General features: G+C 44.3%; 7 protein-coding genes across 13 annotated transcripts; 4 read left to right on the top strand and 3 right to left on the bottom strand.

The window, feature by feature from the left end:
* The first annotated feature begins 799 nt into the window (after window positions 1–799).
* Window positions 800–41,265, top strand: LOC115389709 (adenylate cyclase 9). The gene is made up of 11 exons (XM_030093234.1): window positions 800–3,315; window positions 24,711–24,910; window positions 25,817–25,924; window positions 26,131–26,429; window positions 26,946–27,048; window positions 27,580–27,797; window positions 29,276–29,435; window positions 32,091–32,233; window positions 33,398–33,427; window positions 35,182–35,458; window positions 35,616–41,265. Exons 1-11 carry the CDS (start codon window positions 1,416–1,418, stop codon window positions 36,654–36,656), a joined length of 4,479 nt encoding a protein of 1,492 aa, XP_029949094.1. The 5' UTR covers window positions 800–1,415; the 3' UTR covers window positions 36,657–41,265.
* Window positions 41,266–42,283: 1,018 nt separating this feature from the next.
* On the top strand, window positions 42,284–86,361 carry crebbpa (CREB binding lysine acetyltransferase a). 6 transcript variants are annotated; one of them, XM_030095281.1, is made up of 31 exons: window positions 42,284–43,161; window positions 57,273–58,003; window positions 65,373–65,552; window positions 65,805–66,060; window positions 70,318–70,431; window positions 71,656–71,928; window positions 72,172–72,271; window positions 72,442–72,579; window positions 72,681–72,798; window positions 72,925–73,096; window positions 73,390–73,452; window positions 73,768–73,889; window positions 74,493–74,705; window positions 74,989–75,303; window positions 75,599–75,778; window positions 76,311–76,482; window positions 77,209–77,327; window positions 77,435–77,674; window positions 77,923–78,011; window positions 78,957–79,037; window positions 79,243–79,299; window positions 79,917–79,994; window positions 80,081–80,148; window positions 80,311–80,461; window positions 80,936–81,082; window positions 81,318–81,431; window positions 81,528–81,693; window positions 81,878–82,045; window positions 82,309–82,470; window positions 82,577–82,858; window positions 83,137–86,361. In XM_030095281.1, exons 1-31 carry the CDS (start codon window positions 43,074–43,076, stop codon window positions 85,393–85,395), a joined length of 7,416 nt encoding a protein of 2,471 aa, XP_029951141.1. In that variant the 5' UTR covers window positions 42,284–43,073; the 3' UTR covers window positions 85,396–86,361. The 6 variants fall into 6 exon arrangements, with proteins under 6 accessions (XP_029951141.1, XP_029951140.1, XP_029951139.1 ...); XM_030095280.1 differs by having other exon boundaries at window positions 74,986–75,303; XM_030095279.1 differs by having other exon boundaries at window positions 65,796–66,060; window positions 74,986–75,303.
* A 1,764-nt stretch (window positions 86,362–88,125) lies between these two features.
* On the top strand, window positions 88,126–97,006 carry slx4 (SLX4 structure-specific endonuclease subunit homolog (S. cerevisiae)). Its single transcript, XM_030093381.1, has 14 exons — window positions 88,126–88,291; window positions 88,443–88,917; window positions 89,590–89,797; window positions 90,580–90,807; window positions 90,923–91,149; window positions 91,262–91,557; window positions 91,649–91,856; window positions 92,756–92,943; window positions 93,267–93,413; window positions 93,526–93,695; window positions 93,815–95,766; window positions 96,017–96,116; window positions 96,304–96,573; window positions 96,655–97,006. Exons 2-14 carry the CDS (start codon window positions 88,512–88,514, stop codon window positions 97,004–97,006), a joined length of 4,752 nt encoding a protein of 1,583 aa, XP_029949241.1. The 5' UTR covers window positions 88,126–88,291; window positions 88,443–88,511.
* Window positions 97,007–97,246: 240 nt separating this feature from the next.
* On the bottom strand, window positions 97,247–103,479 carry mcrip2 (MAPK regulated corepressor interacting protein 2). 2 transcript variants are annotated; one of them, XM_030095284.1, is made up of 5 exons: window positions 102,937–103,479; window positions 102,749–102,815; window positions 101,045–101,181; window positions 98,210–98,317; window positions 97,247–97,640 (listed from the first exon to the last, which is right to left on the bottom strand). In XM_030095284.1, exons 1-5 carry the CDS (start codon window positions 102,989–102,991, stop codon window positions 97,570–97,572), a joined length of 438 nt encoding a protein of 145 aa, XP_029951144.1. In that variant the 5' UTR covers window positions 102,992–103,479; the 3' UTR covers window positions 97,247–97,569. The 2 variants fall into 2 exon arrangements, with proteins under 2 accessions (XP_029951144.1, XP_029951143.1); XM_030095283.1 differs by having other exon boundaries at window positions 97,248–97,640; window positions 101,045–101,178; window positions 102,746–102,815.
* An 832-nt stretch (window positions 103,480–104,311) lies between these two features.
* On the bottom strand, window positions 104,312–110,023 carry gde1 (glycerophosphodiester phosphodiesterase 1). The gene is made up of 6 exons (XM_030094522.1): window positions 109,509–110,023; window positions 108,365–108,540; window positions 108,049–108,154; window positions 107,104–107,196; window positions 106,692–106,903; window positions 104,312–105,855 (listed from the first exon to the last, which is right to left on the bottom strand). Exons 1-6 carry the CDS (start codon window positions 109,767–109,769, stop codon window positions 105,708–105,710), a joined length of 996 nt encoding a protein of 331 aa, XP_029950382.1. The 5' UTR covers window positions 109,770–110,023; the 3' UTR covers window positions 104,312–105,707.
* A 191-nt stretch (window positions 110,024–110,214) lies between these two features.
* Window positions 110,215–111,716, top strand: tmem186 (transmembrane protein 186). Its single transcript, XM_030094524.1, has 2 exons — window positions 110,215–110,335; window positions 111,032–111,716. Exons 1-2 carry the CDS (start codon window positions 110,333–110,335, stop codon window positions 111,698–111,700), a joined length of 672 nt encoding a protein of 223 aa, XP_029950384.1. The 5' UTR covers window positions 110,215–110,332; the 3' UTR covers window positions 111,701–111,716.
* A 987-nt stretch (window positions 111,717–112,703) lies between these two features.
* On the bottom strand, window positions 112,704–117,176 carry hmox2a (heme oxygenase 2a). The gene is made up of 7 exons (XM_030094523.1): window positions 117,133–117,176; window positions 115,882–116,010; window positions 115,692–115,809; window positions 114,419–114,586; window positions 113,912–114,235; window positions 113,694–113,826; window positions 112,704–113,206 (listed from the first exon to the last, which is right to left on the bottom strand). Exons 2-7 carry the CDS (start codon window positions 115,962–115,964, stop codon window positions 113,079–113,081), a joined length of 954 nt encoding a protein of 317 aa, XP_029950383.1. The 5' UTR covers window positions 115,965–116,010; window positions 117,133–117,176; the 3' UTR covers window positions 112,704–113,078.
* Window positions 117,177–121,896: the final 4,720 nt, after the last annotated feature.

Below are 121,896 nucleotides of genomic sequence, written 5' to 3'. Positions count from 1 at the left end.
AATTCGGGCCAGCGGATGGTATTTTCTGCCATTCTTTTTTCTGATCATGCGTCTCTGAATAGCACATACCCCTCCCCGAGCCCCTCTTTGGAAAGCGGAGGGGGAATAAACGGTGGAGATCCGGAGAGGGAGTTCAGGAAAGGACGGGGCTGGATCCGTGGGAATAGGCCTGCCTGTCAGGCCTCTCATGATCCGGGTCTGGGACTGGACAGGGATCCCGAATAACTCACTCTGGAATATTTGCAGAAAGGCACGCCGGAATAAAGATGGAAGGAGAACGTGTGGGGGACAGAAAAGGCAAATCCTTAGCGCGCTGAGCCATGCAGGAGTGGATGTTGTGGAAGGTAAAGCTGCCTTAATTAAAACTACCTTATTTTGTACTTAATTGAATTGACAGTCTACATGGCTACATTTGAATTTTAATGTGAGACGTGAACACAAACAGGGCTGAATAAAAATCGCCTTTCTGAATTATTATTATTATTATTATTATTATTATTATTGTTATCACTTTTCATCCTTAATAATGAGAGGATTCATCACTTCCACACAGTTGAGTCGGAGCAGCAGAGCTTCCAGTGGAGGCTCCTCTGTGGGCGTTGTGGACAGACTACAGGGAGTGTAGATGGTCCGTTTGTCGCGCGTGTTGTGGAGATAAGAGGAACAGTAACTTTTGCTGCCGCTCGTGCGCAACGCCAACTGTTGACAGCCTCATATTTGTATTTTTTTCATAATGATGAAACGCTGGACTTGAAGGCTGTTTTTTTTTTTTTTTTTAATGGAAGAAATAAGAGAAAGCTTGGCATTTCTCTCTTGACGGTATCTAACTTTTCGATAAGAAACATCGCGCACGTCCAGTGGAGGTAATTTCCAGTCATGTAACGTCAGGACCGACTTGATGAAGGCGTAAAATTCCCGTTGCATCACCGACCAGTCCCTTTTCCGAGAAGGATGTTCGGTTCGGGAGGCAGAAAGAGTGATGACAGTGTTTTTACCGCAGCTGGGGAGAAAGCCGGGCTCGGACCCAGAGCCTCTTTGGAGAAGCGTACATGTAATGTGAGCACTGACGCAAACCCGGGCTCGGATAATGGACTGCTCAAGGAACTGGAACGGTGCGTCTTGTGTGAGTGAGCGTGCAGGCTGCTGCGTGCGTAGGAAATACGTCTGTGCCGTGCTCACCATTCATGCAGTGTGATTATTCCTGCGAACACCTTTGCTCTCTGCACCCTCCCTGTCTGCCTGTGTCGCCGCTCCATCACCGCCGCCACCCCCCCCCCTCCTCCTCTGCGTGCCACATGTGCACGCGCGCGGCGCCCACGCACCGTGTCTAATTGCCTGAGCGCCTTCTGAAGACACCATTAATATTTAACACCTCTCTCTCGCACCCCCTCGTCTTCCCCGTCACTCCAGTCAATATGGCCACTCTACAGCATCACCGGCAGCTTCTCATGCACGGCACGGAAGTGAGCTGCGACTCCAGCGGGGACGGCACCGTGACCGTGCGGATTACCAACAGTGCGCCACACGTGCATCAACATGAGCCCCAGAGGGCTGCCAACAGTGGAGCTGGAGGAGGAGGAGGAGGAGGAAGCTGTGGGGCTGTGAATAAAGTGAACCCTAACCTCCACAAATACAGCATCTCCTCCAGCTGCAGCTCGGCTGACTCCAGACCAGCTGTGACCTCCTCCTCCAGGGCGCACAGGAAGGCACCGCCGCTGTTCGAGCGCTCCGCCGCGCAGTGCTGGGACCCCAAGTTCGACTCCTCCATCCTGGAGGAGGCGTGCCAGGAGCGGTGCTTCCCTCAGACGCAGCGGCGGTTCCGTTACGTGCTCTTCTACCTGGCGGTGGCGGCCGCGCTCTGGGGGATTTACTTTGGGGTCAACAGCGACCGCTGCAGCCCGCTGACCTTCATCGCCCCCACGGCTGCGTTTTTGGTCTTGTTAGGGTTACTCTTCTTCTTCACCTTCACTCAGCCGTACACTTGGCTGTACAACCAAACCTCTCTGTTCCTGATTGCAGTCACCTTCGCCATCACGTTGGCCCCACAGATACAAACCGCCGGCTACGCCGAGCTGGAGTGGACCGGTGGCGGGAACGCTTCGTATCTCTCACTGGACAAAGTGGCACCACCCCCGGTCCCTTGCATCTCCCCCGTTGGCACGTTTTCCCTGTGCATGGAGGTTCTCCTGCTGCTGTACAGCGTGCTTCACGTCCGCCTGTACGCCTCTGTGATGCTGGGATTCCTATATTCCATATTATTCGAGGCGCTGGGATGGCTACCGCTGCTCCAAAAGAGTTCTGACACCACTGGACCGGCGTCGGGGGTGGTGGGCGTAGGTTCGGACTGGGACGGGGACACGCTCCGCTGGCTGGGTCCGTCCAAAGCTCTGCTCCACCTGTGTGCCCACGTCATCGGCATCCACCTGTTCATCATGTCGGAGGTGCGCTCGCGCAGCACTTTCCTCAAAGTGGGCCAGGCCATCATGCACGGGAAAGACTTGGAGGTGGAGAAGGCTTTGAAAGAGCGCATGATCCACTCGGTCATGCCGCGGCGCGTCGCGGACGAGCTGATGAAGCAAGGCGACGACGAGGGCGTTGGGGAAAACTCTGGAAAGCGATATTCCTCGGGCGCCTGCTCCGCCTCGGCTATTTCAGTCGGAGGAGGAAGTGGCGGGGCTTTGCAATCCCAAAGTGTCACGGGCCCCAAGAATAACCCGCACAACAATCACAAGCGCAAAAAGACCTCAATCCCCCGCGGTCAGATCATATTCAGGCCGTTCAACATGAAGCGCATGGAGCCCGTCAGCATCCTCTTCGCAGACATTGTGGGCTTCACCAAAATGTCGGCCAATAAGTCTGCGCCGGCCCTGGTGGGCCTTCTCAACGACCTGTTCGGACGCTTCGACCGACTCTGTGAGCTGACCTGCTGCGAGAAGATCAGCACTCTGGGAGACTGCTACTACTGCGTGGCCGGCTGCCCGGAGCCCCGGCCGGACCACGCCTACTGCTGCGTGGAGATGGGCCTGGGCATGATCCAGGCCATCGAGCAGTTCTGCCACGAGACGTGCGAGACGGTCAGCATGCGGGTCGGGGTCCATACGGGCACCGTCCTCTGCGGGATTCTGGGAATCAAGCGCTTCAAGTTCGACGTGTGGTCGAACGACGTCAACCTGGCCAACCTGATGGAGCAGCTGGGCGTGGCGGGCAAAGTCCACCTGTCGGAAGCCACGGCTCGATTCCTGGACGAGCGCTACCAGAGGGAGGACGGACGGGTGGCCGAGAGGGCCGGGCAGAGCGTGATGGAGAAACTGAAGGGTGAGTGGCTGTTTACTGTTGTCTTAACTGATGTTGCAGGAGTCCATTGCAATAGAACCCGTCTTGTGGAAATTTAAAGCAGTCGGACAGAAACCACAGAGTTTATAGTCAAAGGTCATTGAGGTTGTGATTGCATACTGAGGACTCGGCCTGGGTTAGAGGGTTAGAGGGGCGGATTTACCAACAGAAGCTAAAATTATGTAACAGTGAGTGGCAGGACCTATTCCTAATAATTCACAACCTGACAAGACAACAAATGCAGTCCTCTATACTGGGTCACCAGGCCAGAGTGGGGTCACGGCATGTCGAGGCAGCACTGAAATATGTCACCTGACCGGTTTCCCAGTTACCAACAGACATCAGACTACAAAGCTCAAATCTGAGCACCAAGAAGAAATACTTGCTGTGGTTTACATCAATGTGGCATTCCCATTTAATACCTTATAATTAATATATATATATATCTACTACCTGCAGAGCTGTTTACCAGACATATATTCTTTAATATATCTGACACAGGCAGCATTAGGTGCTTTCATTTGACTAGTTGATGCTTTTCCAGGACATCTTCCCTACAGGAAACAAAACTGTAACTATGGCACTTGTGATTTTGTGGGAATTTGTATTATTTATGAATGTGTTATTTTGGAGCAGCACTCTACAGATTTATCTTGGATACCAGAGGCTTGTGTCATGGAGATTAGAGCCTTTAATCTTCAAATACAACAAACGGGATTTGAAACGCTGGCTACAGACAAACGCTGAAAAAAAAAAAAAAAAACGGTGCCATAACAAATATTAATGCATACTTACAGTTCAGTTACTTATCCTCTGAGTATATGTTTGTGGCATAAAAGGCTCAGATGTTTGATAACAGTTGTTTTTGATGCAGAGATCAACCCGCTGCTGAGCTTTATTCAGTTTTCACCATGAGAAACGTCTGTCTAATCTACCGTTAATGAAATTGCTGGTTGTCCTTAGTTACTTTTAATCATCGCAGTGTTTGGCTCATTTATCTGTCGGTGGTCGTGTGTTGTTGTTGTTGAGGTTGAGGTTGGCATCGTGAGCCGCAGATATCGGAGGACTGACTGGTTTTGGCGCTCTGTGGTGATATTTCTACAGGATATAACAGGTGTTTGTCGTATTGCACAAAGACTGCTCAGATTACACGGCCATCAAACGCCGAGTGAAGAAGTACGGATGGAGATCGAACCTGCATGTGTGCAAACTGATCAGCATTTACAAGATATTGAGCGCGTCCATCCGTCTTCTGAGCCACTTTATCTAATACAGGGTGACAAATTATCAACGCTACGCCTGCACTGCACCAAATTAATATTTAGCAAATTCTCAATGAGGTAAATCACTGGACCTTATCAAGATTGCACATTTACTCAGAAGCCAGAGCACCGGCGGTGTTCATAGATGACACACAAGATAACGTGGTTATTCTTAGATACTGATGTCAGTCGTTAGCGACGGTAGCCTCTGTCAGTGAAGGCACCACATCCAACATTCACACTTAAACTTGCGCCCAAGTTTCTGAAAGTGCAGCAGCTAATAAACTTTTAAGAGCGCATCGATCACACGTTCTGCTGCAGCTTTTAGTTTGTCTTCAGTTGCAGGAGAATTTTTTTTTTTTTTAAACTATCATAGCTCTGCATGGACTTAAAAGGCATACACAGCGGGACATTTCGTTTTGTGCAAGGAGGGTAACCGATCACTCGGCTATTTATCAGGTAAAAATAAACATTTTGATGGTTTCAGCCTTTCATGTGCCAAGTTTCAGTCGCTCCTCTCCGCCGCCGGTCAGAATAATTCGGTCCTCTCGACGAGACATCACATGCAGCTAAATAAGAAAATGGACCTGTTCCATACGTTTGGCGTCCTTTACCCTTTATAGGACACAAATTACTGAACACATGGAAGAATATTAAAGCATTTAAACACCATTTTATGGTGTGTTTATGTAGCCGAACCTGTTGTGAAGTGAGAAAAAAAAATCAAACATTTTCCATTATTTCTAAGTGAGAGGCTTCCTTAACATGACTGGATCCTCCACCTACCATTTTCTATGTTCTAATTACAAGATTCATATATAAAATTACCCAAATTATATTTGGATTTTGTTACTGCCATGATCATGCTATAATTAGTTTTAGAAGTCGAGTTGAAGTTACAGAATATGATCTCTTGCTTGATAAAGGATTAACAATGTAATTGTGCCAACATGTTGAATAGTCACTGGAGATATATTTACTTGTAAATATCAGCGCACACTCACACACACACACACACAGGGAGTGTGTCTCTATACTTTGTGGAAAGCAGCATCAATGGAACTAATCTCTTCAGCAGGGGATTCCTCGTGGGCCGTCTAATCTTAGGTCGCTTGTGAAAAGAGACTGTCTGTTCTATTGTCAGGCCTTGTGTCAGAGTGTATTCACACTTGGCTCTAAATGGTGCCATCACACTCTATTTCCAGACCGGCGAGCGGTGACAGAGTAGGATATTGACATGCGGCTTTTGTTGGGGGAAGAGAAAGGGAGTGAAAGGCGCCGAGCTCCCCGCTGCTGCACGGAGACACAGTTTTCAGCTCAGGGAAGTGAGACGACGTGCACCGTTTGCCTCTGTGGCACAGAAAGAGAGAGAGAGAGAGAGAGAGAGAGAAAGGAGTGAACATGGCTGAATTCACAAGAAGAAAGGACATGAGAGTCAACAACAACAGGAAAAAATGTAGCATGTCGTAAAAAAGATGCATGTAGTCTTATATTATTCAGGCTGGTTCGGCCATTGGTGCTAACATAACTTTCTGCTGCATTTCTGTTGTTTGTCAGTAGCTACAGATCATAGCAGCATTTTGGTGACTTGCCAGTATTGTGTTTTCTTATTTTTTGCATCATTAACACCTGTCAGAGGATGCCAGCTCAACTTATCTTGGTCAATTTTCCCACCGCGGCCTCACGTCAACGCTTTCTGACACCGCACACACTCACTTTAACGGTGAAATGCAAACTTAAAATGGCCTTTTGTGTTTTCTGTTTGCATGCATTTCAGTTCAAACTCGGTAACAAAGGTGTTTACGTCGTCAGCTGTGTGCTGTGTGTGACAGGAAGGCGCACAGTGGGTAATAATCTCTGGCACATTTAATCTCAGAGCGCTGGAAAGCCGGGGTTTTATAAGTCATTGTGCTGGTTTGCTGCGTGTAACCAGTCCTCTTTCAGGCTGCCACTGCTGTCACAAGTGACAGACATTTATTTGTAACTCTGTGCTTTCCTTCGTGTCCCTCTTTAAGTCTTCCATGACAAGCACATCTCTCCCACTGCTTTTGCTCGTCCTCACTGTGTGATCGCATTCATTGCCTCGGCCGCCCACCTGTCACACAGCAACACACAGACATGTGGTCCGTTGTGTAACACTCGGTGCCGTCTGTAGTCCGAGCTTAGCTGTGAATCCCCTCAACAGACTGGATGAGTCTGGCCGGTCTGATGAGCCACTTTCTTGCATTTGCAAATGATCAGATGATCAGCGTTTACGTAATGATGAACTCAGGAGCCGTGTCAGAAACTCACTGTGTCACAGACGGTGAGGGACGAAGCATCTGGAAACAGGTCTGTCAAAAACGTGCATTTAGTCAAAAAAGAGATTATAAAAGATATCATTGTCACACCATCAGTAATTGTTGATATTACTTTCAGAATGAATGAAAATGTGAAACTGGCTCTGATGCAGGATGGGTTCATACAACAACTATAACAGTTAGATTTGCTGGATTGAGTATGTTCACATTTTGTTATAAATGGAAATGATGACTAAGTTTTGCTGACAAATTTGGTATATATGTAAAAATATATATTTTCTTCTTGTAAAAGAAATATAAATTAAATTCATTCATTTCCACATATTAGCATTCATTCCATTTCAGTTCAGTTTAGAAAAGATGTATAGATTGGAAGACAAATAACATCAGTTGATGACTGTTGAAAGAAGTGTTTTGTCAAGTGACAATTTTTTTTTTTGAATTTCAAAATTCTTTAAAATAACATTTGAACTGGAGAATTTGTGCAAACTTCTGAAATGTTCACATGTCGGAACTACCAAGATGATGCAAAAAAGCTGAAAAAGTCAAAAGGTTTGTGTCATTAGGTTTTTCCCATTTCTTTTAAATTCTTTTATATTTCTAAGCAGTGATTCAGTCCTTTTCTTAGTCCACATTTTTCAGGTGTCTGGGGTCAAATGTTGCACACACATGCGTTTGCTTGTCAGTGCGGTGAATCTTTGTGTTGCTTGTGTGTTTTGTGGCACCGGTCGCTCCTGGTCCGGCTGCATGGCGGCTGGTGTCTCCTCTGTCCTCTAATCCGGCGCTGCCGGGTCTCTTTTAGCTTCCGGCACACAGACAGACTCATGTTTCACTGCAGGTGGTGAGGACGGCATTTTCCTCTCCCGGATTCTTCTTTAGCTGGTCTCCATATCCTCCCGTTATCTTCTTTGCAAACGCTGTATTTCATTAACACTGCTAGTTGCTGAGTTTTCACTTGTGTGTGTGTGTGTGTGTGTGTGTGTGTGTGTGTGTGTGTGTGTGTGTGTGTGTGTGTGGGGAATTGGCCTGTTTCGACTTCGCATGCAAGCGTGTTACATGTCTGCAAGACTCAAGGTTTGGACCTTGAACTGCTCTCATGGTATCATGGCGTCGCTCCGGCACCTTTTCAGCTCCAATCTGTGTCATCTGAGGAAGATCCGTGCACGTGGCGCGTTCGTGCACGCACTTGCACACGTGCGAGGCGCGTGCACACGTCTGCGTTTCCCTCTGCGTCTTTGTACGTCTACGCTGGTGTGTACAAACAAGTCCGTCCTACCCCCGCAGTGAGCTGCGGTGGGAAGTCCGTGGCCTCAGGCTGGTTAGTCTGTGTTAAATCAAACATGTCACCTAAATATGCCGTTGCAAATGGCAGATCCTTAACCATAACCAGGCCGGGCTGAGTGTGTCTGTAGGCTTAGCTATTCTCCACTCTGCGTTTGGCTCCCGCCACTCTGCTTTCTTTAGGTAAAAGGGAAGAACTCATTTCTTTTTTCTTTTTTTTTTTTTTTTTCCCAAACATCATCAGTGTTTTTCAGATCTTACAAATTTGCCTCATCATTGGTGTTTTATGAAAGTGCATGATGGATGCTTTCTTACATACTTGCACCAAGGGTTGTGGTGTAGGTCCACACAAGTGGAGCGTGGGCCTCTGTCCTGTTTAAAATTTCATGTGGACAAGCTGATAAACAGTTTTCCAAGAGTAAAATTCAGTTGATGTGCTTTCGACAATGCAAAGATCATTTTGTCAGGTCTCCACGTCCCAATTCCTCTCAGTTTAAAGGCACGCTTAAGTTTAAAGTGCACCAGAAAATGAAAGATACTGTTTTTTCCAGTATTTATCTTGTGTTTATGCACTAGTTGAAGATCTTGTTTTTGTTTTTTTCCCCAACGAAGCAGAGTCAGATCTTTGATCCGTCGCCTGACTGATTCAGCGTCCAATAGAAATGCAAAGTTTGCAGTGTTTCCTTTGCAACAATGGCAGTGCTGGGCTCAGATAACTGACGATTGGCTTTTCACTGGGCATTTTAAAGCCCCATGTTACTCCAGCTACTCCCCACAATCCATCCTGTGTCAAAGGCTTATTGTTCATTTTTCTTAAGCATTCCAAATAACTGTCTTTTTTTTTTTTTTAATAGAATTTCCACATGAAATTGTCAACTTTTCTTTTCCTGTAACGTCGGATAATTTTGTGATGATTCATCCTGCACTCTAGGGTGTTTCTTGTTTCTTCAGCCAATAGAAATGCAGCAAAGAAACGTGTGTGTGCGTGAATCAAACCACACATTTATGATGAATGATGACCTTATAAGTTGGAAACAAGCAGTCACTCCAACTGCACGAGTGAGGCGGCGACCTCGGCCGTGATCAGGTTCGACGCGTCTCGATAGATTCAACGTGACTTTAGTCAACAAGAAGAAAGAGGAGTCTATGCAGATAGCTCTGCTTGCCTGGCGTTACATCACTCCCCTGCATCTGCAGATGACAAAAGCCTTTCAGTTCTGGGTAACACTCTTGATCCTTTTGAAAATCTGTAGAACAAACAGGCTCAAAAACACATCATAATTTCCTGCTAGTTGCCCAATGGTGGACAAAGGATGGTTTCACAAATGTCAGATTTAGTTGGATTAAAGCAAATCCTAATGCAATTGCTGTTGGTGTGTGTCTCTCTGTGAGTATGCGGCCCGTTTGTGGAGGCATGAACGAAGCCATTAAAACCGAAACGCACACTCAACAAGCAGGTTGGGTCCACTTTTAGGAAATCTCTGGTGTATTTATACACACACACACACACACACACACACACACACACACACACACACACACACACACACACACACACACACAAAGAGAACAAGGAGGAGGAGCCGGAGACCAGAAGCACCGCCGCCTTGCAGCAGATGATCCTTGTTAGTGTTGGTTTGTGCAGTGGCGGGGCGCTTGCTGATTTTCTGAGTGCTTTATACATAATATAAGATAAACTAGCAGCGCCTTGTGCATTACTGTGTGTCAAACCAAGCCCAACACTGTGCTGCTAATTCCTGCAGCTGGTGATAATGACTTTAGTTTACATCTTTTGGTTACATGTTAAACTTAACCCTAACAGTGTGAGCACAGAGCTACATTTTTAAGAAACTATACCAGGGAACCAAACCACAAGTGTGAACCTTTCCTGAGGGTCAGATTTCATGGTGAGCCAGTTTATTTGATGTTGTCCACACAGTGCCAGTGACTGCAGTCATTTCAGGGAACTGAAAATAGTCAGTTCAAGTCATTCTAGCAGCAGATTTAGAAAACCAACCAATTCAGAGTGGATCACTCTCAAAGGAGAGGAAGAAAAACTTGTGTTTAAGAGTGATGAGCGTTCAGTAGAACCAGACGTGATGTTTGGTGGCGTTCCACGCTAAACAGACTCATACAATCGTGTACAGCGCTGTTGGAGCGGGAAATGTCAAACAGATGAAAACAAAGATTCCCAGACTTATTTTGGTACCTTTAAAGGTTGTATTGAGGGCGTCGTGGAGGGTTTTCACCACTGCTGATCCTGCATTCATTGTCACATACATCATACAGTTTCAATTTGTTTCTGCTTCTGTTTGTCTGTGTTGAGAAACTGAGGTCCTCTTTATGAAAGATTGATCTGCTGCAAATGTTTTTCTGATTTTTGCTTCAGACACATGTGAAGACGTTTTGATAGCAGTTGCCTCTCGTTAGAGTTTCAATTAGTTGACAGTGCAAGTGTCACTCTGTGCCGTCCACCATTGTTTACTGTTGTTGATCTGCTTGCACATATGCAGAAAAACTGCCCTTCATTCTGGAAACAGCGCCTAGTAAAAAAAAACATCCAAGTTTGACTTTCTTACGACTTTCTTACTTAATAACTTTGCTGTGTAACCGGGGGGGGGGGGGGGGGGGGGGGGGGGGGGAGTGGGGAAGACAAAAGACTGTCAGTGTGAAATTAAACAAGATTAACATGTATGATGTTGTTCTCTTTTCAAGTTAGTACCAAACATGACGACGGCTGGTTGAGTATTTTCCACATCAGCCTGTAGCTCCATATAAGTTAAGTAGGTTAAGCTGGGATAAAGCACATTTTAGTTTATGCGGCCCAATCTCATCTGGAGTGAAATAAGCGTCATAATAACCTTTAAATGTAAACTTTGCTCTGGTGTGACGCGAATCCAATGAGGAAAAAAAATGTACATATTTTCACAAAACCAAACAACTGTTCCCAAAATTCACTACAATCTTAACATAACGCTAATTTCAATGAACCCTTGTGGTGCAAAAAATACAGTGAAATTTTTCAAAAAGCTTCTCCTGCAGCGGTTGCATCATGCATGTTTTTACAAGCTCGCCCCGGCGGCTCGGCTTTGAGGATAATGTGATCCCAGCGAGGCAGCTCTCTCTCACAGCAGCATCACCGATGTCTCAGCCCGGGTCTCTGCATTGTGTGGCGTCCCCACAAATGGTGGATCAGGTTGGACTGGAGACCCTCGTGGGCCGGTTTTGGTCCACGGGCCTTATGTTTGACACCCCCGGATTGAGGTCTATTATCCAGAAAGGAGCTTGATTCTGCCTTGTTGTCTCAGTCTCCTGTGACAACGGCGTTTCTGCACAAAGGGTTTTTTTTTTTTTTTGTGGTTAATTGCAAAAATTCCTCACTGGCATCTTTGATTGATACCGTCCATTTAACCATTTAGGCCAATTCCATCCATCAACTATCGCTGTCTTTCTACATAATCTGACACAAATCACAGAAAGAAATGAAGTGATTAACTTTATGGTCTGAAATTTGTCAAATTGACCACACTTGTTTCTGTTTCTGATGCTATTTCCCCGTTTCGGTTCAGTTCGTATTAGAGAACCTGTGAAGACGAGGAGGCAGAGACAGACCGACAGCAGTGTGTTTGCTCTCTTTCTGTGCCGCATGGTAATTACGTCTCTTCCTCAAATCCTGGGCTTCCAGCGCGAGCTGCCGTGCTGCACCGACTTGTTAAGCAAAGCGTGTGTGTTTGTATATTTTATAATAAAGATAAGACAACCAGGAAGTAAAACACAATGACTGATCCAAGTCTCTGTGCCTTAGATACACACTGACACACGTGTAGTGTCAACACACAGATTTGTGACTGAGTGGCGATCATAGACTGCAGGCGCTGATTTAAAGCTTTTAGCCGTGTCTCTGTGCAGCGATCTGTCACTTCGCTCTTTTTTTTTCTCTTCTTGTTTCTGCTTTGAAATACCACACACACACACACTACTTTATGTGCAACCTATTTGTTGCAGACAGCTTATCTTTTTGTGTGCGTGTTCAATCTATGTTTGTGTGAGGCAGATGCATTTTATACAGTTGCGAGCTGATGCCCATCAAGCATAGAGGCCGATCCGGGATCCGCAGATCCCGCCGCAGCCACTGCAGATCAGCTCTTCGCAGTGTGGCAGGGATGTCAACGGTCTCCGCTGTCGGCGGAGTCTGTTCTCCTCCCAGAGGGTGTCGGTTCTCTCCTCCGCTGTTCTGACGACGTCCTGGGTGGTGGTCCGCCAATCGGAGCGGTCGGAGGGGTTGAAGCCTCCAGCCTTTAGGTCTCGCTTGCAGACATGCTTGAACCTGAGAGCCGGGCGTCCCTTTGACCTGCTTCCAGTAGCCAGCTCCCCGTACAGTAAGTCTTTTGGGATGCGGCCGTCGTCCGTTCGGGTGACGTGGCCAAGCCTTCGCGAGCGTCTCTGGGTCAGGATGGCAAACATGCTGGGCACATCCGCTTCAAACCAAACAATTATTACAATCTCAGCATAAAGCCAATTTTGATGACACATTCGGTCAAAAAGACAGTGAAATGTCCAAAAAAACATCTCCTCTAGCTGTTCTTATGCATAATTTTTTTTGCAAACGCACCCTGACAGCATGGCTTTTAGGGTTGTTTAGAAGCAACAGGAACTGATTGACGTACATTTCATCCTTTAGTTTAATCTAGATGACAGAAAATTATTTATTTTTTGCTATACAAACTTAGATATCTTAAAAAGTCAGTTTATTTGATTGTCAATGACATTTCGGAGATAAGAAAGCATTATTAGTATTATTATTGCTACTCTCTCTGACCTTCCAGCGCTGCACATACTGATGGCAGAGTGGACCCATAAAATGTTCTACTACAATATCATATTAAATGCATCCTAATTCTATTAACAGTAATGCTCTCTGTATCTTCCAAACAGAGAATGAACGGCGTATAGGTCCGACAGTAAATCTTAATTTAACAGTTACAGTCAGTAGTTAATGAACAAGCAGGAACAAACAGGAGGTCAGAAGTTCTGTGACCATAAATCCTCTTTCCTTGTGACTTTATCAATCCTTACTTTATATTTCTCAACCTCTCTCCACATAGATGTGCTATGACTTTTTTTTTTTTTTTTTTTTTTACTTTTTATAATGTCTTTCAATGTAGTCAAGCCCATCAGGTAACAACCGTGTAATGAGACATTTGATCCATAATCATAACATTTCGCTAATAATGTCATAAGTTACTTGTATGATTGAAGTAGTACGAAAAAAAATCTTCCATAATGTAAAAACTCCAGCCATTAATGTAATAATATGTAATTAAGCTTGATTTTTTGGGGAAATAAATGCTTTTTTTGCAGGTTTTCTGTAGTTTGCTTTTGAGAAATAGGCCCAGTAGCTGTTATTACAGTAATGGCTATAACACCTGTTTTGTTTTGTTTTCTTAAATTAGTTTAAAAAATATTTGCTTTCTGACTTGAAGTAATAATGAAAGTTGAATCAAGTAGAAAAAAATGGACTGTTGTAATTTTTCTGTCCATTTAAGAACCTACTCTTACCATCGGTTGAGCAAAGTGTGTGTATGTGTCTGTATTTCTACTTAAGTAAAGAATGTGAAAACTTCTCCCACATCAGATCTCCAGTCATATTTACTCTCTCTCTCTCTCTCTCTCTCTCTTTCTCTCTCTCTCTCTCTCTCTCTCTCTCTCTCTCTCTCTCTCTCTCTCTCTCTCTCTCTCTCTCTCTCTCTCTCTCTCTCTCTCTCTCTCTCTCTCCCCCACACAGCTGTCTAATCCAGTTCCCTTTATTCACACATCCCACATATTTTACCAGAGGTTTGTCGTTTCTATTGCTCAGGAATGTGCTGAGTCAAAAGTGTTTGTGTGTGTGTGTGTGTGTTGTGTGTGTGTGGTGTTGATAAGCGTGCCCAGCCCTGTCTCAGCCTGATTGCAGGCGTGCAGCACACACACACACACACACACACACACACACACACACACACACACACACACACACACACACACACACACACACACCTTTCACGTGTCTTTTGGGGCAGTTTTCTCTCTGTAATACACGAGGCTATTTTTGGTCGTAGTTAATTTCTGTAATTATAATTGAATGGTGTGAGTCACCGGCTTGTGTTATGCCAGTGGCAGGTTTGTCCAGTATATCTTATTCCTGTGTGTATGTTTGTGTGTGTTAAAAAAAAACAAAAAAAAAAAACTGAAGGTCAGTCAGAGGTCATGCATATTGAATTGTCAAGCTTTGTCTTTGCTTTTGATGTGCACCATAGTATGATCTGGAAATATGATCGCAGTAGGAAACATGCATGAGTTTATTGGAGTGTTATAGCTCAGGAGAAGGACTCACTATCAGTTTCTTCTGTATTTGTTGAACTCGGTACTGTGGCAGCCGGCCTACTGTGGTTTTGGGCCTTGCAACGAAACAGCTTGTGCATGTCAAACTGTGCGTCATGATTGCTTTTTGAGAAGTTGAACTGAGCTGAAGACAGTAGCGGAGGCTCCTCCGTTAGACATACTGATGAAGATCTACTGCAAGGTCATTGTGATGCAGACGCAGAGGATGGTGGTGTGTGTGTGTGTGTGTGTTCGCTCTGCGTTGGTCTGGAGACTGTTCCATACGTTCAACCTAATTTTTGCTCAGTATCAGTCTTCTGATTAAAAGTTGCGTGCTGCATAATTTTGAGAAGTTAATTTTCCTGCTCTACATCGGTCAAGTTCTTGCATCTTTCAGCAAGTTTTTTTTTTCTAATAATGACGATTCAAAGTGAACTCCAAGAACACGGCGATTTGTATTCTTCACAATCTAAGCACACATCTTCACTCAAGGTTCCAAATGTTAACAAAACTGTGCTTTCAACATGAATATTTGGTGTTTATTGAAAGCCTGCCTTTTTTTGTGTGTGGTAAAAGCATCATTTAACATGAGCAACGTCAGCCATGTAGACTGAGAAAAATACAGCTTCCACCTTCAGTAGAAACACCAGCAGGCTGTGCGGGGAAAGACAATTACAAGAAGCTGTTTTAATCAAACCAAACATGCCAAGTGTGGACGCACAGTAAATATTTCAACGGTAAGACTGATAAAGCTGGGTTGCATAAACTCTAAATCCATGTGGAAATTCACTGTAAAACCCAAGTTTCGCAGGCAGGATCCTTTTAATTCAGAACGGCGCAGTTTAGACGAGATAGCAGGTTTGGAGATAGCATTCATCGTCAGACGTGACCGAGGTCGAACCACAGGCGCCCGGTTCGTTCGGTGGGCGGCAGTATTTATTTTTGCTTTTGCGACGCCGTTGTTCCAGAGAAGTGGCGTCTCGCTGTCGCCGTGTCGGTCTGCTGCTGCTAATCAAACCGCCGGAGTGTCAGAATAATTCACCTCCCGGGGACAAAGGCCCGCCGCGGTGTTACTGATTGACCAGGTTAGGCAGCGTGTGTGAGCGTCTGAATGGCAGAGCTCAGCTTCTCAATCTGCGTGTGTGATTGTGCGGTTGAATAAAGGTTATTTATAGATTGTCGCGCAAGATATTAAAAAAAACACTCTGTTTAATTGTTTTAAATTCAACTTGTGTAACGGCTGCATTGATCCTTTTGGTAATGTTGAATTTTCACGTGCGTGCGTCTGTGTGCGTAGGACTACAGTTTGCTGGAGCGGCGCTGCGTTAAACGGCCGGTCTGAATAATAGATATGGTGCGCGGCCTCAAGCCTGCTGAAAAATCCATGAGCTTCCTTTGCGCACGTTTATATAGCCGAGGCGCTCGAAGGAGAGACGGAGAGAGAGAGAAACTGAGTTTATAGTCTGTGTGAGGATGAGAATGAGATTTAGACAATCACAAGCCTGACATGTTTAGGTTTTAAAAGAAGTGAGAATATGTTGGACTGGCACGGTGTGAAGTAAGGAAGCAGGAAGAAGTGTCTTTACTGTCTCTATCACCACATGCCTGGTTTCCACAGAGACGGGTGTCAGACGCACAAAAATCAAGAAGAAATGACTTTATGGAATTGATACATTTGGCACACGATATGTAAAAACTCCTCCAGCCAGTTTTAGAAAGTCCCTGGATGACTTTTATCCAGGTGGTGGGTGAAGGAAGGCAGGGGCAGTTCACCAGGTCCATTAAAGTCACTGGTTAGCCTGAAAAGCATGTTAATTTGACTGTTTGAGGAAAAACCAGAGTACCCAGAGAAAAGACGCAACATCGCAGAGAGAACATGCAAACCACATCCTCCTACTGAAAACAGCATCTGCATTTCTGTTACTCGGTGGTCCGTGGAAGAGAGGGTTGTTTTTTGAGGAAAGAAGGAAAGAGGGAGAGAGAAAGAAGAAGAAGAAGAAGCACATTTTCTGGTCATGACCCTTTCCCAAGGATTTCCCACAGTCTGGCTCTGGGCGGTGAAGGAGGTGTGTTTGTGTTTTGTGTGTGTGTGTATGTGTGCATTAAGTGAATGCATGATTGATGAAAGCATGCTGAATTCATTGCCTGCAGCGTAATGATTCGCTCCTCGCAACAAATGCTTCAGTCAGACGAGATGATGCAGTTCAAGAACAGTTTACACTGAGATGCTTCGTGAAGATAAGGATGATGTTCAGTAAATGTGCTTGAAGTTGAATTTCACTACTTCAAACTGTCAGAAAGTCATCGTAGAGACCGAGATCAGTCCCTTTCCACCGCCGTCCCGAGAGAAACGTAGAGTTGGTGAAGTGAAACACTAAAATGTCTTTTAACAGCTGTGTGTGCGTGTGTGTGTGTGTGTGTGTGTGTGTTTATCGGAGTGACGCAGTGGCAGTCGGAGTGCGTCACTGTTCCTGTCAGCCCCCCGCCTCAGAGAGACACTCGCTTACAGGACCACACTGAGGAGAGAGTCGTCCATAAACATGTGAGGAATGGCTGAACAGCGACAGAAGTATTCGTCAACGTATTTCACAAAGTAGAATTTTTGGCGGCTGCTTTCACACATGGGACACGTTTATCAGCAGTGACATTTTTTTTGTATTTAAGATGGGAGTTTTGGCAGCACATCAGTAAGACCAGGGCTCATGTCAGAACAGCAGTGGTAGTGCTCTTGAAAGTTTGGGTTTCCGCTTCTTCAGACAGTTGCGTCTTAAAAACACGACACTTTCTCTTTGAAACTCTTCTGGATTACAGTTACTCTCCTGAAGTGTGCCAAAAAAAAGATTTTTGTTTTCCTATTTTGACATTTAGGAATCCTTGCAGGTCGATCATGTTCATGATAATAACCCATGCATATTGCATAAAACATCCGGATGCTGTGGCAGAGGAAGCAGTCCTGCTCTCTGATGCATCAAGCCGCCTGTAGATGTTTCTAAATCCCTGCAGTGCAGCCAGTTAAAAACTGACAAGTGAAGAAAGATATTAAGTGAGGACGAAGGAACTCCGAGGACTCAGCTGATGGCACAAAAAGAGAGAAGGGAGGAGGGATGGATGGATGGGAGGGAGGAATGGGAGGGTATTTGAAGGAGGACCGTGTGGGAGCCTCATCCCTCGGTTCCATCGGCGTGTCCAAATATGGAGGCTTCTGCTATTGTCGAGGCCCGTTCTCAAGACCCGCCACCGACCAGGGAGAAAACTGGAGGGTAGAAGAGGGAGGGGGTGGCGGGGGGTAGAGAGAGGAAAAAAAAAAGACAGAGAGAGAGAGAGAGAGAGTGGTGGGAGAAAGTTTAAGTGAAAGACAGATGGTTGAAAAATGGGAGGACAAGATAGCGGAGATAAGACAGAGCCGCTGTAAAGATGGGCAGTGATGCAGTTCGACCTGCTACATTAAAAAAAAAGCAGAAGAAGCCGGAGGTGAAGATTTAAGCAAAGTGCTGGAAAGGAGAGACTATGGAAAAGAACAACCAAGTCGAAGTCTATGTTTAGAGTTGGACTTGTTTGTTTTCTGGCCGTTTCAAGGGGCGAGATGAAAGTGAAGAATGAGGGAGCAAAGTCAAATGGAGCCTAAAGAGTCTGAAGGTCGCGGACTCATTTTAAAGCTCCTTTAATGTCCGAGTGGTTGAGCTCGCTCTCCATGTCCCGCTCTCTCTCTCTCTCTCTCACATTCACACACACACACGTCCCGCTTTCCTGTGTGTGGGAGCCGCCGACCCCTCGGGTCACTGGGGATAGTTTTGATCATGTGGTCAGAAGCCACCGTAAGGTCAAAGGTCATTTGTCAGGAAGAGTCTGGGCTGAGGCGATCCTCTGGGGGTTGTTTGAAATGTTTGGTTAAAAGACACCAGCATAAGGGCCTGGATGTCAGTGCGGGTACATGTGTTCGCCAAGCGTTTATGTTACAGTGAGAGTGTGTGTGTGTGTGTGTGGTGAGGTATGCAAAGCTGTGCAATCATTCACCGACGTTTATGAGTGAGTTATTACATAAGAGCCGAGGCGCGGTGTCATGCATTCTTCAGTCGTGTCTGTCCCATTTTAAGCCTTCTGTCGGACCCTCACACTTACCATACTTTTATTTTTCTGCATGATTATTGAACGTTTCAGGATGAAATTAAGGAGTGGTGGAGTTAAACAAGTGAGCAAGTTTATGGCTGAGTTTAAACAAAATCCACAGGAAATGAACTTCCAGAGGATATGGATACACAACCCGTGTGTTTAGATGTATTACTATCTGTCACTTCATCGTGAGTCGTTACCACAGAATGAAAATGTGGTTTTGTCTCCTCTAATTTGACATGTTGCTGCTGTGTAATACATCTTTATTTGTAGTTTTGAACATTTGCAGCTCACTTTGCTACATGACATCGATGGTGTTGAAACAGTTTGTATTTATATTTGTGCTTCTTCAGAAAGTTCTCAAACAACCAAATGATTAAATGAGATTTAGCCAAACTATTGTTTTCTTTTTGAAAGTAAAGAGGCCGTTCCGTCACTACAGGATGTGGACTTCATTACTTTTAAGAGAAATTAGCTGATTTTGATCAAAATCATCCTTTTTATAACACATTTGGCAAAGATCACTGCCAGTTTCAAAAATGATAAATCTATAAATGCAAATATTGAAGCTGGTTGTTTTGTCTAATAAATTAAATAAGCTTGAAGAACCAGCAAATCATTTCAATGAAATCTTTTGAATAGGATTTTGAACATTTTAAGCTATGTTTAAACAGTAAATTAATCAGAAAAGTACTTATTTAATAATATTTATTCATGTATTCAGAGAGGATGAGTGAATATATTTACTTGCAGGAAATATTGATACTGAACTCGCCTTCTGTATATTAACTATGAAGAATTCTTTATCGAGAAAGTAAAAATAAAACACAAACTATTTCATATATATTTGTTATCAAGGGTTTTTCAACAATCATGAAATAAAAAAAAATAAGCAGTTTATCCTTTAATTAAAGGTTTTGAAAAGGACTCTTCACCGTTCATGAATAATAATAAAAATGAACAATATTCACCTGCCTGTGTTTTTTTTTTTCTCTATACTCCTGATAGATACTTGAAAATCCTTCTATCTTGAGTTTAGACAGGACGTCTGTCACTGTGTTCTGTTGGAAATTTAAACTGCTCGAATGACAAATGTGTGTTAGAACACTCACAATCCTGTCCAGGTATGTTCAGGAAGTGGGAAGGGTGTTGAGGAAGTTTAATCAATGACTTAAACATGTCTGTAAGAGGAAGGTCTCAGGAGACCTGTGTGTGTGTGCGTGTGTGTGTGTGTGCGTGCGTTGGTCATCGAGTGTACATGTGGAATGTGACAACTCAGCTACACTTCCTCTCTATTCATGATTGTGTTGATTGATTGCTTGATTGATTGTGGAAGCTTTTAATGCTTGGTCTCCTGAATGTGACTGCATATATATATGTGTGTGTATGTGTGTGTGTGTGTGTCGGTTTGGATACAGCGCACCACCAACACGTCTGAGATTTATTCTGCAGAGACCTGGCATCTTGTAAGGTCGCTCTGTTCAGATAAACACAGTTGTAAAAGAAAGGGAGCAATGTTTTGACACTTTTAGAGTCCAGACACTTTCACACAGGGCCACAGGATCTGGAGGACTGTTCGGTCAGTGTGAAAATATTGTGTATCACTTGGCCTTGAAAGCACCTGGAATAGTGAGGATTTGGATCAGAAGACAGAGCCCATTGTATCGAACGGCTCACATTAATAGTGAGAAGAAGAATCTACTGAAGTCAGACAGTTATCTGCTGTTTCTGTAGCGCAAAAGTCAAATATGACTCTTTTAAATTAGGTTTTTTGTGCCTTTAGGTGGTATTAATTTGCAAATAGACCCATTTTCAAGCATGTTAAGCACGCTGTTGGTGTATGCTCGGCACTGAAATTTATTAGGTTTTAGTGTGTTTGTAACGCTGTCCGCTGTGACTTTATTTCAGACTCATTCTTGTTAACTTATACATTCAAAGTTTTGATCAACAGCCCAACTTTATTTGAAAGATACTTCTTCAAAAATGAGACAAGTATGACAATGAAATGAGGGAATGAGTAGAGAACAGAAAGTAAAACTGAAACTGAAAATTTCTCAGATCAAAGTGTACAGCAGCAGATGTGAGCCTCAGATAACAGTTTTCTTATCGATGGGTTGAAACTCTGTGCAGAGTTTGCACGTTCCTACTTTGACATAATTTTTATTGTGTTTGGATTTAATGAACGTGAGTGTGTGACCTGCGTTTGCCCACACTCAGCTGGGATTTATATATCATTAACTGTCACGGTGTCGAGAAACATATTGAAGACATAAGAACCTTTAATAAATGTACAATAAACAGGATGTAGCAAAGATAGGGGGGAAAAAAACCCCAAATCATTTATGAATATTTTTTAAAGTTGAAGATTTAACTTAATCCAAATTTCAGAGGCATCTCCCTTAAATCCCACACAAAGTGTCAGCACCTCTTCATCTGTCAGCTTTTAAACTTTTCTGGAAAACCGTTTTAATGAAAATAAATTGCCATACAACTGATATTTGATATGAATGTTTTGTTGCCACTCAGTAATATTCATGGAGGACTTTTTGCAATGCAACTTGTAAAAAAAACACACACATTTGAATATCAAAGTTATTGGCACATGTTGCAGTCGAAGGTTTGACAGTGCGGGCGTCGGCCAAGGTGTATCTCTACACGTTCATTTTATTGTTTTTATGTGTTTCCACTCTGATAGTGGTTGTAGTAGTTGAGGTTGTCCCCAGCTGAATTGCATCTGCTTCCGCCAGCTGGCCTGAATAAATCAATAAAAGCCCACTGAGCTGCACTGAGACTTCCAAGTGCTGATGGTGTCAGTTTCTATTTTCCCCTTTGCTGCCTCCACAGAGCATGAAGGGATCAATACTCCAGCCGCTACATGCAAACGGATCTGGTTCATTATGTCATGGAGCTGCAGCTCCCAACTCTATTTCCCCAGAAGCCTGTGGATCTGCTCTCTGATTGGTCACAGCGTGACAGCCACACCCGCCCTCACCATCACGTCTTTTGCCGTGTTTTATTTTGACGCCCAAATCCGAATGCACGCCGCCGCCGCCGCGTGCGTTTCACTGTCAGACGGCGGCAGCTTCTCGTCTGCCGTCATGTCTCGTCTTCAGATGCTCTCAGTATTCAAGGTTTGTTTTAGAGTTTAGAGGCTCCTGTTGATAAAGTTGGGAACCTGAAATAGCAGTAAACAAGGAATGCGTGCTATGCAAGGCATGCCAAAACTCGGTGTCCTTCACAGCGATGTGTGTCTCTTCCTCGCCCCTTTGCCAGCTTTAACCGGTTTGCCACTTGCCCATTTTCACTCTCTCCTTCTTGTTTGTGTTTTGTGACGTGCCTGTCGGGGAAAAGACACGTAAAGAGAAGTAAGAAGATGTGTGATGTTTGTAAGTAAGGCAAGCTTATTTATATAGTGCTAGTGAAAAACAATCCAACACTGGGGAATTTGGAGCAGTTACCTGCTCTTGTTTCAGAAAGCCTCACTTAACATCACATGTGATGTGAGAGTTTGTGTCTCCGGTGACTCCTGGACTGTCTTTGTTGGTAAAATGACACATTTTCCTCACTGGAGCAGCAGAACAGAGCTGTTGCGTTCACCGTGGTCCACTTGGACTGATGCCTCTACATTCAGCACATTTGCAGTTTCCTACAAACGAAACACTAACAGTTAAACCTTCCCGCACAAAATCACTGAAATGGATTTATTTGATGTTCTCAAAGCAGGTTTTATTTGACTTATTTCGCTGTTTATTTGACTTAGTTCACTGTTGGTGTGCCAAGTTCCCAGAGACGGTCGATCAGGCTTGAAAATCTGCACGGTGTTCGTTGTGATTGAAACCTTCAGGGTGGAAGCAGTCTCACCTCCGCAGCTGTCCGAGCCGTATTCAGCGTTTTCTTTTTAATTCAAATGGTTACCTGATTGTCACACCGAGATCAAGTGTGGAAATAGAAGTGGTCCAAAAAAGAGAAGGACTGAAATACATGAGGTTAATAAATGCTGTGAACGGATGCAAATCATCTCATGAATCCACCTCCGCAGCATCATACATGCTCCCACCGACAGGTCGGAGGCTCAGTACTCCTGCGACAGACTGACATATCTTCTCTACTGCTCTGCCTTTTTTTGTTAAATTACAGTCTGATGACTGAGTCTGGAGCTTCACTTCTTCCTCACTCAGTTTTTCAAGGTGTCTTTCCATACTGTTTTTTTTATTTTTTTGCAAGTCTCAGCTAAACAGTGCAGTTTGTGTCATTATGTTTTTAGGTACTGAGCAAATTGTATATGTGTTATTAATAAGGGTACTTTTCACAAAAGAATATTGTTCAATATTAAATGCCTAAATGTCAGGAAGTGATTACATTAACTGTGTAAAATCATATTTCAGATATGTTTTTTTTTGCAATATTTCTCTGGAAATAAGATTGTATGGATACAACATATTGGCACAGTCTGTCATTTCAGATTAAGGTTGGGGAAAGATTGTTTCTCCTAAAGGAAACAGTATTTCTGCAGAGATCGGAATGCATTTGTTCAGAAACTGAACTTCATGGTGTGGATTGATGCTACTGCTCTTGATCAAATAAAACGAACCAGATCCATGAAATCTTCCTGATGTATTTAAAATGATCAGATATTATAGTTATCAGACTCACGGCGGAGGTGGCCATGCAGTAATGCCATATATACAGGTTGTGTTTGAGTGTTTTATCTCTCATAATCAAAAGATGGAGCGTGGCTCTCAGGAAAAACAGCTCAAAATCTGAATTCAACAAGTGCTTCAGGCATAAAAAGACAAATGCTAAATCATGAGGACTTTTTCATGGGTGACATAATTTCTATGTTCAGTGAGCTTGAAGTCCACAAACACTCCTAGAGCCGGTTTAAAGTCGCTCGGTCCTTCAGTCGTCTCCAGTTCTGAGAGGTTAACATGGTTCGCCGTGTGTGCGAGGAGGCCAACTCGCCAGGTTACTGTGTTTGGACAGCCTGATAGCAGCTGGCTGCGCGCCACCACTCTAATCCACTGTTTGTGTATTTCCTTGTTGGCTCCACACCAGTGTGAACAGACCAGAGTCTCAAGCTGATGTGCAAACAGAGCTGGTGAAACACCCAGTGTTGCATTACTGCCCGCTTGTCAGTGTGTGTATGCATCAACAAAACACAGACGGTGATTGGTTGATGAGTATAATTTTGCAACAACCTTTTGTTTGTCAAAGGTTTTTTTTTTTTTAAGTGTTTATTACCAATTGCCTGTAATGGGTCAACATGGTCAGATCAACCCTGATCTCTAGGGAATGAGGGGTATGTCTGTGCAGCTCAGGTTTATAATCAAATGTGCACAAAAGATCTGCACGTATGCACAAAAAAACACATTTAATGAAGAATCAACAACAAACCTAATTAATTATTGTGGTGGAATCATCCTTCAGCAGTGATGCAGTGAAACTACTCAACATTCAGTTCAGTTTTATTTATATAATGTCGGTTACAACATGGCACTTTGACAGAAAAAAAAGCTAACAATGCTTCGCGGTGAAGAAAAGGTAGCAGTGAAGAGGAAAAACTCCTGAAACCAGACTGATGTATGAATGTACGGAGGGTGGGAGAAGGAGAGTAATTCAGTAAAGAAGGTCTCTCGGGAGTCTAAACATAAAGCTGCTTAACTAGAACGGCGTTCAAAACTATAAGCTTCATGAAATATAAACTTTTCAACCTGATCTTAACAGTAAAGATGGTATTAGATGCTCCTCAATGACACTGTGATGTTAACAATATTCAATTCTGTTCATACTAAAGTGATTTATGGCACTGTGAAGATCACCTTAAATGTTAAAGTGTTAACTCTTTCAGATGAGATGGACTCTGAAATGCTGTGGGAAAGTCTTTACTTTTCTTGACTTCTCAGAAGCAACATATATTGGGGAGATATTTTTAACAATGTGTGGCTCCATCATGGCTGTCTGTGTGAGTTTCAGTTCTTTTATTCAGTTTTCTCTAGTCTGTGTTGTCGTGTTGAATCAACAGTGTGAACCTAGAAGCTGATTTCCTGTCTGTCTCGTCTCTCAGGGCTGAGGACCTACCTGATCTCGGGCAGGAAGCTGGACCATGATGTGCAGTGCGGCTGTTCTCAGGCGGGGCTGACGGGCGGGGACTTCGGGGGGGTCGGCCTGCCCTCGTGTCCTCAGCCCCGCACTCCGGACCTCATCCCGGGAGGGGCGCAGGCCACTGACCCCCTGCAGCCCCACCAGCCACCTGACAAGAGCGGGGTAAGACCCGACTGTGGTCATCTAACGTCTGGTTCACTCACCCTGACAAAAATAATCTGTGAATCTAAAAACTCTCAGAGCTAAATCAGGAATACACACTCTCGCCACACACTTCATCAGGCACAGTCCAGTGTGAAAAACCATTCTGCAGAGGGAGGGGAAAAGCCTGACTTTAACAATTAGAAGCCAGAACAGAGCCGCTTCCCTGAGAATCATGAAATAGCTCTTAATTGAATTATGTTGTTAAGCTGTCTCACACAGCACATGCTTTGTCTTGTAAGTCCTGGACCTCCTGATGTTTTTCACATCATAAGATAATATTAATAACAGCTGCTGGACTCCTCAGGCTGAAGAAAGATAACTGCTGTTGTGCAGATATGATAAGGTAAAGTGCTATATATAGTCTGCAACTGTCATATCTGTTGTGCTGATGGTGTTAAGCTAAAGATTGTCTTACACTTCTGTTCTAAAAATGTGGGTTTAAATTAAGTTTTGCATTCAAAATATATTTTTTAATGATATTTTTTGGCAAATGTTAGAAGGAAAAAAGAAAAAAGCATGATCCCAAGTAGACTTCTCTACCCCATACTTTGGAAAAACACTACTAAATATTGTTTTTATTGGAGTTTGTACTTTACAAAGGTGTTGAGATGGGCTGCATTTTATTGAGGTTTGTTTCCAATTTTACACTTTCTTTGTATTTTTAGAAAGGCGGAATATTAAAATGATCTGAAAACTTCTTCAACAATCTAGGAAAAAAAGAAAGTGAACATAGTTAACTTGTTGAATCGTGAAGTGGGTCATATTCTACTGAACAGACGGCTTCAGGAAGTTTCCACTGATATTCCAGTGATGTTGATCCTCGGCCTGTTTCTGTCTGTCTGCTCCGTCCTGCTGTCTCTGCAGCCCCCCTGTGTGTTTCACAGCGTGGTCCTTTCCCCGGTGGCAGAGCAGGGCGAGGACGTGGCCGTGCTGAACGGCTGCCAGGACGAGCACAAGACCAGCAGTGCCAAGGTACAACACACACACACACACACACACACACACACACACACACCCACACACGCATGAATGGTGTCAAGCACCGACACACTTATCAAGCACCCTTTAAAGCGTTTGTCACTCAAGCTACTCAGCACCCATGTCTCTTCCTGGTGTGTGTGTGTGTGTGTGTGTGTTTCTGATCGCTGTCCTTCTCTTCCTCACCTTTCATTCACCAGTTCATCCCAGGCCACAGCCCCCGAGCAGCCAACGGCCTGCTCAGCCCCCCCATGGAGGACCCCGTGCGGGCCAGCCAGAGTTCGCTGTGCGACATGCTTCAGGAGAAAGAGAAGAAGACCAGCACGGGCACGGGCACGGGCACGGGCACGGGCACGGGCACGGGCACCAGCCTGGGCATGGCTGGAGGCACGGGGGCAGCAGGCACAGGCATGGATCACTCCGCCCTCATCCAGCTGCGAGCCAAAAACTTCCGACAGAAGAGCGACGCCCACTTCGTGGATGTTATCAGGGAGGACAGGTGAGCAAGCAGGGTGAAGGTGGAATTTATGAGCTGATAATGTCAAGAAAATATGCCTGACTTTTACAGAAACAGGAAAATGTATTGCGATGTACTTAGTCTTTAATAACACGCAGTGCTGTAATTTCTTTTAAATAAGTGTCATTTTTCATTATTATTATCTTTAGATAGAGTATTTATTTACAGTATAGAGACCAACTTAAAAGCTCTTGGATGTGTTAAATAGAGAGGAAGGTATACATTTTTCAGACTATGCGAAGGAATGTTAAGTAAATGTAAAGACACACAGTTTGTATTAAATAAAAGAAGTGAAAATATACATGTGAACCGATTGACAACCACATGTGTCCTCTTCATTACAGTTTTAGTGGATTTCCTATCGACTGATTTGATTTGTATATTTGTGATTTCAAAGCGTTTTGTCAATTATAGGACAAATTTGTTTTTGTTGATCAAATCAGTTGATGAAAGTCATGCAGCGTTTCTCTGATCACTCCCCCCCCCTTTTTACTTCAGTCTCATGAAGGATTACTTTTTCAAGCCGCCCATCAACAAGATCAGCCTGAACTTTCTAGAAAGACGTCTGGAAAAGGCCTACCGCAGCAGCTACAAGCAGGAGGTACACACACACACACACACACACACAGAAATATGACTTTTGAGACTTAGCATGATGTCTAATTCCTTTGTGGGTATGTTTTATGTTTTTTTAGAAACTAGTTGGGGGAAAAGCCAAATCCAGAGTAAAACAGCATTTTAGACTCTGTGTTTTATGTCCTTCTGTGTCAGTATGAGAATCCAGTTTTACAAGGACGTCTGTGTGTTTTCCTACCTGCTTGTTTCCTGGATGCAGGGCTGGCTCCTTGCTGGCCTGCAGTGACCCCACAGTCTTGTAGCCCCCTGCTGGTCAAACTGTGTCACTGCAGATAATAATAATGCATTTTTTAGTGGTGGCTGTGAATATTTATTCACTGTTTATTATCATATATTACCTGAGTGTTCACTACAAGAATAAGTTAGGTTGTCACTCCAATAATAATAATGGTTGCAATCCTTACACAATCCACTGAGACAAGTAAAACACATGACGCACTGACGCAGCGAGCATTTTGAAAACTGCGTCATTGCTTCCCTGCTCCTCCTCTTCCAGGTGAAGAACCAGGTTCAGGTGCAGACCTTCGCCAGCTCCACCTTCAGCTCCTTCCTCGACGTTCTCCTCAGCTGTTTTGTCTTCCTGGCCCTGACCCTGGCCTGCTTCCTCCCTCCTCTGGTGAGCCCAGCCGTGGAGGGCTCTCCGACGCCCGCCGCCCTGGCTCTGGCTCCTCTGGCTGCTCTGCTGGAGCTGGCCTCCCTGGTGCTCTCCATACGGTGAATACCTTCACACACATGATATGTGGATGTCTGCAAGAAGAACTCACACTCTTGAAGGGCAGACACTGTTGTAAATAACAGTTGGTGTTGTAAAAAGTTAATGTTCTCTTTGAATGGCAGAGAAGGATTCTTTTTGGGCAGGAAAACATTTTTTCTGATGTAAATATGACAATAAACTTGAACATGTGTACACGCATATAACTATGTACTGTTGTAATACAGTGTATATGGATGCACCAGCTTCATCAGTAGTGTGACACAGGTCATGATTGAGCTTTTAATCTTGCTTTTTAGTCAGAAACTGTATTATTTTAGGTAAAAATGCAATAATTTCTAGATGAAATGTGTAGTTTGTAAAGATTTTTGTCTTTTCAGCAAAAACAGGGGGTCTTCTCATTCAGCCACTCTTACCGTCACTGCATTACTCTTACATTTGTCACGTTCTGCACTGAAAAATTATTACTTTGAGAGCATCGAGCAGCTTGAAACGTCATCATTCGTTGAGTTTATGACACACAATGGGCCAGTTTGAAGTGTGCCAAGAGGAGAATGGTGAGATGTTCAAGTGTAGATGATGAAAGTAAAAATAAACAGTCAAGTACTCCTGATAAAACTACTTAAGTACAGTGAGAAGGCAGTTAGTTGCCACCTCTGGTGTTTGTTTGAGTGCCCGCGTGTTTTCACAAGTGATAAGATCTGAGTGTTTTCCCCCGGATTGCTGGATTCAGAAGCCTCTGGATTGTTATGTGTACTCCTGCCCCACAGACCTGTGCCATAAAGGAATACGGATATACAAGTGTTGGCTTCCAAGTGGGCCATTGTTGTGTCTGAATGAAAGTCTGCGTGTTTCGGGCTCTTGTGGAGCTCAAAACTCTCAAATCTCCAACAGATCAACGTATAGAAGAGAGCTGCCCGCTGAAACCAGTGCAAATTATTTTCTTTTGTGTTGTGTTGTGTTGTGTTTGGCTCCTCAGCCTCAGCAGATTAATTTCCCCGGTCAGATCTGACTGGCGCGGCTCCACCTTCCTTTTAAAGAGCAGCGCTGGCACAATGGCGTGTTCGGTGCCAGGTGCCTCTCCAAATCTGAAATAAAAGACCCTCCACTCGCTTGAATTTCCCTCAAAGAGCTGGAGACGGTGTTTTATTTAATTTCTGCTGTGTTTTATGACTGTTCATGGAGAGCGTTTAAAAAGAAATCAATTATAAGTCACTGCAATGCGTAAGTAGGCAATAAATCTTCATCCGCTTGCTGGGACTTGGACAGTATTGTTGTGTTTTAATAATGTATTTTAATTAAGGACTAATGAGAATCTGCTGCAGTTTTGGTTTTTTTTTTTTTTCAAAACCAAATGAGCTGGATGAGTACTGAGGGGAGTTACAGTGGAGGAAAAAAAAAAATCTCTTTTTCCTTATGGATTTCCCATAGGGTGCCGTTGAATGGTGTCCTAATTCTCTTCTTCTCCTTTGCCCTGCAGCATGGCCTTCTACTTGGAGGAGGTGATGAACTGCACTCGCTCCCTGCTCCTGGTCATCTCCGGCTGGGTCTGTCGTCACGTGATCGGGGCCGTGCTGGTGTCTCTCCCCGCCATCTCTGTCTTGTCCCACCTCAGCTGCACCGTCCACCTGCCGCTCCAGGTAAATATGAGCACTCGGTGGCGTGAGCATCGCCTGTATTCGTTTACATTTCTGGGCCTGTCCATACCAATTGCAATGTTACACTGTGGTTTTGCACTACAGCTCTTTTTGTAGTTTGATTTATATAATGTGTTCAAAAGATAATGCATTACATAAATCAGGCATTTTACTCTCCGTCCACACAAACGGTTTCTCATTGCTAATTGTTGAACTTTCTATATTTCATATTATAAGGTCTTTTCCCTACGATACAAAAATAGATACTGTATATGAGCTGAATTTATGTCTGTAAAATGACTCTAGGTGTGAAAAAATGTGACTGTTGGTCTTTTTTTTTTAATAAATCTGCGATGGATTTCACCACAAACTGTCTATAAAAGATAAATACAAGGATGAAAAACACATCTTTGTAGTGAATTGATGACCTTAAATTGTCGACAAAAGTCAAGTCAAAGTTCATTTAAGAAACAGCTCCTCTCGACCAAAGAGCCAAATTGTGCTGTCCGGGTTATTAAAAGAAACACAACAAAACAATAAACATGAATCAACTCAAAACATGCTTCAAATAGTGTTTCACAAAGTAAAACACTATTTGAATGTAAAATATGATAAAACTGAATATATTCAATAAGTGATGAAACAGGATAAATGCTTGGATATAGGTGTGTGTGTGTGTGTGTGTGTGTGTGTGTGTGTGTGTGTGTGTGTGTGTGTGTTTTCAGTCTGTACTGGTCTCATTATGGACTGAGTGTCTATAGGAGTTGTGCTGCCTTCCCCATAGTCACCTGTTGTTGCTTCCAGCCAACATGAGTTGTATAAAGCAGTAGAGTTGGATTGATTAATGGATTGTGATTCTGTTTGTTGGCCGTTTCCCTTTTTACATTTGTCCCTTGTTTTACTCAAAAACACTTTGCAGCAAAAATATACTGTATGTTAAATGGAAAATAAAGATTCGCTGTACCCCGCATTTCCCACTTACATATTGGATGATTTCTTCCACAATAAGACATGCTGGGCCTAAAAGCATGTTAGCTGCTCTAAATTTCTCCTTGCTCTGTCATTTCCCCTGCTCTCAGCGTAAGGACCAATCACTGTATCTGCTGGAGCAGGGAACGCTGCTAATTGAGGCAGCGGTAGCACTGGTGATTTTCAAGCGATCATGGTTTGCCCTCACTGATATCTCGAAGCCAATGTAAGCAGAGACAAGTAGGCTGGTTTGAAATCCTGCCCAGGGTGGTCTTAAAGCCAGAGATTCATTAGCTGGCATTAACCCTGATAGGAGCTGCGGAGGGAAAACAGCGAGGAGGCTTGGGGAGGCTTCGCCTGTGGACCTTGGCAGCGGACATGTTGACGTTTCTTCCTGCATGTGAGATGATTGAGAACAGCCATTCTTGTTTTTTGTGCCGTTTTGAGCGGAGGCCACATCCAGCTTTGTACAAGCTTGACTCCCGCCTCCCAGCTCCGAGCCAACGGCTGCTCGCAAGATGTGCGTTGTTTTGATATCTTGCTTTTCGGCGCTGGATGTCTCTATCCATTCCTCTTCCCCCAGCTCTCGCCATCTCTTCGGGGCTCGCAGATCAAAGCGGGAGTCTCAGGGAGAGTTGTTAATTAGACATGCGGTTTTCTGGACTTTAATGCCTTTGAAGATATCGAGGCCCAATAAGACTGCCGGAGGGGGGCAGAGCATGGAGGGAGGGAGGACGTGTTTTGGGAAAAGATACGATCCTCTCAATGAAATCATCAACAGCCTGCCAATGTCCCAAAACAGCCACTGCTGTCTGTCTGTGATCACTCCTCCATTTCTGACCTCACTGTGACTTTTTCTTGCACTTTGGTTCACGGCACATTTTCCATTTTGGATACAGTTTGAATTGTATGAAGAAACTTAGCTGTGCAGAAGTTATTACACATTTCTGTGCAGTATTATTTTCATTTTCCCATGTGAAAGCAGAGCTGAACAACAGCTAACGAAAAGCCAAAAACAAATTGCAGAAATATGATTTTACCCCGTGATGTTAATTTCCATGTTACTCAACTTGAAGTGTTGACATCAGAAGACGAGGCTCAAAGCTGTGATGCTGCTTAAGAGAACCAAGCTCTTGGTCCAAACTGAATAATGAACTGAACTGAGGATGAATTGATAATATGGCTCCGATTTTTTCAGTTCTGATCCGAATTACTGCTGGTTGATCTTAGGTCTGAATAATTGAAGATGACGCAGAGAAATTCACAAAAACTGCAGTCTGTATGTAATATTATGTATTTTTTTTCTTAAAGAAGTTTTACCATAATATAATGTAATATTGTGACCAAGAAGAGATCAGTTTTGATGATTAGTCTTTTTGTAAAAGGAAATAACTCATTGTTTCTCATTTATAATCCTCCTCATTAAAACTGAATACAGACTATGAAATTAGAAGTGAGATCTGGACAAAAAATGTAATTATGGACTCCTTAAGCAAAATTCATTGAATGTTCTGATTTCACTGCTGAAGTGTTTCCGTGTAGCTTCACTCAGATGATTTTCACTTGTTTTCCAACTGTTTAACTTGAGGTAATCTTCTTGTCTGACCTGCATAGGATCCTCTTTGTTATTTATGCTGTTGTTTTACTTCTGTCACCTTCATGATTGGCCTCTTTGTGCGTTTCTTCCAGCTGACCATATTCCTGTGCTGTGCCACCATTCTGGCCATCATCCAGTACTGTAACTTCTGTCAGCTGAGTTTCTGGATGCGCTCGGTCTTGGCCACAGCGACAGGCGTCGCCTTGCTGCTGCTGCTCTACAGTCCTGTGCACAGGTAATGCGGAGCACTAACCGGCGTGCACTCAATTCATAAAAACAATACCATGCACGTGCACATAATGAGGAGACCATTTTTCACAGAAAATATCATTTCACTTTCAGTTCAAATGTTTGAACTTTCGCCACAGCTGATCATGTGATCTACATGTTTTCATTTTGCAGAAGTTTTATGGAGGATTCCCTTCTTGATCCACTCTGTTTTTATCACTCCTTGTTCAGGGGGTGACTCACAAGCAGTGGGATTCAAACCTCTGTCTGTCTGTACAAATACATGCAACTTAACTTACTTTGTAGAATCACAGTAATTATTTTGTAAAGTCCAAGTGACTCAAGAAGAAAAAAATAGCATTGTGTAAATGTAAATGTAAATGTCTGCAGTGTACAAGATTTTTTTTTAAATAAAATTACAACTTTATGTCCATAAAGATACATATTGCTAAACAATGATTTTGCAGTGATACACTCCCGTGTGCGGCCCTGTTAACAGATTATCAAACACTCACATTCACTCATTAGGTTCACCTCACCTCACACACAGAGGAAACCAGACCCCGGGTTTTAGCTCACAACATTCATGTGACGAAGCGAGAGAGCTAAACAGCTTCAGTCCTAACTAGCTTTTCAAACGTCGTATCAAACTTCTGCCACCACTGTAATTACTAATATTAAAAGGCGCAGTTACAGTGTCAGCACTTGGATTGAAAGTTTTTAGGGACAACAGTTGATCTGTTTCTCTATTCGCCCTGTGACAGACTCCAGGTCGTAACCAGCGCTTTGCTGGAATCACACAATCAATCAATGATCCGCGACTTTAAATTAGACTATAATGAGTGTAAAAGATTCATTAATTATGTATTTTATTGGGTTTGGCTTTCATCTAACATTTGCATTTTTTTTTTCCACTGGATTTTAGAATTTCATCCATTTTTCTAGTTATGCGAAATTGGTTCATTTCAGTAATTTGTCTAGATCCTTTAAATGGTGGCGGCTTGAGGGCCGCCAGCAGCTCTCAGCAGCTCTGTGCACTTCGATCTGGTCCCGAGTGGGGGAAAAAAAAAAACAAAACACTGAATGTGATCTGCATCACACAATATGTATACCATCTGTGTGCTCATGTCTGGTCTTTTCTCCCGACTGACACCGCTCTCGTCTATTTCAGTTCCAGTAATAACAGCTTGCCGGTTCAAGGGTGAGTGTCTCCGTGGAAACAGAGCGGCTTGATCGATGAGTGACATCTCAAGGGTCAACAGGAGCAACAGCTTTCTTTTATATTTTTCATAACTACAGCTCGCGCTGCCTTTTACTCGCTCTCACGCCTTCCTGCTCTTTATTTTCCCATTCATCTCGGCCTTCCCTCCTCCCGCGTCGCTCCCTGCGTGCGCTGCTAGTGATGGCTGCTAAGTGCCACTAGTGGTGGAAGTGACTCATACGCTGTGTGCTGGCTGGAATTTTGGATTGCAGCCATAGCTGGGCTTAAAATTGATCAACCTTCCACAAATCGATTTTTTTTTTTTTCTGCATCAAGACTTTGTAACCAAAAGGCAGATAGAGAAGATACAACTTTTCTCATTCAGTGTTAAATTGGTAGCGCCACACTTCTGATGTGTGGTGCTGTGATCACGCTAATAGCCTTGGTAATACAGTAACAATATAGAAAAATACGAGACTTTTTTTTAAAGGCTTCATTGATTTTTTTTTTTTAAATCAATAGTAAAAAAAATGTAGTAATAAAAATAGTAAAAACAAAACTTTCGTCCAAATATACCTTCCTATAAGTCAATAGGGTCGAAATCTTCCACTTTCCAAGATGTTTCTTTCATAAAGCTTATCTCTTCTTTGCTCTGATTTGTTCCTGTTTTGGTGGCAGTGTGCACTTTACGAGTGCAGAGCAGGATTGTGAGAAATACTCCGAGCAGTTTCTGACTGTCCTGCATGAAAAGCGAGCAATATATCTTAATGTTAGAATAATAAACAATGACAAATATCTTTTATTGTGACTTAAAAACAGAGAGCCTGGGTTTTACATTGAGACACGTTTGTGTAATCCTGATTTCACAGTCCTGCAATCAGAGATATCCAAAGATAATCTTCTGACAGAGTCAGAAATTTAAGAATTTCTAAGTTGCTATATCTCACTGCGTGAATGCTGCTGGTTTTGGCTGGTTTCCAGCAACGGGAATGCAGAAAATCTGTGAACACTCCTCTTTCTTTTATTTCTATCACATGAATGCTACAAGAATTACATTTAGCCTCTCAGTTAATTTACTGGAGTGTCTCCAGTGGCCTTTGCTGTATGCGTGTGACGTGCAGAATGATGTGGCGTTGCTTGTGTATTTGTCTTAGAAGTTGTCTGTTCTGAAACAGAGGAGGGTTTGCATCAAACTTGATCCCACAGCCAAGTTTAAGAAATCCCAAGTTCCACAGTGCAGCATGCAATCAACATATAACACTGTAATGACGTGAGAGGCTTGAGAAAATTATACATAAAATAAGCTGATTAATTCCTGCCTCGATGGGGAGAGATGAACAAAAAAAAGCTTACTTTATAGTCCAGGACCTGTTTAGAAGGTTGATTTTTTTTTTGTAAGTTCATCTATTTTTATTTTTGTCAGATTACACATATCTCCCAGACAATAACTTTGTAGCTTACAATTAAAAATGGACACGTGTAGGTTTAACAACGCAGTCTGCTAACCGTGTTGACTTATTGAGGCCAGCGGAGGTATCACCGCCCACTCTTTAACAACGCTGAACATCGGTGTGAAGTCTTGTATTTTACTCTTGCTAATTGGAACTGACTCCAGAAATCTGAATGAGATGTTCCTTTATCCTGATTTGACATGTACATTTTAAGAGATAAGTCTCAAAACACGAGGTGAAGGTTTTGTTTTTTCGTCGGTGTGTTATAACGTGGCCCTTCTCTGATCGATGTCCCCCTTGCAGACTGAACACCTCCACCCCTGTTGACGGTGGCTCGGCGCCGACCTCTGACCCTCCCCAGCGCCTTTTTGACCTTTTGATCCCGGAGGCCATCTTGGCCTTCTTCCTGCTTCTGCTCCTGGTCTGGTTCCTCAACCGTGAGTTCGAGGTCAGCTACCGTCTTCATTACCATGGCAACGTGGAGGCTGACAAGCACCGCTCCAAGATCCAGACAATGAGGGACCAGGCCGAGTGGTTACTGGGCAACATCATCCCCATCCACGTCGCTGACCAGCTCAAGGTTTCTGTTTGCTGCTCTCGCAAAAAATGTCACATTTAACCCCATGAAACTATAAAATACATAAGAAAATGTTTTCTTTTTGAGGATTTTGGGCAACAATAAAAAGCACTAAAGATGAGGCTCCTTGTTCACAGAACGTGCGTCTCTGTCTTCTCAGGTGACCCAGAGCTACTCCAAGAACCACGACAGCGTGGGGGTGATCTTCGCCAGTATTGTCAACTTCAGTGAGTTTTATGAAGAGAGCTACGAGGGGGGCAAAGAGTGCTACCGCGTTCTGAACGAGCTGATCGGAGACTTCGACGAACTCCTCCGCAAAGCCGAATTCAAAAGCGTGGAAAAGATCAAGACGATCGGGGCCACGTACATGGCGGCGTCCGGGCTCAACGTCCGGCAGCTGGCCGAGAACGACGACGAGTCCCCGCACGCGCACCTGAGGGCGCTCTTCAACTTCGCCCTCGAGATGATGGGCGTGTTGGACGATTTCAACAAAAACATGCTCGGGTTTGGCTTCAAGCTCCGTATCGGATTTAACCACGGGCCCCTGACCGCCGGCGTGATCGGCACCACCAAGCTGCTCTACGACATCTGGGGAGACACGGTCAACATCGCCAGCCGGATGGACTCCACCGGAGTGGAGTGCCGGGTGCAGGTGAGCGAGGAAAGCCACGCCGTGCTCAGCGCGATGGGATTAGAGTTTGACTATAGAGGTACAGTGAATGTTAAAGGCAAAGGTCAAATGAGGACCTTTCTCTACCCCAAAAGTGGGGAAAGTACATGCCAGGATCGATCGGACCTCGCTCCTCCCTCGAGAGTTGGATCCTCGTCTGTGGAATTACCCGCCAGTAAGACCACAGGATCCCAGCCAGTGGCTCCTCCTCCTCCTCCTCCTTCTTCTTCTTTCACACGTTCTCCCATCCCTCCTCAACCCCAGTGTGCAGGAACAGGACCTGAGCTTGCCCCGCCAAAGCCTACAGAAGCAAGAGAGGAAGGATACAGGGACGCTGTACATCCCTCTGCCACAAACACTCACAGCTCTCGTCCTCCTGAGCGAGGCCCAGAACCCAGTGCTGCAGAGGCGCCCTCCCAGCCGCCGCCGCCGCCTCCGCCCGCTCCTCTCGCCCTTCAGGAGGAGGAGGACGAAGAGCGGGAGGCTGACGAGCTAACCAAACTCAACGAGGAGTTTTACTCTCGCCTCTGATCGCTCCTTTTCCCCCGGCTGCCTCTCCAGGACTGACTGTCAGAAATGGGACGGGACGGCTCTGTCTACAAGTGGTCGTCTTGTGCGTGAAAAAGAGAGTTGGTCACGAGATGCAGGCAGCGGCCAAAGAGCTGCCGACCCCGGCCACGGGAAATGGCGCCCGAGTGCCGCGGCGGGTTAGACCTGTGCTGAGCACAGCGGTTTAGAAGGGAAAAAAAAGGGTAAAAGGGGGTATGTAAGTAGGAGGGAATGAAAGATTGGTTTAAGATTATGTTCTTTCTTAATTTGTTTTGTTATTAAGTGCCTTCAGGACTAGAACAGTGAACAAACATGAATACTGAACAGGTTTGAACAATATTAGACTACGGATCATGCTGTGGATTCTTACTCCATGCTTTATTTTGAATGCAAGTATTTCTTAAACAAACAAAAAAAAATGTTGTGCCATATCAATTGTTTTAACTTGATCAAAGTCTTGACCTTACTTAAGGGAAATTTTTTATACAAGTGCCAGCACAAGATGATGGTCTGAACAGAAACATGAAAAAACAAACAAAAAAAAAACATGGGACGAATGAGGGAATCACTTAAAGCAGTATTAATTTATGTATTCTGCTTTTACATGAGGGCTTTTTTCAGTATTCACTTGTGCTAGAGTCTCACTCTCGAGGGACACGCTACGGAGCAGGCTGCATAAAATTTTTAGTTTGTGAAGCAGCTAAATGCACATTTTAAGCACAGGTATTGCACAGTCTTTTTTTTTTTTTTGTCGACCACTTATACTTGGTTGTTACTACCATTGAAAGATTTTTTAACAAGTTTAAACAGTTCTCACAATCAAAGCACAAAATCAAAGAAGATAAAGGAACTTTTGGAAAGACAGTTTTAAAGAGGGAGACCATCACAAAAGGCAAGGGGGCACTTTAAGAAATACTTAAAGTGATACTGAGATGTGACTTTTGAGTATGCATCGCTCACCTTCTGTAGGCCTGAAAGATGAGTGTGAGAAAGGTTGGATTTTGAGATTTACTGATTTTTAACTGAAATTTTTGGAGCATGGTCATGTCTGTGCCGCTCCTCTGTATGCTCAGCGGGTTCAGGCGTTTTTCACCACAGTCTGGTTTAGCACTATAAAACTTTAAATAATCACCCAGGGATTGTTTTGCCTTATTCACTGATTTCCTCCAGGCAAGTCGGGCATTTTGTGTCGGACAGGCCTTTAATTGCTTTCACATGAAATTCAGGCTCAGCAAAATGATCATTAATACCAAAATAACTTCTTAAACCTGTGTGACTATTCCTTTCATCCATCCTCAGTACCTGCTTTATCTCAGTGATGACTGTGGGTGTTGGAGCCCATCCTAGCTGATAGTGGCTCATAAACGCCTTAAATAATCATTCTTATGTCCAAATCAGCGTAACTGATGTGCACGTGTTTGGATTGTGGCCATATTAGCCTGTTACATGAGGCTTTGAGAGACTTATCGTTGAAAGCTCATAGGTCCTGCTCTTATTTGTCTATATTTAATGTGTTCTTTAAGTTTTGCCACTCTCGTATCGAAACATCAGCATTGATCAGAATTGAGTTTAATAAAGAAAAGCATTTCACAGACTATGCAGCCCCACCGTTATAGGGACCTGCGTTTAATTTGTGTGCTGCTTTTATTTGTAGTTTTATAGTACATTTATTCAGTTTGAGTGTTCTCAATTGAGATCTGGTTTCTCGTAGATAAAAATCAAGTTTTTAACACTTGCCTTGGCCAAATTATCTAGAACATTTTTAACAAATTTGATAATAAAAAAAAAAAAAAATCAAAACCACCAGTTTTGTAATTCTCGGAGAGAATCCCCCTTTTTCCATGATGGAATAGAAATCGCATTTATAAAATTTGTGATGATTTTTTTTTTAAACTTACAGTACAGTAAATAATAGATAACCTGCAATATCTGGGTGGAAGCTTCACTCCCAGGCTTACTGCGATGGACTGAAAGCCTGTCCGCTTCCTCACCCTCGGCTGGATAAAGCAGACGATGGATGGATAAATGGACATTAGAACCCCACTGAGAAATAACACGATCACTGGAGACATAAACAGGCTCCACCATGATGGTGTAGCTCCTTGATTGTTGTGTTTTTCAGAAAAAAATCAGGCTCCAAGAAAGAAGTTCTGTCAGGTTATTGATACATAAGCCATATTTGGCAGTAGGATGGATTAGTAGAAAGTCACCAGGAAGTGACTAGAAGAATTGCCAAGGCTACAGTCGGCGAGCGTTTGGTACTCAAATGACTTTTGGTTGAGTTTTGCTTCAAGTGGAGCTGTGAGGGACAATCAGTGTGTAGTTCTTGGTTAATGATGGTTAGATCCACAGTCAGTGCCACAGATCAACTATCGTATTCATAGTCCAAACAAATTTTGTTGCCTTTATTGCCAAAAGGAAAAAAAAAAAGAAACATTGGTCAGTCCATCACTTTTGAGGGTTTTTTTTTTTTTTTTTAATGGAGAACTTCAGTGTTGTTTGCCTTTTTAGCTTTGTCATTTTCTATTAAAGGTTTTGGACATTTTAACTCTGACCCCATCACAGCCTCTGGGCTCTACTGTATCAGTGTAATCGTGCCACTTTAAATGAATGAGCTTTAGGTGCAGTGCAACCTAAAGCAGCCGATTGTTTTGTGGTGCCTAAAAGTATGACTGTAGTTTTGGAGTATTTTGGTTATGATTGTATTATGTTGGACAGAATTATGCAGTTGTTTCGACAGATTTTTTTTCTCCTTTTCCTGTTCTTTCATTCAGATATTCAACAGTGTGCTGTTGTTACCACACAATCGCTGGCTCTGTAGTTTGGTTAGCTCTTTACTCACTTCATCTTTTCTCATCAAAGCACTTGTTTCTTGTATTTTGTATGACCGTGAGTGAGAAGTATAAAGTTTCACTTCAATATCATGAAAAAAGATGCTGAAGGAAATCAGTCAGTTTCACTGCTGTTTAGCTCTTTTTTATTGATGCTGCTGTCTCTTCCGAAGAGACATTACACTCATGTCACAATAGTTTCATGGAGAAAAGAAAACATTTTTGAAATCTGAACTCTACTTTTGGATCCTGCAAACACATATCTCTGAGAATATATGACCAGCTGCAGAGACGACGCGAAAGAGGGGAGACCATCGCTGTTTATGTAGCTTTCTCCATCTGTAGCATAAGAACACATTTGTTTACCTCTGCCATTGTGCACTATGAACATACCCATTCAGTGCCTTTTAAAGTGAGAATATGTTCAGTGTGTGTTACCGAAAGCATAATGTTGATAAAAGCAGAATAAAATCCAAAGACAGTTCACCAGAGGTTTCCATTATACATCCAGAGGCAGAGAAGGTTACACGCATTTTGCTTTTTTGTCCAAATGTGTTGCTTTTACAAGAAATGTTCTAGTATTGTACTTTGCAGACGTATTCTCAGCTTGCTCTCTTTTTTTTTTAACTCAACTCCAAGAAACTCAGAACACGCAAAAATACTAAAACAAATGAGAATATCAGGTATCAGCTGTAAAGGAAAGTTTGGGTTTTTTTCCATTGCAGTTTCCAGATTGTCACTCGGTAATCCTGTGATTTTTAACCATACCACACACTGCAGAGACACAAACGATCAATAGCAGGTTTGAGGCGTAACTTTATGGACACACCACCTCTCCCAGGAGCATATGTATGAACACATGCATAAATCCAATAAATAAATGAACAGTGCTGGCTTTGTGATCTCTGGAGGAGTAGAGGGAGATGTGTGTGAACAGTGTTTTCCTGGATACCTCCATCTTTTTCCCCCAAAAACTATTACATTGTCCTCTTATTGCATTTCAGTATTTTTCTTTCCATGATTACATTAATAAACCAAAAGCAAGAATCCTAACATGCAGGACATTTACATCACTAAGTTTCACCCATATCAAGGTTTGCTGGATTTTGTCCTTCTCTGACAGTGTGTTTGATTGAAAGTGTGTGGCGATGTGACAAATGTGTGACTTGTTTTAAGTTATGGTGAAGAAAATGTGTCCTTAGAAGGTGGAGCTTCAATTAGCAGCAATGTTCATTGAGGAAACGTTTCAGGCATTCAGTGGTCACTTTCTGTTGAATAAAGTGTGATTGTTCATTGTGACAAAAACATAAGGGAAATAATCACATGTTCACTCCTTTAAATGGTGACAGATATGCATTTTTTTAATTAAGATTTCCTCATAACTTCAACCCTTCTGTGTTTTTAAATACACTGGGACAAAACTTAAGACAGTGTTTGATTTAAAATGCCTTTGTTCATGAAAGAAATGTATTATGTATGTTATGTGCACATTACCCATGTATCATTTATCAACACATGATCGTAATCTGTACACATTTGCACAAAGCACTCAAGTGTTTGTACATATGCAGTTATTTTGTCACATATGATTTTTTTTTTATACATGTGCATGTGTCAGATTTTGTCAGAAAACAATGAAAAAGAGACACGTATTACCAGATTGATTTAATGTGTGTCTTTGTGCGTGCGCTATATGATTTTATTCCTCTTTTTTTCAGTATGAGAGAAATAAATCTCGAAGCAGAAAACTGTTGAGCATACTGTGGAGTGTGAGGATGGATTCATTTCACAAGGAGGAATGCGGTTTCTGACTGATTTTCAAGATTTGTGAACATTTTGTTTTGTGTGATTTTGAATTCCTGAAAAATGTGTAAAGCTCAGCTTGAGCGAGCCGAACAAGAAGATCAATCTACACAAGGCCCCGACAGTGTCCGCAAGATGGAAGGTTTTTATTTGATTGGGCCTTAGTTTGTATAAATAATGTTCCTCAAAGTTTATGACTAAGTAATTGAGCTGTCTTGAAATATTTAGTCAGCCATAACCGCAGAGTTAACTGAATTGCACAGTGAATGATTGACAAAATAAAATAGCAATATTATTAAGGGTGACACAGTGCTGCAGTGGTTTGCACTCTTCAAACACTGGCTGGGCCTTTCTGTATTTGCATGTTCTCCCCATGCGTGTGGGTTTCTTCAGGGTAGTCTGGTTTCCTCCCACAGTCCATAAACATGTGTATGAGGTTAATTGGTGACTCTAAATTTCCCCTAAGTGTGAATGTGTGGGATGCTTGCCTCTGTGTTTGCCCTGTGATGGACTGCCCACCTGTCCAGGGTGTATCCTACCATTGCAGCATGATTATTCATATTGTGATTATTTCCATTGTTGATGAATTATGCTATTTCTCCCCCTGATTATTGCAAGCATATTTTTTAAAACAGTAAAAATGCCAACTAAATTTTCCCAAAGCTTGCTGTTTTCTTTAAATCATCACTTCACATCATACAGATGAATTATTTATACTTAACAAAACATGTCTAAAATTATGAAACTCTTAACATTTTTTTTTTGTTGTTGTTGGATAACAATTGTTTTTTTTTTTTTTACTGTATTTGTTTTTTTAATGTGACGATAGTGATTACCTGTGTGTGAGAGACGGTGCTGCAGCGCCCCCAGCGGCGGGCCGCGGTGCTGCATGCACGTAGGGCGTGATAGCGCGGCCCCTCCCCCTCCACAGCCGATCTGGAAAAGAAAAAAAAAAACTTTTTTGTATCGAAGGAATCAACAGCCGCCATCTTGTCGTGGCTCGGAATTAGGATTTCGGTCCAACACTGGGTTTTACGTAGAAATCGAGCATCCTTACCGCGATATGACAGCGTCCTTCTGCCGAAAACGAAATCTTAACATCGCTTTGGAGACATTTTGTGCGAAAAAACTGGAATCGGATCGGTGGTCGTCGGGCAGAAAAGCTCCGTATATCTGATTTCCCCTTCAGAGTGCGGCGATTCAGCCCCTGTCGCCGTTCGGGAGCAGTATTGTTTACCAGGTCGTGACTTTCGAAGTAATTTGCAAAAATACGGCATTTTTATGCAATTGTGCATTTTTGTGGAGCTTCGCGCGATTTTTGCATGAAGAAATTTGACGTCACGCAAAATGGGTACTTTGAACATTTAGAAATTACGACTTTTCTCCCGAAATGCATCGATCCCCCTGATTTAACCGGATTGTCATTTTGAGGCTCGACTTGTACATGGGGAATATTTTATTTCGGGATATTTAACGATAATAATGTGGGTGTTGGGTGTTGGATTATCATGGGGTGAATGGCGGTGGCGAAGCGGGGCGCTATTGCATCTCTTTTGAAAGACTCACGGCGAGGAGAAGCTAACGCTAACTGGTAACTTAGCTGGTAGCAGGCAATTAGCTAGCTATTAGCCAGTTAGCTCACGTTAGCAGGCTGTCGGCTTGCTAATGTGCTAATACGGGGAGGTTTGGGCTCACAGAACAACTTCCCTGCCTTTAGGCAATCGTTATTATCCACTTAAGCAAACAGCCGGACAAGATAGCAACTATGGCTGAAAACCTGCTGGACGTCGGACCTCCCAACTCCAAGCGGCCGAAGCTGAATTCACCTGCCCTGTCGGCGTCTGATGGACAAGGTAAAGGCCTCACACACAATCTGCACATGTAAACACCGAGATATTAAACACTGACGCCTGCATTCCCGGTGTATGCACTATTTCGTCCAGTTTGAAGTCACCCAGAGCAAGTTTAGTGTAGAAATGTGTGGCCAATGTGGCTTGACTGCAGCGTTTGTCTCTGTGGTGAGCAGTGAACTGCACCTTCTCTCTGCACGCAAATGCCTGTTTATCAGGTTAATGCTGGTCTGCGACAGCACGAACCTCAACGAGGTTTAATATGAATTGAATGTGCGTTGGTGAAGCTTTCAGTGCGTTCTCTCAGACGCCATAAGCTGTGACATGTTAGCATCCAGTGGATCATTTTTCAGACATCTCTATACCGACTGGAAATATATGCCCGTGCGAGCAAATGGCAGTATAATTGCGTCTCACAACATCTGTCATGCGTGGTACTTAAAGAATCTGTAGAAATGTATGCGCGCTTTTTAAGTAAAAATACCTTTGCAGCTTTGGCTGACATCTCAGCTGCTGCACCAACATTTTAACTTGCCCTTATAAAAGTTTTCTTACCTGCAGTGTATTTGTAGGCTGACTAAAATCCATTGAGCTGGCAGCTGTTCCTGAAGACTTTTCCATGCATGTGCAGCACTTGAAACGTCTCTAGTTGGATGTTATATTCCTCAGGAGTATTCCAGTGTATGTTTTTTCCTCCTCATGGTATATAACTGATGTTGATGCCATGGTGGAGATTCCTGACACTCTACTGAGCTTATGAAATAATTTGGTCCCATATCTGCAGAAAAAAAAAAATCAGTCATCCTGGTCATGGTATCAACATTTCTTGTCTTTGAAAGCAACTGGATGACTGGGAAGATCAAGTATTCTCAAATCATAAGAAATCCATGTTGATTCCCAGGTTTGCATGGCCGGTCTGTGTCTCATGTTGAGAGCATATTTCCAGCAAATGGTTCCATTTTAACTATTGGGCCTGTAATGGCCCAGTAGCGATGGTGTCTAGAAAAAATAAAAACAGAGGCGACTAATTAAGTTAATATCACTAATGGAAGCGTTTTGTTTCCTGTGTATGACACATTTCACAGTATTAAATGTTAAAAATGAAGCCGTGAAGCCAAGATTCCATACAGACCTGCAGTAAGTTCAGATTGAAGCGACCTGTTGATGCACCATCTATTTTACTTGTCTGTTTTTGAATTGGTTCTAGCTAATAGTGCCAGTGTGTGCCACTGAGTGATTAAGATTAGGGAATTCATGTCTCTCCCATTTTTTTATCGCATAATTTTTTAACAGGATTGGAACAAGAAAATAAGTCGAACTAAATTGTAATAAAAAGCAGTTTGAAGATTTAAAGAAGTTAAATATACAAAAAGTGAAATATTAATAAATACATACCAAATAAAGGGATCATGGTGATTAAAAAGTCCAGACAAGATACAGAATTTCAGTTTATTACTCTTCAAGGTTCAGTGCTTCCACTCATTCAACAAGTATGTTTTTTTAATTTATTTTTTCTGTTTCGGTCTTCACATCTTTGTCCTTGTTTCAGATTTTCTGATTGCTACGTGCGATTTTGAGCTCGATTAGTCATCAGAAAGAGAATCAAGCTATATATCTAAAAATGGATGATACAATTTAGACCAAACAGCTAGTGCAGTTTTTCTCTTAGTGCTTTCCCTCCATCCTCAGAATTCCTGTTGTGGTCGATGTCACAATGTATAAATTAATTGTGTACAGAAACTCCTGCATCTTAGAGAGCCATTGTGTAACTGAGGCTGTCTTCTCGCACTATAGTTTACAGACGTACCCTAAATGCCTCACATGCAGGCTATCAGCAGATGCTACCGACTGAGATCACATTAACCCAACATCTCGACCACTTAACACTTTATGGCTGATTGTTTTTTTTTTTTACTAGCTGCAAAAAAATTGCACGGTGGCGTGGAACTCATCAGCTGCAAATGAAACAAGGCATCAGATGGAAATCCAGTGTCCCATAAGAAGTTTTCATGAGTTAAAAAGTAATAAATGTGTCTTAACTGATGGCATATGTGTGCTGGTACAGTAAGCGGCTGACTGTCTTAACACATTAAAAGTCAAAGCTGAAGGAGCATCGTGTCTGTCTATGAAGGAATTTTACATTTACGAGCTTATGTTCCTGTACTGCAGCTCCTGGCTAGATTTGGCATACATTCTTCTCATAATTATGACTTCTTCACTTTTTCTTGTAGCTGAACATTTCCTTAAACAACCATAATGCAGAGAAATGTGAGTGTTGCACTCGAATACCTTTCATCACAGCGACCCCAAGTACTTCTGCAGTGTGACTGTTCGATTCACCGGCGTGTCAGACATTAACCTGGACAGCTCTGTAATCAAAGACACACTATGATAATAAAATTTGAAGTTATTGTGGAAAAATGGTCCAAAAAAAAAAAACGATCCTTGCACATTTTTTGACATGATTTGCCAGCTCAGTGTTGATCATTTGTTCTGCGACGTTGTAGGTCAGCCAGATATCACCCAATACAGACAAGCTGAAAGAGTGATGTGATTTTCACGCTGAATTCATCACAATACTGTGCATCTAAACAAACCGCAGTGTATTGACTTGCCAGTGTCATTCTGTAATGTATGACATTTTTTCCACGTGCTTCAACACACCGAGTTTAATGAATATCAGTAATTTTGGAACCCATCCTCTGTCATATTGTATGTACAGATTGCATGAAAACAAACTGGACTAGGCCATGTTGGCTTTGACAGTTTCACCATAACTTTACCAGCAGTTTCATAATTCTGAGAACTAACAAGCCATCCAGCATGTTTCCAGACCTCTACCTTCACCAACAGACTTGGCCCATATATAGCACTCTTGCTGCCTCTCTATGTATTATTTCATCAATGTATTCTTCCTGTTTCACATGGTAATCCTACTTCCTGTGTGAAAGTGTGAAAACAAATTTTTGTTCAGTTTTTCTAAAGCTTGCTTCACTTGTTCTTAGAGTTGCTGTCAGCTTACAAGTTTATTAGTAATTTGTGGTGGATGTATAAACACAGTTGGCACAAGAGGCATTGCAAATAAAGTGACCACAGGTTTAGTTAAAGATGTATCATTGAGTTAAACCTCAAAACGTAACGTGTCTTACTGGCTTTTCGTTGTTTCTAATTTTAAAGATTAGGCCGCACTGGCTGTAGATTAAAGGGGACATATTATGCTAGTTTTCAGTCACGTCATGTAGGTCTCACAACAAAAACATAATATTTAAGGTTGTTCGAACCAAATTCATCCATTGTTCGGAGTTTCAGCGGTCCTGCATTCATTTTTTGATGTGAAATAGCAGACTGAATTTGAAGGAATTTTTCAGGAAGGTTGTTTGAAATACAAGTGCAGATTTTCTGTGAATGTTTCATATTAAAAAAGACTTATTGTTATCGAGATTGGGACCTTAGAATGACTTTCAGGACTTCAAATGTGTGCTTGTAAGCTATTATTATTATAAGCTACTATTTTATTATTGTACTCTGCCAGAGAAAGACTGAAATCGGATTTTTTTTTTTTTTACTTGACGTTATGTACCACAGCAAAATTTTGATTAATTTGAATTAATACAGACATAAGAATACACTGCACATTATCCACATCATTGCGAACACATCTAGTAATTGATCGACTTTGTAGATTTGTTTTTTTTACAGACATTTTGCCATAATAAAATATGTAAGCCGATATAAGTGGAAATGAACTGGAAGAGACATTAAGGATTTTGCTGTCCTTTACTGGCGTCGATGCAAAGCAGCTCTTGCATCGAGATAATCGCTGATCGGGTCTTGTCTACAGTTGTCCTGCTGTTTATTGGGGGCTTGTCGAGTTGTACATATTCACATGTCTGCCGACAGCCTTGAATGGCATGCCAACATACCAGTAGGACATTTACAACTTTCCCAACTCAGCTGTCGCGGCTTGTTTTTAGATTAAAGATTCCAGTTCAAAATGGCCCTATGTTGTCTCCAGTTGAAAAAAAAAAGGAAAAAAATTGCTGTAACGGTCATGTGGCATGTCTTGCTTTTTTCGGTGCCACACCTGTTTGATCCAGGGTTTAACTTCACTGTAAAAAAAATTGGCATCGGTTGCCTAATGCTTTAAATCTCCCTTTTAGGTCACTTTAAGTTGTATATAAATATTTCTACTTCCCAAATGTAGCATTAATAGGTTTGTTCAGCTTAAATCATGAAAGTAATCGAACAAAAACAAATTAACAACGTATTCTGCAACTCCGTTTAACCAGAAAGGAACACTTCAGGTTTTTTTTTTTTTATTAGAAGTTAGACTGGACTTCTCTGTTGTCATTTTGAGTGATTTTCTGCTCCCAGAGGAAAAAAAAAGAACACTTGAACTGTCCAAGTAGCTGATTGTGTTTCTTGTCTGTGAGGGAAATACTTCAGAGAACCTTCAAACAATGATGACCGTCATAACATCAATGATTATAAATGACCACACCCATCACACATCAGAGAGGCACCACATGTCCGCACTGATCAATCATCAAGCTTGTCTGCCTCCTCTTTGTTGTCCTTGCCAGTTACATTTGGGACCGTGTGGGACTCAGAAGTATCATCAGCTGCAAACTATTTCAGACAAAAAGCTTGAAGCCTATTTGGCCACAACCACCCTCAGTGATATGTGACATTTTGCAGTCAAGTCGATTTCGAGTTGCATATTTAATGTTCCGCTGAGAGGTTCCGATTTAGATTGTCTGCAGCATGTGAAGAAAACATTAAGATTAGATAAAAGACAAAACAACGCTGCTGGCGTTGCCTTGAAAATGTCTGCATGTCTGACCTGGGCCAAGGAGATTTAGTGCTGAGCGCCTATTAATTGTTGTCCTCAAGGTACGAGCATGTGCCATGAACTCATTGCAACCTATTCAAAAGGAGAAAAAGGTTGCTTCATTTGTGGCTCACATTCATACTTGCCAGTGTGACTGTGAATATCTAACCCATCAGATCAGCCTGGGTACTAGTAAAGCTAAATAATGCTTCACCTTTCATTTGGCATCAGGTTGCTTGCAGCTGCAGAATTAGGTTGGGTTGCATGGTTGCTGGTAAAGTTTAAAAATTTGTGGGTGGGTGGGGGGGATAAATGTGAAGAATGAATTACCCGAAAAAAAAATCATTACAATTTAGGCTTTTTTACTGAAGTTATCCATTGGTAGTCACCTCCTGAGCTTTTCGCTTCACAGAAAAATAGTCCAGTGATGGCATAGCCTGCAGGTGAGAGACAATCGTAGCAGTCAGAGCTTGGATTTACAGCAGTCACAAACTACTTTTGATTTGTTGAATTAGCCTTCAGGAAATGTTTTTAAGTAAGGGTAGACCAATTATCGGCCTGGCCGATAATATCGGCTGATATTGGGCATTTTTCTAATAATCGGTATCGGCCTTTTTTTCCACTGATAGCCGATGAAAAATTTATTTAAAAACGTGCTCTTTGGATCATATATACAGCCGTCTCTCTCTCTGCCTGAAGTCATTACTCTGGGCTGTGTAACAATGTCCCACCCACATTAAATTTTGATGGCAAAACTTTCATTTTTACTGCAAATGAATATCGGTTTGACATATCGGTTTCCGTAAGTACCAATAATCGGCATCGGCCCTAAAAAAGTCATATCGTTCGACCCTTATTTTTAAGTGTATTTATCCATTTTCACATGTAAACTGACCCCTTAAATTGTTTTTTAAAACAGGCTGGAAATGGTGGTGCATTGGCATTCGACAAACTTTTCATCAACTCACCATCACAGGAGATGTTCTGTATTCCCTCCCTCCTCTCTTGTGTGTGCAAGTCCTGAGATCATCATGTCGGTGACGGGAAAGCAGAACAGAGTTTAACTAGGGTCAAGTCGCCGTCAAAGCTCTCCATGGATCAGCAGAGGCTCCTTCAGCCCTTTGGTAGTGGAAGCGTTTTTATTGATGAATTGTGCTGTTTAGACAATTTGTTGAGCTGGGTGAACATTTACCCAGTTCATAGAGCCGCCAACCCACTGGAAGCCCTGTGAGGTAGATGAGTCCACTGATTCTGAATAACTCATTCACCTTAAACCCACCAAGGGGCTGGGACATGGTAGGGTGCCACCTCAGTGAAATCGACTTTAGAAGCGACTGTTGGCTTTCTTTCCCAATATCTGTAGCAGCAGGTAGGGATGGTCTCTTTTGGTACAGGTGCCTTGGAGGGACAAAAACGCGTCTGGTTGACGGTGAACCAGGGCCTCTTCTTTATGCCATCAATGTCTGTTTTTAAAGTTAGTTTTATTGTGCACCCGGGGAGTTTGCATTTATTGCTGGGTCAGAGCAAACACGTGCCCCCTGTCTGTCTATTGAGGCCATCTGTCACACTTCAAGGGTCTCTTCTCTTACGCTTCAGTCCCAAAAATGCAGTTGGCTGCTCTTAGGTGTTATTACAATGTCTTTATGGGAGATAGTTAATGTTTTTGAGGATGTGTTGGAATGCTAGATTCATGCTATAAAGCAGAAACACTGCCGAGTTAATACATGGTTACCTGAGGTCTCAGATCTGCTCTGTGTGACCCTTGGTTCCCGTATCGATGACCTCTTCATTCCCTCCAGACCAACAAATGATTACTTAATACTGATTAAATGGTGCCTTGCAGGCTGACTATGGGTGATGCCATGGATGGAGCCATTTAGGCTTCTGCCTTCAGGCAAACACATGCGTTGTGCAGAAAGTGGGACCACAGACGACACCCCCATCGCCCCACTCTTTCTGTCTGTGCTACGTCAATATGTTGCATAGGGTGTTTTTTTTTTTTTGTGTGTGTGCCATTTATTGTTCATGCCAGTACTCGTATTTGCGCTTGGTGTACAGTACACGGTTCAGAAATTTAGAGTAACGTGCAACTAAGGAGAAGACAAATATAACATTTATTGAATGGCCAGTTGAAAGTCTCTTTTCAATACCTATATGATATAATTATTTTAAATATAGAAACAACTGACCATAATTTCTTCACGAATCTGGAGAATCTGTCGCAAGGTTTGTTTCCAGGCTGAGGGCACTGGGTGTGAATTTTTCGTCTGGTGTCATTTTATAAACCACGCTCTCCTGAGTAATAAACGTCATATTAACGGCCTCCCCCCACTCCAATTAGTTCCCAGTGCAAGACACTGATGTGGTGGGAGAAAAATGGCGTATTTATTACAATTTAAAGAAAGGGGGGGGGGGGATTTGAAGGAGTGATGGCTAGAATCTAGAAGTGGCTGTCTGCAACCCTAAATGAATGTAGAGGAAACAGTGAACCAGGTTAAAGAGGAGTTGCCTCCCATTCTTCATGTTCGTTCCAGAAATTCCCAACTTAGAATTCCTTAATTTCTTTGGAAATTGTGTTGTATATTTTAGTGCATAAAAATATTGACAACACATCCAGTAAAGCCGTTTTTGCACTGACTTTTAAAAGTATGAATTTACCACACTTTATGCATGAAGAATGCTTAATTTCTGCTGCAGGGTGCAGCTGGGAACTGGGGTGGTTACTAGTTTGGGACGTCCCATTTCCCAGTTTACAGCATTTCCATAACTAACAACAAGGTCACTTCTTGTAACACTGCTTTGTCGTTGCTATCACAGTCCAGAAAACTCACCGACAAGCTTGTCCTCACATATATCAACCAAGACTCGGATAAAATCAGGAGCCTCAATATATTTCCACTGTTGAGTTTTGCTCCAAGTTTACTTCACCCATCAGGTTGGAAAAGGGAGCGAAATAATGTTTTTCTGCTTAACCAATGCTGCTTCCATGTTGAGTGAAGTTAGATGGACTACCGGGAGAGCTGGGAACTTTCCGCTCTTCAAGTGCGAAGCTACCAGTTTCACAGTTTAGGGGTCTCAAACTCCCGTCCTCGAGGGCCGCAGCCCTGCATGTTTTCCATGTGCCCCTGCTTCAACACAGCTGATTGCAATGAGGCTCGTCATCACGCTTCCTGCTGAACCTGGTGATGGAGCCTTCTTGAGATTCAGGTGTGTTCAAACAGGGAGAAATGGAAAACATGCACGGCTGCGGCCCTCCAGGACTAACCTGGTAAAAGCCATATTGACATGTGTAGCAACGAATTGCTTCACATGTCAATCTGGGATTTCACTCGGCAAATCCGTTCGGGGAAGGAGGGACTTGCTGTAGAACTCTAAGGACACAGTGCACCCGCCTAACTATGTTTGGTTTCAGCCAATCACTGCAAAGAAAAAACCTCTTGCTGATCGTTTTTCGAAGACGCAATAGAGGATTCATCCAAAACAGATTTAATCACTGTCGGGATATCCATTGTTTTCGCTAGACATGCTAATATTATTAGCAATCCATCACTTCCTGCTTCCGTCAAAGCTTGATGTCCCGCCCTAAACGACGCGTGATTGGTCTGACCGAAAAAAGTCTGATCCCGAACACATAAGGCTGGAGCAGTACAAGATGGATTCTCGTGTGTGAGAACAAATACCGCGAGAATTCAGCTTGCCGGCAAGGTTACTCCAGGACCGGAGTTTGAGAAACAAAGAAATGAAACTGGAGCACCTTAAAATCTGAACTTGGGTCCTTAGAAACTTTTCCGACTTTCTCGTCTTACAATATTTACTTTAACCCCGCCACATCAAAAACTTCCCCAAGTTTTGTAGACTGAGGCAACTCAAAGCACCATTTGTGAAAAAACAGCATTTGGCATGACAGAGAAACTGCTTTTGATCTGGAATAATATTTGGGGTTTATACTGTAGCTTGTAGTGTTAAGCTAACTTCATAGCCTAGCCTTTTTCATACTAACCAACTTGATCATTTACTTTCTCTGTCAGCTGGCATTCAGCTCTTGTCTATATTTTTGATATTTTTCCTCCGCTGTCTTTGAACCTTTGATTACTGAATAAAATTATGAAAATCACAGTGCATGGCCTAATCTAACATTGCTTCCTCCTATTCAAACATTAACGTTTTGTATGGGGCTTCATTCATCAGTTAGTAGATTTTATGGAGAAATCGAACATTAGTTGGGTAACCAATCACAGCCTCATCCAGCTTTTTGATAATTGATGTTTAATTGAATGTCCAAGACAATTAAAAAAAAAAAAAAGTATTCTTTGAATCTAGAGCTAGCCACCTCTCAAGGGTTCCACTCATCCTAAAATGGACACAATGCAATTTATAACAATTTTTTTAATGCTTTTTTTTTTCTTTACCTTTTTTCTCATGCTTTATGGTTTCTAGTTTGTTTGGGTGGACAAAGTTATCTGGCAAGAAACCAGTTGTAAAACTCGCTTTTGTTTCATGTGCCATTTATTTTAACTCATTTCTGTGAAAGACAATTGTTAACCCACCTACCGCCTTGAATCGATTCATTTGTTGCGACTTGACCATCCAAAGTAAACTGCTTTCCGTGATGAGGAGTTTAAAAAATATGATTGTAGAATTCTACAGACGGCTGTAAAAGTTAAAATTCTCCTAAAAGTGGATTTTCTTTTCTTTTTTCAAGTGCCTGATCCCAATGAAAGGAAAAATCAAACCGGAGTCTCTGCGTTGTCTTGATGTCATTTAGCTTAGCGTGATCAGCACATTCAGCAAAGCAACCGCAGCAGCAGGGGAGATTTTAAGGAGTGCAGTCACAGCAAAGAGCAAGACGTTCGAGCCTAATGGCTGGAGTCAAATGTAAAACAGAAAAGACTTGCTGTCAAAAATGTGTTTTGAATTGTGGTTTAAGGATAAAAGACAAAAGCACTCAAATAATTTCATTGTAACTCCAAGTATGTTGATTGAGAAAAACAAGTATGATTCTACAGCTTTATCATTATCTATGGCGTTATAGACATAAAAACTTTCGTTTAAATGACTTTCGGCACCATCTGTCGAAAGTATGCTTCAAACAAAATTTTAAATCTTGAAATTAAATTCAGGTAGAGGAATACGATGTGGCAAAAACTTACTGTGATATGAAAAGTAGGCAAGGACTTAAAAACTTTTCCTGCTTTTTCCTGTGCAACGCTTCACCGCCTCGTTCTGCCAGCATGGAGGATGACGCAACTTTTTGTACACGGCAGTTGTAGGTTTTGGTCAGATTGGCAGTTCCGATACTGCTGAGTGCTGAATTCAGCCAGCGGTGATTAATTTTTCATGTTTGATGGTTTAGACTTGGCATAGACTTGCCGACTGGAATGTAAACAAAGCTGTTGTGGTGTGCAAGCTGCATAACTGATAGTTTAGTCTCTGGTTGTGCGTTCTGCATGATTTATTGAAACTTGATTTGTGTTTTAATGCTTACGCCCGAAGTTCACTGACTTTTTATACAAATGGAGTTGAGTAATTTTCTATGAGAACACTGTTGTTGTGTATATTCATTTAATTCCTCAGTGACTGCATCAAAATTGGTTCCATACAACCATTCCTTCCCCTGGGGTTACCTAAAAAAACAATTCATGCATTTAAACTGTGCTATTGTTGCTTCTTTTTTACTGCGCCGTCCTACTGAATAAAAAATGAAAGACTGCTATGTGGCATTGGTCCCTCTAAGATCAGACACATGCCTCAGAGCCAGATGATAGCCATCCTCAGTCAGGACTGCTGTTCAGACTGCCTTTGTGGGTATTCTTAGTCACCACCTTGTAGGCAGAAGGCACAGAAAGTGAACAATAAATAGCAGAAAGCATTGCAGGGATTGTTTTGGGGGATGTCATCGGGTGAAACAGGGATTATAGTGTGACAAAAAGACTCTAATAAAGGCTCCAGGTAGGACTCCTCGTCTCCCCTCCTCCCGTGGTTGGGGTTCCCCAGACTGCATGTGGCCATACCCAACCAAAACATTGCTTTGCATTTTTGGACTCCAGCCAAGGAGCTTCAGGGCACCGTTGATGTGTGTGTGTGTGTGTGTGTGTGTCTGTGTGTGGGTCCCCATTCAGAAATGAATGCAGACTCAGGCCTGAGAGCATGTGGTTGAAGTGAACACTGCTGCTCTGAGAGTGCCCATGTGACTGCTGGATAGACGGGGCCGGCTCAGAGGAGCGAGGGAGGGAAAGACGGATGGTCCCGTCTGCTTTAAGCAGGCTTCTTCCACGCGGAGCACCTGCTTGCCTGATGCCGGGGACAGACAGCGAGGAAGCACAGCAGATCTGTGCAGCAAGACTGTGTTTACTCAGGGAAGTGTGTAGGCCAAGTGCCCTCATTAAAACTCGGATCCTGCCTGAATCTCAATGAAGACATGCAGCTTCAGCAGACGGTAGTTGACTGCCCTTTTTGTTTTCTCATGTCTTGTAGTTTTAGCACCACAGCTTCCGCCGTTGCCTGCTCACAAGCAATAAGCTTGAAAATGCCTGAGAGAAACTAACATTCCTCAAGCCTCGCTGTTTATTTGTGCAGAAACAATTAACTTTTTTCTATGCAAAATATCATGCTTGTGTTCCAAGAACCAAATATGCTTTTATTGTTTTAATCTGATAGAAATATGATCTTTGACAGGAAATTTCATTTATCGTAATAAATCACAGCAACTCTGCAGTGAGCGTAAGTTACATTTCAGGGATTTTCTGCCTGTATTGCTGGACTTGTGCAGTTTATTTGGAACTTCATATGGCATTTTTGATCAATTTGAAACTATCACAGCAATAAATATTTAATTTATCTGAAGGAAAATCATGACTTAAAACAAAGGGACGTTGGTTTAAGATTCTTGATAGTTTAAATGGGATAATACCGCTTAAACTCGAATCAACCATTTGGTTTGGTAAGATGACTGATGTTACATATGTTTTGTTGCTTTAAAACATGAAAACAAAACACAATGACTCGGTAGTATTTTTGTGTTTTGTCTGTCCTTTTGAAGACAAAGCTGCTTTTGGCCATACCTTGTCGCCTGACTTTTTACCTTACTCACATGTTAGGCTTGTGGCAGTTGAAGAAATTAAAGGTATGCTGGAGGATTCTCCGCTGATTTTGTACAACATGGCCGATTTGCCATTTTTGGAGCACTGCGCATGCGCGGCTCCCTCCGCATGAGGACTGTGGGAGCGCGCATGTCAGCCACATGTCAGTTTGTTTACATCCGCGGGGCTGGAGCATCGTCTTTCCGCATAGGATTTTAAAACACATTTGTAATCATGTCGGACTCTTCTTCCAATCATCCATAAGAATATGAGCCGTAAAGTAGTTTCTTACGTGTTTATGCAACAGAAACACATTAGAATGGGATAATCAGCATGTTACCTGTCCAGCAGAAACTTCCCCACGTCGTGATCAGTCCTAAATCCCGTTTGTGCTTTGAATGTCCGCCACCTCGTAAAGGAATCTCCAAGTAAAACACGGGTTCTTCCTTCTTTTCTATGGCCTTTCTTCTATCCTCCGGGAGCTTCGTTTGGAGACCCGTTTTATCCGATGATAACCCGAGAGCGGACACGCACACGGGCCGTGGGGGGGGCGGGGGGGCTTGTGGCCGCCGGCCCGGAATAGACCCCACCGGCCCGGAACACACCAGCCGTTCGGGAAACCTCCCGAACCTCCCGATGGCCACCCCGCCCCTGTTCGGAGGTGTTCGCGAGGGGAACAAGCCGCTTCTGCGGCTTCTGCGATGATCGCTGCTGCTGCATGTCACTTCCTAAACAATGTTCTGCGCATGCGCGGCTCGAGACAAGCGCGCGCACAGAGGCGGCGACTCCACATGACACGTCATCACGCAAACGCGTTCCCACATTGATTGGCATTACGACTGCCCAATCATAAGTTGGAACCATACAATTCTGATTGGTTCTAAGGATCCTCCAGTATACCTTTAACAATTACATTATTGTCGTTCATGTTTTCAGTCTTTAATAGACGGTGACATTTCTGATCAAACAAGCCTTGTGCAAATTTACTGTGACTTTTACATTAATGCACCCAGCTGACGTCATGTCTTCATTGGTTATCAACTCTGCTGAGAGGCAGTTGATGTCGAACTCTTGACTGCAATGTGTCAGAGCACTTTTCCGAGTAAGAACACCTGCAGTCAGGCCATATACTGATCTCCCCGCAACATTATTGAACACCTCTCATATTGATGACTGATTGGATTTCAATTTAATTCAATATTTCAGTATACCTTGTGGGCGCAAGACGTCCGAAAGCACAAAAACTAGCAAAAGCAAACCAGGTATTTATTTCTGAAGTCATCCATGCCTTTTAGAAGCGGAACTCTTTTTGGTCCATATCCTTGATTTTTGTGCTTTGTGTCTGAATTCTGTGTGACCACCATGTTTGATTAAATGGCATTAATTAACAATTAATGTTTTCAAATTATCTAAGTTTATTTGAATTAACCATGATAAATTGGACTTTAATTTTTAAAATAATCATTTTTTCATACACAACAAAAATACACAGAACATTAAAAGCACAAAATGATGCAACTTATTCAACGAATAATGGCAGCTGTTATCTTTTACTGTAACTTTGTAATGGTATAAACTAACAGTCATCCCAGGTACATTGTCAACAGCATATCTGTTTTGAAGAGTAGTCTAAAGCAGCTCATTAACTGCTTTAGCTCAATAAAAAAATGCTAGAATATGAATGTAATGGTCATGACATTAAATTGCACGGTTACTCACTGCAACTGTCCCCAAATCAAAATATTTTTTTCAGTTAATGGCTTGGCTCAAATACAGGCACACCTCTTAGTTTTTTTTTTCTTTTTTTCTCACTGGCTTAATCACTTCATCTCAAGCAAATCATGGTTCCCTCAGCTCTCGACATTATGCTCACACCTCTGGATGGTGTGACACAAATATTCTTCCAATCACCCAGCAGGAGCCCCAAGGATTTTCTCACTGTGATTGTCAGCCAATAACGATGGTCTTCATTATGAAGTTGCATGTAATTTCTGTCCTGTGCTCTGGAGACGAGGCCAATGGGCAGCAGCATTTAGCAGGTTTTTTTAATATTCAACATGGGGGGTGGGGGTGGGGGTTGCATTTTGGCTGCTGAACACATTTTCAAGCATTATTGTCAGAATGATCTGATGCCATTTTTTAAAACTGTTTTGATTAATCTTCTTTGTTGTTGTTTTTTTTTGTTTTTTTTCTCTGTTCAATAGATCTGGGATCACTGTCTTGGGATGATTTGGAAAATGACCTTCCAGATGAGTTGATCCCTAATGGCGGTGAGCTGAGCCTGATGGGTGGGATGCCTTCAAATGGCGGCACGACACCTGGAGCTGGTGGGCCGGGCGGCACCCCGTCGGGCCTTCCTGGCAACGCGCCCGTCGTCCCCGATGCGGCCGCCAAACACAAGCAGCTCTCCGAGCTCCTCCGCGCTGGCAGCACCTCCAGTATCACGGGCTCTGGGCTAAACTCAGCCAGCCCTCAGCCAGGTGGTATGGGGCCACAGCTGGGAACACCGCTGGGTAAGAGTCCCCTGGGCCAGGGCTCCCCAAACAATCACCCTTCACCCCAGGCCCAAAAAGCAGGAACACCGACTGGAGTAGCCGGACAGAACAACAACAACAACACTGCAGCTTTGGGCCTGAACACGTCGGGCTTCAATCAGGCCATGATGAACAATAACCAGGGCCACGCTGGACTCCTGGCCCAGGGAGGCCAGCCTCAGCCTGGGCAGGTGATGAACGGCGGTCTTGTGCCAGGAGCTGGGAGAGGACGTGGAGCAGGAGTCGCGGGCATGCAGTACCAAGGGCCGACAATGCAAGGGACTGCACCTGTACCGGGAGGAACGGGGAGCGCTCTAGCTGAGACGCTCACCCAAGGGGGGCAGCAGATGGGAGCTCACACCACCCTGAGCGCAGCCCAGCAAGCAGGCAGCATGAACAAGGTGAGTCAGGCACGTTTTCAGTTGGCTTTTCTTGTGTATGCACTTTTTGAGGCAGTAGTGTGTCGAGGAAAATATGGAATATGTCTCCGGCTGTGATTCGCCATCTGCAAATAATAATTAGTCATTCTTTCTCTGTTTGAACTGGGATGTGGGTGGAAGCTATATTAACACCAGACCAAAATGAATCATTTGAAAGTGTCCAGACTAGTGACAAACTCTCTCAGTCAATGATTTGGTGTGTTTTAGTTTTTTTTTGTGTGTTATTGACGTAACAATGCAACAAAAAGTTACTTGTCATCATATTTCTCTGGAAAACTTTGAATTCAGTTAAAACCTCAATTAGTTAATTCTGGAGGAAAGCATGTTTTTTTCTTTTTGAAAGACCTACTAAGGTATAACATGCCAGTTGTTGTGAGTTACTTGAATGGCTGTCGTCTTCCGTGGTGTGAATGGGTGAATATGATGAACTGTGTGAAATGTTTTGAGCCTCCTGAAAAATAGCAATGACAAGCTCCATAATGCTGCACGATATGGTAAAAAATATCACAGAAATTCTCATATTGATCACTATTTATCAGGTCATATAAGTCATATAATTCAGTAATGACAGTTTTAAAAGTAGCTTGATGTCTGTCACATGAAGAAACCAAAAGATTCACAAGTTGAACATAGAATATAGTTTAACATAAGATGATATAGCAGACTTTACTATATAACACTATAGTGGTAACACTGCACTGTATTGTATAAAGAGCAACACTGTAAACATGCAAACAAGTGTTTCTGGAGGTAGATACTTCAAAACACAAAAGTAAACACATGACAATTAAGGCCCTGAGACATTTAAATACTCAACTTTAAAATAAAACTGAATAAATGTAATTTTATACGATGGACTGCTTTTAAATCTCAATCTTGGCGGTACACATCTGAATAAAAGCTTGAGTGCTTGGGTTTATCCACAGTTTCTTCTATTTTTGATGATAGACATGAGTTCTCCATCACTCCTTTGCTGTTCTCTTACGCTCACTTTTCCCTCGTTTCGTTACGTCCACAGCACACTCTTTTGCCCTCCTCACTTCGACACACGTGATTCCGCACAAATTAACCTTGCAGTGAAAAAATGGGCTCGCACTGTGACGCGTATTACTCGTGCCGCTGACCGCCGGCAGGTTTTTGCGAAGAGCGAATAGCACGTGGCTTGTCGACCTCTGGTATTGCCTCATCAGCCGCCACTTAGTGGGGAGAACCCCTTTCATCACATCTGCCAACTACTCGCAATGCTTCGATGAACCGGGCTACTCATCCGTGAAGACCAGCGCCAACATTTTCAAATACTGCTCCACTGACAGACCAACCACCTGCGGATTTAAAATTTTAGTCTTCTTTAATTGCTTTGTGCTGACTTGGTGTCTGACTTCCTGTATCAGTATTAATTAAAAAGAAAAGATCAGTAATTTAGTGTTATGCATAATGATTCCCTGCTCAGATGTGTAATACTGAATTGGGGTCCATTTTTAGAATTTTGTAATTGCTCAGTGATCTGCAAATAGATCCGATCACGTCAACCTTTTAAAAAAACAAAAAACAAACAAAAAAAAAAAAAAAGAGCTGCCATTTTGCAGTATGTTGTAAACAGCCCAGTAGCGACCCCACCATATCAGCATCACCACACAGTGGCTCAAATTATGAAAACAGCCCAATAGCCGCTAGTAGTATCTAAAATAACCATGTTTCTAGAGGTGGAATCATCAGAGCTTTGTTCAGTACCACCAATTTGATACATCTAAAAAAGCGAACATGCAGCATAGTTTTTGGCCTGAGTGTGCTGTGTCTGTGCCAGAGCAATCGCAGTAGACTGCATACCAAATGCCCTGTGTAATTGCCAAGTTTGAGCTGAGAAGGCTCCTTTAGTCCCATGAGCAATGCTGAATACTTTATAAATGCACAGTTATGCATTCTTTTTTTTCAGTTCCGTGCTCATACGGCGGTGTTGAACCAACACCAAAAGCACTGAAAAGGCTGTAGTTCTCACATCACTGCACTAGGAGGGTTATAGGTTGTAATACAGCCACCCATGAGGGCACACAAACAGTACAATGAGAACATTCAGTGTGACTCTGTTGGTAGAGTGATTGGCTCTCTATTGGCAAGTTCAAATGATCGAGACACTGAACCCCAAACTGCATCCAATGGACTGAGCACCTTGGATAGCAGCCACCTCCTTACTATGTGAATGTGTGTGTGAATGGGTGAATGTGATTTAAGTTTAAAGCGATACTTCAACATTTTGGCAAATTGGCCCATTAAGCGCAATTCCTTAGTCATTTCAAACGGCATAGTTGCTTTTTTTGTGAGGGCGAGCTGTTGTTTATTCAGAGGTGAGTCAGGGAAGGTTTTTGGGACGGACACAATGGAAGTGGATGGTATTTTTGTTCCCCCTCATCAAATACACAATCCAACAACCCCAAAACACTTTGGTGGACACGTTATTATCTGCACATTCACTACGCTGTGAAATATTAATGCAAAATTACCAGATTGAGTTGTTTATGCGAAGATTGCTAAGACGGAACTACTTACTAAATATGGCATCTGGGCGTAGTGATTTCAAAAGAAAAAGTAGTTCCCAGTATTTGCTTCAGTGTCGTAACGCTACAATATTATTTGTTGGTGTTCCACAGCGTAGTGAATGTGCGGATTATAACGTGTCCACCAAAGTGTTTTGGGGTTGTTGGATTTTGTATTTGATGAGTTTGATGAGGGGGAACAAAAATACCATCCACTTCCATTGTGTCCGTCCCGAAAACCTTCCCCAACTCGCCTCTGAATAAACAACAGCTCGCCCTCACAAAAAAAGTAAGTATGCTGTTCGAAATGACTAAGGAGTTGTGCTAAATGGGCCAATTTGCCAAAATGTTGAAGTATCGCTTTAAGTGCATTTGGGACTGCACAAGTGAAATCCATTTACTGTTCAAGCTCCTTTAAACTGTCTTTCTTAGTTGTTTCGGCACACTCAGAATTTGGTGTATGTGAAAAATGTGTATCCATACGTGATCCACATGATGCTGGAGTTCATCTATACTTTGTTGTAGAAGTACTGTTGAATTTTAAAATACGGGAGCCGCACAAATGCTAACAAAATCTCAAAAGGTGCTTTGTTGTTGTAAATAAGTGAGGACAACTTGTTTTCAGTGTGCAGTGTGCTCCCGCCGTACTCGTTTGTACTTGACGTAATGAAGCAACACAGCTTGCAAGTAGTTTTTGTTCGATCTGCAGTCGTCCCAGCTACAGCTGCACAGTGTATCGTTTGAGCAACGCTATCACAATGTACGTGTGCGCAATAGCCACGTTGCAGGCCCCTGTAATGTTGGAGGCAAATGGACTCAACGTTCTTGAAAAAGGTGCCTGACAAACACGCTTTATGCAAAGGTTTCCACAATCACCATCACTCTTTATGAGTTTGCTCAGGCAGATCACGCCCCTGAACATGGAGCGAGCTGCTGGTAATAACATTGAAAAACGAGCCGTCAACAAGATGGCAGGAGTAGAGCGGGACTTAAAGTGTTATTGAGATCATCTATTTGAAATTGCTGCATTTTTTAAATATCGCAGTATATATATCGAAGGGTTGGAAAAAAAAAAATGCAATGTCAATACAGTTACTCAGTCATTTCTGTATTGCTAAAGTTGATATTGTAGTGACCCTGCAACCCACTAATGTAATGTGCAACTTAAGTGTGAAAGTGTTGATTAGCTTGAAGAGCAGGTTCAGCCACCCCATCTACCATCCAGAGAAGGCAGTAGGTCAGGCTGATCGGCTGCTGTGCTAAGAGTTGACTTGGCTCAAGTATGTCAAAATGTCACTGTGATGCATACGCAGTGGTCAGTGGAAACATTCCCTCTGTCAGCGGATGGGGGAATCAGTACAGAGTCCAGTGATTTGGATGCAGGGTTGGTCCTTAATGTGCATTTTTGTCAAATAGCAATGCTTCTCAAATTGTTTCAAAAATGACCCAGTATGTCTGTATTTGGGTTGAAATTAGATGGTGTTCATCATGATGAAACCGATGCAAATGAAGGTGTTTAATTTTCTCACATACCGTTAATCTGCCTTATTGAACAAGCAGCTGTAATCCCCCCCATCATCCAGTGGTAGAACTTCCTGGCCAAAATGTGGCACTCTCTGTGGGCCGCAAACATCTAATTTCATCCAAATTTTAAATGACCAAAGTTGCCCGTCCCTGATCCTGTCCCCCCCTTTGTTTTTTTTTTTTTTTACACTGAAAAATGACATCTACACTCCACACTTCACACCTCCACTCTCCCTGTTGGCAGAGACCTGATGCTGACATTGCTGTCAAGTGTCTGTTTTTGTCAAGCTTAGCCTGGGGATTCAGTGTGTTGGTGTGAGCTCACGGTGTCATCGGACGCTGCAGTGTGGTTTCACAGGAAATCACTCGGAAGTTATCTATTTTCTGGCGCGCGCTCTCTCTCTGAGCCGAAACACTTAATCCCTACGTAACCACAACACACAGATGCTGGGGGCTACTGAGGAGAGACTTGAAAGATAGTGAATGAGTGTTGAGATTTGACCTGATTGTGGAGACATGCTGCAGCCACAAGAAAGATTAAAAACCGATTTCGATGCGTCAGTGAAGGGACTCTTCACATTTCCAGAAGTCGTCCCGTGTCTGTTTCAATGCCTGTCTGAGGCACAGCTGGTCGTCAGTGCTTATCATGTCACCGACTGCTACAGAGGAGAAAACCACTAGCCCAGTCTTTGTGTGCAGTTTCCTCTATTGTGCTTTAATCGCAGGTTGTAAATCTCTTTTTGGGCATTTGTGTCAGCGAGGGGCTGCTGTCGCTCCTTCCTGCCACATGCGCCTTTTGTTATTGTATACCCGCGGACACTCCCCTTGCTTTCACTTGCTTATTGGGTGGCTGCGTACCCAGTCAGCGGTGCAGGGAGAAGGCAGGTACTGTAAACCGCTTAATCAGTTAAAATGACAGGGGGGGAGGGGGAGGGGGAGGCGGGGCAGGGCACTTAGGATAAAGGAGGAAGACCTGCTCGACAGTCTGGCCTGGCGCTGGAGCGGCGAGATGATAGTTGGCAACTGTCCTGCTTGCCGATGTGTGGAGTGTGTCAGAGCGGGGGCCTGAATGAGAGGAGTCAACCAGAGGGGGCGGTGTGTGTGTGTATGTATGTGTGTGTGTGTGTGTGTGCGCGCGCGTCTGCCTGCCTGCTCAGCTGTGTTGAAAAGCTGCCAGTGTCTGGTCGTCTCAGCTGGGTCTTTTTTATCTGGTCTGCTGGAGCGGTGTCAACAGCCTGAGGGGATCCAGCCTGGCCTGGCATGGCCGAGTGTGGTCTCCCAGCAGCTCTGTGGATGATAGAGCAGCAGCAAGCTAATCAGTGTGTAAAGCAACTCGCTAACTAGGATTTAATTCCCCCTGGTGCAATATGTCTTAATATATGCATTTCCAGCTCTTGACGTTTATTGTGCCAATAATTAACCATTTAGATGCATTTATTCAGTTGCCAGTTCATGAGTTTTTTTTGTAAATGCAACTATTGAATCTTTTATCAAGCCTACAGTGTGCAGCCTTTGTATATTTAGGTTACGGGAACTTTTGTTATTAAGCTTTATGAGTGACAGATTTTATAAAAGCTGGTGTAATTCTGCTTTATCCAACACAAAACATTTAAAAAGAAATTTAAATTGCAGTTTGAATTGATGCAGACAACAAACTGCAACTAACTACTGATACTGGGGCTACTATTTTACTTGATAGGTTTAGTTTTTACAGTTCGGAGTAGCAAACATAAATTTGAACAATTTCAATCTTTTGAGCCTAATGGCACTTTTTAATTTACATTTTTTACCTTTGTTTTCCCAGACTGTCATCGAGACCAGTGTCTTCTTTTTCAGAGAGTCCTGCCATTCAGACTTGAAATAACCACATTTTAATAATTTTATTTCATGGATTATTCACTGGCATTCTGCTGTCATGGCTGTTTTTTATGGCCGGGGTTTGTTGGTGTCTGATGCGTCAGTATGACAAGCAACTAAAACTTTCTCTCATGCACACAAAAAGTGTTTCAAAGCATGAAATGAATAAATTCTATACAACTTAAAACACATTTTTGCCACTATAGAATTTAATTGTAATTGACACCTTACAGTTTCAGTCCCATCGCAAATACAAAATGGTTATACATATGGCATGTTTTAAATGACATTTTAATTGTCATTAATGGGTATGACTTTAATTTAGTACTCACGAAGATCATTTCTTCATTCGTGTTTACGTCTCCCCAAAAATTCTGTGTATTGATTGTGTTTAAATCTATTACTGTATTGCTGAATTTGCTAATTGATTAATTTAGTTGAAATATTGCAATTGCAAATATAAAGGCAACAATGCTGCTTAATTAGACCTGGCTGTTTTCAACTTATGACATGTTGTCTAAAGCTAAAAACCTCTGAAGGAATCATTTGAGGACAAAGGAGTCAAAAGAAGAGTAATGTATTCTGGGGCTCATTTTGGTGTCGCCTGTTTGGGTAAACTTTAACTGAATGCCTATTATGTTGAATTTTTATCATGAAATTAATGATAATTGTCATCAAACTGTTCAAAATCTGCAGATGGCAGTGTTGACTTGCCTTTTCTCGACCCGTCTTTCTCTGGCCAGCTGTATTTGTTGTAATCTTTAATTACAGAAAGACTTTCTTTTGTAACCCGACAGGATCGTGTGGATACGACTGTCAGATTCTCGTTGATTAGAAGTCAGATCAGTTACTTGCGGATGCATCAAACTGTCATTACAAAAAAGCTACGGACCTGGAGGTTTTAACTTGACCACTGCTCCTAATTGTTAATGTTTGTCAGTGTTCTGCGTCTTTTGGGTTCACTCCATTTACACAACTGATTAGCTGTTTTGGTGAAGTGAGGATGAGAAAAGGGTGGAAATGGTTCTGTGGTCGGTAAAAGGCGGTGAAGTCGATCCTGCCAATAGCCGGTGTCACGCTGAGCTGTCACAGCGCCAGAGCTTCACTGGGCCGGTTCAGGCAGAAGAACCGTGCACAATCGCTCTGGCACAGATACGGTGGTGAGCGCCTTAGTGGAGGGGGTCTTGTAATGACAAATTGGCAATGAAATGGATTCAGAGCCTTTGTTGGCATGTCGGCTCTATAAATGACTGTTGACAGTGGAAAAAAATAGGCGTAATCCTCAATGTAATCTTTTACAGAGTGAATCACTTCTGTAGCCATGTGGCGGTTTGGATCTGGCTCCAAAGGAGCTCATTGTGTTTGTGACACTAACAATAGAAAACCACAATCTCAACATTTGTCGTTTGTATTTGCAGATGGGCCTTGGTAGCAATGGCGGTCCTTTTGGGGCTCAGCCTTACGGTCAGGCTGCAGCCGGACCGGGCCAGCAGCTCACCCCTCAACAGCAGCTCCAGAACAAGGCCGCCCTCGCCAACAGCCTGCCGCCCTTCCCCAACGAGCTGAAAGGGGCTGCTGTGACGAGCGTGCCAAACATGGTCAGTGCTTTTTTGCGTCTTTATTAGAAACTTTTTCTGTTCTCTTGATTTAATAGTAACTTTTTGATTCCCAATTCTTTGAACTACAAACACGTTTCCATGACTAATTCATTTCAAGGCCACAAAGTATGTGATTAAATAGTTTGAATGAGTATTGTGGTGATCAGGGATCAGTTTGTCTTGATTCTAACTCGCCACAGTGCTGACATCTCGCCGCTTCCCTCCTTGCCATCCACGCAGCAGCTCCAGCAGCAGCCTCAGCAGCAGGCGACGATGCTTCCACTGGCCGGCGGCGGGGGAGTGGCCGTCCCATCGGCCGGCCCCACCGCCGACCCCGAGAAGCGCAAGCTGATCCAGCAGCAGCTGGTCCTGCTGCTCCACGCACACAAGTGCCAGCGACGAGAGCAGGCCAACGGGGAGGTGAGGGCCTGCGCCCTGCCTCACTGCCGCACCATGAAGAACGTCCTCAATCACATGACCCACTGCCAGGCCGGGAAATCCTGCCAGGGTGAGTTGGAGCATTTGTGAAATTAGGAAATCTCCAGATGTGGCGAAACTCTCTGAAGTCACTTTGATTTTGGTCTCGATTCTGCTTTTGTTAGTGCTCTAACAAAAGTTCTTCTGAGTGAATGTACACACACACACACACACACACACACACACACACACACACACACACACACACACAACTGAATATGAAAAGTGAAAACAAAACAGCATCACACAGGTTTGCCTAATGAGAAAGTCGAGGTATGAAAATTGAGTTTCATGTTCAGTTGTGCTTATTCGTTGATTTGCAGTGTGTCTAGCACACGGCATGAACAGTTCCCTGGTGAGGCAGCACATTGATGATTTAACTGATCCAGAACTTGTGTATCTAACGTATATACTGGGGCAAAACTGACATCCATCGCAACAATGGAAGTAGCTGTGTCTCTTTATGTGTATGTTAAGTTTCTAATCTTTTTGAAGTGTCCACTGTGTATTTCAGATGGTTTTTAATTCTTTTTAGGACTAAACAAAAAGGTAGTTCAGTGAATGGTCGTTCTGTTTTTACTTCACTCCTGTTCTCTGGGCCTTTTTGTGGAAACTCTTTGGCAGTGGTTACAACTCAAAAGTCTGGCTTGTTGGATAAGTCTTTACAAGTGTGGCACACCTGGATTTGAGAGCCTAAAACACTGACAGACGGTCAGAGGCTTGTTCTCAAGACACTTTAGACGTTTTCTTGACTGTGCATTTCAGATCATTGTCATGCTGATGAACACTCACTGAAGTTTCAGGCCATAACGCCGTCTGGAGCGAGTTTTCTTCAAAGACCTTCCAAGCACCTTCTCTGTATTTATCTGCATTCGTGCTTCCCTCAGGTCTGACCTGTCCCTGCTGTTTAGAAGCACACACAAGCCAATGCTTCCAAAACGAGCCTCACAGTGCCTTTTTTTTTTTTTTTTTTTTTTTTTTTTTTTTTTGGGTCTTGTGGTTATTACGTTCCTGTAAATGTAGCTTGAGTAAATGTCTTTAAGCACTTTAAAAGTGGCTTCAATCCTGTATTTCCACATTGACGGTTCATGACTAATGGCTTTGCTGAGATGATGGTTCTTCTAACAGCTCGAAGCTTTTCTAGCATGATTGTTGGGTTTTCGTTTCCTGTTGTGTTACTGACTTCGCTGCTGTTCCATCTCTAAGAAGGATCACGTTGTTTCCTAATTTTACCACGTTATTCGAAGGAATGCTGAAAGCATAACATACACTAGGATGCTTTACTACAGCATTTTGTTGCGTTCATATTGTCGTAGTTGGACGATTTATTGCTCTATTAATTGCTGCAATTGTGGTGACAGCCTGTGGATATTCAGTCCATATAATGGTAGTAAATCGCAACGGCTGAACTGTTCATCTTTCCCGTTCTTCTTTGTTTTTGTGTGTGACGTAGGACAGTGTGATATTTGAAACTGCTATATTTGCAACAGATATTATGATTTGACCTTAAATAAACGTGAAATAAATTTCAGTTTGCAATTTTCCCCTAAATTGAAAGATTTCTTGCTGCAAAGATTCCCTCCCAGTAATGCTATGTACCGGTGCAAATGTAGCGCTTTGAAGATCAGATTGGCTTTAAACAATTAGTGGTAGGCTTTTTAAATTAACAGTTAGCAATACTCAGAACAAAGCAGATATCGGTTCAAAATCTTCAATACCAAATCTTTAACTGTTCTTAATTACGAAGCCTGTGAATTCTGGTATATCAAGATTGAAATCAAAACTGAAAGTCAGAGCATCTCAAATGCCAAATTACATTCTAAAATAGCAATTATGTTTCTGTAGCACATGCACACACAGCTACTTACACGTGTTGTTTGGCACGTACTGTTCAGGATGGTGCCAGCTTTGTCATGGGTGTGCGGTTGGTGGGGTAGTAACAGAGAGTCCCTTCGGTGCTTCTCTCTCTCCAGAGGTAATAAAACTGTTTGTGGTAAAATGATCTTTGCAGTGACAGGTTCGTCTGGTTCTATTAATATTCACTCCTCTCTGTCAGTTTTGGCCAAAATTGTGTTGAGGTTTACTGAACTATCTACTGTTAATGATTTTTTTTTCTTGCCATGCTACAGGCACGGTCATGTTTTAAAGGTTTGAGTCAGAGAGATCTGTTCAAGAATGGATTGAGAGAGGCTGAAATAAAGCAGCTACTAAAGGAAAGCCAATACACTTTGAGTGCTGATGTTGTGGCATTCTGAATTGGTTTGCATTTCTGTGCTGTTCTAGCATGTTTCCCTTGCCTGACAGTTGTCAATGAGGCATCTGTATCCTACATTCTCACAGTTGTAAAACCTGTCGCTTAGGTTTTAACTGACTCTAAAAACTCAAGAAGACCCCGCTAAACTTTCACTGTCCTAAAAGTTCAAAAGTTCCTGCAAAGGTATGACACTGTTTCGCTTTAATTTTGTAAAATTGGCTTCACAATGCTCCTTTCCAATGAATTGGAGGTAAGGCTGGTGAGGCTGGTCTAATATGGAAGGAGAACAGGGTGAGGACAGTCTTATGTGCTGAAGTACACAGTAATACCTTCAGAAAATAACTTCAGTTGACATGATCTGCTTTATTCACTTTATTGACATTAGATTATCGTGTCATTCCATCACACTGTGCCGTCCAGTGGGCAACAAGTCGTGACACTGTTGGAAAATATTCACATGCTGTCTGGTCATGTGACCTTTTTTGAACCTGTCTCTCTTTCTAACATGAGACCTCAAATACATGATCAGATTCCACGATCAATGGCATCCCCACGATTGATTATCTTCCGTCTTAGACGGCTAGTGTTGTTTTGTGTTGCAGGTTTGTGTTAGCAAGCGTAGATGAATGGACTTTAAAAAATAAATAAATAAATTGGCATCTGTGTTCAGTCTAAATTCAGATTTGAAACTTTAGAATACCTGATGCCATCTCTGAGAGCTCGTTTCAGTGTCGGTCTCAGAATTCATGTGATTGATAGAAAAGTCCCCTGAGTTTCTCTCATTTAAATTGGGGTTTTATGTCGTCGTTGCTTTTGGGCTCGGACACTTGCTGAATCGCACGCTAACCATGTGAAAGACCGAGGTGTTAAGTGTCGGGGTGTCTGCGCTCTCTGCTTGGTAGCTTACTTCCTCTTGCTCACCATCGTGGCCTCTCGGTCTGTTTGAAATAACCACTGAGAGTGAGTCCCTTCCCCACCCACTCGGTTATTTGTTGGGTTTTGGATCCATTTGAGATGTGTTGATTTAGATCGCTTTCACCTGCTGATGAACTCCAGAGCTTAAACCACATGCTGGACTTAAATCTGAGCCCTTGTCTTTGTTTACCACTACAAGGTGAGTCTACAAACAGTCACCAGCATGCGAGCGCGGAGGTGCCTGGGTGTTTGCCAGTGCCGTTCGCTGTTCGCGTTCCTGTAAAGATGTTTATTAGCACATCGCTCTTGAAGACTGAAGCCAGTCAGTAATTGTATGTGGACGAACGCCGTTGAGTGCCTGATTGCTAGCGGGTGTGAGTTTTGGCCTGCTTGTGAATTCTTTGTAAATGTGACGCTACTACATCAGCTTGGCCACATATAGAGTAAAAGCGTCTGGTTGATCAGATTCCCATCGGGAAGTCGGTGTTTGGTCACGTTCCAGTCTTTTAAGAGTAAAAATTAGCTAAAAAGCAAGAGATTTTGGCATTTTAGATGCACATTTCCCCCCATTTCTCTTGGTCTCCATCTGTCTCAGTATGTATGCAGTTTTTTTTTTTTTACTCATATCCCTGGAGCACCATTAACTCCTTCATTCATTTGTGCTATTGAACTTTATGTTTGATCCAAACTTTTGAGCGTGTTTTTTGTATGCGTTATTTTTCATATCGTGATGATAGTAAATCATCTCATGAGGATGAAGACGAGAGTGTTGATGTAAGTTTACAAATTATTGGTAAATTACAGAACTTTAAAAAGAAAAAGACTCGAAAGAAGTTGTTGCTTGCAGTTTTTTGTCAGCTGCGGTGGTTGTTTAAAACTTTTAAGTGCTTTATTATGGATATGTAATTTCATGTTGAGATTTTTGGACTAAAAGAAAATAATTGTGGTTTTGAAGCAGTACTTAAACTTTCTGCAATTTAATTTTATTTGCCGCTCAATCAATCTTTGAAATCCTGTCATCTAAACAAACATTTAAGTCCCGATCACGTGACAACTCATGCATGCATGCACGCACGTTTAATGGGCGTCAGGATTTTAAACCTTTATTTCTCCTTGCAGTGGCTCACTGTGCGTCGTCCAGACAGATCATCTCCCACTGGAAAAATTGCACACGACACGACTGCCCCGTCTGTCTCCCGCTGAAGAATGCCAGTGACAAGCGTACCCAGCAGCGTAAGTAGAAGTAGCACTCTGACCTACTGTCCCTTTACCATTGTCAAGTTGCTCGCCGGGACCGCAGACGGCAAACACACGGCTGAATCGCCTCCATTGACTGTGGAGTCCGGTCTCATTCTTTCTCCGTCAGAACAGGAAATCATCCGTGTCTGTTGACGTCGGATATCTAAAACTGACTAGAGTGATGCTTTTTTTGCTCTTCTTAAGCAGCCAGAGATGGCTTTGCGTTGAATCTGGGCGCTAATAGCTGCACAGAATCTGTCGGCGGTTTATTTCTCGGTCTGTGCGGCTCCACGGTGACTTAAATCACTCGATGAGTAAGAGCGTAGTCCTGCTGGGCTTGTAATCTGACACACAGGAGGGATGGGAGCGCGGCGGCGGCTGGGGGTGGTGGTGGGGGGGACGACACACACAAGAGTGTGTGCAGGAGGAATCCCGCTGAGCGATTGGCTGTTGGCTTGTTTATGACTTCTCCTCAATCGAACAGCCTCACGTTTGACTCCCTGTGCTTCATACTGAGACGGCTTCTCTTTTAAAGGTTTTTTTTTTCGCGGACTTTTGGGCCTCGCCGTCTTTTTTTTTTTTTTTTTTTTTTTTTTAATTTCCCCACTCCCTGGCTCATTTACAGTAGTCAGATTTACACTTCTGTCCTGCTTTCTTTCTTTCTTCAACTTGCTGTTGAGCATCTTTCATCGCTCTGAGCATTCCAGCGTTTGGTCTGCATGTTAAAGGACATGATGTTGAGACTTGTGCTCCTGCCAACGCAAACAGAGAGCCGCGTTTCTTTGTTCTGCCTCCTCCAATTTTTGTCTCTGCGCAGACTGAAGGCTGTTATAACCTGACTAAAATCTGAACCCAGAAAAGTATGTGTACGCCCTGTCCCCCAGAGGGATCCGTGGATTTATGCAGTTCTGTGCCTTTAATGCATTTAGTCTTGCTTTGCTGCTCTCCTTTCATTATGCTGTCAGGTTACGCCATAATCTTGCCACAGGTTAAAATATGCAAATATATGTGTGTGTGTTGTTTTTTTTTTTTTTTTTCCTTATTCCACCATTCGGTTGTGTTTTTAAAATATTTTCAGTGTTTGGCTTACAGCAAACATTTGCTCTTTGTTTATGTGATCTACTTGCTGCGGCATTACAATGAGCAACGATGGTCAACACTGCAAGCTGTCGCATGTGGGCGTTTTTTTTGGACTGACGGCTCAATCTCTCTCAACAGCCATGCTGAGTTCCCCCAACGCCGCCCTCCAGAACCCCATGTCCTCTGTTGGCGTGGGCCAGCCCAGCGCCCCCACCATCAATACCTCAGCCCCCATAGATCCCAGCTCCATGCAGAGAGCGTACGCAGCACTTGGGCTGCCCTACAGCAGCCAGGCCACTGGGCAGGCTCAGACCCAGCAGGCCCAAGGCCCGGGACAGGCAGCAGGTGCACAGAACGCCCAGGCCCAACAACAGCAGCTTCAGCAGCAGATGAGACCTCTCAACGCACTTGGTAAAGGCTGACAGGCTTGTTTTGTGCCACATTTTATTTTAGCAGCTAAAAGTCGATGTGTGCAGCCGCTGATTTGTTTCAGACTAGGCTGCAAAAACATATGTAATCCAAATCTGACGGTACTCATTCACAGTATGTCTGGCTTTTTTTAAAAAGGAGATTTGAATATAGTAGCGAGTCGCTGCTCACACTGAGATCTGTTGTTTTTAATCGATGTTTGCTCACAATGTTGTGTCTTCTCAGGTAACCAGATGGCTCTTGGAGGTGCTACGATGGGTGTGACCACTTCAGAACAGACAAACCTGCACACAGACTCCCTCCCCAACACGCTCAACACTAACAAGTCAGTCCCTGTGCCCGTAACGCATTTGATTTATTCACATGAACTGAAGAAACCTTTTAGAAAATGCAACTTTATGAGGGCTTTTACTTTTCTGAAGCTAGAATTGAATGTGAGAGCAGTTTAATGGATCTGCGTTGTAACATCCTCCTTCTCTTCCGTTCCGCCTCCAGTCAGCTGCCGTCAGATGGGTCAAGTGTGGGATCGATGGGAAACCTACCCACAGCAGCACCCGTCTCTGCCACAGGCTCCAGGAAAGCCTGGCACGAGCATGTCACTCAGGACCTGCGCAATCACCTCGTTCACAAACTGTAAGGGCGAAACACTGCAGAGATCAGATCCGATGTTCGCTTCCTGGCTTTAAATTAAAATATATGACTTGATTGCTGCAATCTGTGTTTTCCTCTGGCAGAGTACAAGCCATATTCCCCACCCCTGACCCGGCAGCTTTGAAGGACAGACGAATGGAGAACCTGGTGGCCTACGCCCGAAAGGTGGAAGGCGACATGTACGAGTCGGCTAACAGCCGGGTGAGTGTTCTGTTACCAGAGCACGACTTCCTGAGTTCAGTTCTACATGAGACCACATCCTCAACCCTGCTAATGTCACAAAATACTTATTCTCACTCAACCTGACTCTGTTCGTCTTCCTTTCAGGACGAGTACTATCACTTCCTGGCAGAGAAAATATACAAAATCCAAAAGGAGCTGGAGGAGAAGCGACGTTCGAGACTACAGAAGCAGATCATCAACCAGGCGCCGATCGCTGCTCAGGGCGCCCAGCAGCCCTGCCTCCCGCAGCCCAACGCCCTGGGCCCGAGACCACAGAGTGGGTTTCAGTTAAAATCATAGAAAATCAGTGTTTTTGCATCTAAGGATCGCTTTGCTAGGATTTGTGCAAAAGTTACTGACGTGCATTAAGTAGCCACTCCGGAATTATAATAATTCACCTTATTCTTTTAGCAAAATGTTAATGACAAAACCATAAATTATACTTTCTTTCTAATCTATAAATTGTGAATTGATATTGCTTTAAATTAAAAAGATGCAACATTTGAACTTGTAAGAATTTTTGAATATATCTTCACTTATTCATGCTTTTATCCTCCATTTGTCTTACAGATGGACCTGTTCCTCTCCCCAACATGCCAAATCAGATCATGAACCGCATGCAGGTTCCGCAAGGTACGTTCTCATTGATACTTTCTGCATAGTTTACATTTGAACAAAACAAACCTACATGATATATGTATCTGAATATAATAATTGAGAACTGAAGAGCTTCTTACAATTCAGAAAAGATCTTAAAGTCTGCTTGTTCCAATGTAATACTGGGGCTTTAATTCAGTTTTTCGATCTATCACATCATTTACCGCAAATTTAAGTTAATACAGTGCGAATCAAAAAGTATGGGCAGTATTGGCTGTGTGGTGTGTTCCTGTTCTCATGGTTTCAGCTTGTTTCAGTTGATGTTACTCTCCCGTCCGCTCTCCTCTGCAGGAATCAACCAGTTCAACCACATGGCTCTGCCCAACGCCCAGATGTCCCAGGCGCCGATGGGAGCCCGAGCTGCTTCGCCCATGAACCACCCGCAGCAGATGAACATGAGCTCCGTCCCAGCGGTGAGACCAGACACACAGGAAACCTAGTTTCACCTCATGGCACAAGTGGAATCGGGTTTAGTTTGGATAAAAGTGAAGCAAGAGTTAAGATTTGTTCTAAAGTCGCTGATGGTTTTTAAACATGAGCACACTGAATACACACCGTACGCCACATGTAGCCCTCGTCTTCCGTCTTGACCCACGGGCCAGTTTTTAAAGAAATGCAGCTTGGTTTCACAAGCGTTGTCACCACAGATAATGATGTAAAATGTTGTAAGGTGACAAATGAAGGCATGTTAATTAAACAACGCAGCAGCCTGCTTCACAAAACATTCAGCACAATTACACACAATGGCACACTTGTGGTTCTCACCATAATGGAAGATGTTTATTCCTCATGGAAGTGATGGACTTCAAGATGGTCTGACAAGAACAAAGAAAGAAGAAAAAAAGTCCAAATCAAACAACAGTCCACTTGTTTGTGAACAGCCGACGCTGACTGCATGTTGTGCAGCTTGAATTCCAGTATTAATCCTGTAATGGTTTCCTGTTTGCCAAAGCTGATGCTTTTTTTAAATAATGGAAACAGTAAATTTAGTCCTTTCTTCTTTTCTTGCCTTCCAGATGGGATTGTCTCCCTCCAGGATGCCCCAGGCCCAGGGCATGATAGCCGGACACAGCGGAGGCAACATGGTGGGCCAGACGGCCAGCCAGGGCCAGTTTCTGCCTCAGACCCAGTTCCCGCCTGGCTCTGCTGCAGTGGCTGCGACGGGGGCCATGAATGTGACGGTGGGGCCCGGGATGGGCCAGCCACCGGCCCAAGCTGCTGTCACCCAGGTGAGAAGCTCAGAGAGACGATTAGTGGGGGGAGCTGGAGCAGACTGAGCAGGATGGCCTCTTTAACTCCAAGTAGTTTCTTAGAAACTAAACTCGATGTTCTTTAACCAGTCATACCTCACACTAATTGCTCTGGAAAAAAAACAAATCAATCCATTCACAAGGTGCTCTCTAAATCCTAAATTATGTGTGGTGTTTGTTTGGTGTTGTGGCTGTATGTCTGCGTGTGTGTGCGTGTGTGTGTGTGTCCGCCTGGTCTTTTATGTGTCCTTCTCTCCAGCAGCAGCAACAGCAGAGCGCTAACCTCCCCATGAATGCACTTGGCCCCTCGCTGGGCCCTCAGCTAGCCTCCTCCCAAACCCCCTTGCACTCCACGCCTCCGCCTGCCGCCTCCTCCGCCTCCACGGCTGGGGGGGCCACTAACCTGCCGCACCCCCAGCCCTCCAGCCGCAGCTCCACCCCCACCCTCCCCGGCCCCGGCCCCGCCCCAGCCCCAGCCCAGGGCGCCGCCCCGCCCTGCCCCGCCCAGCCCCAACCCCAGGCGGAGCTCCCCGCAGCGGCGCAGACGCAGCCCCCGCCTCAGCCCCCTACCACGCCGGTGAGACCGAGTCCCTCAGCATGCCCTCCACTCTGACCCGTCCCGCTCCCTCCGGTGCAAGCTCCCATCCCTCTGAACCGCCATGTTCCGAGCCATTCCATCCGCACCTCCATCTTGATAGCTTCATCTCCGCCACTCTGTAGCCTCCATTGCAATGGGAATGCTTCCTCAGTCCAACCCCGAGGAGCCGTGATAGAAACAGCGGCGGTCATCTGCATGCAAACCAGAGCGAGCGAAGCCGTCGTGGAGTCGCGCCGCCGCCGCTCACCTCGTCCTGCTTCCCTCTGTGTTTCAGCTGTCTCAGCCAGGAGCCAGTCTGGATAACCGGGTACCCACGCCGGCCTCGGCCGCCAGCGCCGACCTGCACTCGCAGCACGTCGGGGCCGACCTGCCCGTCCAGGAGGTGAAGACGGAGACTCACCACGACCAACAGGAGTTTGAGGCCGCTGGCGGCAAACCCGAGCCCAAGATGGAGGTGGGCAGCAGCTGCGCGTTTGAATCAAAACCTGAAATATCGATGAGCTCAAATTGAAGAGCTTCACACACCTGAGACCCCCGTTAAAGTTCAGACGGCCCTCTCACAAATTGCAGCTCTAAATCGGCGTGGACGTTTCATACATACTAACGAGTGTCTCTGAAGTGAAGCTTCTCTGGGTTGAATAACTTCAACATTTCATTGGGAGGATCGTTTTATTTGTTTGGAAAATCTTGAAGAAACATTTACATTGTGTTGTTTAGACAAACGTAGAGCTGAATGTTTCCTTTAGTTGATTCCAGAGGCCCTTCCCAGTGTTACTGCAGACAATTCACTCTTGTTCGCGCTGCTGTTAATAAAATTGCCTTCTTGTTGACCGACGACATCAGAAAGGAGGAATGCTCAAACAACCCAACAGGCAAAACCCTTAATTAACCTTCTACCAAAAAGGAAGCATTCCTCTCCCGATGATCCCTCCGGTCAAGCAGCTCGACCTTCGTGCGGTGACTCATTTGCCTGTTTGTGTTTTTAGACTGAGGAAGACTCTTCTTCGGCGTTGGTAAAGAAGGAAGAGCCTGAAGAAAAGACGGAGCAAATGGAGGTGGAGGAGAAAAAGCCGGAAATGAAGACAGAACCCAAAGAAGAGGAAGAGGGCGGCGCCAACAGCACGACCTCCTCGTCCCCCTCTCAGTCACGGAGGAAAAGTAAGATTAAAACCGAAGCACGTTTCAAAAACTGAGACGAAGAAACGATTTAGAGGGTTTTTATTATCTCAGATAATCAAGCCCGACTGTTCCAGCTGTGAGGAACCTTAATGCAACATCATGAGCCTGACACTGACTGAACAGTGTCCAGACTCTGCTGCGCTTTCTTTGATGCTGCCGGTACTCAAGAGAAACAATCAACAGGCCCATGGGCCTGCCGTGAGAATATCCTCAATAAATGATCAAACCGACGGGCTGTTCTGTCGCTGATTTGAACTGCAGTTTTCATATCCCCGACTTGTCTGTGCAGATTTTATTTCTGTTAGAAAAGTTTCACACGCATAGAGGAAAGGAACATAATGCTCCACCACAGAGGAAGTATCCAGCGCCTGTTTGGAAGCCATATCTGTAGATGTGGTGGCATCGATACCTTCATGACGTTCAGTCACAGCTGAGGTGAACGTTAAAGACACAAACACAGAGAGAAATACAGAGCTGCTGCTGCTTCTTTTTTTAACTCTCAAAACCACAGTAATAGTATGGATATCAAAACTGATTACACAACACGGGACACTGTTTAAGAAGAAACTCAAACATAGTTTAGATTGGACAGTGTTTGAGTATCAACTCACTGTTGGTTTGCTTTTTTTTCTCCTGCAGTATTATTTGTAGTAGTTGTTTGCCAGACTTGTCACTTAACTTGCATTTCCACTGTTGATTTTTCAGTTTTTAAGCCCGAGGAGTTGCGCCAGGCTCTGATGCCGACCCTGGAGTCTCTGTACCGACAGGACCCCGAATCGCTTCCCTTCAGGCAGCCAGTAGACCCCATGCTTCTTGGAATCCCGGTAGGTAGCAAACAAATCCTCCTGATCAAGTTTTTTACATCCACATAACACGGCTGCATCGGTCCTCCTCTGTAGAGTGTAAGACGTTCCTGTTCTTCTCTCTCCAGGACTACTTTGACATTGTAAAGAACCCGATCGACCTGTCCACAATAAAGCGTAAGCTCGACACGGGCCAGTACCAGGAGCCCTGGCAGTACGTGGACGACGTCTGGCTGATGTTCAACAACGCCTGGCTCTACAACCGCAAGACATCCCGCGTCTACAAGTACTGCTCCAAGCTGGCCGAAGTGTTCGAGTCGGAGATCGACCCGGTCATGCAGGGCCTGGGCTACTGCTGCGGGAGGAAGGTGAGACGGGCAGTCGGGTTTGTAAAAACACACGGAACTCTTTGTTTGAGCTGGAGGGGCCGGAGTTCTCCACCTCGCTGTAGTTTAGAGATTGATTTTAAAAACATGGAAGCCGTGGCAGATATAAACTCCTCTGGAGCCAAAACTTTTAAACCCTGTCTTACTGGACTTCTTTTTTTTTCTTTACAATTATTGATCAGTTTGGTTTAAAATGTGTTGTTCCTCATTGTGATCTCTCTTGTTTGCAGTACGAGTTCTCCCCTCAGACCCTCTGTTGCTACGGCAAGCAGCTCTGCACCATACCTACTGGAGGCACATACTACAGTTACCAGAACAGGTGTGTGTGGAATAAACGTTCCTGCTCTGTGTTGTTTTTGCACCTGTAGGTGAGCATCGCTTGGCGCTGGCAAACTGTGCTGGAAAGTCCAACCCTCGATCGGACGGTTTTATAGCGTGCCGGTGGACGGCAGACGCAGCCATCTGAGCGGCGTTTGCCGTCCCCTGCAGCCAGGCTCGTGCTGCTGCCGGAGCTCAGGAGGGACCGCTGTGATCCGGGCGGCGCCGTCATCCTGACAGCTCGCAGCTTTAATGATTCTGCCTCCCAGTCTTGGCACAGCGTGAGGCCACAGAATGGGTTTGTTCGCAGCATTTATTAACATCTGCCGGGTTGCGGCGTCGCACATCAAGAGAAACGCTCTGAACACCCCAAACCCAAAAAGAGTGTCGCACTGAAAAGGAAGAAAAAGAAGCAGCTTTGTTTTCATTATTTTTGGTTCAGCTTTTATCAAGAGACTGGGTGAATTCAGGGCCGCTGCCGCGCTCCTGCAGGAGGGATGAAAGTATAAAGCTGGGTAAAGGCCACACACAGCCTTGCTCATCTTTGCCTTTTCCTCTCACTTGAAACCCAGTGCAAACTGGCTTACACTGTGCTCCTCTGCACCTCCTGCTGTATGAATCGTGGTACTGCAAGTCTTTTTTTTCCTCTCTCTCTCTCACACACTTGGACCGGGCACTTTAGAGAGCGGAGCGGCGGCGGTAGTGAAACAGCCTGACAGTCAGCACGAGGCTCCTGCAGCGCTCCGTTTACACCCTCAATGGGAGAACTGGGATTCCCCACTCTCTTTTCTGAAACATAAAATATAGAAGTGTCGTCTTGTGCAGAATTGTGTTGAATCCTGACAAACCAGGAGACAAACATTTCATATTGTCCTCATCGCATGAGGAAAATAACACTGCTGTCTGTTTTCAGCTGCATCCGTAACGTTTGAACGTTTCTTTGCAGGTATCATTTCTGTGAAAAATGCTTTAATGAGATCCAGGGGGAGAGTGTGACGTTAGGAGACGATCCCGCGCAGCCACAGACGTAAGTTCACTTTCGAAAAACCTCCTGCTCAATGACAATAATCTGAAGGCTCTGAAGCTTCGAAACGATGAAGCTGTGTATTTATCAGCGAAGTTTTGTTTCAACCAAGATCACATAATGAATGTCTATGATTAGAATTCAGTCTGGAAGCATGAACACAGTTACTTTCTTTAGTGTTTCTTACATACTTTCTTTTTCCCTTTAGGATGATATCGAAAGACCAGTTTGAGCGAAAGAAGAACGACGTACTGGACCCTGAACCGTAAGCACACACACACACTTCCCAATTTGTAGCATTTAGCCTCATCCGTTATCAGTAATGATTTAACTTCCTACTTAAATGCTACTGATTACGTTTTCATTTTTGTGTTTCTGTTTTTTTTTTTTTTCTTTTTCTTTTTGACGTTTGATGCGCGGCTCTCCAGCCGCTCACTGTGGTTTCAGGGTAATTCAGCAGCACCACCTGCTGAACGCTGCTGTGCTACACACACACACACACACACACACACACACACACACACACACACACACACACACACAGCTTTGACATGAGGGTACAAAACCCTGCCTGCTCTGATCTGCAGGGATACTGCTTTACTTAGTTTTTTGTGACATTAATAAGTAGTACAGTTTGTGTCCTCACCCTCCTTCAAAGGCGCTCTTGTAATCACCCGCTTGCAAGTGCGTAACTACTGGAGGAATATCAACTTGAGTCGAGACGTTTGTGTTTCTTGCTGCCTGAGCAGTTAAGACATCAGAGCTCATACAAATGACGTCCTCGGAGGGGGAAAAACAACATCCACTGTTTTGAGCGCGTCAGCAGTTTGAAGTCATCTGCGCGCATGTCTGAGAAAACTGTGTGTGTTTGCTCTTCTTCAGGTTTGTTGAATGTAAAGATTGTGGACGGAAGATGCACCAAATCTGCGTCTTACACTACGAGGTCATTTGGCCTTCTGGGTGAGTTGTCAATATCTTGTGCGCGGAGTGCTTCGTTTGTGCTGATTTGTTGGCGGCAGGTCTGATTTTTGTCCCTCTCTGTATAGATTTATCTGTGACAACTGTTTGAAGAAAGGTGGAAAATCACGGAAGGAAAACAAGTTCTCTGCAAAAAGTGAGTTCTCCTCTTTGTGTTTTGAAATTTCCAAGCTTTACCTTGATTTTTCACAGCCACAAGCCACAACGAAGTCAGTGTTACGTTATTTTAGGGCGACGAAAACTGAGATGGTAGCAAAAATGGTCAGTTTCTCAATATTCCTTCCCTTGTTTACTGCAGGGTTGCAGTCGACACGATTGGGAATGTACATAGAGGACCGCGTGAATAAATACTTGAAGAGACAAAACCACCCGGAGGCCGGGGAAGTGTTTGTGCGAGTGGTGGCGAGCTCTGACAAAACGGTGGAGGTGAAACCGGGCATGAAAGCCAGGTAAGAGCATCACTGACGGCATAGAGACAGGAGGAGAGCGAGTGTCCTCTTAAAGAATTACCGATAGATGTTTTCTTGGGTAAATAAAACATCCGTTGACTGAGGTGTAACTGATCCCCGCCTTCCTGAATCCGACCTGCACCGTATGAAACCAGCTGGGTTTTTACTGTCAAACCTGAATGTTCTCCATAAAGTATTTATACCCACTCAAAGTCAATGTGTAAGCTGCTGCTCAGTTTACAAGCTGGATTGTTCAAACTTGGGCGTATCGTCTGCTGTTTCCTCTCATTCCATCAAAGTCCGTCTGTTCCATCCCTTCAGAGAGGAGCTGCTCCTCCAGCCTCTCATCTTGAGGTGGATTTAAAGATGTTCGCAGCTCATGAGCTGAGATTTAAAGTCACAAAAAAAAGGGGGAAATGGATTTGTAAACATTTTAAATGTGTTGTAATTTGTACTTTGTGTTGTTCCCTTCAGGTTTGTGGACACGGGCGAAATGCCTGAGACCTTTCCTTACAGAACCAAAGCACTTTTTGCATTTGAGGAAATAGACGGCGTGGACGTCTGCTTCTTTGGGATGCATGTTCAGGAGTATGGCTCCGAGTGTCCGTTCCCCAACACTAGGTCCGTACGCTTAACCTCATATGTGCCATGTTTTTCACTGGAGTGTCAACAGTTTCACTTTATCCATGTGTGCAACATGTTGTAATCGGACATTTCAGGATAGATCAAGAACATGAATAAATAAAAATGTTTTGTATTTAGTTACTTACTTGGCATTGAATCTGGATTGAATGACTGCATTTTTTCTTCTTTGAATTAAAAGTCTGTTTGTTTTCTCTCTGTCGAACCTCTGCAGACGGGTCTACATATCATACCTTGACAGTATTCACTTCTTCAAACCTCGGACTCTACGGACAGCCGTGTATCATGAGATCCTCATAGGTTATCTTGAATATGTCAAGAAACTCGGGTGAGTCTTTTTGTTCTTAATTTCACACCTTGAAAACTTCAGTGATCTTCAGCAGCGCTCGGCTTGACCTCTGTCCCGTCTGTGCCCGTGCCACAGGTACGCCCAGGGCCACATCTGGGCGTGTCCCCCCAGCGAAGGGGACGACTACATTTTCCACTGCCATCCGCCCGACCAGAAGATCCCCAAGCCTAAAAGACTGCAGGAGTGGTACAGGAAGATGCTGGACAAAGCCTTTGCAGAAAGGATCCTGCATGACTACAAGGTAAATGGAAAAAAAAATAATAAATGTGCTTGTGCACGAAAATATTTGATTATTTAAAGATCAACCACTCTGAAAAGCATAAAATATGACAGTATTTACAAGTATGAATACTTTTTCTTACCAAGAACAGTTCTGCTCACAAGCGAGTGTTTTTGGCTTGACTGTTTCTCCGCGCTTCTTTCAGGACATCTTCAAACAGGCGACTGAGGACCGTCTGACCAGCGCCAACGAGCTGCCGTACTTTGAAGGCGACTTCTGGCCAAATGTGCTTGAAGAGAGCATCAAAGAGCTAGAGCAGGAGGAGGAGGAGAGGAAGAAAGAAGAGAACACTGCGGCGTCTGAAACTCCAGAGGTGGGACACGGAGTCACCGTTTGATCAAGAACCAGAATCCATTTGGGTTTAAAACCTTTTGGTTTGTTGTTTTTGTCTTTGATATTGACTGTATGTATAAAAGCTTCTATAGATGATACAGGCGCTATGGAATTTAAAAAAGTCCTTTCATAAAGCCTGAACATGTCTAAAAGACTCATTTTGGAGATGGAGGGAGAACATTGACAGCATGATGCTGATGATGAGCGTAAATGCTTTATCAACTTATCTCATGTACTCTTCAGGGCACACCGAGTGACAGTAAAAATGCGAAGAAGAAGAACAACAAAAAAACCAATAAAAACAAGAGCAGCGTGAGCCGAGCCAATAAGAAGAAGCCTGGGATGCCGAATGTAGCCAACGACCTGTCCCAGAAGTTATACGCCACCATGGAGAAGCACAAAGAGGTCAGATGGCGTTTGTTAACGCCAGACATTCCGTGTTGCTGCGTGTGGATTTCTCGCAGTGGAAGAAAAGCCTCTCACGTTTTCCCCCCCTCTTGATTTCTCCCAGGTGTTCTTTGTGATCCACCTTCACTCCGGGCCCATGGTCAACACCCTGCCGCCCATCGTCGACCCCGACCCCTTGCTCTCCTGCGACCTGATGGACGGCCGCGACGCCTTCCTCACCCTGGCGAGGGACAAACACTGGGAGTTCAGCTCCCTGCGGAGGTGCAAGTGGAGCACCATGTGCATGCTGGTGGAGCTGCACAACCAGGGCCAGGACCGCTTCGTCTACACCTGCAACGAGTGCAAGCACCACGTGGAGACGCGCTGGCACTGCACCGTGTGCGAGGCAAGTTCAAACACTGTGCGGTCTTGAGGTTTGAAGCAGTGGATGACAGTTAAAGCCACTCCGGGGGCGTTTGCCAGCAAATATTGAAAAAAAAAAAAAAACTTCCCGATGGGACGTGGCAGGAGGTCAGTTTAAACCCAGACAGCTCGACCAGCAGACTGGGGAGCAAGTCTGGGTAGATGAAGCAGATCAAAGAGGTCATTCATCTAACTTTTGATGAGTTTATCTGCTGCAGTTGGACTCATGTCCCCTCTTCTTTTTTCCCTTCTTCCTCTCAGGACTTTGATCTTTGCATTAATTGCTACAACACGAAGGGCCACGAGCACCAGATGGTGAAGTGGGGTCTTGGCCTGGACGACGACAGCAACAGCCAGAGCGGCGAGGCCTCCAAGAGCCCGCAGGAGAGCCGGCGCTTAAGCATCCAGCGCTGCATCCAGTCCCTGGTCCACGCTTGTCAGTGTCGCAACGCCAACTGCTCTTTACCGTCCTGCCAGAAGATGAAGCGCGTGGTGCAGCACACCAAAGGCTGCAAGCGCAAAACCAACGGCGGCTGTCCCGTCTGCAAGCAGCTCATCGCCCTGTGCTGCTACCACGCAAAGCACTGTCAGGAGAACAAATGTCCGGTCCCGTTCTGCCTGAACATCAAGCACAAGCTGCGCCAGCAGCAGCTGCAGCACCGGCTGCAGCAGGCCCAGCTGATGAAGAGGAGGATGGCCACCATGCAGGGCAGAACGATGCCGCTACCGTCCCCGCCGGCCTCGGCCGCCCCCAACACTCCCACCTCCCACACGCAGCCCAACACTCCTCAGACGCCGCAGCAGCCGCTTTCCAACCAGCCGCAGACGCCCAACTCGGCGGGCGTCATGTCCCCGTCGTTCGCCAACACGCCGCGGCCGGGCCAGCCCCAGGCCCCGGTGTCGCAGGGCAAACCGGGGCCCCAGGCGTCCCCCCTACACCAGCAGCCGTCCCCGCTCCCCCAGCAGCCGCAGCAGCCGCAGCAGCAGCCCCCGCTCGCCGCGGTCAAGATGGCGAGGCACATCGAGATGATGGCACAGGCCCAACAGAACCAGCAGACCTACCGGGTCAACGCCAACGGCTTGCCCATGAATCCGCAGCAGCCGCCGCCGCGCATGGCCGGCCCGATGCAGCCCCCCATGCAGATGGTGCCGGGCCCCCGGGGGCCGCAGGTCATGCAGCCCGGCATGGCGCCCGGCCAGTGGACCTCGGCCGTGGGGTCCATGCAGGCGGCTCAGGCCCAGCAGGCGGGCCTCGTCCCGGGCCAAACGCCGCAGCCGAACATGCCCATGCAGCGCCCCATGGTGGCGCCGGGGCAGCAAGGTCCGCAGGGCCCGAGAATGCTGATACCGCAGCAGCCCGGCGCCCGGCCGCAGACCCCGCAGAGACCCGGCACCATCCAGCCCAACGCCCTGCAGGACCTCCTCCGCACCCTCAAGTCGCCCAGCTCGCCCCAGCAGCAGCAGCAAGTCCTCAACATCCTCAAGTCAAACCCGCAGCTCATGGCCGCGTTCATCAAGCAGCGGACGGCCAAGTACCACGCCAACCAGCCGCAGCAGCAGCAGCAGGCGGGCCAGCAGCCGGGCATGCCCACCATGCCCATGCCTGTCGGGGCCGTCCAGAGGCCGGGGATGCCCCCCCAGCAGCCCCAGCAGGCTCCCGTGCAGGGCATGGCTCAGCTGGGGGCTCAGGGGCAGCTGATGAACGCCGCGCACAACAACAACAACCCCCAGCTGCAGGAGCTGTACCGCCGGCAGCTGCTGCGACAGCAGCAGGCGCAGCAGGCGCAGCAGCAGCAGCAGGGGGTGATGCCTCAGGGCCATCCCGGCCAGTTCCCCGCCCAGGCGCAGGGCACGGCGACCACGTACTCCCAGCTCCGCATGCAGCAGCAGCAGCAGCAGATCGCCATGCAGGCGGGCGCAGGAGCCGCCGGGGGGCCCATGGGCCAGCTGCCCCCCATGGCGCAGATGGCCCAGCAGGGCATGGGGATGGACTCCACCCAGAACCTGCTGCACCAGCGGCTGCTCCAGCAGCAGCAGCAGCAGCAGCAGCAGCTCCCGCCCCAGCAGCAGGCCGTCCTCAAGCAGCAGCTGGGCTCGCCGGCCCAGCCGAGCCCCATGAGCCCGCAGGCCCACCTGCTGGCCGGCCAGCCCCAGGCCGGGGCCCACCTGCCCGGTCAGCCCGCGCTCGCCAACGCCCTGAGCAACCAGGTCCGCTCCCCTGCCCCGGTCCAGTCGCCGTGTCCGCCCTCGCAACAGCAGCCGCCACATTCCAGCCCCTCGCCGCAGGTGCAGAGCCAGCCGCAGCCCTCGCCGCAGCACCCGCCGCCGCACTCGGGGTCGCCGCACCCGGGCCTGGGGGGCCCGCTGCAGTCCATGGAGCAGGGACACATGGGGACGCCAGAACAGAGCGCCATGCTCCCGCAGCTTAACACGCCCAGCAGAGGAGGGCTGAGCAGTGACCTGGGGATGGTGGGAGACGCCACGGGGGACACGCTGGAGAAGTTCGTGGAGGGATTGTAGCATTTCTGCTGGGAACTAAAGAACACATTGTCACTCCCAGGGACCCTTCCTCCCTCTCCTCCTCCTCCTCCTCCCCATCCTCGGACTCTTTATCCCGTCAGAGGGCTTCGTTTGTTCTTTCTAAGGTTGAGAACGTTTTTTTGTACTGACATGTAAAAAGTTTCAACTGCAAAAAGACGAAAAGAAAATTTGGCTGAGAAAAAAAAAAAAAACAAGTCAAGACTTGGAGGGAATGTAATTGTTTCCTAAACCACATGTGGTGGGTTATTTCTTCCTTATGATACTGAGGGATTTGCAAGTTGCTTCTTAGATAAAAAATTGAAATCACGAAGAATATATTTTTTGGTTGAGACCAAATGTGTTCAGTACTCGATTCTTTTCGGTTTGTTTTTGGTATGGTTTCACGCCTTTCTCATTTCTCTTTTCTTTTCTTTTTTTTTTTTTTTTTTTTTTAAAGAAAATGTACAATTGCATTATATTATTCATATCTTTTTATTTTGTACCTTTGGAAAAAGAACTTAAAAGAATTTTTTTGTTGAAACTGTAAAATATTTTGTCTGGGAATCGGGCCAGGTTTTCGTTTTTCTTCTCAAAGCTGTCATTCCTGGCAAATTGTAATCTAGTGTTGTTCCATTACTGCGAGATGATGCGTTCAGGGACAGAGATCGCTCCCTTACCTTTTTTTGTTTTTTGTGTGCGTGCGTGTGTGTGTGTGTGTGTGTGCGCGCGCGTGTGCGTGTGTGTATGAAGATCAGATCTCAGTTGTATTAAAAGTAGGAAATGTCCTGCAGCCGCGTGCGTTTGCAGGCACACATGAAGACACTGACACCAACCCTCACAATCACTAAGAGCTTCAAATGGTTTCACCTATTTCACCAACACGGACTGCAGCCGACTTCTCAGTAGCCTGGAGTTCGGGAGAATCTGTCTTGCGGGTGTAGAAATTTGTTGCTTTGACATTAAAAATAAGTTTGTCATACTTTTTTGTCATACAAATGTTGTAAAGTTGTAAAGAGAGTGTGAGAAAGAGACCAGCCCCCTAAGCTGAGGTGGAATGATCACCGGTTGTTTGTCGACAACATCTCGGATGAGGCCCGATCCTCTAAATTTTACACTAAACCGTGTGCTATCTAGGGATGAAGGGCACATTTGAGATTCACCTTGAGGAAAACTAAATGTCATCAACCCTCATTCCTCTCTCACAGAAACTTGAATCGGGGGGAGGGGGGGGGGGGATTTGCCTTTTCTCCTATTGTAAATCAAGTTATTAAGCAAAATACTATAAATATAAGGAAGAGAGAATGAAATCACTGTATAAACTGGTTAAAGACTCATTTCTTACTTATATACCATATTGTTAAATAAACTGTGTGCAACAGAAGAACTCCAGTACTCTGTTGACTAAATACTGAGGCATCACTCCTCCTGTCGGTGTGTTTTCTTTTGGTCGAGCTTCATCTTCAAGATATAAATGACCGCAGAACTATTGGTGTGTGTCCCACTGCAGTTTTAGATAAAAGAAATTTTCATAAGCATAATGGGGATGAATGAAGATCATGGGCCGAGCTTGAGAGCAACAATTCTAACAGTCATGGAGCATTTCGGAATGACTGACCAGATTCAAAAGCATGGAACTGGAGAGAGTTCTGGTCTGGATCCAGATGCAAGTAAGTACCAAAAATTACCACTTGGTGTGTCAGAAACCAAGTTTCAAGCATTGAGGGAGTTCACCCTCCTAAAGAAAAACATTTTAGTGGGTGTGATTAAGGCAGGAAGAAAATATTTTAACTTCAGAGTAGGACAAGAAAGGCAGGTGGTGAAGGTTTGAGTTTGACAGTGGAGGGGTTGTAGCTGGATGACTGGACCAGAGCATCTCCATGACTGCAGCTGTTTGGTGTTTAGTCTGCATCACCAGCTGTGAGCAGGCGGCCAAGGATCAGTGATGTGTGTGGACAGGTTCATTATATAGTGGTTTATTGGTTATATATGAGTTTATTACAGACAGAAGATTTTAAGTCTTTATTAAATTGAAAGCAGAAAATAAGGCCAATTGTAATGAGCGTTAGATTATTACAAATTAAAACATTTTTCCTGAAACCTCTACATCTAATTCATCATGAGGTTCTGATGTGCTGCAGCAAAAAACCTGAGTTTCCAGGTATCAATGATCACTGCTAGAATCAATAGAGGCAATTAAAATACTACCGACTTCAAACTTTATGAAAATCAAGAGTCTCCACTTTTATTCAGGTAGGTGCAGTGTGTTGAGATTTGACATCAAGCTTGATAAAAGCCAAGTGACTGAATGAAACCGCAGTAAGCAGAAGTGGATGTTTGGAGCTGTTAAGAGCCACAGAATACATAGGTTATGTTATCCAGTTTATCTGTGGGCCAAATGAATCTTCACTGTGTATTGATACAAAACAAAAGGAAAGCTACACCACGGAGAGCTCCATCAGTCCATCACTGAGAGACAACCAAGCTCACACATTTCAAAGATGGCCAAATCAAAGGAAGTCACATGCAAGATGTATTTATTTATCTATATAATCAACCACGCTAATTTAAAAAAAAAATAAATCTTGCAATACATTTTCGTCAAAATTGTTACTGAAGTCATTTTTTTTATTTTTTTAAATTAACTAGCGTAGTTAGCATCCGAGTCACGTGACCTCGGACGTCTTCATTCATTCGTTCTGTAAAGTCACATGACCGGAAGTTTCAAATGAAGCGGTTCAGCTAATCGTTTCAAAAGGTAAACAAATCCAGTTTTTGACATTTTTAGATGAATAATTTAAATATTATGCTTTATAATTTCAACACAGTGTAATAATCACCGCATCTGATACTTGAACCAATGAGGTGGGAGGGTGAGACGCTAATTCATCGAACCAGGGTAAGAATAAAGTGGTTAGCATAACCAGCTAGCTTATTGCCTTCTAATTCTCTAGTTTTAACTGTTGACACAACTACGACTGATGCTATGGATACCAGCTCATTTGTATTTTGGGATGCTGTGTCAAAGCCTGATCTGTGTGTTCGTGCAGGATGGGATGTACATGCCGGGACATGTTCATGGTCACTGGGTTCAGTAATGTGAGTAGAGCTGGTGCATCATGAACGACTCGGACCTGGACTTTGTAGATCTTTGCTCCAAGCTGCTGAAACGAGTCCGGAAGAAACCAGATGACCCCCGACAGCCGAAAAAAGATGAGAATCATAGCTCCAGTCAGGCCAGCGAAGGAGACAAGAGCAGGAGGAAACACAGAAAAGAGGAAAGAGAGAAGTTATCTGCTACTCAGCCTGCTGGGAACAGAGGGGAGCAGCCGAAGCTCTCTGGACCTGAATCTGGAGATGCTGGTTCGTCGTCGGCTGTTTCTGGAGGTCAAAGGGCGAAAGAAATAGTCCTTGAAAGGATGCAACAGTTCAAGAGAAGCAGCCCACAAAAGATGCACAAAGACCCAATCCAGGCTCCAGGAAACGATGAAGACAGCTCTTCAGTCACTCAGCATCAAAGAGGAGGTGAGAGGTTATGATGGTCTTCTGACTGATTTATTATAGATCCTAGAATCAGGAACAGGATGCAGCCTCTTTCCCTGTTGCACAATTTCATACCCTTTATTTGCAATGTTATTATTATTATTTTTTTTTATTTTAGAAACAAAATTCAGACATGTCACCAAATGCCTCAAAATGCCAAATCTCCAAGACATGTTCTCAGAAAAACCAGTTGAGGCAAGGTCATATTTTGCATTTGGAAGGTCAAATCTTTGACATGATTACTTACAATGCTCATGTTACAATATTTTCTGAGCAACTGTTTGCATGTCTGACAGAAATGTTTAAAACATAAAAATTAAAAGGCCATTCCAGACCTCTATATCAACTGTATAGTTACCATGTACCTAATCCACTAATATAGCAGTCACACTTAAAGATAAAGTAAGTATTAACTAATAACTACACAGTATGTACGGCGCATCGCATGTTTTCATTTAGTTTTAGTTTGGATGGCTATTTTCCATGGTGACTTTGGTAGAGAAAATGAAAGTGTGTGTTCCTCTGTGTGATCATAGATTCCCATCTCTGCTATATATGTGTAATTTCAAGCTTAAACAACCAGTGAAGCTGTAACACCACCGGGGCTTCACTCATTCCAGCCTGTGTTTCACTTCACTTCCCGTCTGTTTGCAGATTTTCAGACCTTCAGCTCCGATCGCCAGAAAGCTCCCCCAGAGGACAGTGACGAGGTTTTGGCGCTGCGGTTGCAGCAGGAACTGGATAAAGAGTCAGCTCAGGCTCAGATAGTGGACCTGGAGGATGGCGGCCTGTTCTTCTGTCAGATCTGCCACAAAGACTTATCGCACATGACCCCCGAGGGACGCACGCAACATATCAACAGGTCTGAGCGGTTATTTTTATCCGTTATGCTAATAGAGACCGTGAGGTTAGATTTACGCTACTGATGATGTGTTGCTGCAGCAGTAATCCTGTAATCCTTAGGAATCCATGCTCCAACAGGAATGGTGTGTGACCTTTATTTTCTGTATTCTGTAATTAACCTTTATGTACATCAATCAATAATCATAGAGTCACCGGTGTGTAAAAACTTTGTAAACTGAGCTTGTCAGCAACCATCAGTAATATTGATGAACTGATTAAGACGCGTATTGAACGCTGAGGTTGAAGAGTCTGCAAAATCAGTCACTCAAAATCAGACAGCCTGACTCTGCCATCCGATGGTTAAATGACATGTGGGAAGTCACTCAGTGAATCCTTCTGTGTGGTTTTAACCCATTAGAATAGGATGACAGGATCTAAATAAGTGATCAAACACTAAAAAGAAGTGGATTTTCTCAGTTTTGAAAGTTATTTATCAGAACATGCGGACATTCTTTATTTCTGAAGTAGGAATAAGTTTATTTTTAAGATCAAGATGCTCTTCTGAAAATCTTCCAATATATTAGGTTACATAGATTTTTAACACTGAATACATAAAGTCAAGCAGATCTTTCATATTGAGATTTAATTTGAATTAACGAGGCCACACAGCAGTAGGTTTCAACAGTCCTCTAGAAGCTTTAGTGTGATACTTTCAGTAGTCAGACAGCAGATTTGTTTAAAACATGGGAGTTGTTCTTAATCCTGCATTTATCAAACATGATGAAAAACTGATCTTTGCAGGTGTTTAGATGAAAGTGAAGACAGCGCTCCTGCTCCTGCTGCTGCTGCTGCTCCGTCCTCTGGCATCCCCGACTGTCCCATCTGTGGAAAGAAGTTCAAGTCCCAGAAGAGCCGCTGTGCTCACCTGAAGCGCTGCTCCTCAGACATGGGCGTCTCTCCGGCCGTCCTGCTCCAGGCTCTGCAGCGGCAGGCCGAGGAGCGCCAGAGCGTCGCCTCTACAAGCACAGAGTGAGTAAACCTGCTCGGAAATCCTGACTGGCCTTCCTCTCAGCTCCTCATCATCCTCACTACAAATATTTCTTCACAGCAGATTATGAGCGTGTGTGTTTGTTTCTGTCTTCAGCACACAGACTTCAGGCACTAAAAGAAAAGGCCCACCCAAGTCGGGTCTCCCAGCGAGGAAGAGGCCCAGGACAAAGCAGGAGCCCCTGGATGAGGAGACCATGGTGGCTCTGGCTCTGTCCTCCTCGCTGCAGGAGCAGGAGCGGCAGGGAGCGGCGGCGGCAGAGAGACTCCTGCAGACCGAGTCTGGAGCTTCTCACAGCTGCAGGACTGCAGCGCTAACAGCAGGTATGAGGAAGACCTCATTTATGTACAACAGCTCCAGTGCACGATGGGGATGATTTAAAGCAGTGTGTCGCCGGATGTGGTCAGATCGGGTGTTGCTCTGCTCCTCCGGCAGGTAGGGGGCGTGGAAAGAGGAGAAAAGGCGGCGTCCCTCGTCCCCCTCCGCTGCTCCTCGTCCAGAACGCCGAGGCCGCCTTGACGAGGCTGCAGGAGCGCGTCTCCGCGCTGCTGCTCCGCGGCCGGGCCCCTTCTCCCCCCACCCCCACCCGCTGCCCCAGCACTGTGCCTGGATGGGAAGGTGCTGCCCCCCTCTGGCAGAGAAGCTCTCTGCTGGACGCAGCCTCCACCGGCCCGGCGGAGTTCTACTCACCGGAGCTCAGGGAGTTCTTCACAATTTCTGGATCAGTGACGGTGAGGAAGAGTTTTGTGTTTTAAACAACAGAGAAGTCCAAGTTTTTAACCTCCTGGTAAAAATGATTGCTGTTTCCTTCTGTTCTTATAGATCAATGCGATACTCAACAACAAGCCCGAGTCCTCCGTCCACCGTGTCGGGGGGGAAACTCCTTCCTGTGGGGCTGAGGCCTCCATGCGGCCATCCCCCTCAACCCCCGGGACGGGGCAGCTCCTGGTGGGCAGCCAGGCTCTGCAGGACCTGATGGAGCTGGCTGAAGACGGCATGACGCTCACTCAGTGTGGATATGACGGAAAAGGTAAATGTCTAAATGTCTCAATCTCAGAACCTGCTTCTTCATTGAATTTTACACGCCTGCAGGTGCAGTCGGAGGATGCAAACATAAAAGTTTATGGTGGATCTTGGTTGCTGTTATGTAATTGCTGTTGCTCTACTTTACACCATATGTTTGCCTCTTGATTCTCTCTTTTAATGAGCCACTTCATATGACCATAAAACTAGATAACTGGGAGTAGCCTTCACATGCACTAAATAAAACAAACAAACTTGGCTTTCATGTATCTTTCTTATTTTAGGTTAGTTTAAAAACAATCTATAAAAGCAGATAACTGAATTTTTTGTAGGTTATAACCTACACAGAAATGTTAGAACAACCACATTTACCTTTCATACCTCTTTGAGGTTTATTTATCGGCTTGTTTGAAATATTATTTGAATGAATTGTAACTTCTCATAAACTAATTGTAAATCATGTTAAAGGTTTTGTATTTATCACCTCACAGAATGAGTGATCCAATTCTTCCAATGCCCCTTCAGCCTGAACCGTTCCATATTTTTTAACGGGAGCTGACGGTTTCCCCATTCCAGTCTGTCGGTGAAATAAAAAAAAAAGAAATAGAAAGCACAATTTTAACAGAAAACATAAAAAACAGATTTGGCTGGGTTATTTAAAGTTGATTCTATTTAAAGATTTTTCTAAATTTGTAAAATACCATTTACTTTTTTGTTTTACTTTCTATCAATGTTCACTGTAAATTTGCATGTTTTCTCTCAAACAATGAATCCGTGTGAAAGTAGCTTTAACTCCTCAGATGAAAACAGTGACTCTTTTTCAAAGTTCACATTTTATAAAGTTCACATTTAGAATTGCTGAATATTTTCTGAATCCTCTCTCTCGGCTCATATCCGTTCGTACAGGTCAGCCTGTCGGCGCGGGACAGACCACAAACCTTCGTCTGAGTGGGTTTGTCCAGGAGGAGGAGGAGGAGGAGGAGGAGCTCTGTGCCAGCGGCTTCCTGCCAGAAACCGTCAGGCAGTCGGCTGCTCACCGCCGAGCATCCGGGACGACCGATCGACGGAGAGCGAGCAGAGGGAGAAGCAGATCAGTAAGACGACTCCATGAACGCTGTTGCAATTCTTCTCCTTTCAGTTCACATCTCTTACATCGATCGCAGCTGCTTCCGAGTACATGAGTTTGCCTCCTAAATGCGTAATTCCACAAACACGATGATGTATGATATTCCTGCCACTGTGTTGGTTGATTACTCTTCGACTCTATTAATAAAGTGTTTATTAAAGATGTGTTCACACTGAACAGAATAGGCGGCTCAGCCCCCCGCAGCAGCCACAGTTCCTCATTTTGCCCCGTCAGGAGAATAAACCGCCCTTCTCTCCTCCATCGTGCACATCACTGTTGTTTGTTGTGCAGGAGCCGCTGTCCAGGCTGGAGTCAGACCTGAGCAGCATGGTGAACAACCCTCAGCTCAGTGATGTGCAGCTGCAGGTGGACAGTGGAGAAGTCTTCTTCGCTCATTCCTTCATGGTGTACGCTCGCTGCCCCCTGCTGGCCGAAATGGTATTAAAAAAAAAAAAAAGAAGAAAATATGACATCTGTTCCAAATTCATGTATAAATGTAGTAATATGATGACAGTTATCGTCTCTCTTCAATCGTCTGCCTCCCCCGCAGGTTCATGAGAGCGGCTTCGGGGTGCAGGAGGAAGGCCTGCCGGCGGCTCAGAGGGTGCTGCTGAGTGACGTCCCGGATGAGGCGGTGCTCGTCCTGCTGCAGTACCTCTACACAGGCCGCGGCGCCGTCCCAGCGCCACTGCAGCCTCACGTCCTGGAGCTGGCGGCCAGGTTGGCTGAAAGCCTCAATGTTCATTCAGCTCTGCAAGATCTGCTCATTTGTGTTGACTGATGAAATGATCAGAAACATTATTGTGACTCCTTTCTTCTCTCTCTTCTTTCTGTTGAAGGTTTGATTTGCAGGAGCTGCTGCAGCTTTGCCAGGAGGCCGGCCCTCTTCCAGATGAGGCGACTCGCACGGATCAGGAGGAGAACGTCAACAACCAAACAGACCAGGCCTTCATGGAGCTGCTCCGCTCCATGTGGGTGGAAGGGGAGGAGGAGGAGGACGGATCAGACTCAGACGGTGGGAGACGCGAAGGGAGGCAGGTGGAGGAGGATGGTGAAGCTGCCGGGGAGGCAGCAGACAGAGAGATGGAGGAGCAGGTGAACGAGAAGGAGCTGGAGGAGATCTACGAGTTTGCCGCCACTCAGAGGAAAAAGGAGGTGGAGGACAGCGAGGAGGAGGAGGAAGTGGAGGAGCGGCTCCACGACGAGGAAGATGACGGAGCGTCGGCGTTCACAAAACTGCAGCCCGACTCTCAGCTCCACCCGAGCCTGGATCGCAGCTTCGACCGTCTTTTCTCAGAGTCGTGGGGCGTCTACGAGGAGGGCGACTCCGGGACGCCCAAGACCCGACCGTCTGAACCCGAACAGCAGCAGCAGCCTCCCAGCAAACCGCCAGCAGAACTCTCCTGCGGGGCTTTACTCCAGTCCTCAGCGGACAACCTGTCCCTCAGCCCTTCGCCCAGGTCCTCCAGCCTGCCGGTCCCGGGTCCGTCCCCCCTCCAGCTGACTGCCGGACAGAGAGACGACGCTGCAGAGCGAGACAGTCGAGGCCCAGGCAGCGTCTGCGCTCCTCCGTCTCCTGCTCCTGAACCCGAGCTCATAGTTTTATCCGACTCCAGCGAGGACATGGAGGTGGACGCTCCGGGTCCGTCCCCGCCCTCCCCCCGCGTCCCCCACACCCCGCAGAGCTACACGGAGATCAGACCCATCCAGACCCCGCCTCCTCCCGAGCCTGCTGTGAAGAACAAAGAGTCCAGCGGAGAGAAGTGGAGTCCCGGCGCCCCTCTGGACTGCTCCCCCGAGGTGTCCTGGCTCATCCCCTCCACGCCGCCGCGGCCCGGCAGGAGCCCCCCCACCCCCACCACCACCAGCAGCTCCACCCAGACCAGGAGCAGCATGAGCCGGACGCAGCTGTTCCCCAAAGTGGAAGCCTCCCCTCCTCCGTCCTGCCGCTTCTCTTCTCTGCTTCGTCTCTCCTGCAGTCCTGGAGTTTCCGAAGATGCCGACACGGCGGCTCCATCCCAGACGAAGCCTTCGCACCCGTCTCCATCCCTCTCCATCCCGGCCCCCCCTCACAGCAGCACCCCCCTGCACACAGAGCACCTCCTTCCTGCCCCGCCTCGTCACATCCACCCCAGTCAGTGCGAATCAAGAGGGGGAAGAAGTGAGAGTCTGGGGAGCTTCCAGCTGACTCAAAACAGACGCAGCAAATCAAGCCAGCAGCGAGCGGCGGAGTCCAGACGTGGTGACGAGAGCGCAGCGGTTATGGACACAGAAAGAGCGACCGCCTGGGCTGATGAAGACGCAGGTGATGCAGAAGGTGAGACGAGAGAAGCTGAAGAGGCAGAATCCAGTTTCCGGCCCAGCTTCGGGGCCATGGACGACCCCCCCATAGCGTTCGATGACTCCTGGGGCCTGGACGCCTGTGCGGACGCCGGGCCGGGCCGCTTCAGCCTGAGACTGGAGGACAGCGGGCCGTCCAGCCACCAAACACCCGAGAGGTCGTCGTCCTCCGCCTCCCATCCTGCTCCATCCAGCCCCGCGGTCCAGGACAGCCTGACTGAGCCTCCTGCACCTCGAGAGCCCAGATCACAGTCATCCAGCAGCGCAGAACCCAAACCAGGACCCTCAGTCACTTCACCACCTGACCCCAACGCACGGACCACGGCTGAGCTGGACGAAGACCTGCTGGACTCCAGGATGTGGGACAGCTGGGGGGAGGAGGTGGAGGAGGAGGAGGAGGTGGTTCCTCTGTCTCAGAGGCTGAACCCCCCTGCCCAGCTGAAAACACCAAGTGAGTCTTCCTACAGGACGCTGTGCTAAAACCAGCCATTCCGTTTGTCCCAACAAGACAAAGTTCACAGATTTACAGAACCACGAATGCAGATTCATGGCTGTTAAACTAGAAGGGGAAAACATCACGATTCCTTCAAAAATACACTTTTTCGTTAAGATTTATTCAGGAAAATTAACTTGAAAATCACTTTCTTTTGCTAAGTTTACGTCTAGAAAACTTACTCCCCCCCCCCAATCTGTCTCATCAGATTTGTCTCACAGTAAAAGACGCCACCCGATGGTCCCCATCACCCCCATGCCTCACTACTCGGACATGGACACTCCAGAGCTCAAGAACAAGCTCAACAGGTCCGTCTCTGCACTCTGTCTGCATGCTCAATAACAGCCGTTTGTGTGTGTGTGTTTTTCCTCTCTAATCAAAGCGATTAAGTGAGAAACTTATCCAATTACCCCCCCGGTGTTGCGGTTAAACCAGTCCGTCTTGGTCTCAGCCCGTCTTCTCCCCGGGAGTCTTTCAGCTCTCTCCTCTGGACAGGTTCGGCGTGCGGCCGCTGCCCAAGCGCCAGATGATCCTCAAGCTGAAGGAGATCCACCAGTACACACACCAGCTGCTCAGCTCCGACTCCGAGGACGAGGCTCGGGGGAAGCCCCCTCCCGGCAGGCCCGCGGAGTTCAGAGAGCCTCCGGCCCCACCCCCTGCGACACAGAGGGGGCAAGACGGAGAGGAGGAGGAGGAGGATGGAGAGGAAGAGCCGCTGTCTGCCTCTCAGGGCTCCAACACCTCTTCCACCGCAGAATCTGAGAGGTCTGTCCTGAAGAGCAGGCGTCGCATAATCCCATAAAATGTTAAATATGTGATGGAAAAATCAATATTTCTCCTCCTCAGGTCCAACCCCGAGTTGTGCGTTTCCTCCTCCGGCGACTCGGACGGCGACGTCTCGTCCTCCCAGGCGGCGTCCCGCCTCCAGGACCGCCTGCTGGCGGTGCGCGCCCTCATCCTGTCGGACGCGGAGCTGTACAGCCGCATCCTGCACTACGAGCCGCTGGTGCTGTCCCAGCTGCAGCGGCAGCTCAAGGCCGCCGGCATCCGGCTGGGCGCCACCAAGCTGGTCGACTACCTGGACTCCCAGTGCATCACCTTCACCACGGCCAAGCCGGGGCACAGGCGGGGCCACGGGGGGGGCCGGGGGGCGAGAGGGGGTGCGAGGAGGAAGAGGGGCGCGTCAACCATGCTTTAAGCGTTTTCATTTAGGAAATATGGCTCTTAAAATTATAGTTTTTTTATACAAATGTTCAACAAAATAGTGTTTTTTCATGGACAAGCTGTGTTTTCAGGGTTTCATCATGTTATTGAGGTTCGTCTTTAAAAATAAAAAGTGTTTTGTCCCAGTAACGTCTGGCTTCAATTAAAAAGAATACAGTGAGTTTAGGAGGATAGAAATATTTAGCAATGGAAAAGAGAAAGAAATTTCAGCACAAGGAAGTTTTTGAAAAACATTTTACTTGTTTTTCTGCTCTTCATATCCAAAGATCAGCCGAGACGCACGAGGAGCATCACTCCAGGAAGGAGGCCGGCTCTCCGGCATCCGACGCGCCGTTCAAGTAGAGAGACGAGTCCTTGAACGCAGCACGGCGCGGAGGAGTTCAGTCTGTTAGGGATGGGGCGGGCGGGGCAGTGCGTGTACCCACGCTTCTCTACGGCGCCGTCAAATCACTTTCCAAAACACCGCGGCGGGCGGAGACGGCGGCGCCTCCTCTCGGCCCTCCAGACGACTGGCCGGCGGACTGCGGCCGCTCCGAGTCACGACAGGTTGGCGATGTTGGCGAGGAAGCGCTGCGCCCACCACTCCTCCAGGTCGATTGGCACGAAGTCTGCACGACGACAAGAGATGCGCAGGATTACAGCTCAGTCTGTTCCTGGAGGAGGAATTCTCTCCAAATATTAATCTGTGTTACAGATTACTGAGTTACTCTTGATTTCATGTGGGGTTGCATAAAGAAGGCAGATGGGAAATTTCTGAGAGTGTGTGTGTGTGTGTGTGTCCTGTCCACCTGAAGCTTCAGTGCTTCTGGACCGTGAACTGAATAAAACTGGAAATAAATGGAAACTTTTCTGGGCAAAGTGTTCAGCAGTTTGAATCCTGCTTGTCAAAACCTGTCGGAGCAGGAAGAGTGAAGGAACCGAAGCAGTATGCCGAGTGTGTGTGTGTTTGTGTGTGTGTATGAGCCGGTTTATCAGGAATATCCAGGTTGTCAAACAAGCCGGGTTAAATATTACAGCAGACTATTATAACGAGTCCCCCTCTGGCTGCAGATAAACTCCAGGAAAGAACCAATTATAAAAACACAACTCTGCGGGTTCAAAGGTCGGCAGACGGGCTCTTATCAAGTCGGATGTCATAAAAGTGCTTTACTGAGGAGGAGGAGGAGGAGGAACTCACTCTTCATCGCTGCACTGGGGGTCTTCTCAGAGTACTGAACAGGTCCTGGACTGCCCGCCGACCCCCCGGCGCCTCCGTCCTCCAGCTTCTGCTCCACCTCCTGCCACACTGCAAACAAACACACAAATATTAATCATCTCATGTTGGAGCGACGCAGCTGACCACGTCCACTGATGGAAGAAAGTGAGTCAAGGTTGATCTGCAGCCTTGTGAGCGGACCGGTCCGGTCTGGTCCGGTCTGGACCGGTCTGTTCTGACCGTTTATCGTCTGGACGCGAAGGCTGCCCGGCTTCACCTCATGATTAACCCCCGAGGTCGTTTCAGTCCAGCTCAGGTTACACACAAACTCTCTTCCACACGTTATCAGCTGAAGAGACCGTTTCACTCATAATGAACCGAGACCAATAAAGCTGATATATGGATACGCCGTCCAAACACATCAGGAGGCAATAAATGTAGAATATTTACAGTACGTCAACACGATTTATCACAAGAGGCCTGCTGCGCAGACAGAAAAGGAACCCTACACTGTAACCAAAGTCTCAGGAAAACATTTATTTTCACCACAATCAGTAGTGCTTCAAAATATGTTTTATACATAGCCTTTGTTAATCCTCTTCAAATAAACAATACAATCCATGTTTTCAAGTGGAATATCAGGAAGGCAGTAAAACATTTGAAAAATCCTTCTCAAGTACTTCATTTCAGTAGAAATGACTTTTTCCCACTAGTTTATACACCGATAGTTGTTTTGTGATGCTGAGAATATTAGAGTATGAATCTTGTGTTTTCATCTGTTTATAGCTGGACGTGGCGTTACCGTCTCCCTCGCACCATTCAGCTCATGGATACGTATTCTAGAACATCTACAAGCATCATGTAGTTTTGATTATTGAAAAGAAGGGACAGATCACTTCCTGCTTTCTTTGAAGCCCCGAAAAGCTTCAAAAACAATAACTTTACTCAGTTTTTCCCCCCCCCCCATTTTCAGCACCAGCAGAGTGAACAGGTGTTGGGAGCAGGGAGGATTGCTGGGAAACGAATACCGAGGGAATCCAAGCAGCTGCTGGTGAAACAGGTGGTGAAACAGAGGAAGCAGCGGCGGACGCTCGCTCACTGAGGGCGAGAGCATCTCTGAATAAAGAGGAGTCAAACCTCCATCTGGCTCCACCTGCACAGCCTGCAGGCCATGTGCAGTCAAGATTTCATAAGAAGTAATACAAATTTTTAAAAAGTAGTGTTGCATGTAATACAACGGCTTTATTGTTATTTTTTAAGTGTATACAGCTTGTGTTTGTGAGTTTTTTAAGAAAAGTTGACATTTTAAGCATTTTCTAAACTTAAAAAGTAAAGAGCAGTGAGCTGAGTTTGTGGAAAACAGATCGACATTTTCATGGAAGCAAATCCAAAGTTCTAAAAAAAACACAGCAGCTTTTTGATCTGTGGAATTCAATCTGAAGGAAACACAGCCTGCAGAGTTCTCCAGGAAAACTTGGCTTTTTAAAGCAGCGTTTTCTGATTTGCTTGGAGCACTCTGAGATTATGTAAATTTAAAATGGAAATAACAAAAAAAAAAAAAAAAAAAAAAAAATCACTAGACTCAAATTAAGATCCCTCCTCGTGAGCGAAATATTTCCACTGACAAGAACTGAAGTCGACTTCGGCTCAACGTTCCCCAGTAGTTCAAACTATTTTCCACCACCATGAACCATCACTGAGCCTTGATTCAAACTGCTCCTCTGGACCACTGGGGTTAAAGGTCACATCGGTCTGCATCGCAGACAACCATGTGCTCGTTTTGCATTTTGATTACCGACGAAACAAAACTGAAGAATTTATTTATTTATTTCTAATCTAACTCTGAGCGTGAATAAAGGCCGTTACTTCTTCATGCGGAGCATCTTAAACTCTTTATCAAAGCCACTGTGCAGTTTGTCCTGGCAGGAAACCAAAAGCAACGCAGATCAGAGCCTGGCGCCGACTCACCCTCCTCCTCCGAGGTCAAGCTGGATAGAAGTGAGGAAGAGCCATAAAATCTTTAATCATTGTCGAATTTTAGAAACAATTCAACTCTGCAACAAAGTCAGTGCTTTCGTTTAGCCTGTGTCGTCGTGACTCGACAGTTTTCCTCAGTCAGACAAAGAAGTTAGAGTTTAGACGACCACGCTCCTTCATCTCCATATAAACTGACAGATTATTTTTCTAATAAAACTCAACGATGTTCAGGACGCCGCCTCCCACACGTGCCTGACCTTTTGAACCTCTGGAGCAGCAGGGAATCTGAGAATTAAAGGAGCTGACGCAGTTTTCAGCAGCTCTGCTGCAACAAACCCTGTGATTGCATCAAATTTCCTCCAAATGCTCCAAGTCGTAAATCACAGCTTTAAGCCCCGCTGATCTCAGATCTCACTTGTTAACCCATTCAAGGCCGCTTCTCTGCCTTTCATTTTAACTTCAACTACTTTGATGCACTCTGTATTTCGTGAGTCCTTTGCACCGATAAGACAATATTCCATTAAACTGGAGAAAAACGCACAAACTACAGGAGAGATAAAAGTATTTCTATGAGAAGGATTTCATTTATTTCCTGATTCCTACAGTTTTAAAGTGTTTGCATCACTTACTACATGCTAAATGCAGGAAGGTTCCATATTTTTCTGTTTTCCTGCAGATCGGAAAACATTTCTCTTTACAAGATGCCAGTTTGTTCACATGACTTTCAGCTGCGAACCAGTGCATGATGGGTCGGGTTTTAAGGAATTTCCCCTCTGGGATTAACGAAGTATTTCTATTCTATTTTAGGAGGGATGTTAATTGTTTTTCTGCTTTTCTCACCTTCATACACAAACCTGACGTTCTCCTCGTGTGCGGGGGTGAAGCCCTCGGGGGGGCTCTGGGCCTTCTGTGCGGCGGCGCTATGGTAGCGCTTCCCATTCAGGCGGTTGAAGACGATCTTTGGAGGCGGAGAGCTGAAGGAGAGTTCAGGACATGTGATGAATCCACAACGCAAAGCACAGGGAAGATTTACTCAAGATGCGCTGAAGTGATCTTTGTTTAATATGTTTGACCTTTTTTAAAAAATAATTATTTGCTTCCTTTAAATGAGCTGTTATGAATCTGTACTCAACTTTAAATGCATTTTGAAGAAAATAAAGTCTAAAGTTTGGAAACAGATTTTAATTTGTAATAATTCTGAACATTTCACTTTACACCCTCAGTAATCCAACTTTATTCTCTGCACACACACAAGCTTTACTGCTCACTTAAATAAACCGTATTAACATTTGACCGTGACTTAAACACACTGAAAGGTTTTTGTGGAACATCCTGATAAAAACTGCTGCACGATTCACAAGTTCTCCTCACCAGAGCCGATACTTTCTGCTGCTTTGTTCTTTGGAGAATTAAAGTTGAAGCATCAGGTTAGTCAGTGGGGCACGAGTTTGACCCCTGCTCAGGGCAGGAGGGTCAACAATCCACCTGATTACCGCGCAGTTTGATGTGATAAGAATAAAGAAGCTGAATCAATGAGAACCAAACTGTGGTGAGAGGCCCAGCAGTGGTACGCCAGCTTCCTCTGATGAAGCAAAGTAAAATATCTAGTTTAAAACGTTCACAGCTTAGCCTCACACTGCATTCTACTTTAAATGTTTAATTTATTCATCTAACTATTACCACGCGTCAGTTTTATCTTATTTTAGACACGAGATGGTTGATTCTAAAGAGCCTGTTTCATCAGTCTTCTCCACATCTGAACAGTTTCACTAGCAAATTGTAAATCAAATTAAAATTAGTGTGCATAAACTTTCTTTTTTTCCTTTTCTTTTTTACATTTAAATGGTCATGGTAATCAGCCGGCAGATAAATAACTGTTACCCGCAATTTTGTGGTTCAAGGTGGGGAAAAAAAAAAAAGGTTTTTATTTACTGAACTTGATATTTTGAAAACATGGAAAGCCTTAGAATCTGATGCAAGCCAACAAGAGCTCAACCCCTGTCCCTGCATGCTGTAGATCTGTCTCTGCATCATTAGAACAATCTAATCATTATATCTCCACCAAGCTCCTGGAAAAAAGAAGCCGATGGCTGAAATCAGCCGCCCTGTCCATAACTGACACTCCTCTGCAGGGCCTCAGCCTGGTCATGGTAGAACACCTGGAGAGCTCAACATGTTCTCATATCATACACATTGTAAAAGGTTTGTGCATGTGGGGTAGTGGAGCAGCTCAGGTGAGATCTGGGACAGGAACTGGCTTCACGGGCCGTGATCACAGCTCCCCAGCCTGCACCACGTGGTGTCTCCCTCTGACAGGTGCCGATGAGCCCGGACGGCCTGAGAAAATACTCTAGCTGTGTCCGATAATGGATCTCGCGTTGTCCGATAATGGATCCAAGCCTGTCGCACAGTTACATGATCGCCCTCAAGATCACCCACACGTGCACTAAAGTATTTTAGGACCGACGCTGCAGGGGCACGAGTCGTGTCATGAATAAAAAAAATAATGAAAAAGAGGTGAAATAAAGAGCAGACACTCACTTCGAGGTGAGCCAGGAGGTGGGCTTCAGTTTCAAGTCGCTGAATTTGCTCTCGATCTGCTGAGTGGGACCTGCAGAGACAATCCAGGAAGGAATCACTCTCTGTAACTTTCTGCACACCAGCACGAGCCCGCAGACCCCCCCTGCACCCCTGCGCGTGTCGGTTGCATCAGGCTTTAGGTAAGAGCTCACCTGTCCTCCGTTGTGTAACCAGTTTGCTGGGTCCTCTGCTGATTGTGTACATCATGTGAGCCTCGACTCTCTGAAGTCCGCTGCAGCTCTACACACACTCACACACTCCTCCGAGGAGGGGAGGGAAGGGAGGGGGGCGCTGATCGGGTCGTGCGTCAGGTGGTCTCCCCGGGTCAGGTGCTCCGGGATCGGCCTGGCAGGCAGCCTGCAGGCCGGCTCTGGTGTCTCGAGGCCCGCTGGATGAGCTCGAGCTCCGGTCCGGCTCAGATGAAGCGACGCCCGCTGCTCCGGAGGTGGCGTGTAGGTCATTCAAGGAGAACCCGGTCCCGCATGCCGGGGATCACTGAGGAGGAGGTGGAGGTGCAGGGGGAGGAGGAGGAGGAGGTGCAGCGCGTGCAGACGTCCGGTGATCGTGACAGTCCCAGCCGGACACTCCGCTCCGGGCCGCTCGGTACCGGCGAGGACTGCTCCGCTGACTGACTCAAAACAAGGACACAGCAGACTTTAGAGGGACGGAAAGCCACCATGCTGAGCCAGAGCCAAGCCGGCCGCACTGCGCCGCACGTGATCCGCGGAGGGATTTCAAAATAACACCTGCGCGTGCTCCGAGCACAGGGGGGAAATGGAGTCTGATGGACGTTCTAATGATCTGTCCCTCTTATCTATTTTCCTCTCACTATTAAAGCAGTGGTTGACGTAACAGTGCCCCCCCCCCCAAAAAAAAAAAAAATTTTTTATTATTATTATTATTATTATCATAGAATGAAAAAATATTAAAGCAAGTCTTTGGTATATAGTAAATTGAGGCATGTTGAATCTAAATTTTTACTAAAGTAAATGTGTTTCTCAAAACTGTTTACTACCTCTTACACTTTTTGCATCACTTCGATGATTTGATTGTTCTTGCTCTTATACATTCATCCTTGCAAACAAAAAGAAAAAAATAAAAGATGTTCAGTCAGGAGGTTTTATTATTACTCCTTTTGCTGGATTTTTTCTTTCTTTTTTTCGAACAGGATAAATTGGTATGTGTGTTTCTCAGCAGCGAGCCTACCGTTATTTTGAAATTACATTCAACACCTCAGTACGGGATATTTACTTCCGGTCGGGACTGAGGGCAACCCCCGTGTGACGTCACGGCGACGTCACAACACGCCCCCCAGACGGAGTTTAGTGGGCGGAGCAGCGACATCACCTTTCACCTATTAAAGCCAAACAGCAGAGAAAAGCCTCCATACTGACTATGAAAACTAAAATGTATTTTTTTATTTCTTTGAATAATTATGATTTAAACAAAGTCTTAATTATATAACTGATATTTACAATTCTTCAATCACATCGTGAATTCCCTTCCTGTCCACGATTCTTCATTTCTACTCCTACAACATGGATCTGAGGAGTCGTCACAACATGTAAACTCAGTGACTGAGGTGAGAATCAGGTGTGTGTCCAACATCTGCGTTTAGCAGCAGATCAGAGGGGGCGAGAAACGGCTCAGACAGGCTTATCCAGGGTGACATCCAACACTACGGCTCCCATTCATCTGCACCATCTGGGTCGGTCCAGAGAGTCCAGGTCAAACAGTCCATCGCAGAGGATTAATGTTACAGCCTGTCAGATCAACACAGACGCTTCCGAACCGCCCCTCTGCTTCCACAGAGACCAAATATGCAGGCAATCAGCATGCAGACTAGAAGGGGTTAATGTTTAAGAAATGGTTCATGATTATGATGTCTGGCTAAAAATTACGAAAAACACAAAGTTCACCCTAAAAAGACATTCAACACCGGAACACGCGCTCACCAGCTGCTACAAGAAATCAAATGTTCTTTATTTTGTGAACATTTATGACTTTAAAACTCATTGCAATTTGAAAATTACAATTAAAAAGGCAACTTAACATCAAAGCACATGAGGACGGTTGTTGAGTGAGTTCTGTCTGAAATGAATATCTGAGATGAGGTGAATCTGGAGCAAGTTAAAAAAAAAAAAGTCCTTCGAGCGACAGGCGTCGCTTCACTTCTGCAGTTTACTCAGTAATTATGACCTTCTTTCACACGTCTGCAGCCTGTTGAAATTAAAGAGTTAATTTCCACCATGAATTCAGTCCTATTATTGCACAACAGCTGAACGTTCAGCCTCCTCCACCTGGATCATTCATTCACTGCCATCCTGAAGCAGGGTAAATATTAAATCTTCTCATGAAGACTTCAACGGAAGCCTTGAAGGATAAAACAGATCAACTGATGCAGTGAAGTCTAACATCGTGAATAGAGTAAAACAGAGTGATTTGTAATTTTTTAAAGTATATGATAAAATTCATTATCAATATTAACAGTACACAAAAGATTATGTGTATTCCAGTCCTATTCTGCAGGTACTAATGTGATTTTTTTTTTTTAATTCCTTTGCTGTATTGCTTAAATTTACTTCTCTGTTGATTATATATTTATACACACATTTTCCTTAATATTAACAAAGCTTAATTAGCTAAAAAGCACAAAACAAATTAAAGACAAAATTAAGAAAATCATTAAAATCACTCTTGTCCTGAGGTGGTGAGTTACAGTACAGTGGATTCAGGCCTGTAACAGACACATATCATTAACAGGTATCAAAATGCCACACTGGAGCGAATTCACTCATTATTCAACAGTTGGCAACACTAATCATCTTATGAACTTCCTCCCTCAGCCGACTGCCTGAATGAGTGAAAATCTCTCCTGAATGAGGATCAGGGAAGTGTTGGAGATCTGCCTCCAGGGCGTCTCTCAGTAATGAGGCTCGCAGTCCTCCAGCAGGCTGTCCGTCATGTAGTTGACCTGCAGCAGCTCCTGGTAATAATCCTTCTCCAGCCGGGTGTTGACGGTCCAGGCTACGACCTCCACCCCCCTCTGGGCCCAGTACTGCACGTAGTCCCTGCGGACAACAGGAGTTTACCTGATATGAGCAGCGAGATAAAGGAGCTTTGAACCCAGCTGCATTCTTTCATCGGACATGTGGCTGAAGATGAATGTTCAGAGCTCACATCACGCCAGCATTTAACAGAGAAACACCATCTAATCTAACATGTTGTCAATAGAGTCTTAAGAGCACATATGAGGAGCACTGTGGAACCCAGCCGGGGTCAATATCAGATAAAAATGAATCCTTTAAAGAGCACACTGTGAAAGATATTTGAAAACACTTTAGTGACTTTCTAAAGACAGCAGGAATAAAAAGTATGAGAGACTGAAAGTACTGAAAAAAATCATTAAAAGGCTTTAAAAAGGCAAATATCTTCTATACTTCACTATTTATGTCCTCAAATGTGTTTTTTAATTTGGTTTCCCATAAAATTTATGAACAGCTCTTTATATAATTGAGTGCATATTTCACTTCTCATACAATATTATGTGGTATTATCAAAAAAAGTCCCCAAAATGTGATTAACTCGACATGAGAGGAAGTGAAAATGGATTATATTCACAGCGGAAAGGATAAAAGTAATGAAACTAAGAGCAATAAATGGTGAAGAGACTTTTAGTTATGGACAGTGGACCGGAGACACAGTAGCTGAAGTAGCAACTAAAATTTCTGCGTTCGCCAAAACAATACCTATTGACATGAAAAGCTTTCAAAATACCAAGTCACAAACTGTATATCACTATGTTGGTTTGAATTTACAGTTAATTTATGAAAGGTTTTCTTTAAATACAAATAAAATATGCTTGATATTAAAATAAAACACAAAATACAGTCTTACAAACACTCACGGTGAGACAAAGTTCTTCTGTATCAGGAAGGCTGAGATGCCGCACAGCCTCCACAGCACGTGGTGGTGCGCCCAGTCCAGCAGCACGTCCATCAGCGTCATCCACTGCTGTTTCCACGGAGACGAGAAGCGCGGGGCGCCGTCGCCGAAGCGGCTCAGGCTCCACGGCCTGTGGGTCAGGGCCGTCACCACCTCCGGGTCGCTTTGCCTCATCTGCGCTCAACACGCCGACATGTGGCAGAAAACACCAGCATCAGCCAAAACATTACGACCGCCTGCTGGTTTTTTAATAAAAAGAGATAAAAACAGCAATGTGTGGTGAGTTTAGACTCTTTTCTAACAAAACCAGAAAGGTGTGCTGTATAGTTTGAACTGCAGTAGCTTGATCACCATCATCATCGTCGTCGTCTTACCCTGTAGATGACTTTGGGCTCAAATGAGCAGACGATGCTGCTGTTGTAGAGAACTGGATGTTTCTTAAACAGACTCTTCAGAGCTGCAGCCGCCTGAAGAGAAGAAACACAAGCACGTTAGAAGTCAGGCAACAGTTTTGTGTTTGTCGTTGTAAGTGTCCAGCCACATGGTGGTAACTGGCAGCTGTGTCCGTACACACAAACACACACACACACTGCTTGAAGGCTCTCACACGGATAGTGTCCCTGCCTGAAACAACAACCTCCAGCACAGCTCTGCATTCCTTCCTCGTCTAAAACATGTGGAGGATACACAAGTCCCACAGGAGACTGAAATCTCTTTAATATGAGGACCAAAGTGGCTGAAACACTGCTGTTGAACCGATACTGAATTCAGAATTCAGCTAGAGAATCTTTACACTCAAATACCGCCTAATGTGAACGACACAAATGAGAAAAACATTTAAGCAGGAGTAGTTCACAGTGTGTACAAAAAAAAAATCAGTTGCAAAACTTAAAATGGACTAAGTTGTGTAAAGAGCTGGAGCCGGTGTTTATTTGGCACTGTAGTACAGTGTGTGAGTAGCTTCTGTTCTGGACACGTTTGAATGCATCACATGAACGTGGTCTTTCAGCAGGAAGAATATTACTGTTCAGTGCACTGAATAATAATAATAATGATGATACATTTTATTTGTAACACACTTTACAACTTAGATAAAATCTCAAAATGCTCCATGTAACATTGTAAAAACAATGAACATATATTCTTGACCTATAAACACCACTTTTTTTCACATTTTTCCAAACAACAGCTAACTTCAGCCCTCAGAATTAAATCCCATTCAACATGTAATGTTGCCGGTGGGATAGATCAATTTAATCAACACGGCTCAGCGGAAGGACTGGCCGTCGTGGAGCCCCAGTGTGTTCAGCACGTCGCACCTCGTCGGGATGACCTTTGACATCAAAGTAGATGGTGAGCTGCAGCCTGATGCATTCCTCCACGGCCTCCTCCAGAGTGGGAATCTTCTCCCCAGAAAACTTGTCTCTGAAAGTGAATAAAAAAAAAAAAAAAAAAGGCAACGAAGCATTGAGAAAATGTTTTTAATCTCTTTTAATCTCTGACTATTCAAACTGGTTTGTTTCATGATATTTGGTCATGTACTACTGCCTTTATGAACATAGAACAAATAAAGAAGTAGACGAGTTGTGTCTTGAAATGTGAAGTGCTTCTATTTGGGAGTAGTTTGCTTCATACTGGAGTCGATGTTTAGCAGCCGCGTCCAGTTTAGCCAAATCGGAGAGTTTCATCTGGGAGAGTGGCCCCGACCCGTTGGTGGTTCGGTCCACCGTGTCGTCATGCATCAGAATCGGTGCGCCGTCAGCTGAGAACTCCAGGTCCAACTCCACACCGCATGCCCCGTTCTTACTGGCCTGTGACAAAACAGATTGAAGAGACAGAAGCATTAACTCTGGAAACATTCCTGATGTAAATAAGAGTGTGTGTCTGACTGACTCACTGTGTATGCCCTGTAACATCCTGGGTGGAGTCTGCATTTGACAAGTTTTATGCCCTGTTTACGTGACATTTCAACAGACAACGCATTGTTTTGAAAACTATGTATGTTTACGTGGAGAAGGAAGAAATGCCGAAAATGTAATTTTCATGTAGGGCCACTAGTAGGTGCTGTTGGCCGTTTTTGTGACAACACACGCACACACAGACAACATCATGCTGTAAACATCAACAACAGAGATACAGACTTTGGCATGGACACACGAGGAAGATGGCTTGCTATGGGTGAAAATACCAAGTCCCCAGAGAATATGGACCGGGAGTCATGACACTCTGGAGGCCGCCATTGGTGTTATTGCCCTTCGAATTAGGCATGTGCACAACTTTGGCGCGCATATGTAGTAGCAGCTTAAATAAAGATGAGTAGCAGGTCCTCTATTTCCTAGCCCTTTTAGACCCAGTTGGTACCACACAAGGACAACTGCAGCTTTTATGAAAAGTGACACTTTGGAAGTCATGTTCAAAAAGTTGCATTTTCAGGGGCTCCCAAAAGTCAGTAGAAGTTTTCACTTGTGTAAACAGGGCGTTGTTGTTGTTTGTCAGCTGCGGTGGTCCTTAATTAGATAAAGCAGTATAAAAAAATAATGAACATAAAGATGAGAGCCACCATCTACTTTGCTTTAGCTTCAAAGAGCTTTTTTTCCCCAACATTAAAAGTCTTGATAATAAAATGTATCTCCTTGAACCGCGAGAGTTGTGCTGCTCCTCTGTGGCTCTCTGTCGCCCCCAGGTGGAGTCCCGCCACACACTTTGGAGATTTTCTCCGTTTCTTATTCGCATCAGTCACTGTGGATTGCCCAATTCCCACAGAAGTAAGCCCCCTCACCTCCCGGATCGCTGCTATTGTGTTCTCCGGAGCGTCGTGTCCTCCGCCGCGGTGTGCGATCACCGACGCTCGCCCGCATCCCGTGGCCGGGTGCAGCACCTGGCGGGCTCGGCTGGAGGGCACCTGGGGGAACCGGAACAGGGCCATGAAGAGGTAGAGGGAGGCGGTGAGGGCGGTGGTCCACACCGGGCTCCGGGTGCCCAGCAGGAGCGCCACGAAGAGCAGCGAATACAGGGTGACTTCATCCCCGAGCTGCAGCATCCCGTGTCCAATTTAAGAACGTCGTCTCTGAACGCAACACAGCCACTGACCGTTACTGCAATGTTTCTCCTCCGGTCACGGTCATTTTCCTCAAGCGACGAAGCGACTCTCGTATAACATAACCGGAAGAGAACTGACGTTATGGTGCTTAAAGCAGCGGGAGAAGCAATTCAAACACTAGTGTAAACATTTGAGGAGCAGCTTTCTGTATGGTGTCCACTCTGCAGCAGACATGGCGGGTCTGCGGGTCCGACACACTTCTCCTTCCGTGTCACGATAACACGTCGACATTTAATATAACACTGTAGCGTTAAATTAATTTATTTTGATGTTAACATTCCTGGAATATTTTCTCAATGTATTACCTGAAGCTTTCCACAAAGTGGCGCACTTGTACCAACACAAGCAGTATCAAACCTTTAGTTAAAAAAAAGAAAAACTTTAGTAAGCACTTCCGGGTCAAAGTGCAAAGCTTCACTTGATGTCATTCTGCACTGCATAGCTTGATAACTTTTTTATTCTCTTTCGCTCTATGTATCAATATATTTCATTTATTTACGACCATGGTGAGTATCTTTTTGCCTTAAACTCTCAGTTTTCTTTCACAGTTTTACAAAAAATTGAAGGTTAAACGGAGGATTTTAGTCATAAGCTAGCTCGGCTAATGATGTGTGATGGACAAGTTCTAGGAAGTTGATCTGACTATTCTTTGTACATATTGATTACAGAAACGTTTTAGTTTGTCAGTGAACTCAGTCAGTGAACTAACTTTGATTATCAAGTTCAGAATTGTGAAATTAACTTTACATTTCATTCAGTTTTCTCCTGTCCTCCAGGGAAGCCATCATTTGGCAGTGGAGTTTTTGAAATAAAAACTGATTTGGACAAAGTAAAACAGATGAAATGATCAGCAAATCAACGCTGTCCTGTTGTAGTGTGATGTCTGCGCATTTCTCCTGTTGTTACCTGTTGTGACTTTGTTTTTTCAGTATATTCAATCTGTTTCTGATGAATTGGGGGATAAAAATAAAAAATCAGCAGAAGCTTGCATTGAATGATACCATAAAAGCACTGACAAAAAGATGTTGCCATTAAGTGATTAATTCAATTAAAATTGAGAGTAATTGTTAGTAAAAGCAGTCTTGAGTTGCACGCCTTCTTTTGGTTGATTCCTCATTTGTTCACTGTGTTGTAAAACTGACGCCAAATGATTCTGATAGTTTTGGCATTGCTAAACAGATGTGTCTGTTATTTTTCTACAGATGAGGTCTTTGCTGCCGTGCAGGTCGGTTTCTCACATCCTGTCCTGTACGAGAGGGCCATGTCTGCTCACAGCTCGGACTCCTCCTAGTTTGCAGCATCGTTCACTCGCAGGTTACCCAGCAGTCCAGCAGAGCCTCCAACGATCCCTGTCACCTAAAGTCACTCCCCTGGTCAGATACTCGGATTTAGCAACTGAAAAGTACACTATGATTTACACTCTGCCGTACATTAAACACCTCAGAGCGGTGTCCAGACTGAAGCTGCTTCAAACCGCCTTCACAGTGGTCATCTTACCCCCAGTTTACGTCCTCTACTTCCAGGGGTCTGCCCCCTTCTTTCTCGTCAGCTACACAACGGGGATCGCGCTGTTTGCAGGCGTCATGCTGTACTCTCTCAGTCACTTCTTCAGAAGGGTTGTGGGGATGATGTACCTCGACCAGACTCAAACCACGCTCAAAGTGTCCCACCTCTCCTTCTGGGGCAAACGCAGGGATTTTTACCTGCCTGTCTCGGACGTCATGACCATCGCAGACACGGGGGATACTCTGAGTGAGACCATATTGAAACTAAAGACATACAGCAGTACAAACACGTTCTATTTCTCCACTTATTTTGGACGTGTGGTGGACAGACATCAGTTTGAAAAAGTGTTTGGAAGTTTAAAATGACCGTTTGCTCAGAATGCAACACTGAAACCTCGAAGGAAAAATCTTTTTGAAGTGGAAGACAGTCACTGGCTCCAACTGTCATAGGTTATTACGCCACCGAGTGACAGTGAGATTGTGTATTTGCAGCAGGACTTCACAATGAAACAAAATGTCAGAGTTTTGCTGGAGTATGATTGTTGCCTGGTAAACTGTGTTAATATGGGAAACTGGGAAAAAAAACCCCAATAAAATCTGGATTTTTTTCTGGTACGAGTGAGATTGTTTACTCAAAGAAAAGTGTCTGTTAAAAAGAATGAATACATCCACTACCATTTTATCTCCATTTAAAATAAATCACCCTGAGCACATTTACAAGGATTAATGACAAATATGGCAGACACTTCAATCAAAATAACTGATTGTACTGATCTCTTGTGAAACCTGTATGGCTTTTTTCATTAACTTGAAGTAAACGCTTATTTTGGAGACATTTAATGTATGTCCACCTAATCCTGAAACCAAATAATCAGTTTGATATTCAACTATTCCTCTTCTACACAGATTTACGTCCACTCTCGCTCTGAGGTAAAGATCACCAGTTAAAACATCACTCATATATTACTGAAAGAAAACATTTAAAAAATGTAATTTATCTTCGAAGGTGAAGTGTCTGATTGTAATCCTGCCTGATTAACATCCTTTTGCCAGCAAGTCATTAATTTACACAAATATACAGTTTTGTGAAAGAAACTAAAAAACAGAAGGCTGATCAATATCTGATGACTGAAATATGCACGCTTTTGCACAAAGGTGTAAATGCAATTTAAAAAAAACCAGGAAAGGCCAGGTTGACATGCGTGGAAGGGAGACAGTGGGAGTATGATGTGACCCATAAAAAGCAAAGTTGGCTAAAAGTGATATTTACAGAGAATTGAGAAATGAAAAAAAAAAAAACAAACTGCATTCTAATGAAATCCAATCAACACACAAATGTTGAGTTACCTTGAGCCATTGTTTAATGCCAAGAAAAATGTACAAATTGTACAGTGTATCCAGAAATTAATATGAAAACAGATTCAAAACTCTGCATACAGTGAATCCAGCAAATCATTTACATGCATCAGGATGCGCTGTGTGACCGTCTCACAGCTGCATCAACACAAACATTACTCTGCTGCTGCCGGCACTCTCAAAGGCATTGATCTGCATGTCCCGCAAGTAGAATAAATGAGAAAAAACTACAACAATATTCAAGCGGAGCTTGCAGCAGAAACTTAAATTAAAAAAAATGCATCAGATGCTTCAGAGAAAAATACCTGGATAACAACAGTTTTTGGTTTCACCTGTCAAACTGCAAGAAAGAACATTTCGTCCAGTCTTGATTGGAGTGTGGCGGCGCTCAGAAGAAGTACCAGGCAGCAAACCCGGCGAGGAGGGCCACCCATGTGGCCAGAGCCACCTGGCAGGGGGGGTGTCTGAGGAGCAGCACCGCTAACTGGCACGCATAGGACGGGTTTCCACTGGCCGCTGCACAGACGAGAGAGAGCAGGTGGAATGGAAGAGTGGAGGCAGAAAAAAGCAGCGAGGATGAAGTGTTCATAAAATCAATGCTACACTGGATCCAATGTACAGGTGCGGCTCAAATTAGAAAACCAGAAATGTTGCAGAAATTGGGTTGAAATAGTAAAACTTGTCTTAGATTTATACTTTTTTTTTAATTTGTAAAATTTTTAACTTAACAAAAACACAAGATTTCAAAACATTATAAGATTCCATAATATCACTTGCTTTATATTTTTTTTAACTGGAGGCCATGCTTGTAACAACATCCAAATAAATTAGCTTTTTTTTGCAAATTGCAATTGCAAATGTGTAGAGTGAAATGTTTTATGTAAGTACAGTTGCCTTTTCAATGGTATTCATTTTTTAATGCATCTGCAGGTAGTTGATGGTAGATGGCACTGTAAACGTTCTCTGAACCGCAGAATCTCAAAAAGCCAGAATGGCTTCTTACCCATTTTTGCAGCATAGTATGGACACTTGTTGATGTCTCCCCCCTCCATGATCTCTGCGTGACTGTGTCCCAGTCCCGCATCCTGGACTTCTTCCTTAATGGTTTTTCCAATGTCCTCCAGCTCTGTGAACACCTGTTTTCAGAATGGAAATAGATTTCTGTCAAGCTTTCATCAGTTTCATCAGGATTTCTGCCTTCAGGTCACTTTCACATCTCACCATCATGTTGAAGCCGAAGGCCCGGTTTGACTCGTCCACAATCCTCTGTTTGGCGTCTGCGTTCAGCTCCAGCTCGTTCATTCTGCTCCGGTACAGCTGCTTGAAGCCTTTGTGACTGTGGATTCCTTCGAACTGGTAGAAGTTGAGGCCCTCTCCTGTCGACGGCAGCTTCAGGGCCCTCTGGGCCACTTTCTTGAGGATCTGTCCTCCGGAGAGGTCTCCCATGTAGCGGGTGTACGAGTGGGCCACCAGCAGCAGCGGGTCCGACTCCCCGACCTCGTGGATGCGGTCCACGTACGGCTTGGTGCCCGCAGAGAGGCTGATCTGTGAGAGGCAACCAGGGTAAGAAGACTTCACTGAGTTTGGTTCGACTTGCAAATGAACACCAAGTAACTCTGTTCAGCTTTCATAGTCTGTCCAGGTCATAGTTGATTCATGGAGCGTGACAGATCAGCCATGTCTGATTCTCCACATTGTAACCTTTAAAGTCCAGAGACTGACGCTCACCTGGTTCTCCCAGTCCTCTCCATAGAAATACTCCAGGTCCCGAGCCAGGGCGTCGCGTCTGTGCAGCTCTGTGGGGAAATAGATGGGAGCGAGGTGAGGGTGCTCTCTGTTCTTCTCAATCTCCTCCTCCATGGCCGAGTAGACGTAGTAGAGAGCCGCTGTGCCTCTCTGAACACAGAGGAAGATGGAGACAAAAAGCAACAGATTACAGTGGGTCTGTGTTTGGATTTATGTTAGACTTCATCTGCACATTGAGACAAATCCCACAGCGGAGAATTGATGGTTTCTACATCAAAAATGCAGATGAATCCTGAAATGTGGCTTATTTCTTTAGAAATGGTATGGCAAATATGGCAAAATATGCACGTGAATTAAACTCTGATGACCCAAAATATTAACTTAGATTGACGGATGGTTAATCTATTTAGATCTCCTTTAGGCTAAAACCAACCCATAGACCGGGTTTGATCCGGCCTGCAGGATGATCCTTGTAAAGTGTAAAATTAACAAAACAATTAGCATCTTTTTGACCTCAGCAAAATTTCAAGTTGTATTACAGTTTGTTAAAAAAAGAGTAAATGTTCATATTTTCATAAGATTTTTGCATTTATTTGCCCTGAATGTAATGAAAAATGCTGGTGCTGCCAATGCTAAAAGGTGATTCTGACATTAATGTCAGGGTTTGCTCAACAGAGATCAAACTGTTCTGTATATGACCCCTGAACTGATATCTTAAAGGTTATTTTCGCTAAATTAAAGATAATATCAGCTATAATATAGTTTCTTGTTTCATTTGAAGCAGTATATCAGAAGTTCCTGTTGAGCAAATTGGTCTTTTGTAAAAGAAAATTCAGTTTCTGTGGTTCCTCACCTTGACCAAACACTATCCGACCAGAGACCATCTGACCATTCTAATGACGTTCACTTCTCATCTGATAACAATGCAGCTTTTCACAGTACTCTTAGTTTTTACTTTATTTACTGTATATCACATTATCACCCCATCAACACTGTCAGATCTCATTAAAAACAGCCTGCATGTAGCTGAAGGAGCTCTGGGTGACCTTCACAAATATTGACACTGGAGCAGTGGTTCAGTTGCTGAACTGCTTTCTCTCACTACCTCAGTGTCTGTTTGAGCCCCACAGTGCGTCACAACACTGCTACAAAGTGGTAAAATGCGTGTGAAAAGTGTCAAACATTTTCTTTGTTACTTTTGCAACAAATGACGGTTTTGTTTTTGTTTTTGAGGAGCAGGAGTTGTGAAGCCAACCTTAAAGAGTTCCCTCTGGATGCGACCCCTCAGGAAATCTTTGACAAACTGGCAGTTCTCGGCTTTGTCGTGCGACTCCTTGGTCCCTTCAGCGAGCAGCTCAGACAGGTCTGTCGGACTGGAAGTAGAAGCAGGGTGAAGAGACACGTATAAATTTCAGATAAATGATAAAAGACGATGTTCTCCATACCTGAGAACTTCATCGTCGTCGTCCACAACAATCCTCGGCCCTCCTTTCATCACACCGTTGGATTTGGGCGCACTGTTTTCCATCGTGCTGCTATTCTCAGAGTGATTTCACTTTGATGAGACGGGAAAGCTGCAAAAGATATAAACATAGTAATGCTACAAAATCAACCAAAACATAGAAACCACTGTTGAATTCTGTGTCCCTTTCAGCTGGCAAAACAGTTTTGACCCACTGACCCCCAATATGTCCCAAACGCTAACCGGTGCCATGTTAAAGAGATAATCAGTCAGTCTTACCTATGTTTTCTGTCATAATGTTCAAATAGATGTATGTATTTAGGCTTTTGAACTTGATGTGGGTTCCCTTGAGTAATAGATTCTAATAAATACTCCTATAATCTGGCATTTGATGGAACTTATTGTTTATTGAGTATTTATTTCAAATGTGTAGTTTTACTTACAATATAACAATTACAATAATTGCAACTTTTAAAATCCTGAATATGACCACAGTTTTTTCATTTGTAGTCAACAAGTTTATTCTTCAAACATAGTTTAAACAAAACTCCTGCTTTATATCCAGAAAGAACTGTGCTTTGGACAAATAAGTTTCATACCACTAAATTGGAATAAAGGACAATTATGCCTAGAATAATGTGCAATTAAAAAGTAGCTAACATTTCATATTGTATTTGTACTTGAGCATTTTTAACAGTCTAAACTTCACTTGAAATTGTCTACAATCTAAACAAAGTACAAGAAGTTGTTCCTGAGTGGACACATTTGAAGGACTCTTTCCACAGAAAATAAAAAAATAAATAAAATAAATGATATTGATGACACTTTTTCTCTATGTCATTGATGTGTGAATGAAATAGTAACTATACAATTATAACTTACGCAAAGTTACACTGTAAAGGTCATATATTCACATTCATTGTTTGATCCACACTATGCTTCATGGTGAACTGAATTATTACATGAATCAATGTGCACCATCCTTCAGATGAAATCAGTGCATGACAGTTTGCTGGATTTATTTTATGGCCCATTCATGTTCTCATGTTCAGAAACCAGCTGACATTTGAAGGGACGGTTACAAAACTGACACCGTGCACCGTCTCTTATGTAAGTATTTAGCCCTTTATGGAGCCTCCTGACTCTAATGAGCCGCTTCCGGTCTGAAGACAAACACATTCAACATGCAACATAAACATTTTACTGACAAAACGACAGATTAAACACCGCTTACCTCTCTGACAGCAGAACCTTCTCTGCTCTCTGAGCGGAACACGGCGTGCTGGGGGCGGGCTCTTTATGATGACAGCCAATCAGAAGCTAGCAACATGACAGAGGCCGCAGATTGGCAGAAAATAACTGACGACAGCCAATCAGAGGTTTTCTTTGGGGGCAAGACATTCTGATTGGTTGAAGCCACAGAGTCTAAAGCCCTCAACGATAAGAAGGCACAGTGAAGTGAGAGAAATGAGATTTGTGTGCATTTTGAAGAGTTTTGATTTGTGGCTCTTGAAAGGATCATTTCTTCAAGGTAGAAAGTGTAGCTAAAACTTTTAGCGAGTGGCCCCATCTCCCAATTTAACTGTGGAAAAAGACAGAATGAATGAATGAATGAATGAATGAATGAATGAATGCATTTTGTCAGTCATCAAACATGTAAAACACAATGGGCATGGTCCACACTTACATGAGACTTTAAATTCCGGTTTAATTCCGAATTAAAGCAAATTCCAAATAAAGGGTCCAGTTTATTCTCATTTTAAAGAATAATTAAATGTAAATTCGACATGTAAACCTTTCATTCTGTGTGTCACCTTAGTTTAGGTCGTTTTCTAAAGGGGAATCAACTATAAATCGGGATTAAGCAGGAACTTAAAATCTCATGTAAACGTGGACATAGTCAATGATAAAGTCATTTGCATCTGCATGACATACCGACCGAACAGGTTTAGGCAGAAGAAGTTTTCTTTTAATGCCTATAACTTCCCAGATACACCTTTGAATACAACAACATGAGAGCAGACATACAAAAATAATCCCACCATAATGGTTAGATTAGACAGGTGTTCACAAAGATATAACAAATATAAAACAGATATAAAACAGCATCAGTCAAAGAATAAAGTAAGAGAAAAAAATAGGAGCACCAGTACACTCACCCATGCATGATTACTAATATAATCTGTGAAATACATATTTTATAGATACATATTTTATAGTTGCAGTCAGTCTGTCTTGAAAAATGATATCTAAAATAATAAAGCTACATTGTAACCCTAATTTCCTTCCTGTACTTTAACTCTGCCAAAAGGTTTTCATTGTTGTTAGTAATTTAATGCGATAACTCAACAATTTCTGGATGGATTAGATTTTTTTTTTACAGAAAGCAATTTGGGGTTTTAATTCATATGTGTTTTGCACAGAATGCGGCTTTTTCATTGTTATTCAGAATAATTCACAATAATGTTATTTAAAGTCTGTTGGCAAGCACACGCTGTCTGTCTTGTCTTCCTTAGAGTTAAAAAAAAAAAAAAAAAAATATATATATATATACAGTAGCTCAGTCTGTAGAGCAGGTCGTCTTATAACCGGAAGGTTGGCGGTTCGATCCCTGCTCCCGCAGGCATAAAACTGTCATTGTGTCCTTGGGCAAGACACTTCACCCACCTTGCCTAGTATGAAAGTTGTGAGAGTGAATGGCTGGTGGTGGTCGGAGGGGCCGATGGCGCAGATTGGCAGCCTCGCTTCCGTCAGTCTGCCCCAGGGCAGCTGTGGCTACAATTGTAGCTTACCACCACCCAGTATGGTGTGAATGAATAATGCAATGCAATGTAAAGCGTCTTTGAGTGTCCTGAAAAGCGCTATATAAAACCAATGCATTATTATTATTATATATATACATATATATATATACATATATATACATATAAATCATTTGTAGCGGAGCCAGAGTAGGGGCAAGGGGTCGGTCGCCCCAGGGCCCACAAGGTCATAGGGCCCCGTTTCATGTGATGTGTTCACATTTACTCGTAAATAAATTATTAGAATAAAATGTGCAATGTGTGCGAGAAGGTATACGCATATGATTGTGGGCTCCAATTTGCCAATTCTTACATTACGACTGTTCATGAATGCATCAGAGCTGTAAGCCAGCGCTGATTGGCTGTGCGGCATTAACGAGTTTTTTCTTTGCACTTGATCTGAACTCTTTGGAGGGAAGTTAAACAGTATGCTAAACACTATGCTAGCTGCTAGCGGTACTACCCAAAACCTAACATCGGGGCCACTGGTGAGTCAGTGAAACCTTCAAAAATATCTTTATCAGAATGTTGTGGTCTTAAACACCTGGATATTTGAATGTGCCTTGTGTTGCGTTCAACTATAAGAGACCGCCGAGTCTATTTTTTTCTAATATACGTGAATTCCAAAAGATATAGATAGCTGTGTCTATATCTATCTGAATAGATTGTGTAATTTTAGACCAGCTGTGTTCATTTTATATTTCAGCTGTATCAAAGATGGTCCAGATTTAGCCAGTGAGTTTTCAGCACCATGGACAGTGGACGCTCTGAGATTGACACCTGTGTATTTGTATATTTGTTCTTCAGAACAAGTTTGTGAACTGGTTTGTGACTTTTTTCTGCTTTCTGAGACATATAGGTTTGCTTGGCTCAATGAAAGTGAGCATTAGTGTGTTGTTTGATGGTAGAATGAGGGATTGTTTGAATGATAAAATTACTATCATAAGTGCCCATCGAGAATGCTCCGCCCCCTCTGTACTGAGACCCACGCTCCGCCTCTGTCATTCATGTCAGAGTAAAGGTTGGCCCATTTCTAGGGGTGTTACAGTAAGTGATCATTTTTCTTTCCAGGCAAAAGTGTATCGTGTTATTCAGACCACTAGATGTCTCTCCACTCCACGTGATACACCTCACATAGGCACCAAACGCCTGAGAGTTTAAATATTAACTCAGTTTTCTCATCCCTTTCAGCTACATGAACCAGCAGGTTAAATGGAAACTGGTTAACTGGTTATTTTTCAGGTAGTAAGTTGGAATATCATGTACCTATCATTTCACTCAACATCTATGAAAGTTTACAATCTCCAGTGTTACTCAGATCACATTGTATCACCACAAGCTTTGCCTTTCATTGCGTCTTCATCGTGATGCCACTGCAGCAAAGATATAAACAAATGTCTGACTCTGGAGCCTGCAGACAATGTGCAGGAAGTGTCGAGTTTACATGTTACTGTCACTATCGGACTTTCTGTATCCTCTTATGACCTGCTGTTTACATCGCTGCTCTGTTAATCTATACATCTACAGCCTGGACATGCATCAGACAGGAGCTGTTGTTGTGTGGCTGCAGTCACACCCTGTGTGTGTGTGCAGTTCACCTATAGGGGCTCCCACAAGAACACTTGAGAACCAGAACAAAGGAACAAAGGTATGTGACCGGAGGGTTTTCCTCTGCTAAACCTCTGTGCATTGAAAGGGACTGTGGCAGCTGCAGGCGCTTCTTTCATGTCTTGCAGGCCCTGGAGAGACCTGCCCCGCTGTAGGAAAGCCCCACTTCTACTTGTGGCTGTCCTGCTCCAAAATATTCAACCCCAGACCCACCTCTGTTTGTTTTTGTCATTGTTAATAGCCGAGACACTTCCTATGATCAACAATATTACATTGACCTCGGCTCTATTGCCGCCCCAGTGATTTTGCTTCTGTGTTGAATGCAGCTTCCTGTGTTTATGAGCTTTTTGGCCTCGTTGCTCTGATTCATTAGTCATTAACAATATATAGGAAGGCAAGTGCAGCTTTTAGACCTAATGTGTAATACTCTTAAGTATGTATGAATACTTGTGTTTTGCGAAAGGGGCGTTCGTCACAGTCCAGCCTGGATACCATGGTGTTGCTATCACACCCTGTTTGTGCCGAGCCAAGGCCGCTGCTCCCTCGGGTTTTAGTGACCCAGCAGTGATCAACTATGCCCATGTCTGGTAATAACACGTCTGTCATGCCAGAGGTTTGTTCCACTGCATTGTTTACCACATTCCTGATTGTTTTTGACACAATATTGTGGATCTTTATTATACAAAAGGGAAACCTCCCCGTCTCAGAAGGATTTCCTCTATACTTTCCAGTAATGAAAAGGCTCGGGGCTGAGGTGACTCAGAGCCAAATCACTTTGGGCCTGGATTAGTCTTTGCATCAGTTTACTACTTGAGGAAAACAGTAGTCGTGTGGGTCTTTAATATTGAGTGATCACATTTGTTTTGTTGTATTGTTTTGGAGTATTTCACCAGCGTAGCACAACTCCACTTTAGTTCTTTGTATTGTCTAAAATGATTTTGTAAACTTTCTGTCCAGATGTAAAATGAACCGATAAATAACATGTAGTGGAAGCATATTCTCTACAAGCACAGCTCTTTATTTAACTCCTACAGTTCAAACACAACCACACGAGACAAATAGGTGACTCTTATTTGTCCATAGGTATAAATCTGAGTGTGTGTACCTGTGGGTCTCTCTGTGTCGGCCATATAAAGGCCTGGCAGTCTGACCACAATGCCTTGTCACAAAAACATATGGGGCGATGGACCACTGAAAATCCTCGTAAATCTTTAGAAACCAACACTGCATCACAGCGATATTACTAACAGACTCTTGCATGCCGGTTGTCTGACCTCCTGCAGGATACAATAGAATCAGTTTTCTGGAGACTGACAGCTGCTGGCCATACTCGTCTGATTTACAGCCACACTGAGTGAACAGCTTTGCTTCTCTGGTGGATTACAGAGGTGGGAGCCCGAAAGGTGGTACCATGAATCCCTGTGGCTGCTGTGACCAGCAGAGAGTGTGTTTAACCCTGAATCAGGTTTATAATTAGAAACACACCTCCCTCCGTTCGACTGCAGGAAACTGCCCGGGCCTCCGTGTGTGTGTGTGTACAGCTACAGTAACAAAGAGAGGAAAAAGTACACATGGGTTAAGCATTCAAT

This window comes from Salarias fasciatus, chromosome 6 (genome assembly GCF_902148845.1).
Source record: "Salarias fasciatus chromosome 6, fSalaFa1.1, whole genome shotgun sequence".
Classification (NCBI taxonomy): Eukaryota; Metazoa; Chordata; class Actinopteri; order Blenniiformes; family Blenniidae; genus Salarias; species Salarias fasciatus.
Note: the sequence above shows the minus strand (reverse complement) of the source record. Positions and strands in the feature narration are given on the sequence as shown.

Excerpts from the sequence above, each read along its gene's own strand:
- LOC115389709 (XM_030093234.1), top strand. The coding sequence starts at position 1,416 with ATGGCCACTCTACAGCATCACCGGCAGCTTCTCATGCACGGCACGGAA. Across the intron at positions 24,911-25,816 it reads AGCCACCTGACAAGAGCGGG|CCCCCCTGTGTGTTTCACAG; the intron begins GTAAGACCCGAC and ends CTGTCTCTGCAG. Across the intron at positions 33,428-35,181 it reads AACAGCTTGCCGGTTCAAGG|ACTGAACACCTCCACCCCTG; the intron begins GTGAGTGTCTCC and ends TCCCCCTTGCAG.
- crebbpa (XM_030095277.1), top strand. The coding sequence starts at position 43,074 with ATGGCTGAAAACCTGCTGGACGTCGGACCTCCCAACTCCAAGCGGCCG. Across the intron at positions 74,706-74,985 it reads CCCAAGCTGCTGTCACCCAG|CAGCAGCAACAGCAGAGCGC; the intron begins GTGAGAAGCTCA and ends CCTTCTCTCCAG. Across the intron at positions 80,462-80,935 it reads AAACCGGGCATGAAAGCCAG|GTTTGTGGACACGGGCGAAA; the intron begins GTAAGAGCATCA and ends TGTTCCCTTCAG.
- slx4 (XM_030093381.1), top strand. The coding sequence starts at position 88,512 with ATGAACGACTCGGACCTGGACTTTGTAGATCTTTGCTCCAAGCTGCTG. Across the intron at positions 91,857-92,755 it reads GTGTGGATATGACGGAAAAG|GTCAGCCTGTCGGCGCGGGA; the intron begins GTAAATGTCTAA and ends CCGTTCGTACAG. Across the intron at positions 93,696-93,814 it reads GTCCTGGAGCTGGCGGCCAG|GTTTGATTTGCAGGAGCTGC; the intron begins GTTGGCTGAAAG and ends TTTCTGTTGAAG.
- mcrip2 (XM_030095284.1), bottom strand. The coding sequence starts at position 102,991 with ATGATGTACACAATCAGCAGAGGACCCAGCAAACTGGTTACACAACGG. Across the intron at positions 102,816-102,936 it reads GGTTACACAACGGAGGACAG|GTCCCACTCAGCAGATCGAG; the intron begins GTGAGCTCTTAC and ends TTGTCTCTGCAG. Across the intron at positions 98,318-101,044 it reads CGTCAGGTTTGTGTATGAAG|TGTGGCAGGAGGTGGAGCAG; the intron begins GTGAGAAAAGCA and ends GTTTGTTTGCAG.
- gde1 (XM_030094522.1), bottom strand. The coding sequence starts at position 109,769 with ATGCTGCAGCTCGGGGATGAAGTCACCCTGTATTCGCTGCTCTTCGTG. Across the intron at positions 108,541-109,508 it reads CAATAGCAGCGATCCGGGAG|GCCAGTAAGAACGGGGCATG; the intron begins GTGAGGGGGCTT and ends GTTTTGTCACAG. Across the intron at positions 108,155-108,364 it reads GCTGCTAAACATCGACTCCA|AGACAAGTTTTCTGGGGAGA; the intron begins GTATGAAGCAAA and ends ATTCACTTTCAG.
- hmox2a (XM_030094523.1), bottom strand. The coding sequence starts at position 115,964 with ATGGAAAACAGTGCGCCCAAATCCAACGGTGTGATGAAAGGAGGGCCG. Across the intron at positions 115,810-115,881 it reads GACGACGATGAAGTTCTCAG|TCCGACAGACCTGTCTGAGC; the intron begins GTATGGAGAACA and ends TTCTACTTCCAG. Across the intron at positions 114,587-115,691 it reads TCCAGAGGGAACTCTTTAAG|AGAGGCACAGCGGCTCTCTA; the intron begins GTTGGCTTCACA and ends CTCTGTGTTCAG.